The sequence below is a fragment of the Electrona antarctica genome (genome assembly GCF_951216825.1).
Source record: "Electrona antarctica genome assembly, chromosome: 6".
Lineage (NCBI taxonomy): Eukaryota > Metazoa > Chordata > Actinopteri > Myctophiformes > Myctophidae > Electrona > Electrona antarctica.
In genome coordinates, this window is record NC_136811.1 from 56,099,395 (window position 1) to 56,234,394 (window position 135,000).

The window sequence follows — 135,000 nt, forward strand, 5'->3', positions numbered from 1 at the left end:
TGCTCTTTGGAGAGGGTTTCATATAGAGAACTGTAGACAGGTGCTCTTTGGAGAGGGTTTCATTTAGAGAACTGTTGACAGGTGCTCTTTGGAGAGGGTTTCATATAGAGAACTGTTGACAGGTGCTCTTTGGAGAGGGTTTCATAGAGAACTGTAGACAGGTGCTCTTTGGAGAGGGTTTCATATAGAGAACTGTAGACAGGTGCTCTTTGGAGAGGGTTTCATAGAGAACTGTAGACAGGTGCTCTTTGGAGAGGGTTTCATAGAGAACTGTAGACAGGTGCTCTTTGGAGAGGGTTTCATAGAGAACTGTTGACAGGTGCTCTTTGGAGAGGGTTTCATATAGAGAACTGTAGACAGGTGCTCTTTGGAGAGGGTTTCATTAGAGAGAACTGTAGACAGGTGCTCTTTGGAGAGGGTATCATATAGAGATCTGTAGACAGGTGCTCTTTGGAGAGGGTTTCATATAGAGAACTGTTGACAGGTGCTCTTTGGAGAGGGTATAATTTAGAGAACTGTAGACAGGTGCTCTTTGGAGAGGGTATCATATAGAGATCTGTAGACAGGTGCTCTTTGGAGAGGGTTTCATTAGAGAGAACTGTAGACAGGTGCTCTTTGGAGAGGGTTTCATATAGAGAACTGTAGACAGGTGCTCTTTGGAGAGGGTTTCATATAGAGAACTGTTGACAGGTGCTCTTTGGAGAGGGTTTCATATAGAGAACTGTTGACAGGTGCTCTTTGGAGAGGGTTTCATATAGAGAACTGTAGACAGGTGCTCTTTGGAGAGGGTTTCATAGAGAACTGTAGACAGGTGCTCTTTGGAGAGAGTTTCATATAGAGAACTGTTGACAGGTGCTCTTTGGAGAGGGTTTCATTAGAGAGAACTGTAGACAGGTGCTCTTTGGAGAGGGTTTCATATAGAGAACTGTTGACAGGTGCTCTTTGGAGAGGGTTTCATATAGAGAACTGTAGACAGGTGCTCTTTGGAGAGGGTTTCATATAGAGAACTGTTGACAGGTGCTCTTTGGAGAGGGTTTCATATAGAGAACTGTTGACAGGTGCTCTTTGGAGAGGGTTTCATATAGAGAACTGTAGACAGGTGCTCTTTGGAGAGGGTTTCATAGAGAACTGTAGACAGGTGCTCTTTGGAGAGGGTTTCATATAGAGAACTGTAGACAGGTGCTCTTTGGAGAGGGTTTCATATAGAGAACTGTTGACAGGTGCTCTTTGGAGAGGGTTTCATAGAGAACTGTTGACAGGTGCTCTTTGGAGAGGGTTTCATATAGAGAACTGTAGACAGGTGCTCTTTGGAGAGGGTTTCATATAGAGAACTGTTGACAGGAGCTCTTTGGAGAGGGTTTCATATAGAGAACTGTTGACAGGTGCTCTTTGGAGAGGGTTTCATATAGAGAACTGTTGACAGGTGCTCTTTGGAGAGGGTTTCATATAGAGAACTGTAGACAGGTGCTCTTTGGAGAGGGTTTCATATAGAGAACTGTTGACAGGAGCTCTTTGGAGAGGGTTTCATATAGAGAACTGTTGACAGGTGCTCTTTGGAGAGGGTTTCATATAGAGAACTGTTGACAGGTGCTCTTTGGAGAGGGTTTCATATAGAGAACTGTTGACAGGTGCTCTTTGGAGAGGGTTTCATATAGAGAACTGTAGACAGGTGCTCTTTGGAGAGGGTTTCATATAGAGAACTGTAGACAGGTGCTCTTTGGAGAGGGTTTCATATAGAGAACTGTAGACAGGTGCTCTTTGGAGAGGGTTTCATATAGAGAACTGTAGACAGGTGCTCTTTGGAGAGGGTTTCATATAGAGAACTGTAGACAGGTGCTCTTTGGAGAGGGTTTCATATAGAGAACTGTAGACAGGTGCTCTTTGGAGAGGGTTTCATAGAGAACTGTAGACAGGTGCTCTTTGGAGAGGGTTTCATATAGAGAACTGTTGACAGGTGCTCTTTGGAGAGGGTTTCATAGAGAACTGTTGACAGGTGCTCTTTGGAGAGGGTTTCATATAGAGAACTGTAGACAGGTGCTCTTTGGAGAGGGTTTCATATAGAGAACTGTTGACAGGAGCTCTTTGGAGAGGGTTTCATATAGAGAACTGTAGACAGGTGCTCTTTGGAGAGGGTTTCATATAGAGAACTGTTGACAGGTGCTCTTTGGAGAGGGTTTCATATAGAGAACTGTAGACAGGTGCTCTTTGGAGAGGGTTTCATATAGAGAACTGTAGACAGGTGCTCTTTGGAGAGGGTTTCATATAGAGAACTGTAGACAGGTGCTCTTTGGAGAGGGTTTCATATAGATAACTGTAGACAGGTGCTCTTTGGAGAGGGTTTCATATAGAGAACTGTAGACAGGTGCTCTTTGGAGAGGGTTTCATATGGAGAACTGTAGACAGGTGCTCTTTGGAGAGGGTTTCATAGAGAACTGTAGACAGGTGCTCTTTGGAGAGGGTTTCATAGAGAACTGTAGACAGGTGCTCTTTGGAGAGGGTTTCATATAGAGAACTGTAGACAGGTGCTCTTTGGAGAGGGTTTCATATAGAGAACTGTAGACAGGTGCTCTTTGGAGAGGGTTTCATATAGAGAACTGTTGACAGGTGCTCTTTGGAGAGGGTTTCATAGAGAACTGTTGACAGGAGCTCTTTGGAGAGGGTTTCATATAGAGAACTGTTGACAGGTGCTCTTTGGAGAGGGTTTCATAGAGAACTGTTGACAGGTGCTCTTTGGAGAGGGTTTCATAGAGAACTGTAGACAGGTGCTCTTTGGAGAGGGTTTCATAGAGAACTGTAGACAGGTGCTCTTTGGAGAGGGTTTCATAGAGAACTGTTGACAGGTGCTCTTTGGAGAGGGTTTCATATAGAGAACTGTTGACAGGTGCTCTTTGGAGAGGGTTTCATATAGAGAACTGTTGACAGGTGCTCTTTGGAGAGGGTTTCATAGAGAACTGTTGACAGGTGCTCTTTGGAGAGGGTTTCATATAGAGAACTGTAGACAGGTGCTCTTTGGAGAGGGTTTCATAGAGAACTGTTGACAGGTGCTCTTTGGAGAGGGTTTCATATAGAGAACTGTTGACAGGTGCTCTTTGGAGAGGGTTTCATAGAGAACTGTAGACAGGTGCTCTTTGGAGAGGGTTTCATAGAGAACTGTAGACAGGTGCTCTTTGGAGAGGGTTTCATAGAGAACTGTTGACAGGTGCTCTTTGGAGAGGGTTTCATATAGAGAACTGTTGACAGGTGCTCTTTGGAGAGGGTTTCATATAGAGAACTGTAGACAGGTGCTCTTTGGAGAGGGTTTCATAGAGAACTGTAGACAGGTGCTCTTTGGAGAGAGTTTCATATAGAGAACTGTTGACAGGTGCTCTTTGGAGAGGGTTTCATTAGAGAGAACTGTAGACAGGTGCTCTTTGGAGAGGGTTTCATATAGAGCACTGTAGACAGGTGCTCTTTGGAGAGGGTTTCATATAGAGAACTGTTGACAGGTGCTCTTTGGAGAGGGTTTCATATAGAGAACTGTAGACAGGTGCTCTTTGGAGAGGGTTTCATATAGAGAACTGTTGACAGGTGCTCTTTGGAGAGGGTTTCATATAGAGAACTGTTGACAGGTGCTCTTTGGAGAGGGTTTCATATAGAGAACTGTAGACAGGTGCTCTTTGGAGAGGGTTTCATAGAGAACTGTAGACAGGTGCTCTTTGGAGAGGGTTTCATATAGAGAACTGTTGACAGGTGCTCTTTGGAGAGGGTTTCATATAGAGAACTGTAGACAGGTGCTCTTTGGAGAGGGTTTCATATAGAGAACTGTAGACAGGTGCTCTTTGGAGAGGGTTTCATATAGAGAACTGTAGACAGGTGCTCTTTGGAGAGGGTTTCATATAGATAACTGTAGACAGGTGCTCTTTGGAGAGGGTTTCATATAGAGAACTGTAGACAGGTGCTCTTTGGAGAGGGTTTCATATGGAGAACTGTAGACAGGTGCTCTTTGGAGAGGGTTTCATAGAGAACTGTAGACAGGTGCTCTTTGGAGAGGGTTTCATAGAGAACTGTAGACAGGTGCTCTTTGGAGAGGGTTTCATATAGAGAACTGTAGACAGGTGCTCTTTGGAGAGGGTTTCATATAGAGAACTGTAGACAGGTGCTCTTTGGAGAGGGTTTCATATAGAGAACTGTTGACAGGTGCTCTTTGGAGAGGGTTTCATAGAGAACTGTTGACAGGAGCTCTTTGGAGAGGGTTTCATATAGAGAACTGTTGACAGGTGCTCTTTGGAGAGGGTTTCATAGAGAACTGTTGACAGGTGCTCTTTGGAGAGGGTTTCATAGAGAACTGTAGACAGGTGCTCTTTGGAGAGGGTTTCATAGAGAACTGTAGACAGGTGCTCTTTGGAGAGGGTTTCATATAGAGAACTGTAGACAGGTGCTCTTTGGAGAGGGTTTCATAGAGAACTGTTGACAGGTGCTCTTTGGAGAGGGTTTCATATAGAGAACTGTAGACAGGTGCTCTTTGGAGAGGGTTTCATATAGAGAACTGTAGACAGGTGCTCTTTGGAGAGGGTTTCATAGAGAACTGTTGACAGGAGCTCTTTGGAGAGGGTTTCATAGAGAACTGTTGCCAGGTGCTCTTTGGAGAGGGTTTCATATAGAGAACTGTTGACAGGTGCTCTTTGGAGAGGGTTTCATATAGAGAACTGTAGACAGGTGCTCTTTGGAGAGGGTTTCATATAGAGAACTGTAGACAGGTGCTCTTTGGAGAGGGTTTCACAAGTTCTTAAAAGGTTCTATACCTTGAGTCAATGTCACTGTGGAAGGAGATATAAGGTGGACTTAAAAGAGGGTCCAAGGCAGCTCTGTCCAGTAGAAGTAGAAAAATCCTTTATTTCATTAATGAGTTAAATATTAAAAACAAGGGTTAAAAACACGACCAACGCGTTTCGGCCTGCCTGGGCCTTCATCAGGGGTCAACAAGGTCAGTTGTTCCACAGTGACATTGACTCAAGGTATAGAACTTTGTAAGAACTCTTGTGCTTTGCTATACTGTACAGCAGGGGTTCTCAACGTTCTTGGCCGGGGACCCCCGGAAATGCTTTGGCAATGTCTCGGGACCCCCGCCCCGCCCCCTCCCGACCCCCAATATAAATTGACTGCTACAATAACCTTTATAATAGAGCAGACAATACACCATAAATAAATACTGAAACCAGATATAATCATTAGGGAAGGTGTATGCATGTACTATGTGTATTATATGTAAACTCTTCATTTCCACTTTCCAGCCATTCAGTTGAAAAAAAAAAATATATATATACATATATTTCTTTTTTAAATAATTTGGGGACCCCCCAAAATAATTTGGCGACCCCCTGAGGGGTCGCGACCCACGGGTTGAGAACTCCTGCTGTACAGTGTATTGGACCCTGAGGCCCTTTTTGAAACCAGCTCCTCGCCACTCGTCCTACACACTTCCACTAGCTCCTCGCCACTCGTCCTACACACTTCCACTAGCTCCTCGCCACTCGTCCTACACACTTCCACTAGCTCCTCGCCACTCGTCCTACACACTTCCACTAGCTCCTCGCCACTCGTCCTACACACTTCCACTAGCTCCTCGCCACTCGTCCTACACACTTCCACTAGCTCCTCGCCACTCGTCCTACACACTTCCACTAGCTCCTCGCCACTCGTCCTACACACTTCCACTAGCTCCTCGCCACTCGTCCTACACACTTCCACTAGCTCCTCGCCACTCGTCCTACACACTTCCACTAGCTCCTCGCCACTCGTCCTACACACTTCCACTAGCTCCTCGCCACTCGTCCTACACACTTCCACTAGCTCCTCGCCACTCGTCCTACACACTTCCACTAGCTCCTCGCCACTCGTCCTACACACTTCCACTAGCTCCTCGCCACTCGTCCTACACACTTCCACTAGCTCCTCGCCACTCGTCCTACACACTTCCACTAGCTCCTCGCCACTCGTCCTACACACTTCCACTAGCTCCTCGCCACTCAGAGTGGAAGTGTGTGACGAGTGGCGAGGAGCTGCTTTCAAACAGGGGGTAAAGTGGCTGTCAGGGTGGGGGGGGGGGGGGGGGGGAGGATGCAACCACTTCCTGTTGGCCGGTGCGTTCATCCTGCCGCGGGGTGCATCCTCACACACGCACACACACACGCACACACGCACGCACGCACGCACACATGCACGCACACACGAACGCACACGTTCTCAGGATTTAGAAGACATTTGTAGAATCTTGTGTCAGGTTCTAAATGGGTCAAAACGCTGGCCGTCTCCTCTCTGGTTCCTCAGATCCGCCACGCCGCCGCCAACGTGCTCAGAGAGTGCTGGCTGCTCCACCGCACCGACGTAACCCACGGCAACGGGCGGGCGCACCGCAAGCGCCAGAGGAGTCTAGTGGAGGCCATAAGAGTGTGAGTTCAACAATCATTTATAACAAGGAACGATGAAGAGGGCCTATAGTTCCACACTCACTCACTCCAGAGGGCCACTATAGTTCCACACTCACTCACTCCAGAGGGCCACTATAGTTCCACACTCACTCACTCCAGAGGGCCACTATAGTTCCACACTCACTCCAGAGGGCCACTATAGTTCCACACTCACTCCAGAGGGCCACTATAGTTCCACACTCACTCACTCCAGAGGGCCACTATAGTTCCACACTCTCTCACTCCAGAGGGCCACTATAGTTCCACACTCTCTCACTCCAGAGGGCCACTATAGTTCCACACTCTCTCACTCCAGAGGGCCACTATAGTTCCACACTCACTCACTCCAGAGGGCCACTATAGTTCTACACTCACTCACTCCAGAGGGCCACTATAGTTCCACACTCACTCACTCCAGAGGGCCACTATAGTTCCACACTCACTCACTCCAGAGGGCCACTATAGTTCCACACTCACTCCAGAGGGCCACTATAGTTCCACACTCACTCACTACAGCGGGCCACTATAGTTCCACACTCACTCCAGAGGGCCACTATAGTTTCACACTCACTCTAGAGGGCCACTATAGTTCCACACTCACTCACTCCAGAGGGCCACTATAGTTCCACACTCACTCACTCCAGAGGGCCACTATAGTTCCACACTCACTCCAGAGGGCCTATAGTTCCACACTCACTCACTACAGCGGGCCACTATAGTTCCACACTCACATGCAGAGGGCCACTATAGTTCCACACTCACATGCAGAGGGCCACTATAGCTCCACACTCACTCACTCCAGAGGGCCACTATAGTTCCACACTCACTCACTCCAGAGGGCCACTATAGAGCGTCGCAGTCCCGCCCCCTTTCATGACGACGCCTGGCCCAGGAAATGAATCCCAATGCATTTTTCCCATAGACATTTCATAAAGTATTTATTTAAAGACCTTTTAAGCGTCGTACGAAGCCAACTCGAGTCGTGACAAATCATGACAAGTGGAGTTGCATGCTCTATTATCTTTGTAAATCATGACAACAATATTTTGGACCAAACAAATAATTACAAAGAAGAAAAACAACAAAAAATGTGTTGTAACCTGCCGTTTTTTCTACTTTCTAATTCTTTGTTTGGCCCAAAACATTGTGTTTATTGTGATGATTTGTCACGACAAGAGTTGGCTTTGTCCGCGGCGTAAACGTCTTTAAATAAATACTTTCTGAAAAGTCTATGAGGAAAATGAACAGGGATTTATTTTCCGGGTCTCATACGGGGGCGGGACTGCGACGCTCTATAGTTCCACACTCACTCCAGAGGGCCACTATAGTTCCACACTCACTCCAGAGGACCACTATAGTTCCACACTCACTCCAGAGGGCCACTATAGTTCCACACTCACTCCAGAGGACCACTATAGTTCCACACTCACTCCAGAGAGCCACTATAGTTCCACACTCACTCCAGAGAGCCACTATAGTTCCACACTCACTCCAGAGGGCCACTATAGTTCCACACTCACTCCAGAGGACCACTATAGTTCCACCCTCACTCCAGAGAGCCACTATAGTTCCACACTCACTCCAGAGAGCCACTATAGTTCCACACTCACTCCAGAGAGCCACTATAGTTCCACACTCACTCCAGAGAGCCACTATAGTTCCACACTCACTCCAGAGGACCACTATAGTTCCACCCTCACTCCAGAGAGCCACTATAGTTCCACACTCACTCCAGAGAGCCACTATAGTTTCACACTCACTCCAGAGGGCCACTATAGTTCCACACTCACTCCAGAGAGCCACTATAGTTCCACACTCACTCCAGAGGGCCACTATAATTCCACACTCACTCCAGAGAGCCACTATAGTTCCACACTCACTCCAGAGGGCCACTCTATTTCCACACTCACTCAAGAGGGCCCAATACTCACTCCATAGTGCCACTATAGTTCCACACTCAATGAATCATGAACATCTTTATTGTCAGGTGTGTGTGTGTGTGTGCGTGTGCGTGTGCGTGTTCCTGAGATTTGCAATCATACGAGGCAGATGTATAAATAGCAGCGTAATACAGTAGGAGGCGTGTCCATGATAATGTACAGTAATAAATGATTGACAGATGTACATAATACAGAAATATCAGCAGCAGTCAGTGTGCACAAGGTGCAGCAGTAGCAACATTGAACACATACACACATACAAACTGTACATATGTGTACAGTATGTAAGGTTTTTTGATTGATTGATTACTTTATTAATAGTTTGCAAATAGCACAGTGGTACGATTGTGCTAAAAGGATCACACATAAAGCCCTGAGGGTGGAAATTGATTGATTGATTGATTGATTGATTGATTGAACATTTTATTACCAGTTTGTAGAATGGGTAACCGGTTCAACGGAAGTACAGGTCAATACAAAAACTAAAAGGATGACGCCACAAAAAAATAAGACTGAGACATGTTTACGCTAGGTCCTCCATGTTCAATTCATCAGGCTGGTTTCCACCTTGCTCCTGCATGCGCATTCAATTCATCAGGCTGGTTTCCACCTTGCTCCTGCATGCGTATTCAATTCATCAGGCTGGTTTCCACCTTGCTCCTGCATGCGTATTCAATTCATCAGGCTGGTTTCCACCTTGCTCCTGCATGCGTATTCAATTCATCAGGCTTGTTTCCACCTTGCTCCTGCATGCGTATTCAATTCATCAGGCTTGTTTCCACCTTGCTCCTGCATGCGTATTCAATTCATCAGGCCTGTTTCCACCTTGCTCCTGCATGCGTATTCAATTAATCAGGCTGGTTTCCACCTTGCTCCTGCATGCGTATTCAAATCATCAGGCTGGTTTCCACCTTGCTCCTGCATGCGTATTCAATTCATCAGGCTGGTTTCCACCTTGCTCCTGCATGCGTATTCAATTCATCAGGCTGGTTTCCACCTTGCTCCTGCATGCGTATTCAATTCATCAGGCTGGTTTCCACCTTGCTCCTGCATGCGTATTCAATTCATCAGGCTGGTTTCCACCTTGCTCCTGCATGCGTATTCAATTCATCGGGTGTAGAGAAAGTGCAGCTCTGGAGATATTAACCCATTCTGGGCGGGAACCCCTTTTGGTGTTAGCATTATGTTATAATTTAGCTATTGAAAAATGACACATCAAGACAAGAAGAAGGTGGGGTTAGGGAGGCTTCAGCCCCTGCCCTTTTACCCTTCTGTAAAACAACTGCCCTCTCCAGACCACTAATGCAGCATTTAAAACAACTGCCCTCTCCAGACCACTAATGCAGCCTTTACTACATGGTGAAAGACATGCAAAACAACTGCCCTCTCCTTTCCATGCCATGCCGGAAGGAAGGCAGCATTCAGGAGAAGTGCTCTTTTTCCGAAGTCTCCTGAACTTGAACGCAGCATTTTGCGTTGAACCAATATGTCTAGAAATCCAATGTCGTACAAACCGCATCTCCAGTAGCTCTAACACTGTCTGCACGTCCTCTCCCCAGGTTGGCAGAGGGAGTGTAGCGCCCAGGATTACATTCCATAATTGACACTCGGTACAAATGGAACCAAATGGACCCTTACAGGTCTGTGACTCTGAGAGTGTAACACATGGAACCAAATGGACCCTTACAGGTCTGTGACTCTGAGAGTGTAACACATGGAACCAAATGGACCCTTACAGGTCTGTGACTCTGAGAGTGTAACACATGGAACCAAATGTACCCTTACAGGTCTGTAACTCTGAGAGTGTAACAAATGGAACCAAATGGACCCTTACAGGTCTGTAACTCTGAGAGTGTAACAAATGGAACCAAATGGACCCTTACAGGTCTGTAACTCTGAGAGTGTAACACATGGAACCAAATGGACCCTTACAGGTCTGTGACTCTGAGAGTTACAGGACGCTCAGGCTTCACTTGTTGTTCTGCTGTACGTCTGTCTAAGAACAAGTGGATTACACAAGACAGGAAGCGTGCGTGCGTGCGTGCGTGCGTGCGTGTGTGTGTGCGTGCGTGCGTGCGTGCGTGCGTGCGTGCGTGCGTGCGTGCGTGTCAGCGTTGGGTGGAGAGATCGGACTTCCTGACTGTACAGAACCCGCTATAAATACATGAAAGTGGAAAGTCAGTCAGTCAGTGGTTGCATGCTGACATTAGACAACGCGCTGTGGGCTTGTAGATCTGCTCTCTGCTGCCGACACCCGAGTGCAACCAAACAATACAGCTGCAGTCAGCGATAAGACCAAGGCCAAGCAATAAGAAAAATCACACCTGTGTGACCTGAGCGGTGCAGGCTGCTCAACAGTGCCACTTTAGGTCACGCAGTGGTATTGCAGCTGTCCGTTCCCCAAACAGACCCATCTTTTTCTTTTTTTTTTTTACAAATTTCTTGACGTACAAAGTGACAGATGACAGAAGTGACAGAAGTTCCCCATGAGTCAAGGCACATGTGTAAACAAGTTCCATGGCTTTTGGCCAAATGAGCTGCATGACTTATGCCTGTTCAAAGTTTTCATTTTCAAACAATTGCTATAGCGCCGCCCTTTGGCCAATGGGAGTAAGACATGACTCTCTACCATACTGTAAAGTTTCATAAACATGTAACTCTGCATGTATTTATTTGGGGAAGAAGAAGAATTTTCATAAAATTGCATTTTTCATTGGCTCATAAAAGCTAAATTTTGTACTTTTTGTCGATATTGGTCCAAAGTTTGTGTGGAAACTTCTGTGAATTTTGATAAAGATCCCAGGAGGAGATCGATTTTAAGTGTTGTTCATATAATTCAAAATGGTGGGTGATCTAAAGGTCAGAGGTCAAAGGTCCCCATACCACATTTATGCGGTGGTGGTGGCTCAGCGGTAGAGTGGCTGGATCGCAACCGCAAGGTTCCCAGTTCGAACCCGCGCTCCCCCAGAGTTAGTGTCGAAGTGTCCTTGAGCAAGACACTGAACCCCTAATTGCTCCTGATGTGCTGGTTGGTGCCTTGCATGGTTTCCGCTGCCATCGGTGTATGAATGTGTGAATGAATGGGTGAATGTAATCTATGTAAAGCGCCTTGGATAAAGGCGCTATATAAATGCACCATTTACCATTTTTCTCGTGAGGAGACGCGTATTGGAAGTTTTATTGCTGGCGGTCAAACGGTTAATGAGCTACGCCTGTTCAAAGTTTGCATTGTGTTCTTGTGTGTGTGTGTGTGTGTGTGTGTGTGTGTGTGTGTGTGTGTGTGTGTGTGTGTGTGTGTGTGTGTGTGTGCAGATTCCGTCACCTGCGTCTCAAACAGAGGAAGCTGAGAGATTACGCCAGTGAGATGGTGGATCTTCCCAAGGTAGGTGCAGAGAAATCACACCCGTGTGAAGTGAGGGGCGCTAGCTCTTATCATCATACTAGACATACATCATCTCATTCCGGCTAATCACAATTCGTTGGAAGGAAAACTTGGAATGAGTCCTCCATATAGGCTTACCTGCCACATGACTTCATGTTTAACACTTTCAGCGCCCCCTGCTGTGCATTTGAAATGACCGCAGGCATCCAGCTATATCCCCTATAGGCGCCATTCTATTACCGTCAATACAGCCTAATACAACGAGTAGAGGGGCAATTTCTTTTTCGAGCAGCAGGCGACATGTGTTAGGTCTCACAACAAGCGGTAACATGGCTGGCGCGATGCGATCAGAAATCACTGTTTACATCTGAACGCCAGGCGGTTTGGACTAAAACAACAGCTTTGGAGTATTTTTCGGAGAAAACAAGCAACAAAGAAACGACAATGAGTGGATCCTTATGGGAGGCGTGCGCATTGTTCCTCACGATGGGAAGAACGTGGGCGCTGTCTAGCAGCCTGGGCAGCTAGACAGCGGGGTCGGGTACAGGCTTTAGTTCCAACATACTATTGATCCGAAACCTCAATCCCTAACCTAACCATAACCGCAAGCACGGGAGCAGCGCATGTTGGACCATCGCTTTTTCGCATCGCATGTCCCCGCGCTTCGAACCTTTGGTGTGTCGGATCTGTGTGTGCACCCCTAGGGGTCGCGACCCCTAGGGGTGCCGTGAACTCTGGCGCTTGTACTGACTGGTGTATAATGTTGTGATGTATAACGCTGTGATGGTGTATAACGCTATGATGTGTGGTGTATAATGTTGTGATGTATAACACTGTGATGTGTGGTGTATAATGCTGTGATGTGTGGTGTATAATGTTGTAATGTGTGGTGTATAATGTTGTGATGTGTGATGTATAACACTGATGTGTGACCTCCGTGGTGTATAACGCTGTGATGTGTGACCTCCGGCAGATGCAGATGATCATGTGCGACCTCAGCGCCAACTGGAACAGCTCGTACCGAGAGCTGGAGCAGAGGATCGTGTCCATGGAACACAAACTGGACGAGATGGGCCGCTGCTTCCAGCAGACCACCGAGCTGCTGGCCGCCACGCTGAGGCTACGGAATGACCAGGACGTCAGGTACAAAGTCCAGTATTAGCTATAGGTTGATGACTATACAAGTCATTTGGGTGTATATGTATATATTCTTCCCAAAAGGACCAGACAGTGGCCTTGTGGTTAGAGTGTCCGCCCTGAAACTGGGAGGTCGGGGGTTCGATCCCCAAAAAATGGGACCCAATGCCTCTCCCTGCTTGGCACTCATCATCAATGGGGTCAAATCAACTAATGATTCCCGAGCGCAGCGCACGCTGCGGCTCACCGATCCAAGAGATGGGTCAAATGCGGAGAACAATGTCTTGCAGAAAACAGCGAGTTGAGAAAACAGGCTTGAAAGGTTCACTTCTGTGGTCTCTAACATTACACCTATAGCTACATGTTTAAGCATGTAGTTTTTAGCTCCGACACTTATTTCATACATGCTCTAGTATGTGAAGAGTCTGCCTGTGCTATTAACAATTAATAAAAAAGATCTCTGGTGAAAAGCTGGAATTTGCGCGATGGCAGTCTCTTTGACTGCGGTAACGTGTGTGACTAATCATACGACTTTGACTTTGAAAGGACTTTCAAACTAGGAAGGGTGTGGCCTGGTCAAGATCTGGTCATCCCAGGTTAGTAAGAGGTTCAAAGTAAAACATATTTAGGACGACCGTCAAGCCGATTCTACTCTATGGCTCCGAGACATGAGAGTCCTGGAAGAGCCACCCATCGACTTCTCTAATATACGGCAACCTTCCCCGCGTTTCCTCACTAGTCCGATCCAGAAGAACACAGTTGGCCGGCCATAATGAGGTTATATCTTCCACTGCTACAGAGCTGACATAATGAGGTTATATCCACTGCTACAGAGCTGACATAATGAGGTTATATCCACTGCTACAGAGCTGACATAATGAGGTTATATCCACTGCTACAGAGCTGACATAATGAGGTTATATCCACTGCTAGAGCTGACATAATGAGGTTATATCTTCCACTGCTACAGAGCTGACATAATGAGGTTATATCCACTGCTACAGAGCTGACATAATGAGGTTATATCCACTGCTACAGAGCTGACATAATGAGGTTATATCCACTGCTACAGAGCTGACATAATGAGGTTATATCCACTGCTACAGAGCTGACATAATGAGGTTATATCTTCACTGCTACAGAGCTGACATAATGAGGTTATATCTACTGCTACAGAGCTGACAGAATGAGGTTATATCCACTGCTACAGAGCTGACATAATGAGGTTATATCTTCACTGCTACAGAGCTGACATAATGAGGTTATATCTACTGCTACAGAGCTGACATAATGAGGTTATATCTTCACTGCTACAGAGCTGACATAATGAGGTTATATCCACTACTACAGAGCTGACATAATGAGGTTATATCCACTGCTACAGAGCTGACATAATGAGGTTATATCTTCCACTGCTACAGAGCTGACATAATGAGGTTATATCCACTGCTACAGAGCTGACATAATGAGGTTATATCTTCACTGCTACAGAGCTGACATAATGAGGTTATATCCACTACTACAGAGCTGACATAATGAGGTTATATCTACTGCTACAGAGCTGACATAATGAGGTTATATCTACTGCTACAGAGCTGACAGAATGAGGTTATATCTTCCCTTCTTCTCTGGAGTCCTGCCTCAAACCAGACCAGAGGTAGACAACTGTCGTTCCCTGACGTCATCGCTAGGGACACATGCATCAGTATTCAGTAAGCAGGAACCAGGGATGGCAATGAAGGACCGGGAAGTCTGGCGTGGCATTGTGAAATCCATCATCTCGACCGTGGTCGAAAAATGATGACGTAGCTGTCACAGCTACGTCAGGTATAAAACTATTAGCTACTAACCGCCACGTTGATGCTAGTCGCTACGCAACAACAAGATATCAGGTAGAATTAACCTGTTAGCTACTGGCTGGGGGTTGCATACATTAGTCTGACATACCAATAGTCCGACTCACCCCTTGTTATTGTTTTTGTCTCCCTCTACAGGTGACATGGGGCTCTGCAGGCTGATTCATACTTACTTGCGCGCTGGCGCCGCACACCGAAGACAGTCGACCTACGAACTCTCAACGCGCCACGGCGCAACTTGTAGGGCCACTATTTTCGCCGTGCGACGCAGCACGCCACCAAGTATGGATTACGCAATACAGGACTATGATGAAAGACTGGAGGAATGGGACGGACAGACAGACAGACAGACAATGCAAGACAGACTATCAAAGACTCATGGAGGAATTGGACAGTGATCTTTCAGTCCGTCCGTCCATCCGTACATCTTCTACTGTTTATGCGGAGTCGGGTCGCAGAGTTCTACGGTTCTAGCAAAGAGCTCCAGCAACATCAGCCACTTCCTCCTCGGGTATCCCGAGGCTTTCCCAGGCCAGCGTGGAGATATAATCCCCCTCATCTGGTCCTTGGTCTCCTCCTGGTGGGAATCAGCCTCGCGCAGAGCCATCGAGTAAGACCAGAGTTACGACAGCTCCGTTCCCTTCATGGGGCCAGGCTCTTTACGACAGCTCCGTTCCCTTCATGGGGCCAGGCTCTTCTACGTAGAGTTACGACAGCTCCGTTCCCTTCATGGGGCCAGGCTCTTTACGACAGCTCCGTTCCCTTCATGGGGCCAGGCTCTTCTACGTAGAGTTACGACAGCTCCGTTCCCTTCATGGGGCCAGGCTCTTCTACGTAGAGTTACGACAGCTCCGTTCCCTTCATGGGGCCAGGCTCTTCTACGTAGAGTTACGACAGCTCCGTTCCCTTCATGGGGCCAGGCTCTTCTACGTAGAGTTACGACAGCTCCGTTCCCTTCATGGGGCCAGGCTCTTCTACGTAGAGTTACGACAGCTCCGTTCCCTTCATGGGGCCAGGCTCTTCTACGTAGAGTTACGACAGCTCCGTTCCCTTCATGGGGCCAGGCTCTTCTACGTAGACTTCTATTGGGTTGTCCCTTTTAACCCATTTAGGCCTGACTAAATCCTCGATTTTTCAAAAATAGCAGACCTACAAGCTCTTAGCGCGCCACTCGGTGGCGCGCTAAGAGCTTGTAGATCTGCTATTTTTCAACAGCTAAATTATAACAATGTTTAAAACACTAAAAGGGGTTCCCGCTCAAAATGGGTTAAAATAGGGACAACTGGAAGTTTACGGAATGCATTGGAGTCTATGGGCTCGCGCCGAGTCCAGGAACCACGTGACCACCGGGCTGTTTTCTGCCCCCTCGATGTCGTATCACTCGGTCTTACTCTATGGCTCTGGCCTGGCGTAGCCAGCCTTCAATCTGCCTTAGTCTGGTGTCGCTCAATTGTGGGTGTGTTTCTGGCGGACCAGCAGTAGTGGAGGACCAACCAGGGCCCTGTATGCAAAATATAGGGCGGGCTTAACAGGCAATTTATTTAACCAACCAGGGCCCAGTATGTGTGTGACGTAGCGGGCTGCGCTGCGCTGATTGGTTGTAGGTCTAACCAGTAGAGTCCGTCGTTTGAATGTTTTTGTAACCGCCCCTTGGACAAAAATTTAAACACGTATAGCGCGTCGCAGTCCCGCCCCCTTTCATGACGACGCCAGGCCCAGTCCCGCCCCCTTTCATGACGACGCCAGGCCCAGTCCCGCCCCCTTTCATGACGACGCCAGGCCCAGTCCCGCCCCTTTCATGACGACGCCAGGCCCAGGAAATAATTCCCAATGCATTTTCCCCATAGACATTTCAAAAAGTATTTATTTAAAGACCTTTTAAGCGTCGTACGAAGCCAACTCGAGTCGTGACAAATCATGACAACCAACACAATATTTTGGACCAAACTGATAATTACAAAGAAGAAAAACAACAAAAAAAGTGTTGTAACCTTGCCGTTTTTTTCTACTTTCTAATTCTTTGTTTGGCCCAAAACATTGTGTTTATTGTCATGATTTGTCATAAACGTCTTTAAATAAATACTTTCTGAAAAGTCTATGAGGAAAATGAACGGGGATTTATTTTCCGGGTCTCCCGAGGGGGCGGGACTGCGACGCTCTATAGCGTAGCGTATAGGTGCTGCGAGGAGAACATGCATGCACGCAGGGTCCCGGGGCATCTGTCGTGTGTCTCGAGGGTTACTCCAGGGGCCCGGGGCATCTGTCGTGTGTCTCGGGGGTTACTCCAGGGGCGCGGGGCATCTGTCGTGTGTCTCGAGGGCTACTCCAGGGGCCCGGGGCATCTGTCGTGTGTCTCGAGGGTTACTCCAGGGGCGCGGGGCATCTGTCGTGTGTCTCGAGGGCTACTCCAGGGGCGCGGGGCATCTGTCGTGTGTCTCGGGGGTTACTCCAGGGGCGCGGGGCATCTGTCGTGTGTCTCGAGGGTTACTCCAGGGGCATCTGTCGTGTGTCTCGAGGGCTACTCCAGGGGCGCGGGGCATCTGTCGTGTGTCTCGAGGGTTACTCCAGGGGCATCTGTCGTGTGTCCTGAGGGCTACTCCAGGGGCGCGGGGCATCTGTCGTGTGTCTCGAGGGTTACTCCAGGGGCGCGGGGCATCTGTCGTGTGTCCTGAGGGCTACTCCAGGGGCCCGGGGCATCTGTCGTGTGTCTCGGGGGTTACTCCAGGGGCCCGGGGCATCTGTCGTGTGTCTCGAGGGCTACTCCAGGGGCCCGGGGCATCTGTCGTGTGTCTCGAGGGTTACTCCAGGGGCCCGGGGCATCTGTCGTGTGTCCTGAGGGCTACTCCAGGGGCGCGGGGCATCTGTCGTGTGTCTCGGGGGTTACTCCAGGGGCGCGGGGCATCTGTCGTGTGTCTCGAGGGTTACTCCAGGGGCGCGGGGCATCTGTCGTGTGTCTCGAGGGCTACTCCAGGGGCGCGGGGCATCTGTCGTGTGTCTCGAGGGCTACTCCAGGGGCCCGGGGCATCTGTCGTGTGTCTCGGGGGCTACTCCAGGGGCCCGGGGCATCTGTCGTGTGTCTCGAGGGCTACTCCAGGGGCCCGGGGCATCTGTCGTGTGTCTCGGGGGCTACTCCAGGGTCCCGGGGCATCTGTCGTGTGTCTCGAGGGCTACTCCAGGGTCCCGGGGCATCTGTCGTGTGTCTCGAGGGTTACTCCAGGGGCGCGGGGCATCTGTCGTGTGTCCCGAGGGCTACTCCAGGGGCCCGGGGCATCTGTCGTGTGTCTCGAGGGCTACTCCAGGGGCGCGGGGCATCTGTCGTGTGTCTCGAGGGCTACTCCAGGGGCGCGGGGCATCTGTCGTGTGTCTCGAGGGCTACTCCAGGGGCCCGGGGCATCTGTCGTGTGTCTCGAGGGCTACTCCAGGGGCGCGGGGCATCTGTCGTGTGTCTCGAGGGCTACTCCAGGGGCGCGGGGCATCTGTCGTGTGTCTCGAGGGCTACTCCAGGGGCCCGGGGCATCTGTCGTGTGTCTCGAGGGCTACTCCAGGGGTCCGGGGCATCTGTCGTGTGTCTCGAGGGCTACTCCAGGGGCCCGGGGCATCTGTCGTGTGTCTCGAGGGCTACTCCAGGGGCATCTGTCGTGTGTCTCGAGGGCTACTCCAGGGGCGCGGGGCATCTGTCGTGTGTCTCGAGGGTTACTCCAGGGGCATCTGTCGTGTGTCTCGAGGGTTACTCCAGGGGCATCTGTCGTGTGTCTCGAGGGCTACTCCAGGGGCATCTGTCGTGTGTCTCGAGGGCTACTCCAGGGGCATCTGTCGTGTGTCTCGAGGGCTACTCCAGGGGCCCGGGGCATCTGTCGTGTGTCTCGAGGGTTACTCCAGGGGCATCTGTCGTGTGTCTCGAGGGCTACTCCAGGGGCATCTGTCGTGTGTCTCGAGGGCTACTCCAGGGGCATCTGTCGTGTGTCTCGAGGGCTACTCCAGGGGTCCGGGGCATCTGTCGTGTGTCTCGAGGGCTACTCCAGGGGCATCTGTCGTGTGTCTCGAGGGCTACTCCAGGGGCGCGGGGCATCTGTCGTGTGTCTCGAGGGTTACTCCAGGGGCATCTGTCGTGTGTCTCGAGGGTTACTCCAGGGGCATCTGTCGTGTGTCTCGAGGGCTACTCCAGGGGCATCTGTCGTGTGTCTCGAGGGCTACTCCAGGGGCATCTGTCGTGTGTCTCGAGGGCTACTCCAGGGGCCCGGGGCATCTGTCGTGTGTCTCGAGGGTTACTCCAGGGGCATCTGTCGTGTGTCTCGAGGGCTACTCCAGGGGCATCTGTCGTGTGTCTCGAGGGCTACTCCAGGGGCATCTGTCGTGTGTCTCGAGGGCTACTCCAGGGGCCCGGGGCATCTGTCGTGTGTCTCGAGGGCTACTCCAGGGGTCCGGGGCATCTGTCGTGTGTCTCGAGGGTTACTCCAGGGGCATCTGTCGTGTGTCTCGAGGGCTACTCCAGGGGCATCTGTCGTGTGTCTCGAGGGCTACTCCAGGGGCATCTGTCGTGTGTCTCGAGGGCTACTCCAGGGGCCCGGGGCATCTGTCGTGTGTCTCGAGGGCTACTCCAGGGGTCCGGGGCATCTGTCGTGTGTCTCGAGGGCTACTCCAGGGGCATCTGTCGTGTGTCTCGAGGGCTACTCCAGGGGCATCTGTCGTGTGTCTCGAGGGTTACTCCAGGGGCGCGGGGCATCTGTCGTGTGTCTCGAGGGCTACTCCAGGGGCCCGGGGCATCTGTCGTGTGTCTCGAGGGTTACTCCAGGGGCGCGGGGCATCTGTCGTGTGTCTCGAGGGCTACTCCAGGGGCCCGGTGCATCTGTCGTGTGTCTCGAGGGCTACTCCAGGGGCCCGGTGCATCTGTCGTGTGTCTCGAGGGCTACTCCAGGGGCCCGGTGCATCTGTCGTGTGTCTCGAGGGCTACTCCAGGGGCGCGGGGCATCTGTCGTGTGTCTCGAGGGTTACTCCAGGGGCCCGGTGCATCTGTCGTGTGTCTCGAGGGCTACTCCAGGGGCCCGGGGCATCTGTCGTGTGTCTCGAGGGTTACTCCAGGGGCGCGGGGCATCTGTCGTGTGTCTCGAGGGTTACTCCAGGGGCCCGGGGCATCTGTCGTGTGTCTCGAGGGCTACTCCAGGGGCATCTGTCGTGTGTCTCGAGGGCTACTCCAGGGGCCCGGTGCATCTGTCGTGTGTCCCGAGGGTTACTCCAGGGGCCCGGTGCATCTGTCGTGTGTCTCGAGGGTTACTCCAGGGGCCCGGTGCATCTGTCGTGTGTCTCGAGGGTTACTCCAGGGGCCCGGTGCATCTGTCGTGTGTCTCGAGGGTTACTCCAGGGGCGCGGGGCATCTGTCGTGTGTCTCGAGGGCTACTCCAGGGGCCCGGTGCATCTGTCGTGTGTCCCGAGGGCTACTCCAGGGGCGCGGGGCATCTGTCGTGTGTCCCGAGGGCTACTCCAGGGGCGCGGGGCATCTGTCGTGTGTCTCGAGGGTTACTCCAGGGGCGCGGGGCATCTGTCGTGTGTCTCGAGGGCTACTCCAGGGGCATCTGTCGTGTGTCTCGAGGGTTACTCCAGGGTCCCGGGGCATCTGTCGTGTGTCTCGAGGGTTACTCCAGGGGCCCGGGGCATCTGTCGTGTGTCTCGAGGGTTACTCCAGGGGCATCTGTCGTGTGTCTCGAGGGTTACTCCAGGGGCGCGGGGCATCTGTCGTGTGTCTCGAGGGTTACTCCAGGGGCGCGGGGCATCTGTCGTGTGTCTCGAGGGTTACTCCAGGGGCCCGGGGCATCTGTCGTGTGTCTCGAGGGTTACTCCAGGGGCATCTGTCGTGTGTCTCGAGGGTTACTCCAGGGTCCCGGGGCATCTGTCGTGTGTCTCGAGGGTTACTCCAGGGGCGCGGGGCATCTGTCGTGTGTCTCGAGGGCTACTCCAGGGTCCCGGGGCATCTGTCGTGTGTCTCGGGGGCTACTCCAGGGTCCCGGGGCATCTGTCGTGTGTCTCGAGGGCTACTCCAGGGGCGCGGGGCATCTGTCGTGTGTCTCGAGGGCTACTCCAGGGTCCCGGGGCATCTGTCGTGTGTCTCGAGGGCTACTCCAGGGGCGCGGGGCATCTGTCGTGTGTCTCGAGGGCTACTCCAGGGGCCCGGGGCATCTGTCGTGTGTCTCGAGGGCTACTCCAGGGGCGCGGGGCATCTGTCGTGTGTCTCGAGGGCTACTCCAGGGGCCCGGGGCATCTGTCGTGTGTCTCGAGGGCTACTCCAGGGTCCCGGGGCATCTGTCGTGTGTCTCGAGGGTTACTCCAGGGGCCCGGGGCATCTGTCGTGTGTCTCGAGGGCTACTCCAGGGGCCCGGGGCATCTGTTGTGTGTCTCGAGGGCTACTCCAGGGGCGCGGGACATCTGTCGTGTGTCTCGAGGGTTACTCCAGGGGCGCGGGGCATCTGTCGTGTGTCTCGAGGGCTACTCCAGGGGCCCGGGGCATCTGTCGTGTGTCTCGGGGGCTACTCCAGGGGCCCGGGGCATCTGTCGTGTGTCTCGAGGGCTACTCCAGGGGCCCGGGGCATCTGTCGTGTGTCTCGAGGGCTACTCCAGGGGCCCGGGGCATCTGTCGTGTGTCTCGAGGGCTACTCCAGGGTCCCGGGGCATCTGTCGTGTGTCTCGGGGGCTACTCCAGGGGCGCGGGGCATCTGTCGTGTGTCTCGAGGGTTACTCCAGGGGCGCGGGGCATCTGTCGTGTGTCTCGAGGGTTACTCCAGGGGCATCTGTCGTGTGTCTCGAGGGCTACTCCAGGGGCCCGGGGCATCTGTCGTGTGTCTCGAGGGTTACTCCAGGGGCGCGGGGCATCTGTCGTGTGTCTCGAGGGTTACTCCAGGGGCGCGGGGCATCTGTCGTGTGTCTCGAGGGCTACTCCAGGGGCCCGGGGCATCTGTCGTGTGTCTCGAGGGCTACTCCAGGGTCCCGGGGCATCTGTCGTGTGTCTCGAGGGTTACTCCAGGGGCCCGGGGCATCTGTCGTGTGTCTCGAGGGTTACTCCAGGGGCGCGGGGCATCTGTCGTGTGTCTCGAGGGTTACTCCAGGGGCCCGGGGCATCTGTCGTGTGTCTCGAGGGTTACTCCAGGGGCCCGGGGCATCTGTCGTGTGTCTCGAGGGTTACTCCAGGGGCGCGGGGCATCTGTCGTGTGTCTCGAGGGCTACTCCAGGGGCGCGGGGCATCTGTCGTGTGTCTCGAGGGCTACTCCAGGGGCGCGGGGCATCTGTCGTGTGTCTCGAGGGCTACTCCAGGGGCCCGGGGCATCTGTCGTGTGTCTCGAGGGCTACTCCAGGGGCGCGGGACATCTGTCGTGTGTCTCGAGGGCTACTCCAGGGGCCCGGGGCATCTGTCGTGTGTCTCGAGGGCTACTCCAGGGGCCCGGGGCATCTGTCGTGTGTCTCGGGGGCTACTCCAGGGGCGCGGGGCATCTGTCGTGTGTCTCGAGGGCTACTCCAGGGGCGCGGGGCATCTGTCGTGTGTCTCGGGGGCTACTCCAGGGGCGCGGGGCATCTGTCGTGTGTCTCGAGGGTTACTCCAGGGGCGCGGGGCATCTGTCGTGTGTCTCGAGGGCTACTCCAGGGTCCCGGGGCATCTGTCGTGTGTCTCGGGGGCTACTCCAGGGGCCCGGGGCATCTGTCGTGTGTCTCGGGGGCTACTCCAGGGGCCCGGGGCATCTGTCGTGTGTCTCGGGGGCTACTCCAGGGGCCCGGGGCATCTGTCGTGTGTCTCGAGGGTTACTCCAGGGGCGCGGGGCATCTGTCGTGTGTCTCGAGGGTTACTCCAGGGGCCCGGGGCATCTGTCGTGTGTCTCGAGGGCTACTCCAGGGGCCCGGGGCATCTGTCGTGTGTCTCGAGGGCTACTCCAGGGGCCCGGGGCATCTGTCGTGTGTCTCGAGGGTTACTCCAGGGGCCCGGGGCATCTGTCGTGTGTCTCGAGGGTTACTCCAGGGGCCCGGGGCATCTGTCGTGTGTTACTCCAGTCCAGGCGACAGACGATCTTCATATAGAGCGATGTTTGTCACCACCAGGCACATGGATTAAAAGCTAAATAAAACCTGTTTCTTTAAAAACACTACATGTAAAATGACAATGTTTTAGTATTATTGATCTCACACTGTTCTACAGACTGCCAACCAGGTGAAGAAATCACAGATTGAGGCTTAAACATTTGTGACCAGATTTGACTGAGAGCCTTTTTTTTTTTTTAAGTGAGTGAATAGCACAGGCAGACTCTTCACATACTAGCATGTCTGAAATTAGTGTCAGAGCTGAAATCGACATGTAAATATGAAATAAATGCTTAAACATGTAGCTAGGTGTAATGTTAAGGCTCATTCATAGTCTGGATTTTCGGTGGTGAGGTGACCACCGAACTACAACATGACGTCACTGAGCCGCGGTGAAGAGCAAACCACCGCCACCGCTCCAGCCCTTCTCTCTGTTTTTACTCACCACGGCTCAACGTTATTTCAGCTCCGGTGGTCACCTCACCACCGGAGCGGTGGTGAGCTGACCACCGAAAATCCAGACTATGAATGAGCCTTTAGAGACCACAGAAGTGAACCTTTCAAGCCTGTTTTCTCAACTCGCTGTTTCTCTGCAATATATTACTCTATAAGCCATATCTCCAAAACTGGTGGGTCAAACTGAACAACCAATATGTCAATTTGAAGCTATGATTCCCTGCTTTCACATGACATGAAAAAACGAAAATTCAAAAAAAATCCAATGGCAGTCCCTCAGTCAAATTTCATAAAAGCAAATGCTCTAATATTAAAAATATTAACCAAAAGTAGATCTACAAGCTCTCAAAGAGCCTGCGAGCTTGTAGACCGGCTACTGTTGTTGTACAACATACTTCCATCGAACAGTGGTTCCCAAACCTTTTCATGTCAAGGACCCCCAAATGGACACTAATTAGCCCCACGGACCCCCGTTTGAAAAGATATGCCAGGGACCCCCATAAGAGAAGATATGCCAGGGACCCCCCCATAAGATATGCCAGGGACCCCCATAAGAGATAAAGATATGCCAGGGACCCCCCCCATAAGAGATAAAGATATGCCAGGGACCCCCCCCATAAGAGATAAAGATATGCCAGGGACCCCCATAAGAGAAGATATGCCAGGGACCCCCATAAGAGAAGATGTCTCTAGATTCTAAAGATATGCCAGGGACCCCCATAAGAGAAGATGTCTCTAGATTCTCAACCCCCCCATAAGATATGCCAGGGACCCCCATAAGAGAAGATGTCTCTAGATTCTAAAGATATGCCAGGGACCCCCATAAGAGAAGATGTCTCTAGATTCTCAACCCCCCCATAAGATATGCCAGGGACCCCCATAAGAGAAGATGTCTCTAGATTCTCAACCCGTTTAATTTCAAGGACCCCCATTTTGACATGCATTAGTCTACGGACTAATTGAATGGCATTTCCATTGCCGGGACCCCCAATTTATATTGTAAAATCAATGTTGATTTAACTCTGAGAGTATGTACAAATGGAACCAAATGAACCCGTTAGGGTCCATTTGTACACCCTCAGAGTTACAGATCCCATAAGGGTCCATTTGGTTCCAAACTATCATTTTAGCTGGGGACCCCCCTGGAACTCCCTCAGGTCCCCCTGGGGGTCCCCGGACCCCCTGGAACTCCCTCAGGTACCCCTGGGGGTCCCCGGACCCCCTGGAACTCCCTCAGGTACCCCTGGGGGTCCCCGGACCCCCTGGAACTCCCTCAGGTACCCCTGGGGGTCCCCGGACCTCACTTAGGGAACCACTGGAATCAGCCGTGGCGACTGCAGGCACTTTAGAGGCTCCGTATTCATTAAAAATCACACACGTGTGAACTGAGTGGTGCAACTCCGTGTGGGAGTCCCGGGGGGACCCCACACGAACTTCCAGACCCACAGGAACGCGCCCAGGGTGCCAGCCCGGTTCCGGCGAGCCGCCCCGCGTCCAAAATGGTCTAGAAATGACAGAGTTACTGTGTGGCGGAATTAGCATTTAGCAGAAACCTCTCTCTCTCTCTCTCTGTAATTAGCAGGCAACAGTGCAACACTATCTCTCTCTCTCTGTTTATAGCACAACAGCGCCACTTTTGCCCCTACTGGTACTCTAAACATAGGGACATAGGTAGGGACATATAGGTAGGTAGTTATGTATAAATCAGGTTTTACTTATTACGTATTATATATTAATATATCATAATTCTGGGATTGTTTTGATGTTTTTTTGGGAGGGATTGCCACATGGCCTGATTCCTGCCCCCACATCTCTTCAGATGGGGGTCCACGGCCCACATCTCTCCAGATGGGGGTCCACGGACCCCACATCTCTTCAGATGGGGGTCCACGGCCCACATCTCTTCAGATGGGGGTCCACGGCCCACATCTCTCCAGATGGGGGTCCACGGCCCCCACATCTCTCCAGATGGGGGTCCACGGCCCCCACATCTCTTCAGATGGGGGTCCACGGCCCCCACATCTCTCCAGATGGGGGTCCACGGCCCACATCTCTTCAGATGGGGGTCCACGGCCCACATCTCTTCAGATGGGGGTCCACGGCCCCCACATCTCTCCAGATGGGGGTCCACGGCCCCCACATCTCTTCAGATGGGGGTCCACGGCCCCCACATCTCTTCAGATGGGGGTCCACGGCCCCCACATCTCTTCAGATGGGGGTCCACGGCCCACATACACATTTATTAGGGGGCGGGTCCTCCTATGACATGACAATGTTTTGAACAGGTTCTGTGAACTTCACTGAACCTGTTGTTGTCAAACATTTAAGTATACTAGTAGTAATTTATCCATCTGCAACCCAACACCTCCATCTAGTGGTGAAAAGGTGAAAAGGAATTAGTGAGTGCATTGTAGAAAACCATCATTGGGGTTTGATTTAAATATCACAGCTTTTATATAAAGCTCTCCATGTGTCACTGCCTTCAACCGCTTATCCGTAGTCGGGTCACAGTGGCAACAGCTCCAACAGAGAGCTCCAGACTTCCCTCTCCAGAGCAACATTAGTGACTTCATCTGCACCTTGGTCTGCCCCGGGGTCTCCTCCCAGTGGGACGTGATCCTTGGTCTGCCCCGGGGTCTCCTCCCAGTGGGACGTGATCCTTGGTCTGCCCCGGGGTCTCCTCCCAGTGGGACGTGATCCTTGGTCTGCCCCGGGGTCTCCACCCAGTGGGACGTGATCCTTGGTCTGCCCCGGGGTCTCCTCCCAGTGGGATGTGATCCTTGGTCTGCCCCGGGGTCTCCACCCAGTGGGACGTGATCCTTGGTCTGCCCCAGGGTCTCCTCCCAGTGGGACGTGCCTCGAGGACCTCCCTATAGGGAGACGCCCGAGAGGCATCCTAACCAGATGCCCTGAACCACCTAAGCTGGCTCCTTTCCAGGTTCTACTCCGAGTCTCTCTCGTGTGTCTGAACTTCTCACCCTATCTCTAAGGGAGATGCCAGCCACCCGTCGAAGAAAACTCATTTCGGCCAACGTTTGACATTCCTTTTCATTATCTTGATTGTGACAGTCGTCAAAATGTAATATTTCCAACTGATTTTGATTGTCCATAGGCTATACATATAGCCTATACCTTTAGCCTATTTATTTTCTTCTTCTAGAAATATTGTTTCTTTCACATCAAGATGTAATTATGATCATTAACTAACTCATCTATTCTGAGTTATCAGTTTGAATGAATGTATAATGATGTGCAGGATGTAATGTGTATATTATGATTACTTCATTAAACTGACTAATGTTTGAATTGTTTAATTTAAAAAGAAATAAACCTCTCTCACTCTTATGTCTTAAATCCATTTAGGCCTGATGTCGAAATTAAAAAAAAAATGTCTTCTAAAAAACAGTTTTCTGATAAACCTGTTTCAGTGGCGCTCAAACTTTTCCACGTCAAGGACCCCCAGAATGATCTGTAATTGACCTCGGACCCCCATCTGAAAATATGTTGTTCCAGGGACCTCCCGGAAGCAAAGATTTGAGTTAACAGCGTTCGCTCAGATGGGGGTCCACGGCCCACGGCACCACATCTTTTCAGATGGGGGTCCACGGCCCACATCTCTTCAGATGGGGGTCCACGGCCCCCATCTAACCCTAACCCCAAAGATTTGAGTTAAAAGCGTTCACTCTGAAAGAATAGGCTATACATTCAAAGATTTGCGCCACATTTTCACTATTTTTCAAAAATAGCAGACCTACAAGCTCGTAGCGCGGCACTCGGTGCCGCGCTATGAGCTTGTAGATCTGCTATTTTTCAATAGCTAAATTATAACAATGTTGTTTTACTTAAGTGAAAGTACCAATGCTGCAATTTAGAACTACTCCGTTACAAGTAAAAGTACGGAATTGAAAATGTACTTGAGTAAAAGTACAAAACTATCTGCATCAAAATGTACTTAAAGTACTAAAACTCATTGTGCAGAATGTGCCATTTCACAAGTTCAAGATGTGTACAAAACCGATTGAAAATAGCAGATCTACAAGCTCACCATGCGTCGCAACATGAGGACATTTAGAATACATTTTGTAGAATCTGGTCAATATGTGAAGACATTGAGGAAGTGATAATAAGCCTATATAGACCCAATTAGGTAGCCTGGCTAATAAGCCAGACCGAATCAGCCGTTGGCAAAACAAAAAATTGCCTGCCGGCGGATTACGGTCTGGAGAGGCTCAATTTCCCACACCAGAGAACTGGTGTGGCCAATCGGGACACGGTATGCAATATGGGCGGGCTTTGGTACAGTGACATTCAATGCTTGAGACCTTTGACTGACAGTACCTCTGACCAATTGCGTCAAAGAGAAAATGTTTTAACCCACCCCCCCCGGGAAACAAGATCCATACACAGCATCTCCAGACTCAAATACCACGACAGTGTGATTTGAGTCTGGCTTATTAGCCAGGCTACCAATTAGGTACTTCTGAGTTTGTGTTAAAGTTTGGAGGTAAGTGGAGTGCTGGTAAGCTTGGCTATATAGCTAGCACACACCACATAGACACTATTCTGATATTCATACTGAATTCAATGTCCTGTGTGTGTGTGTGTGTGTGTGATGGCCACCCTCAACATCAGTGTATATTTTGGGGTGAGGGCGTTTTGCAATGTTCAATATATGGACATATATTTTGCTGTAACTTAACTGTCGGGGTGTCCAAAACTGGTATCAGGTGTCCAAAACTGGTATCGTCCACAATATTTAACCCAATGTCAAGGCCTATATAAGAATCATTCGGCACAATAATGACTCTACGTGCAACGCCCAAAGACAGGCACAGTAGCAACAATAATGACTCTACGTGCAACGCCCAAAGACAGGCACAGTAGCAACAATAATGACTCTACGTGCAACGGCCAAAGACAGGCACAGTAGCAACAATAATGACTCTACGTGCAACACCCAAAGACAGGCACAGTAGCAACAATAATGACTCTACGTGCAACGCCCAAAGACAGGCACAGTAGCAACAATAATGACTACGTGCAACGCCTAAAGACAGGCACAGTAGCAACAATAATGACTCTACGTGCAACGCCTAAAGACAGGCACAGTAGCAACAATAATGACTACGTGCAACGCCTAAAGACAGGCACAGTAGCAACAATAATGACTCTACGTGCAACGCCCAAAGACAGGCACAGTAGCAACAATAATGACTACGTGCAACGCCTAAAGACAGGCACAGTAGCAACAATAATGACTCTACGTGCAACGCCCAAAGACAGGCACAGTAGCAACAATAATGACTCTACGTGCAACGCCCAAAGACAGGCACAGTAGCAACAATAATGACTCTACGTGCAACGCCCAAAGACAGGCACAGTAGCAACAATAATGACTCTACGTGCAACGCCCAAAGACAGGCACAGTAGCAACAATAATGACTCTACGTGCAACGCCCAAAGACAGGCACAGTAGCAACAATAATGACTCTACGTGTAACGCCTAAAGACAGGCACAGTAGCAACAATAATGACTCTACGTGCAACACCCAAAGACAGGCACAGTAGCAACAATAATGACTACGTGCAACGCCTAAAGACAGGCACAGTAGCAACAATAATGACTCTACGTGCAACGCCCAAAGACAGGCACAGTAGCAACAATAATGACTCTACGTGCAACACCTAAAGACAGGCACAGTAGCAACAATAATGACTCTACGTGCAACGCCCAAAGACAGGCACAGTAGCAACAATAATGACTCTACGTGTAACGCCTAAAGACAGGCACAGTAGCAACAATAATGACTCTACGTGCAACACCCAAAGACAGGCACAGTAGCAACAATAATGACTCTACGTGCAACGCCTAAAGACAGGCACAGTAGCAACAATAATGACTCTACGTGCAACGCCCAAAGACAGGCACAGTAGCAACAATAATGACTCTACGTGCAACGCCCAAAGACAGGCACAGTAGCAACAATAATGACTCTACGTGCAACACCCAAAGACAGGCACAGTAGCAACAATAATGACTCTACGTGCAACACCCAAAGACAGGCACAGTAGCAACAATAATGACTCTACGTGCAACGCCTAAAGACAGGCACAGTAGCAACAATAATGACTCTACGTGCAACGCCCAAAGACAGGCACAGTAGCAACAATAATGACTCTACGTGCAACGCCCAAAGACAGGCACAGTAGCAACAATAATGACTCTACGTGTAACGCCTAAAGACAGGCACAGTAGCAACAATAATGACTCTACGTGCAACGCCCAAAGACAGGCACAGTAGCAACAATAATGACTCTACGTGCAACACCCAAAGACAGGCACAGTAGCAACAATAATGACTCTACGTGCAACGCCTAAAGACAGGCACAGTAGCAACAATAATGACTCTACGTGCAACGCCCAAAGACAGGCACAGTAGCAACAATAATGACTCTACGTGCAACACCTAAAGACAGGCACAGTAGCAACAATAATGACTCTACGTGCAACGCCCAAAGACAGGCACAGTAGCAACAATAATGACTCTACGTGTAACGCCTAAAGACAGGCACAGTAGCAACAATAATGACTCTACGTGCAACACCCAAAGACAGGCACAGTAGCAACAATAATGACTCTACGTGCAACGCCTAAAGACAGGCACAGTAGCAACAATAATGACTCTACGTGCAACGCCCAAAGACAGGCACAGTAGCAACAATAATGACTCTACGTGCAACGCCCAAAGACAGGCACAGTAGCAACAATAATGACTCTACGTGCAACACCCAAAGACAGGCACAGTAGCAACAATAATGACTCTACGTGCAACACCCAAAGACAGGCACAGTAGCAACAATAATGACTCTACGTGCAACGCCTAAAGACAGGCACAGTAGCAACAATAATGACTCTACGTGCAACGCCTAAAGACAGGCACAGTAGCAACAATAATGACTCTACGTGCAACGGCCAAAGACAGGCACAGTAGCAACAATAATGACTCTACGTGCAACGCCTAAAGACAGGCACAGTAGCAACAATAATGACTCTACGTGCAACGCCTAAAGACAGGCACAGTAGCAACAATAATGACTCAACGTGCAACGCCTAAAGACAGGCACAGTAGCAACAATAATGACTCTAAGTGCAACGCCTAAAGACAGGCACAGTAGCAACAATAATGACTCTACGTGCAACGCCTAAAGACAGGCACAGTAGCAACAATAATGACTCTACGTGCAACGCCTAAAGACAGGCACAGTAGCAACAATAATGACTCTACGTGCAACGCCTAAAGACAGGCACAGTAGCAACAATAATGACTCTACGTGCAACGCCCAAAGACAGGCACAGTAGCAACAATAATGACTCTACGTGCAACGCCTAAAGACAGGCACAGTAGCAACAATAATGACTCTACGTGCAACGCCCAAAGACAGGCACAGTAGCAACAATAATGACTCTACGTGCAACGCCTAAAGACAGGCACAGTAGCAACAATAATGACTCTACGTGCAACGCCCAAAGACAGGCACAGTAGCAACAATAATGACTCTACGTGCAACGCCTAAAGACAGGCACAGTAGCAACAATAATTACTACGTGCAACGCCCAAAGACAGGCACAGTAGCAACAATAATGACTCTACGTGCAACGCCCAAAGACAGGCACAGTAGCAACAATAATGACTCTACGTGCAACGCCTAAAGACAGGCACAGTAGCAACAATAATGACTCTACGTGCAACGCCTAAAGACAGGCACAGTAGCAACAATAATGACTACGTGCAACGCCCAAAGACAGGCACAGTAGCAACAATAATGACTCTATGTGCAACGCCTAAAGACAGGCACAGTAGCAACAATAATGACTCTACGTGCAACGCCCAAAGACAGGCACAGTAGCAACAATAATGACTCTACGTGCAACGCCCAAAGACAGGCACAGTAGCAACAATAATGACTCTACGTGCAACGCCTAAAGACAGGCACAGTAGCAACAATAATGACTCTACGTGCAACGCCCAAAGACAGGCACAGTAGCAACAATAATGACTCTACGTGCAACGCCCAAAGACAGGCACAGTAGCAACAATAATGACTCTACGTGCAACGCCTAAAGACAGGCACAGTAGCAACAATAATGACTCTACGTGCAACGCCTAAAGACAGGCACAGTAGCAACAATAATGACTCTACGTGCAACGCCCAAAGACAGGCACAGTAGCAACAATAATGACTCTACGTGCAACGCCTAAAGACAGGCACAGTAGCAACAATAATGACTCTACGTGCAACGCCTAAAGACAGGCACAGTAGCAACAATAATGACTCTACGTGCAACGCCTAAAGACAGGCACAGTAGCAACAATAAAGCACTTTTCATGCCAAATGTTTTGCTACTACAGTATTTTGTGAATGAAGCCTCTTTTTTTTTTTTTTTTTAAACTTCGTCATTAATTAATCACAATGTTGTTGTTCATTGAGGTTTGGCCTTATAGACGGAGGAGATGTGGCTTTTTACTGTGCGTTTCCTTGAGTTTTAATCTAAAACGTGTCAAAATAATATACTGACATTTTTTAGCTTGCGGCCCTTGAACTTTTGCAGAGTGGCCCCTGGCCTGTGTCATCTTAACCGTCCTGCTGAGTGGCCCCTGGCCTGTGTCATCTTAACCGTCCTGCTGAGTGGCCCCTGGCCTGTGTCATCTTAACCGTCCTGCCGAGTGGCCCCTGGCCTGTGTCATCTTAACCGTCCTGCCGAGTGGCCCCTGGCCTGTGTCATCTTAAGTTGAGTACCCCTTTCCTAGGGCGTAGGATCACACTGCAGCACGTTGTGAGCTTGTAGATCTGTTATCTTTGTCACGTAGGTAGTAGCGGTACACATTAGGCTGCAATCACGCCGTCCGTTATAAATAATGACTTACAGTATGTTACATATTAATGTACATGGTTTGGAAAACATTTTTTTTATTAACCAAATCAATAGCCCAAAAAAACAATGCATAGCCAACCATGTTTTTCCCCTCCAGGACCATTGATACATTCCAGATCTGTTCCAGGACAAGATTTTTATTTTTATTTTCTAATTTAAAAATATTTCCTATGTCATGTCCGTTAGTCATGTCCATGTCCATGTCCATGGGGTCATGTCCATGGGGAACCATGTTAGTCATGTCCATGTCCATGGGGTCATGTCCATGGGGTCATGTCATGTCCATGGGGTCATGTCCATGGGGTCATGTCCATGGGGTCATGTCATGTCCATGGGGTCATGTCCATGGGGTCATGTCATGTCCATGGGGTCATGTCCATGGGGAACCATGTTAGTCACAAGCGCTTGTTCACACTTTTCATTCGATCAATACAGTACATATATAAAACCAACAAACACACTTAAACACTTTAACTTAAAAAAAACCCAAAAACAGAAATAGTGAATATAGCGTCTCTACATCGCCTCATATGAGCTTGCAGATTTTCCTATTTTTGCGTGACGATGAAGAATGGCATTAATTTGTGAAAAAAGATCCAACAGAAATGACCTGTAGGAATCCCCAACGGGTCAGTCTTATTCATTCACGTCTCTCGGTACACCACGGTAGACTCCATGTATTAAACGTCTCTCGGTACACCACGGTAGACTCCATGTATTAAACGTCTCTCGGTACACCACGGTAGACTCCATGTATTAAACGTCTCTCGGTACACCACGGTAGACTCCATGTATTAAACGTCTCTCGGTACACCACGGTAGACTCCATGTATTAAACGTCTCTCGGTACACCACGGTAGACTCCATGTATTAAACGTCTCTCGGTACACCACGGTAGACTCCATGTATTAAACGTCTCTCGGTACACCACGGTAGACTCCATGTATTAAACGTCTCTCGGTACACCACGGTAGACTCCATGTATTAAACATCTCTCGGTACACCACGGTAGACTCCATGTATTAAACGTCTCTCGGTACACCACGGTAGACTCCATGTATTAAACGTCTCTCGGTACACCACGGTAGACTCCATGTATTAAACATCTCTCGGTACACCACGGTAGACTCCATGTATTAAACGTCTCTCGGTACACCACGGTAGACTCCATGTATTAAACGTCTCTCGGTACACCACGGTAGACTCCATGTATTAAACGTCTCTCGGTACACCACGGTAGACTCCATGTATTAAACGTCTCTCGGTACACCACGGTAGACTCCATGTATTAAACGTCTCTCGGTACACCACGGTAGACTCCATGTATTAAACATCTCTCGGTACACCACGGTAGACTCCATGTATTAAACGTCTCTCGGTACACCACGGTAGACTCCATGTATTAAACATCTCTCGGTACACCACGGTAGACTCCATGTATTAAACGTCTCTCGGTACACCACGGTCTTAGACTCCATGTATTAAACGTCTCTCGGTACACCACGGTAGACTCCATGTATTAAACGTCTCTCGGTACACCACGGTAGACTCCATGTATTAAACATCTCTCGGTACACCACGGTAGACTCCATGTATTAAACATCTCTCGGTACACCACGGTAGACTCCATGTATTAAACACCTCTCGGTACACCACGGTAGACTCCATGTATTAAACACCTCTCGGTACACCACGGTAGACTCCATGTATTAAACGTCTCTCGGTACACCACGGTAGACTCCATGTATTAAACGTCTCTCGGTACACCACGGTAGACTCCATGTATTAAACATCTCTCGGTACACCACGGTAGACTCCATGTATTAAACGTCTCTCGGTACACCACGGTAGACTCCATGTATTAAACGTCTCTCGGTACACCACGGTAGACTCCATGTATTAAACATCTCTCGGTACACCACGGTAGACTCCATGTATTAAACGTCTCTCGGTACACCACGGTAGACTCCATGTATTAAACGTCTCTCGGTACACCACGGTAGACTCCATGTATTAAACATCTCTCGGTACACCACGGTAGACTCCATGTATTAAACATCTCTCGGTACACCACGGTAGACTCCATGTATTAAACGTCTCTCGGTACACCACGGTAGACTCCATGTATTAAACGTCTCTCGGTACACCACGGTAGACTCCATGTATTAAACGTCTCTCGGTACACCACGGTAGACTCCATGTATTAAACGTCTCTCGGTACACCACGGTAGACTCCATGTATTAAACATCTCTCGGTACACCACGGTAGACTCCATGTATTAAACATCTCTCGGTACACCACGGTAGACTCCATGTATTAAACATCTCTCGGTACACCACGGTAGACTCCATGTATTAAACACCTCTCGGTACACCACGGTAGACTCCATGTATTAAACGTCTCTCGGTACACCACGGTAGACTCCATGTATTAAACACCTCTCGGTACACCACGGTAGACTCCATGTATTAAACGTCTCTCGGTACACCACGGTAGACTCCATGTATTAAACACCTCTCGGTACACCACGGTAGACTCCATGTATTAAACGTCTCTCGGTACACCACGGTAGACTCCATGTATTAAACACCTCTCGGTACACCACGGTAGACTCCATGTATTAAACGTCTCTCGGTACACCACGGTAGACTCCATGTATTAAACATCTCTCGGTACACCACGGTAGACTCCATGTATTAAACATCTCTCGGTACACCACGGTAGACTCCATGTATTAAACGTCTCTCGGTACACCACGGTAGACTCCATGTATTAAACATCTCTCGGTACACCACGGTAGACTCCATGTATTAAACACCTCTCGGTACACCACGGTAGACTCCATGTATTAAACACCTCTCGGTACACCACGGTAGACTCCATGTATTAAACGTCTCTCGGTACACCACGGTAGACTCCATGTATTAAACATCTCTCGGTACACCACGGTAGACTCCATGTATTAAACGTCTCTCGGTACACCACGGTAGACTCCATGTATTAAACGTCTCTCGGTACACCACGGTAGACTCCATGTATTAAAAAACACACAACACAAATTATCCACGAGTTGAAGAAGAGCTATGATTTCCTGGGTTCGTTCCGTTTTTAGGGTATGGGGGGGCGTTTAGGGTATGGGGGGGGTTCGTTCCGTTTAGGGTAAGGGTAGTCTCGTAGTAGCCAGACAACTATTCCACAATCCCCCCAAATTGACACCAATTAATATCCCGCGGACCCCCATTTGAAAAGATATGCCAAAGATATGAGAGAAGATTTTTACGGCTCTAGCAGTGATTCTCAACCCGTTTCATTTCAAGTACCCCCCAGGTTTGACATGCGGACGCCCCATTTAATGGCATTGCTATCTCTGGGACCCCCAATTTATATTGTAAAATCAATGTTAATTTAACTCTGAGAGTGTATTTGTACACTCTCAGAGTTGCAGACCCATAAGGGTCCATTTGGTTCCAAACGATCATTTTAGCTGGGGACCCGCTGGAACTCTCTCAAGGTCCCCTGGGGGTCCCCGGACCCCACTTTGGGGACCACTGCTATACTGTATACAGTCTGGAACTACACCTACAACCGAGTAAGGAAGCTGCCATTTCCGTTCACGAAAACATACTTACAGAATATCATTACATTTAATCTTTCTATTTCCATTTCTGCTAAGCAGCAAGCTATACGTTTAGATCATTTCTATTTATATTAGGATACATTTGCGCGACTGTAAAGACAAGTGGGGAAGAGGCTTCAAATCCGCAGTAACTTTGCTCATTATCAGAGCTTCTGTTGCTCCTAGACTGCATGACGGGAAGCATTTGAAAATTGCGCGAGGCAAACAGTCTGGCAACGCGAGACGCAAGGGTATGGGTCGCCTGGGCAGCGATCCTTTTCGGGTTTCTGATCCGGGAGCGGATGATATCGTTACGTCATGTTGTAGTCATTGTTTTGTAGTCATCAGGATGATATCGTTACGTCATGTTGTAGTCATGGTTTTGTAGTCATCAGGATGATATCGCTACGTCATGTTGTAGTATTGTTTTGTAGTCATCATGGATGATATCGCTACGTCATGTTGTAGTATTGTTTTGTAGTCATCAGGATGATATCGTTACGTCATGTTGTAGTCATTGCTTTGTAGTCATCAGGATGATATCGTTACGTCATGTTGTAGTCATTGTTTTGTAGTCATCAGGATGATATCGTTACGTCATGTTGTAGTCATTGTTTTGTAGTCATCAGGATGATATCGTTACGTCATGTTGTAGTCATTGCTTTGTAGTCATCAGGATGATATCGTTACGTCATGTTGTAGTCATTGCTTTGTAGTCATCAGGATGATATCGTTACGTCATGTTGTAGTCATTGTTTTGTAGTCATCAGGATGATATCGCTACGTCATGTTGTAGTCATGGTTTTGTAGTCATCAGGATGATATTTACAAACCAATGACTACAACATGACATAACGATATCATCCGCTCCCGAATCGGATCACACGGAAATTGTAGTAACTCCCGAGGTGGAAAAGCCTGGCGACGGCGAGGAGGTGACGACGTTAGGGTACGGGGGGTTCGTTCCGTTTATTAGGGTGGCGTTCGTGGTGCGGTTCGTTCTTCAGCCGGTGCCATATGTACGCCGAGGCGCGGGCGAACACCTCCCCGCAGTCCTCGCAGGAGAACGCGTCCAGCCGGCGGCACTCTGTGCCGACGGTGCTCGCCGTCTTGTCACGTCCTCTTCCTCCTCTTCCTCCTCCTCCTCCTCCTCCTCCTCCTCCTCCTCCTCCTCCTCCTCCTCCTCCTCCTCCTCCTCGGCGAGGAGTTTTCCTCGTCTTTGCCTTCGGCGTGCGTCTGCGTCGTCGCCCCGCCTGCACGTGGCGCGCCAGCAGCCTCGCCCCGTAGAAACTCTCGCCGCAGCCGGTGCACACGTATCCCGTGGTGTCCGCGTGGCGCACGCAGTGCCGCAGCAGGTGCAGCCGACGCAGGAAGGCGCGGCCGCAGCCGTCGCAGCGGTAGGGGCGTCCGCGGCTGCGGCACCCGCCGCCGCCGCTCCTCCTCCGGTGCAGGTAGCGGTGCGCCACGGCCAGCGAGGGCTGCCGCGATACGGCGCCGCACTGCCGGCATGAGTACGGCGTCTTGGAGCGCCACGGCGTGGCCAGGCGCTTCTGGAGCGCCAGCTCGCGGCTCGTGTTCTGGAAGATGGCGATGATCTTCAGCTGGGGCTTGTTGGGGTTGGAGGAGGAGGAGGAGGGGTATCCGGGAGGTGGGGGGTATTGGGGAGGAGGGGCGGAGGTATACGAAGGAGGATGGTGGTGGCGGTACGTCACCTGACCGAAGGCACCGCCGGGATAGGAGGAGGACCCTGGCGCGGCGAGGAGGGGCTGCTGCGGGGCGGGGGCGAGGGTCAGCTGATAGGGGGGCGGGGGGGCGGCGTGGTGGACCAGCGACTGACCGGGAGGGGGAGGGGGATAGGTAGCGCTGCTGTCTGCGCCGCCCGGCGGGAGGTTGACCTGGATGCTGAACTTGGTGCTGTGAGCTTCAACCTTATGGTTCAGCAGGTCCCTGTTGGGGAGGGGGGAGGGGGTGGGGGGGTCATTTATTTATAGATAGCATTTTATGTAGATGATTGTATTGATGTATTGTTGTATTGTGCTTTTTGCTTTGGCAATGTAAACGTATGTTTTCTCATGCCAATAAAGCCCTTTGAATTGAATTGAAGGTAACAGGTACGGTCGCCCCTTTTCCACCTCGCCCCACTACTCTACCTAGCTGTAAATAACAGGTACGGTCGCCCCTTTTCCACCTCGCCCCACTACTCTACTTAGCTGTAAATAACAGGTACGGTCGCCCCTTTTCCACCTCGCCCCACTACTCTACCTAGCTGTAAATAACAGGTACGGTCGCCCCTTTTCCACCTCGCCCCACTACTCTACCTAGCTGTAAATAACAGGTACGGTCGCCCCTTTTCCATCTCGCCCCACTACTCTACCTAGCTGTAAATAACAAACATAATGCATGTTGGTGATTATTTAAAAGGTATTATAATATTATTGTATCATTGTTAAGTTCACTCTGTATATCCACAGGCATAATAGCATGATGATGCCATTACTAAACATGGGCTATACATGGAAGAAATGGGTTTAATAAAACGAAATTAACTGCTAGAAGGTCCTACATCAACTTAATTAAGCAGTCACCGTCTCTGTGTCATGGTATTCTTTCTATAGTAGTATAGAGAGTATAGAGATCGACTACTATACAATCAAATAAATCTGTATACAAGATCATTTCAGATTTCAGAGAGGGAGGGACATACTAAATGAACTGCTAACTACATTATAACATTTCGTGGGGGCGAGTTGGTAAAGGGGCGAGTCGTTTGGTATTCGAATTTAATTGTACCTATTAGGCATGTAACGATTCACTCAACTCACGATACGATTCGTATCACGATATGAGGTTCACAATACGATTTTTCACGATATAAAAAAATATATACAGTATATATTTTAAAGAAACCGTTTTTTTAATTTTATATAATTTATCTTCCCCCCTGAGATTTTTTATTTAACTACATTGCAAAAGAAGTAGCATTACTTTTGACAGTGCAGAAACATAATTGCCTTCCTTGATGAGCATCAACGACCATCATCACCTGGGCACAGTCACAGACACACACAGCTCCCCTCTACAGACACACACAGCTCCCCTCTACAGTCACAGACACACACAGCTCCCCTCTACAGTCACAGACACACACAGCTCCCCTCTACAGTCACAGACACACACAGCTCCCCTCTACAGTCACAGACACACACAGCTCCCCTCTACAGACACACACAGCTCCCCTCTACAGTCACACACAGCTCCCCTCTACAGTCACAGACACACACAGCTCCCCTCTACAGACACACACAGCTCCCCTCTACAGTCACAGACACACACAGCTCCCCTCTACAGTCACAGACACACACAGCTCCCCTCTACAGTCACAGACACACACAGCTCCCCTCTACAGTCACAGACACACACAGCTCCCCTCTACAGACACACACAGCTCCCCTCTACAGTCACAGACACACACAGCTCCCCTCTACAGTCACAGACACACACAGCTCCCCTCTACAGTCACAGACACACACAGCTCCCCTCTACAGTCACACACAGCTCCCCTCTACAGTCACAGACACACACAGCTCCCCTCTACAGTCACACACAGCTCCCCTCTACAGTCACAGACACACACAGCTCCCCTCTACAGACACACACAGCTCCCCTCTACAGTCACAGACACACACAGCTCCCCTCTACAGACACACACAGCTCCCCTCTACAGTCACAGACACACACAGCTCCCCTCTACAGACACACACAGCTCCCCTCTACAGTCACAGACACACACAGCTCCCCGCTACAGTCACATGTATATGATGACACAATGTATATGATTAATGATACTTAGTAATGATGGAAAGGGGGTGGGAGCAATAAGCTTTGCTTCTTCTCACTCCTTTTGAATTTGCTTTTTTATTATTTTGTACTTATTCTGTCGTTTCTGTTTATATTGTTTTAAATTGCTTATTCAAATAAAGATTTCAATTCCAATTCCAGACACACACAGCTCCCCTCTACAGACACACACAGCTCCCCTCTACAGACACACACAGCTCCCCTCTACAGTCAGACACACACAGCTCCCCTCTACAGTCACAGACACACACAGCTCCCCTCTACAGTCACACACAGCTCCCCTCTACAGTCACAGACACACACAGCTCCCCTCTACAGTCACAGACACACACAGCTCCCCTCTACAGTCACAGACACACACAGCTCCCCTCTACAGTCACAGACACACACAGCTCCCCTCTACAGTCACACACAGCTCCCCTCTACAGTCACAGACACACACAGCTCCTCTACAGACACACACAGCTCCCCTCTACAGACACACACAGCTCCCCTCTACAGTCACAGACACACACAGCTCCCCTCTACAGACACACACAGCTCCCCTCTACAGACACACACAGCTCCCCTCTACAGTCAGACACACACAGCTCCCCTCTACAGTCACAGACACACACAGCTCCCCTCTACAGTCACAGACACACACAGCTCCCCTCTACAGTCACACACAGCTCCCCTCTACAGTCACAGACACACACAGCTCCCCTCTACAGTCACACACAGATCCCCGCTACAGTCACACACAGCTCCCCTCTACAGTCACAGACACACACAGCTCCCCTCTACAGTCACACACAGCTCCCCTCTACAGTCACAGTCACACACAGCTCCCCTCTACAGTCACAGACACACACAGCTCCCCTCTACAGACACAGACACACACAGCTCCCCTCTACAGTCACATACACACACAGCTCCCCTCTACAGTCACACACAGCTCCCCTCTACAGTCACACACAGCTCCCCTCTACAGTCACAGACACACAGCTCCCCTCTACAGTCACAGTCACACACAGCTCCCCTCTACAGTCACAGTCACACACAGCTCCCCTCTACAGTCACACACAGCTCCCCTCTACAGTCACACACAGCTCCCCTCTACAGACACACACAGCTCCCCTCTACAGACACACACAGCTCCCCTCTACAGTCACACACAGCTCCCCTCTACAGTCACAGACACACACAGCTCCCCTCTACAGTCACAGACACACACAGCTCCCCTCTACAGTCACACACAGCTCCCCTCTACAGTCACAGACACACACAGCTCCCCTCTACAGTCACATACACACACAGCTCCCCTCTACAGTCACACACAGCTCCCCTCTACAGTCACAGTCACACACAGCTCCCCTCTACAGTCACAGACACACACAGCTCCCCTCTACAGACACAGACACACACAGCTCCCCTCTACAGACACAGACACACACAGCTCCCCTCTACAGTCACACACAGCTCCTCTCTACAGTCACAGACACACACAGCTCCTCTCTACAGTCACAGACACACACAGCTCCTCTCTACAGTCACAGACACACACAGCTCCTCTCTACAGTCACAGACACACACAGCTCCCCTCTACAGTCACAGACACACACAGCTCCCCTCTACAGTCACAGACACACACAGCTCCCCTCTACAGTCACAGACACACACAGCTCCTCTCTACAGTCACAGACACACACAGCTCCCCTCTACAGCCACACACAGCTCCCCTCTACAGTCACACACACACAGCTCCCCTCTACAGCCACACACAGCTCCCCTCTACAGTCACAGACACACACAGCTCCCCTCTACAGTCACACACAGCTCCCCTCTACAGTCACAGACACACACAGCTCCCCTCTACAGTCACACACAGCTCCCCTCTACAGTCACAGACACACACAGCTCCCCTCTACAGTCACACACAGCTCCCCTCTACAGTCACAGACACACACAGCTCCCCTCTACAGTCACACACAGCTCCCCTCTACAGTCACAGACACACACAGCTCCCCTCTACAGTCACAGACACACACAGCTCCCCTCTACAGTCACATACACACACAGCTCCCCTCTACAGTCACAGTCACACACAGCTCCCCTCTACAGTCACAGACACACACAGCTCCCCTCTACAGTCACAGACACACACAGCTCCCCTCTACAGTCACAGACACACACAGCTCCCCTCTACAGTCACAGTCACACACAGCTCCCCTCTACAGTCACAGACACACACAGCTCCCCTCTACAGTCACAGTCACACACAGCTCCCCTCTACAGTCACAGACACACACAGCTCCCCTCTACAGTCACAGACACACACAGCTCCCCTCTACAGTCACAGTCACACACAGCTCCCCTCTACAGACACACACAGCTCCCCTCTACAGTCACATACACACACAGCTCCCCTCTACAGACACACACAGCTCCCCTCTACAGACACACACAGCTCCCCTCTACAGTCACAGACACACACAGCTCCCCTCTACAGACACACACAGCTCCCCTCTAGTCACAGACACACACAGCTCCCCTCTACAGTGCTCTACTACTGAAAGTGACTAATTTCTCTCCAAAAGCACTTGAATATGATGGAATATGACTAAAGCTCACATTTCACATCACACACATAGCCCCCCCTTTTTTTTTTTTTTTGAAAATCGTTTATTTTATTTTAATGAATCGATTCATATCGTCGGGATTAATATCAATATATATCGATATACGATATATCGTTACATGCCTAGTACATATGCAGCTGGCGGAGAAGAAGGCGTCACAGAGGTGTGTGTGTGCATGCGTGTGTGTGTGTACCTGCTGGCGGAGAAGAAGGCGTCACACAGGTGTGTGTGTGTGTGTGTGTGTGTGTACCTGCTGGCGGAGAAGAAGGCGTCACAGAGGTGACAGCGGTTGATGTTGGCGAGCACCGGGGAGGCGGAGCAGCTCATCTGGATGAAGGGCTGGGGGCGGGGCTTCACCACCACCCCGCCCCCGTTGGCGCAGGCGTGCACCTCGTAGCCGGCGCGGTACGGGAAGATCTGCCGGCAGAGCGCGCAGCCGTACCAGATCACCTAGAATATATACATATATATATATATATAAACACAGCCGTACCAGATCACCTAGAATATATACATAAATATATATATATATATATATATAAACACAGCCGTACCAGACCCTTCTGGGCACAGGTCTCCACCAGGAGGATAGGAGTGTGTGTGATGTTTGGCAAAATGTTTAGGAGTGATATAAACATGTTTGTTTGTTTTTTGCAACAATTTTCTTCATTGTGTTGAGGAAATGCAGAGTCAGATCACTCATAGCATCTCTGAGGATAGAATTCTGGATGAGCAGGACATGTGCAGCATTTTGTACAAAACGGGCCACTCCTGAAGACTTTGGAAGGCAATCTTAGCCAATCAGTGTAGAATCTGAGAAATCAAACAGACTCGTCTTGATCACATGACTACAGAGATCATGTATACCGATTTGCATGAGATTTGGATGAAATCTGTGTGACTAATATAAACAATGTATTTTGCAGAAATCGGCCTCATGGTGGCACTATAACCGGCAGATGTGGAGGGATGCAGGGAAAATGTTTTTCCATGCCTCTAGGGAGTGCGCATACAAAGTTGTACACAGAACGATGCAGTTATAGGTAAAACAGGAATTGCCCTGTTATAGCGCCACCATGAGGCTGGTTTTGGTCTAGGTTCGTCGTTGGCATCCAGGGAGTGTGTGTGCAAAGTTTGGCATGGATCGGGCCAACGGTGCCGGAGATTAGCTGGTAACAGACGGACGGAAGGAAGGAAGGAAGGAAGGACGCACACACACACACACGGACAAAGTGCAAAACATACTCTCTCCCCATGCCTTCGGCCTGGTGGAGACAAATATATATATATAAACACAGCCGTACCAGATCACCTAGAATATATACATAAATATATAAACACAGAACACAGCCGTACCAGATCACCTAGAATATATACATAAATATATATATATAAACACAGCCGTACCAGATCACCTAGAATATATACATAAATATATATATATATAAACACAGCCGTACCAGATCACCTAAAAAATATACATAAATATATAAACACAGCCGTACCAGATCACCTAGAATATATACATGAATATATAAACACAGCCATACCAGATCACCTAGAATATATACATAAATATATATATATAAACACAGCCGTACCAGATCACCTAGAATATATACATAAATATATATATATATATAAACACAGCCGTACCAGATCACCTAGAATGTATAGATAAATATATATATAAACACAGCCGTACCAGATCACCTAAAATATATACATAAATATATAAACACAGCCGTACCAGATCACTTAGATTATATACATAAATATATATACACAGCCATACCAGATCACCTAGAATATATACATAAATATATATATATAAACACAGCCGTACCAGATCACCTAGAATGTATAGATAAATATATATATAAACACAGCCGTACCAGATCACCTAAAATATATACATAAATATATAAACACAGCCGTACCAGATCACCTAAAATATATACATAAATATATAAACACAGCCGTACCAGATCACCTAAAAAATATACATAAATATATAAACACAGCCGTACCAGATCACCTAGAATATATACATAAATATATAAACACAGCCGTACCAGATCACCTACAATATATACATACATATATATATAAACACAGAACACAGCCATACCAGATCACCTACAATATAAACATATACCGGTAAATATATAAACGCAGTGAACGTAGCACTGCCACCTATCGGACATAATGTGGAATGACATGTATTGTTACGTCAATTGAATAAATCCAGCATTTAACCCATTTTAGGCGGGAACCCCTTTTGGTGTTTTAAGCATTATGTTATACTTTAGCGATTGAAAAATAGCAGATCTACAAGCTTATAGCGCGGCACCGAGTGCCGCGCTATGAACTTGTAGATCTGCTATTATTTTTTAATCGTGAAAATGTGCCTCAAATCTTTGAATATATATTCTTTCAGAGTTTTAGGTGGTCCCTGGAACAACATATTTTCAGATGGGGGTTGGTGGCCAATTACATATACTTTTTGGGGTCCCTTGACATGAAATAGTTTGAGAACCAACTGAGAAACATGATTTTAAAAATACATTTTTAAAAAATGTCGACCTCAGGCCTAAATGGGTAGAACTAACCTTGTGCTCCAGCAGATCCTTCTCGGAGGGCAGCCGCTGCTGGCAGTGGCAGCAGGTGAGGTCGCCCCTCTTCACGGGGCAGCGCGTCTTGTGCACGCTCAGGCACTTAAAGGGCCCGCGGCCACACAGGACGCACGTGGCGTTGATCGGCCCGATGGTCAGGTGCTTCCTGTGGGCGGCTTGGCCTCCTCCCCCGCCCCAGTCGGGGTCCACGTCGGAGTGGTCCGAGCTGCTGGGGCTGGACAGGGGACTCATCAGGCTGGACGAGTCCCTCTGGGAGGCCTGCCAGTAGGGGGCAGCACAGTATTAATATACATACTGGACAGGCTGGACGAGTCCCTCTGAGACAACTTTTCCACCGGTTGGTTCCCAATGGGAACCGGTTCAGTTCTTTTCCACCGGTTGGTTCCCAATGGGAACTGGTTCAGTTCTTTTCCACCGGTTGGTTCCCAATGGGAACCGGTTCAGTTCTTTTCCACCGGTTGGTTCCCAGTGGGAACCGGTTCAGTTATTTTCCACCGGTTGGTTCCCAATGGGAACTGGTTCAGTTCTTTTCCACCGGTTGGTTCCCAATGGGAACCGGTTCAGTTCTTTTCCACCGGTTGGTTCCCAGTGGGAACCGGTTCAGTTCTTTTCCACCGGTTGGTTCCCAATGGGAACCGGTTCAGTTCTTTTCCACCGGTTGGTTCCCAATGGGAACCGGTTCAGTTCTTTTCCACCGGTTGGTTCCCAATGGGAACCGGTTCAGTTCTTTTCCACCGGTTGGTTCCCAATGGGAACCGGTTCAGTTCTTTTCCACCGGTTGGTTCCCAATGGGAACCGGTTCAGTTCTTTTCCACCGGTTGGTTCCCAGTGGGAACCGGTTCAGTTCTTTTCCACCGGTTGGTTCCCAATGGGAACTGGTTCAGTTCTTTGTGGTTCTTAGTCCATGAGCCAGAGCTCCAACATTGGAACGTTAATTATGAATTGAGTAGCAAAACCATAGCTTTATTAGATTGTTATCACCATGACACTTCCCCAATTGATTACTTACACGAAGACAATGCTTTATAGTATTTCAAATTTTACATTTTTAAATATGCAAATGAGGCATTATGTAGGAAAATATGCAAAATAATCGAAAATATGAAAAAGCTACTACTGTGGAAGGGTTGTCATGTATTAATTTACTTGTATTGATCCTGCTATAAACAATTTAATATAGGTCTAGTTTTTCCCACCAATTGGACTAAGAACCAAAAAATAACTGAACTGGTTCCCATTGGGAACCAACCGGTAGAAAGGGGGTCTGAGAGGCCTGCCAGTAGGGGGCAGCACAGGAACAGGGTTCATGTAAAAAGATAATAGCAGGTCTAAAACAAGCTCACAACACGTTGTGAGCAGGGATGCTAATCAGTGTTTTTGTCGACTAAAACTATGACAAAAAAATGTCTGTCGACTACCTTTTTACACCGACGAACACTAAATGGAAACTAAATGAAAACTAAGCTATGATGACTAAAACTAAGACTAAATATATTGACAATTTGTCAACAAATAAAAACTAGACTAAAATGTTAGAAAGGGACTAGTGGACAAGAAATCCAGTATAAGTCATTTTACACTGAAAATAGCAGATCTACAAGCTTGCTGCGACGCGTTGTGGGCTTGTAGATCTGGTATTTTCAGCAAGTGTAAAATCAGTCATTACGAGGTTACGACGGCATCAAGGCCCGCCAAAATACCTTTTAACCCTAACCCTAACATTCCATTTCCAGGTGACTAAAATGTAAGGATTATCGCCCCACCCTTACCTGTGAGATGGTGGCGATGCGGGCCGACCTCCTGGTCCCCTCGCGCCTCGGCCTCCGCCCCGGGCTGCTGTCGTTGGGGTCGGTGGCTCTGCCGCCCGGCGCCTGGAAGTACAGTACACGTACAGTAACAATGTTCATGCATTTTAAAACCTCTTTATGACGTGTTGTAAAGCTTGTAGACCAAATAGTGTCGCAGTCCCGCCCCCTACCAGGGCCCAGTCCCGCCCCCTACCGGGGCCCAGTCCCGCCCCCTACCAGGGCCCAGTCCCGCCCCATACCGGGGCCCAGTCCCGCCCCCTACCGGGGCCCAGTCCCGCCCCCTACCGGGGCCCAGTCCCGCCCCCTACCGGGGCCCAGTCCCGCCCCCTACCGGGGCCCAGTCCCGCCCCCTACCGGGGCCCAGTCCCGCCCCCTACCGGGGCCCAGTCCCGCCCCCTACCGGGGCCCAGTCCCGCCCCCTACCGGGGCCCAGTCCCGCCCCCTACCAGGGACCAGTCCCGCCCCCTACCGGGGCCAGTCCCGCCCCCTACCGGGGCCCAGTCCCGCCCCCTACCGGGGCCCAGTCCCGCCCCATACCGGGGCCCAGTCCCGCCCCCTACCGGGGCCAGTCCCGCCCCCTACCGGGGCCCAGTCCCGCCCCCTACCGGGGCCCAGTCCCGCCCCCTACCGGGGCCCAGTCCCGCCCCCTACCGGGGCCCAGTCCCGCCCCCTACCGGGGCCCAGTCCCGCCCCCTACTGGGGCCCAGTCCCGCCCCCTACCGGGGACCAGTCCCGCCCCCCTACCAGGGCCCAGTCCCGTCCCCTACCAGGGCCCAGTCCCGCCCCCCTACCAGGGCCCAGTCCTGCCCCCTACCAGGGCCCAGTCCCGCCCCCTACCAGGGCCCAGTCCCGCCCCCCTACCAGGGACCAGTCCCGCCCCCTACCAGGGCCCAGTCCCGCCCCCTACCAGGGACCAGTCCCGCCCCCTACCAGGGACCAGTCCCGCCCCCTACCAGGGCCCAGTCCCGCCCCCTACCAGGGCCCAGTCCCGCCCCCTACCAGGGCCCAGTCCCGCCCCCTACCAGGGCCCAGTCCCGCCCCCTACCAGGGCCCAGTCCCGCCCCTCTACCAGGGACCAGTCCCGCCCCCTACCGGGGCCCAGTCCCGCCCCCTACCGGGGCCCAGTCCCGCCCCCTACCGGGGACCAGTCCCGCCCCCTACCGGGGACCAGTCCCGCCCCCCTACCGGGGCCAGTCCCGCCCCCTACCAGGGCCCAGTCCCGCCCCCTACCAGGGCCCAGTCCCGCCCCCTACCAGGGCCCAGTCCCGCCCCCTACCAGGGCCCAGTCCCGCCCCCTACCGGGGCCCAGTCCCGCCCCCTACCAGGGCCCAGGAAATGATTCCCCGTTCATTTTCCTCATAGACATTTCAAAAAGTATTTATTTAACCCATTTAGGCCTGACGTCGAATAAAAATAAAAAGTTCGCTCTGAAAGAATATATACCTATTCAAAGATTTGTGCCGCATTTTTACGATTTTTCAAAAATAGCAGACCTACAAGTTAACAAAGCCAACTCGAGTTGTGACAAATCATGACAACAAACAAAATTTTTCGGGCCGAACAAATAATTAGAAAGAAGAAAAAAACGGCAGGTTACAACACTTTTTTTGTTGTTTTTCTTCTTTGTAATTATTTGTTTGGTCCAAAATATTGTGTTTGTTGTCATGATTTGTCACGACTCTAGTTGGCTTCGTACGACGCTTAAAAGGTCTTTAAATTAATACTTTTTATAATGTCTATGGGGAAAAATGCATTGGGAACTATTTCCTGGGCCTGTCCAAGGAAGCTCTGAGAAGGAAGGGAAGTGGTCACGTGACTGGGCTGCGCCATGACACTTTCATGGACACTTTCATGGGAGCCAAACTCACACCGGAAGTGCAATGAATACATGGCAGTGAATGGAGCCGGCTGGACCAGCTCATAACAAACATTATTCATGAACAATTGAGACCTTTTGTAAAGTAATCACTTCTGGAAAATAACAGAAGACAAATCACAGGTTGTTTTCTAATCACTTGCTCTTCGATGTGCACAGTATATCATTTTATCTGAGGATCTAAACAGCAGCAGGCATCGTTTCTGGCTCCGAAGTATCGCGAGATTTGGCTGCCAGACAGGAAACGGTGGGAAGTCTCGCGATACTTGGTGCGTTCAGAAAGGTACTTTGTGCTCTTTAGATACCATACCTCTATAAAAATTACACAATGTACACATCGAATAACAACACAGCAGACAATAATGTGTTACATCTTCTGATATTTTCCAGAAGTGATTACTTTACAAAAGGTCTCAGTCATTCATAAATAATGTTCATGAGCTGGTCACTGAGCTCTCATTGACTCCAGTGCATTCTGCCAAACTTCCGGGTAGTTTGGCTCCCATGAAAGTGTCCATGAAAGTGTCATGGGCACAGCCCAGTCACGTGACCACTTCCCTTCCTTCTCAGAGCTTCCTTGGGCCTGGCGTCGTCATGAAAGGGGGCGGGACTGCGACGCTCTATACTTCCACAGTTTTGTACATTTTGGGGGAAATGACAATATATTAACCCATTTTGGGCGGGAACCCCTTTTGGTGTTAGCATTACGTTATGCTTTAGCTATTGAAAAATAGCAGATCTACAAGCTCGAGTGGCGCGCTACGAGCTTGTAGGTCTGCTATTTTTTAAAAACCGAAGAACGACTGACATAGAAACATAGCTTTTTCAGAAAACTGTGTTTCAGAAAACACGGCAATTGTGTGTGGCAATTAATCGTCAGCTTAACCCATTCAGGACGGGAACCCCTTTTTCGTGTTTTAAAGGTGTAGTGAAATGAAAAATACGTTTTTCACACTTTTAGACCATCTCCGTGGTCATCATATGGGCATACCTAACAATGGATGCCAAAAAAATGGGAAAATTCTCATTTGTGTGTGTTTTTATATCAAACGTCCATAAAAATATATTTTGTATTACTTCCTGAAAACGAAAACGTGCTGCGTGATGACGTGTCGAGGCCCACATCGATAAAAGCCAATACAAATGAAGCTCACCAGTTTAATTACCCATATCTCCGCATCCGTCCAGCACAGGCTGCACAGCTGCTACTGATTACAGAAATATTCCGTTTTTATTCCCATTCAAGGTAACATCCAGAGAGTGTATTACTCGGTTTCAACTTAATCACGCTAAAAAAATGTATCTGAAAACATTATAGGGTAGAAATAAGCCACATTAAGAGTAAACTGGTAAAGCTGGCCGAGTATCTGATTTGTAAACAAACATCCACACGCTGTCCTGCGTAGCATAGCTACCCGTCCCATCCCCTGAAGGGATGCGACGCTCTGATTGGTTCAGAAACTTCATAGCGGTGTTTCAACTTGAGACCGTCTGAAACTTCAAAATAAAATGTCCACCATTTCCGTTTCACTACGCCTTTAAGCATTATTTTAAGCTTTAGCTATTGAAAAATAGCAGCTCTACAAGCTCGTATATCTGCTATTTTTGAAAAATCGTGAAAATGTGTGCAAATCTGTGAATATATATATTATTTCACATATTTTACTCAAATCTTTGCTTGAAATGAAATAGTTTGAGAGCCACTGATTTGAGGAAACGGTCATGATTTGGAAAACATGTTGAGATTTTTCAATAGCTAAAGTATAACATAATGCTTCAAACACCAGTATCGTACCTGCCAGTGCGAGTCCTCGTGGCAGCTGGCCGTGCCCTCGCTGCCCCACTCGTGGCGGTCATCCTCCTCCTCCTCCTCCTTCATCTCCCAGGGCATGGCGTAGGCGTGCTCTCGCCGCACGTCCTCGCGGCCGCAGTCCGTCGGGCCGCCGTTCGCCAGCGGGCTCGAGGACGTCGGCGGCGGCGCACCGACGGGAGGGAGCACGTTTCTGTCGCACTCCAAGCGGTCGGGGGGCTCCTGTTTGATCTGCACGCCCGCGAAGGGCCCGGCGTCTGTCTGTGACTCGCGCTCATCTTCCACTGCAGCTAAAGGCCTGGACTCTGTCTGTGACTCTGTCTGTGACTCGCGTTCATCTTCCACTGCAGCTAAAGGCCTGGACTCTGTCTGTGACTCTGTCTGTGACCCGCGTTCATCTTCCCCTGCAGCTAAAGGCCTGGACTCTGTCTGTGACTCTGTCTGTGACTCGCGTTCATCTTCCCCTGCAGCTAAGGGCCTGGACTCTGTCTGTGACTCGCTGTCAGCGGCTGTTGCAGTGAAGGGTCTGGACTGTGACTCGCTTTCGTCTTCCATTGCAGTTTCGTCTTCCATCGCAGCGAAGGCTCTTGACTCTGTCTGTGACTCGCTGTCAGCACCTGTTGAAGCGAACAGTCTGGACCCTGTCTGTGACTCTGTCTGTGACTCTGTCTGTGACCCGCTTCCATCTTCCACTGCAGCGTAGGCTCTGGACCGTGTCCGCGACTCGCTGTCAGCGTCGGTCGCGGTGAAGGACCTGGACCGTGTCCGTGACTCGCTGGCTTCCATTGCAGTTTCGTCTTCCATCGCAGTGAACGCTCTGGAGTCTGTCTGTGACCCTGTCTGTGACCCGCTGTCAGTGTCTGTCGCAGTGAAGGCTCTGGACTCTGTCAGTGACTGGCTTTCGTCTTCCATGGCGGCACAGGGCCTGGAGTCCGTCTGCGACTCGCGGTCGGCCTCCATGGCGGTGAAGGCTCTGGACTCTGTCAGTGACTCGCCGTCCTCTTCAGTCTCAGACTCGCCGACAGCTTTGCCGTCGCCCTCCCGGTCCCGGTCGAGCGACGGGACATCCGGCACCGAAGGAGACGACGGCGGCGGCGGCGATACCGAAGACGACGACGAAGAAGAAGAAGAAGAAACGGCGGCGCCGGGCGGTTCAGTCGACGTGTCGACCCGGGCTTCTTTCCCGCCGTTAAAGGGCCGAGGAGGAGGAGGAGGTAGTTCGGGGGGGGAGGACCGGAAGCATGGGGGCGGGACAACGCCGGCGCAGGGCGTGGCCTTGTGGTTGTTGTATTCGTGCGGGTCGCCGAACAAGCGGAAGCAGCCTCCCGCGCAGCGGACGGGCATGGCGTGCGCGTGCGCGTTGGTCAGGTGCGTGTGGAGCGACAGCTTGCGGGAGAAGGTGACGCGGCAGATGTGGCAGGTGGCGCGCGCGTCATGGCTCTTGTAGTGCGTCATCAGGGTGTATCTGCACGGGGGGGGGGGGGATCAGAAAAAAATATAAACAAACAAACACCAGTGTTGTTTTTGGCAACAAATTTCTATTTTAGTTTTAGTCATAAGTCTCTTGAATAGTTGTCATTCACATTTTAGTCACCTGGAATCTTTTAGTGTCGGTATAGTCTTGATGCCGTCGTAATGGCTAATTTTACACTGAAATCTACTGATCTTTTTTGTGTTTTTGTTTCTTGTTATGTCTTCGTCTCCTGCCCCCCTTCCTTCCCCAAAGGAAGGGGGGCAGGGTCAGGGCAAAATATAAATGTGGCCAAATTTGATTGAGGGACTGCCATTGGATTTCTTTTCGTTTTTTCATGTCATATGAAAGCAGGGAATCATAGCTTCAAATTGACATATTGGTTGTTCACCAGATTTGGAGATATGGCTTATAGAGTAATGTCTTGCAGAGAAACAGCGAGTTGAGAAAACAGGCTTGAAAAGTTCACTTCTGTGGTCTCTAACATTACACCTAGCTACATGTTTAAGCATTTATTTCATATTTACATGTCTTCTGTGGACTCTAACATTACACCTAGCTACATGTTTAAGCATTTATTTCATATTTACATGTCTTCTGTGGACTCTAACATTACACCTAGCTACATGTTTAAGCATTTATTTCATATTTACATGTTGATTTCAGCTCTGACACTTATTTCAGACATGCTCTAGTATGTGAAGAGTCTGCCTGTGCTATTTTGGATAAAAACAAAAAAGGAGGAGCTGGAGGTTGGCAGGCTCTCAGTCAAATCTGGTCACAAATGGTATTTAGTTTTTGTCTGTTTTGTTGTGTTACTCCCCGTGTCCCCTTTACCCCAAAAGCACCACAACGGAAACAAGCCTAACGGCTTTCTTGTGTCTGTAAACCTTTTGAATTAATTTTCAATTAAGTTTTCAATCAATCCATCAATCAATCAATACCTGCACGGGAACTTCTCTCCGCATTCCCAGCACGCCAGCTTCCTGCGGCGGTACAGCCCGTCCCCCGAACACTCCTCCTCATCGCTGCTGTACAGCTCGCCGTGATCCTCGCCCATCTGGGGGACCAACGGACACACGACACCATTAACCAATGTCTTCTAAATGATGACAGTTTTCTGAAAAACCTCATGTTTCTATATCAGTGGTGCTCAATATTTCATGTCAAGGACCCCCGAAAATGTATTTGGTCGCCGACCCCAATCTGAAAATATGTTGTTCCAGGAACCCCTCCCCTCAGAAGCAAAGATTTGAGTTAAAAACGTTCACTCTGAAAGAATATATATATATATATATATATATTCAGAGATTTGAGCCACATTTTCAAGATTTAAAAAAAATAGCAGACCTACAAGCTCGTAGTGCGGCACTCGGCAGAGTGACAAGCTGGAATACATGGTTTTCAACGAGGGCGGCGCAAATATCGGCAATTTTAGGCACGTATGAGAAACATGACAACTGTTTTAAAGTATTGCACAGCGGCCTGGGCGGTGGCTCAGCCGTCCAGGCACCATGACTGGCAATCCAGTCTGGCAGTGTGCCGCAGGTTCGACTCCCGATCCCAATTGCCTTTACTGCATGTCACACGGTTCTATACCATAACCCATTCAGGACGGGAACCCCTTTTGGTGTTTTTTTTATTTTTATCCCATGATTTTGTAACCCATTTTTCACCCCTGTGTCAATTATCTAATGTGATCCTGGGCTCTACACACCCTCCGCCAACCTAGTCCCCATATATGGGGGACATGGGGAGAGCAACGGACTTGAACTCATGCTTCCTTCATGCCTGACTGCCCAAGTTGCTCCTTTACACCTGACAGGGGGGAGTTTATTTTGGTGATATAGAAACATACGTTTTTTTCAGAAAACTGTCTTTAGAAGATATTTTGTAGAATCAGGTCTCAGGTCTAAATGGGTTAATTTATACTTGTGTAGAGTGGCGGTTTCTTTAGTAGTTTGGTCTAAATAGGCCCGTACTCCTTTTTCTTGTTACCTTGTAGGTGGTTATACTGTGAAGTAACTTGAAAAATTACCATAAAAACCATCATGATAATGTCGTGTATCGTGATACTGCTCAAAATAAATATTGTGATATTATATTGTTCCATATCGCCCAGCGCTAATCCACGCAAACATCACCTGCCAACAATCGGTCATCTCTGATCCCAGGTCAGATGGAGGGGGAGGGGTACGGGCGGCGTTCTCCCTCAGAGCTGATCCCAGGTCAGCGCTACGGGGTGGTGTAGATGGGGTACGGGCGGTGTTCTCTGTCACAGCTGACCCCAGGTCAGCGCTATGGGGTGGTGTAGATGGGGTACGGGCGGTGTTCTCTGTCAGAGCTGACCCCAGGTCAGCGCTATGGGGTGGTGTAGATGGAGTACGGGCGGTGTTCTCCCTCAGAGCTGACCCCAGGTCAGATGGAGAGGGAGGGGTACAGGCGGTGTTCTCCGTCACAGCTGACCCCAGGCCAGCGCTATGGGGTGGTGTAGATGGGGTACGGGCGGTGTTCTCCGTCAGAGCTGACCCCAGGTCAGCACTATGGGGTGGTGTAGATGGTGCAGGTGCATTGGCGATCCCTGTATGAGAAATATGAAATTAGTATTTTTTTGTGTAATATTTTTCAGTTACAACTTAGTATACCAGCGTTTGGACTACGTAAAAGCTATGCCGAAAAACGACTGGAAAAATACTAAATAAAAACTAAGATACAGTATGCCGACTAAAACGGCGACTAAAATATAATATATTGATAATTATGTCAGTCTCGTTGAAGGCAACATGGAGGCAAGCTTTCCCGAGATTCCTTAACACCCCCAACGCCCAGGACGAAGTTCTTTGTCCGTTCTATTAGTAACGCTCGACGCTCAGGACGAAGTATTGTCCAAAAGACGAAGTTTATTGATATGAGAACGGATCGCATGGCTCCATAGCCCAGGAGCGCCTGTTGGGCAATCCTCGGTGTTGCGTAAGAGTGAGACGTCATCGAAAGACTCCCTCCCCTGTTTAGCTGATGAAAACGAAAATCTTAAAACGTTCATAACTCGCGATCTAAATCATCCCGTATAATTGCGAAAAAAGATCCTGTGTTAGACGGCGGTCCAGTCGCTAGTCTCGATAGATTTATTCTTGTCTCCCGTTGTTGTCGATCGACTCTAGAGAGTGTTGTGGCTATTATTAGCTGCTACACACACATCCACAACAACAACCGGTCCGTCCGGAAAAGGGGTCCGTGTTTATAAATCGAATGGGCGCTGTAATGGATTAAATAACCCCGGGCAATTAAAGTGTTAATTGCGAAGCATAGCGTAAGCTTGTCAAGCTTTCGCGTGCGTAGCGGAAGGGGCTATTTTCGTCCTACAAACATTAAATTCCCCTTGACAATGCATGGAGGATTTTACATCATAGTGTCTGAGCAAATAGACATGTTTACGTCGTGATGATGTACGATGATAAGAGCGCCCCTCACTTCACACGGGTGTGATTTTTATGGGGACAGCACAGCACACCTACCTGATATGTTGTCCTCTGGTAGGGCTGCTGTTGATGATGTCACCGGCCTGGCTCCGTGGTTACAGCACTGGGCGTGTGTTGATGATGTCACCGGCCTGTCCCCGTGGTTACAGCACTGGGCGTGTGTTGATGATGTCACCGGCCTGGCCCCGTGGTTACAGCACTGGGCGTGTGTTGATGATGTCACCGGCCTGGCCCCGTGGTTACAGCACTGGGCGTGTGTTGATGATGTCACCGGCCTGCCCCCGTGGTTACAGCACTGGGCGGGTGTTGGGTTCACTTCCTGGTCACGGCGCTCTGCGTTCATTGGTTCCTCTTCCTGGTTTATACAGCGCTGGGCGTTTGTTGGCGTCTGTTCGTCGTTCCCGAGGCGGAGTGAAGGTACCCAGTCCGGATGACACTCCAGCATTTCCTTGGCTGGATAACCTGAACAAAAACAAAACGAAATAAGCAAAACAAAATATCAAAAATCCCAACCGTGTGTAGTAAGTGGTGCAACCTTAGAGTATATATGAATAGAGACGGCACCTGGAGGAAACCCTGAGGCGAAATGGACATAGTGGCCGAATCTGGTATTCATGAACGCGCTGGTCCGTTGACTATCATTGCGCACGTTCATGATGACACGTGAACGCTGTTTCAGTGCAATGATAGTTCTACCCCCTTAGATCAACATATCCGCCTGGGTGACGGCAGACTGCTGGGCGAGCGCTGGCGCTTTGGAATGGGGGGTCAGATCAACATATCCGCCTGGGTGACGGCAGACTGCTGGGCAAGCGCTGGCGCTTTGGAATGGGGGGTCAGATCAACATATCCGCCTGGGTGACGGCAGACTGCTGGGTGAGCGCTGGCGCTTTGGAATGGGGGGTCAGATCAACATATCCGCCTGGGTGACGGCAGACTGCTGGGTGAGCGCTGGCGCTTTGGAATGGGGGGTCAGATCAACATATCCGCCTGGGTGACGGCAGACTGCTGGGCAAGCGCTGGCGCTTTGGAATGGGGGGTCAGATCAACATATCCGCCTGGGTGACGGCAGACTGCTGGGTGAGCGCTGGCGCTTTGGAATGGGGGGTTAGATCAACATATCCGCCTGGGTGACGGCAGACTGCTGGGTGAGCGCTGGCGCTTTGGAATGGGGGGTCAGATCAACATATCCGCCTGGGTGGCGGCAGACTGCTGGGCGAGCGCTGGGGCTTTGGCATGGGGGTAAGATATTAATTTTCGGGCCTGTTAAGAACTCTAGTTTTTGCTGGCTGCTGGGCACGGTTGCACTAATAACTTTGGAGTGGGCCCGTCTAGAGTTTAAATGGACAGGTATCAGTCAAAAGGGAGACATCGAAGGAAGGATGGCAGGTGAGCCAGTTGAGTAGCTAGGATGCAGCAGCAGCGCCCAACTGCCAACACACAGACAGTGTGTGGGGAGGAATCAATGGCATAACAACTAAATTACGGGGAAAATAACGTAAAAAGCACAAAAAACAAAGCTGCACAGACAGATAGATAAATGGTTTGTGTGTGACAGCGATGACAATAAGGGTTTGAGGTTTGAGAGGCCAGATGTAGAGTTGCTGGCCAATATTGATGATCTCCATATATGGGCTTAACTGCGACAGCAGGTCACATTTACTATATATATATCACGATGGCCTGGGCACCATATATGGGGGCTGATGTCACGTGATGTCACAATGACCAACCAACCAACCAACACACACACTGACCAGAAACGCTAGATTCCACAGTTAACTGCGACCTGCTTAATATGTATTATTATATACAAAATAAATGCATTCAGAAATCATTGACATTTCGTTGTAATGATTATGTATTTATTAAATTATTGTAATAGCAGATCTGTTATATATTAGGTATAAAGTTGCTTATAACAGTCTATCAGATTAATTAGATGCTATAATACCAAATTCATCCACTTAGCTGGGGGGACCCCCTGGGACCACCCTCCCCCCTCAGGCTCAAGAGGACCCCCCCCCCCCAGGGATGGGGGTCCCCGGACCCCCCTCTGAGAACCACTGTGTTTGCCATGCACCTGCAGCAGAGTAGTACTGTGAATAAAGAAATACACACAGATATGATGAATCCACCCACCTTGGCGGGGCGGCGGTGATCACACACACGGCTCGAGCCGCTGCTATAGCTGCACAATGACGACGTTACGACCTCCTTTAGCGACGTCATAAGCCCGAACGTGACGTCATAACGACCGTATACCGTCACAGGCCCCGACGTTAAATTGGTGTAAACGTTAATTGCGCTGAGGTGACGTTTGAGGATAGTTGTTTGTTTTTAAAGAGCTTCCTTCCTTTTGGGCTGATGTGATGTTGACGTTTATTATGGCGCCGCCAAAAAACAACGTCCGTCCGTCCATATCCGGGTTGGTACCGGAAGAGGCGGAGTTATGGTGTGTATTAAGTCCCCCCCCCAAACACACACCCACACACACACACACACACACACACACACACACACACACACACACACACGCACACACACACACACACACACACACACACACACACACACACACAAACACACCCACACTAATAATCATAATAATCATAATAATCATAATAATTATAGTTTTGTTGTAAAAAAATTAAAAAGTTGTAAAAATTATATTAATAATTATATTAATTGGTTTGGCAGGTTTGGCAGTTTGTGACACGGTATTGTTATCATGTTTATTTATAGTATCAAATAAACATAGTATAGTATAAAGAATGGAGATTAGAGCGGAACCAGCGGGTTTACACAAAGTTTCCGGACGAGGCCATTTGACAGGCGGACCGGGGGGTGTGTGTGTGTGTTTGGTTTGCTGTTTTTTGACTGCCAGATGGGTGGAGTTACACCCATATATACTCTATGGTTACACCGCTGTTGTTGCGTCGGTAATCGAAAATTTGGTACAATGAATGAATATGATATTTTGCAAGAATTAAGAGGAGTTTGAACTTGATAGCATACATATTGTTTGATCTTATACTTATTTTATCTTTTTTTTAAAGTCCAAATTATATACAAATTTGGAACTTGTGAAATGATTAAGCTAAACCCAAAATACATCATGACAGTAGCCTATATTTAAGTACAATCCCAAAATAAAGCAGATATTAGTTGTCTTTGTCAACATTTCCAGTAAAATCAGGGCTTTAAAGTTAAGGTGCTCATAACTCGTACTGACTTACAGCATGATGAAATTGAAACTGTGTGGGTTGAATTAATTTTCAAAAAGGCTAAATCAGTATTAGTGGGCACCGTCTACAGACCGCCTGACCAACATGGGTTCTATGATATACTTGAGGGGTGCTTAGCTGAGGAGGAATGTGTAGAGAAAATCCTGATTGGCGACTACAATACAGACATGCAACGTAAGGAAGCACCTGTGTTTAAGTCATTCAGTAAGTTCTGTGATCTACATAGTGTCAGTCAGCTAACTACCCAACCCACTAGAGTGTGTGATTCTACTCAAACTGTCATTGATCTCATTCTGTCCTCGGACAAATCCAGAATCTCCAAGAAAGGGGTTATTGTATGTGGGCTTAGTGATCATTTTATGATATTCTGTACCCGCAAAATACAAAAACTTAAGACCAGCTGCCACAAAACAGTCATATCAAGGGACCTCAAAACCTACTCTAGTGAGGTCTTTAACCAAGTATTGGAGAGTCTGGATTGGTCCGATGAGCTTAAAAGCACACTTGTCGAAGAAGCTTGGCTTGGCTTCAAAACCAAATTTACATCAGTACTGAACAACATGGCTCCTTTGAGAACCACCAGGGGCAAAACCCGCTCGGAACCATGGATGAATTCGGACATACTGGCTGCAATGAAAGCCAGAGACAAAAAATGCTCTGAAGTTCTAAAATGCAAGTCAAAGCTAGCCAAGCGCTTCGACAGTGTTCGCCAAGCTCGTTTGAACAACCTAAATACACAACGAATCAAACTACGAAACAGTGTAACTGCCATGACCAAATCAGCTAAAAGTAACGTCATTAATGATAAAGCTCAGGAAAACAAAAACAATCCTCATGAGCTCTGGAAGCTACTAAACAATCAACTAAGCTATGGTCAGAAACTAAAAACCAGATTTTCGAACATAAACATCAAATCTGACAACACTCTCATCACTGACAACCTTGATGTGGCCAACTACTTGAATATCTTCTTTACAAACATAGCAACAACTCTGGTTAACAAACTGCCCTCCCACTCTGGGCTCTTTGGTGTAGAGCACATTACAACCTTCTACAAAAACCTAGGTGTTTGTAAAGACGATTTTAAACTAGTTATGGTAACAACTGATGAGATAATTAAGAAACTGAGTGCCCTCCAACCCCACAAGGCCACAGGCCATGACAACATTCCCTCCAAATTTCTCAGAGACTCAGCCATCTCTATAGCTCCAATCATCACCCACATAGTAAACCTCTCCATCAAACAGGGACAGGTCCCCCAAGATTTCAAACTGGCCAAAGTAACCCCCTTGCACAAGAAAGGGAGTAAATTAGACCCCGGCAACTACCGCCCTATTTCTATTCTTAGTTCCATCTCGAAAGTGATGGAAAAAATAGTCTATGAACAGGTTGAAAAGTATCTTGCCACTAATAAATTATTGTACGAGTTCCAATCTGGCTTCAGAACATCCCACTCCACTGACACATGCCTTCTCTATTTGAGCGACCACATCAAACAAGAGGTGGACGCTGGCAAATACTGCGGCATGGTCATGCTGGACCTCCAAAAGGCTTTTGACACCGTGAACCACTCCATACTGGTTAACAAGCTAAAAGCAATTGGTTTCGATAGCACATCAGTGAGCTGGATGCAATCCTACCTGGAGGGGAGAGAACAGATGGTGGAAGTGAACGGAACACTGTCCCCCCCCCTCCCAGTGAGCTGTGGCGTTCCACAAGGAAGCATACTAGGGCCTCTACTGTTCCTAATATATGTAAACGACATGACTTCAGCCTGTGACTGCAACTTGTTCCTGTTCGCAGATGACTCAGCACTGCTGGTCTCGGACAGGGACAAACTGCAGGTTGAAAATGCCCTCAGCTCTGAACTCGGTAGAATCTGCACCTGGCTCGCTGATAACAAACTATCTTTACACCTGGGAAAAACTGAATCCATTCTCTTTGGCTCTATTAGTAATCTCAGCAAGGCAAATGGCTTCTTGGTTAGAGTGGGTGACAATGTTATCACACGTAAAGATGAAATTACCTACCTAGGTTCCATCCTGGAGGCTAATCATTCCGGTGATAAAATGGCCACCAACGTAATCAAAAAAGTCAACCATAGAACAAGATTCCTCTACAGGATCTCCTCACTGGTCAACAAAAACACCTTGAAGACCTTAACAGGAGCCCTTGTACAGGGTTTCTTTGACTATGCATGCACCTCCTGGTACCACAGCACCTCAAAGGCCCTTAAAACCAGGCTCCAGACTTCCCAAAACAAACTGGTCAGGCTCCTACTTGATCTAGCCCCCCGAACCCACCTCACCCCTGCCCACTTCGACAGGCTGGAATGGCTTAGGGTCGACGACAGAGTACAGCAACTTGCAATGGGTCTGGTCCACAAGATTCGATACACCACCAAGATACCCATGTACCTGTCTAGATACTTCCTTAATGTTAACGAAGTCCACACCCACAACACCAGAGGGAGTGCAACGAACCATGTACAACCCAGATTCGGCACAAACAAGGGACTAAATTCTTTTCGCTCCTATGCCACCAAAATGTGGAACGCCCTACCAACTGTCATTAAGACATGCGAATCCCTTGACTCCTTCAAAACCGCTCTCAAAGGGCACCTACGGATGGCTGCAATTCGAAACTGGCCCCCGTAAAATCTGAATCCCCCCCCCCGCCCCCCCCTTTTTTCCCCTCACTGTATATATTTCTTTTCCCTTTTTACCTCCTTTTTGATGAATTCCTGTTCTGTCTATAGAAGTGTCTATTTGTACGTCTCTAAATGTTTTGATGATTTGAACATGGTGGACCCTGTTGGAAACAAGTGTAATGCTTAATTGGGTCGTCCACTCACAGTTAACAGCCTTTGTATTGAGTTTGTGCTTGAAATGTACTGTAATTCTGCAAACTGTTAATAAATTCTTCAATCAATCAATCAATCAATAAATCAAACCCCACCCGCGCGGGACGCACGGAGACGGAAGGCCACGCGCTCCTCCTCCTCCTGGCTGCGTCGAGTCACGTGGTTACGATGCATGGATGGAAGGAATCACATCTTTAAACCACCAAACAACAAACCAAACAAAACAAATATATCGTTTATTACAGAGTGACAAACTTAACTTTCAACATGATAGCGTAGATGTTAAAGTGTTGTTCCTTAACAATATGTCAGTGTTCCGCAGCTAAATCGATCCATTCGTGGACGTATTATTGTTTAGTTTATAGCTGCTATGCTAACAGGCTATACATCACTAGCTAGCTGGTTATCTAGTTGTGGTGGTGGTGGTTTTGGGGTGAGTAGTGCTGTCTGGTACTAAGATACTAAGCAGTATATTGCTGTCTGGTAGTGTTTACAGAGTAGTACTGTCTGATACTAAGATACTAAGGAGTAGTTCTGCCTGGTACAGAGTAGTACAGAGTGAGTCAGTGAGTAGTGCTGTCTGATACTGAGCAGTAGTTACTGTCTGGTATAGACTGTTTACAGAGTAGTACTGTCTAATACTAAGCAGTATAGTGCTGTCTGGTACAGAGTAGTACCGTCTGATACTGAGCAGTAGTTACTGTGTGGTACGGCGCAATCTGAGAACCCACCGTCAAAACATATAGAGGAAAAACAGCGCCCCCCTTTTTGAATTTGTAATATTGATGCGAGTCTGTCCTCGAGAGACTAGAGGTACAGACTGAGTAGTGCTGCCTGCTGGTACAGACTATTACAGGGTGAGTGAGTAGTGCTGCCTGTAGCGTCATCATGTCAGAGTCGGGTCACAGCCAGCCAGGGATGTACGGCCAGGGCCGTAGGAGGAGGAGGCGTCGAGGGGACAGGGACCCCCTGGGGCCCCCGGGGGCCCAGAACCTGTCTGGACCCAGCCGGGACCGCGACTACGGACCCCGGGAACGCAGGGTAGGTGACGTACGTGTGTTTGTGTGCACACGTGTGTGTGTGTGTTTAATTTTTTTTCCACCCTAAAACATGATCATCAGGTATTATTACAATATAAGGGGGCAGAACTTTTTCCAAAAAGTGTACATTATTTGTTAAAATCATGCTTTTATGTGGACACGCCCACCAGTTCATTAAGTATGCCTGGTTGGCCTGGTGATGGGTGGTGATCCACCTGAACTGAAGCCACACCCACAGCTGTAGTTGTATGATAAAGGGGGGAGGGGTTAGGGGAGGGGCTGATAGTGTGATGTCACTATATTACTGTTTATTTCATTGGTCCGTTTGACTGTCAAGGGTTCAGCCTCCAGGAAGAAACCCTAAATACAAAGTTAATACACCATTGCACATAAAAACGACTCCAGGGTGTCTAATGAAGTACTGTCACCTCATAGACACATGAAAAATACAAACATTGTGGCACTCCATCTTTAATTAATGGTGCAGCACTAACTCTGAGTTGAACGCTGTTTTCAGGATGGAAGCGAGGACCCCCCAGCCCCTCTTCAGAAGACCCCCATAATACTGGCCAAACCCCCCGGTGAAAGGGTACGTACGACATACGCAGGTTTTTAGATCAATAATTCAGTTTGGCTGATATTTTGGCCATATCGATATTCGATATCGGCATTGATTGAGTTCTGAAGTGGTCGATGTGTACGATTTGGGCATGTCATTATAGGTGAACATTCTCAAAGGTTTTCCAAATAAATAGAATAGATCTACAAGCTGTGGTCTTGGTCTTAGAATAGATCTACAAGCTGTGGTCTTGGTCTTAGAATAGATCTACAAGCTGTGGTCTTGGTCTTAGAATAGATCTACAAGCTGTGGTCTTGGTCTTAGAATAGATCTACAAGCTGTGGTCTTGGTCTTAGAATAGATCTACAAGCTGTGGTCTTGGTCTTAGAATAGATCTACAAGCTGTGGTCTTGGTCTTAGAATAGATCTACAAGCTGTGGTCTTGGTCTTAGAATAGATCTACAAGCTGTGGTCTTGTAGGTCGGCTTTTTTTCCCTTTTTTTTAATCCTTTCTATTTATTAAAAAAATCACACCCGTGTGAACTGAGTGGTGTAAGGTTTTATATAGCATGATCAGCTGTGGTCTGACGTAATGTCTGACGTTAAAGATCTTTGGCTAGGTAGACTCGTCTTCTGATGTGATGATTTGTGACCATGAAGTTGATTCAGCTGGAGTTTTTGTCCGATGTGAGGTATTATATAAGGTAAGGTATTATATAGCCTGATCAGCTCTGATCTGACGTAATTAAATCACACCTGGATGTGATTTCACAACTGGCTTTTTTTGTGCAGAGAAAATGACCATGGTTGCTACGGTCATCCAGTTCACCCGGGTGTGATTTAATTACGTCAGAAATTATTTTGAACATAGCAACCATGCTCATTTTTTTCTGCACACAAAAGCCAGTTGTAGGAGTGGTTTACACCACTCAAAAATATAAAAATCTAATCAAATTATTTCAAATTGATGATACATGCTTTATAAGGGCTCATTATTATGAAGTTCTACCGAAATGGTTGAACTTTTATTGTATTATTTATATAGCCACGTCATTTGTTTTAAAGAGGGGGGGGGGGGGGGGGGGCGGCAGCTACAATGATTCTAATTCGAATTAGAATCGCGATTCCGTTATGAACGATTCAAAATCGATTCATAATTTCCAAAAATCGTTTTGAAATGGTTACAGTTTGGAGTTTTCACTACATGGTGTTTGTGATATGAAATGTAAGCTCCCTCTAATCACAGTAAACATCATGTCTTCAGTCATTTTCAAGTTACTGTAGTCACTTCAGTTCAAGACTGGAGTAGATTGTGATGAAATCATATGTATTGAATCGAGAATCATTTTGAATAGAAAATCGTTTTGAATCTGGAAAAAAATGCATTTGAATTTTTAAAAAATCGCTTTTGGATTGAGAATCGAGTTGAATCGAAAAAAAACTATTTTGAATCGAATCGTGACCCCAAGAATCGGAATCGAATCGAATCGTGGGACACCCAAAGATTCACAGCCCTAATTAATATAAAATATCTAAATACTGAATCGAGCAACTTAACCCATTTAGACCTGACCTCGAAATTTTAAAAAAAATCTTCTAAATCCTCCAGTTTTCTGAAATAAATATTTTCACGATTTTTCAAAAATAGCAGATCTACATGCTCATAGCGCGCCACCGAGTGGCACACTATGAGCTTGTAGATCTGCTATTTTTCAATAGCTAAATTATAACAATGTTTAAAACACCAAAAGGGGTTCCCGCCCAAAATGGGTTAATCCATTTAGACCTGAGGACGATTCGATTCTACAAAATGTGTTGTAAATCCTGAAAACCTCATGTTTCTATGTCAGTGGTTCTCAAACATTTTCATGTCAAGGACCCCCAAAAATATATGTAATTGCCCGCCGACCCCCCATCTGAAAATATATTATTCCAGGACCCCTCCCAGAAGCAAAGATTTGAGTTAAAAAACGTTCGCTCTGAAAGAATATATATTCAAACATTTGGGCCACATTTTCACGATTTTTCAAAAGAAAATAGCAGATCTACAAGCTCGGTGCCGCGCTATGAGCGTGTAGATCTGCTATTTTTCAACAGCTAAAGTTTAACATAATGCTTAAATACCAAAAGGGGTCCCCGGTTTCCAAAATGGGTTAAAAACCGTCTGGGTTCTGTGTTCACACAAGCCTGAGTAGACGTAGACCCAAAAGTTTGTTGGAAAGTTGAAATATCCCCTGTAATGACGGCCCGGGTATCGGAGGAGACCCGAGGCTTTCTTCACCCTCCCAGTGACTGATTGTGGGCGTTAGCAGAGATGGAGTACTTGTAGAGAGGCTGGGGAATTGGGAATTGGCTTTACTAAATTGGGACTTGAAGGGGAGAAAATGTTTTTCTTTTGTCTTGAAGGGGCATGTTTTGCACAATAACAGTCTTTTCATTATGTCTGCCCACGATCTGTGATTCATACAGTAGGCTACGTTTGTTTACTTCAGTCACTGATACTAAAATCTGATTTTTGAGTGGTGCAAACCACTCCAACAACTGGCTTTGTACCCGTGTTTGTTCGTACCAGAAAAATGAGCATGGTTGCTATGGTTAGCAACCAAAAAAATGAGCATGGTTGCTATGGTTAGTATGTGACTTCACTGACACGAATGACACTGTTGAGACTGAATTCATGCGGAGAGTACTTATGACACAGATGCTTTCCTGGTCCGTAACTATAACAATAAATGTGTAGTTGCACCACTCAGTTCACACGGGTGTGATTTTTTTTATTTTTGAGTGGTGCAAACCACTCCAACAACCAGCTTTGTTTGTATCCGTGTTTGTGTGTACCTGTACGTGTGTGTACCTGTACGTGGGGCTCAAAGAATGAGCATGGTTACTATGGTCACTGACATTACGTCAGACCACAGCTGATCAGGCTATATAAGACCTTGCACCACTCATTTCACACAGGTGTGATTTTTATGAACCTGTGACTTGACACCCATACTGTTATAAAACCAAAATAAAAAGATTTTGAAAATAAATATACCCTGTAACAGTTGTCTCTTGGTGGGTTCATTTGTCGACAGTCCAAGCCATCCCAGAGCGCGGCGGTCAGCGGTGTCGGCACCGCACCACCCCCCACGGCCCTGGAGAAACAGCCCATCATGCTGATCAAGGCCAGGGAGGACGGCGGGGGGAAGCCTGGGGGGACCGGGACCACCGGGACCCCTCCGGAGGCCTCCTCCGCTCTCCCCTCCTCCTCCTCGTCCTCCACCTCCTCCGGTGGTGGTGGGGCTCCTGGCCCTGCTTCCAAGCTGGAGAGGGAGGGCCAGCGGCCCACGCAGCCCGTCTACCAGATCCAGAACCGGGGCATGGGAGCGGCCGCGGCCTCCAGCGGCGCCGGCGTGGACCGTGAGTTAGAGTTCCTTTTTTGGCAGCAAAGTTTGATTTTTAGTTTGTCATATAGTTTAGTCATCTTGGAATGGTTTTCACTTAGTTTTAGTCACATTTTAGTCACCTGGAATGTTTTAGTGTTAGTCTAGTTTTAGTCAACTAAATCAACAGTGCAGATTTACTAAAATCTTACGATATTTAGTCGACTAAAATATATTTTGGCGCGCCTTCATGCCGTCGTAATGATGGTTTTACACTTGCTGAAAATAGCCGATCTACAAGCTCGTTGTGAACTTGTAGATCGGCTATTTTCAGCATGCAGGGCCTTGCAAACGGGAGCGATAAAACACGCCTATAGTTCATTTTCAATGAAACCTGCGTTTTTGCTCGGAGAACGCAAGCGTATTTACGTGAGCGCGGTCCCGTGAATTTGTTGCGCGCGTGCTCGTTCCGTGCACACGCCTGCGACTCACCAGACCTGGAATCTGTTTAGGTTGTTTTTTTTGCACTTGCGTTGTCGCGCCCCTCTTCAACAGACCTGGAGGAGACCTGTGTTGATCCAGACCCTCTTCAACAGACCTGGAGGAGACCTGTGTTGATCCAGACCCTCTTCAACAGACCTGGAGGAGACCTGTGTTGATCCAGACCCTCTTCAACAGACCTGGAGGAGACCTGTGTTGATCCAGACCCTCTTCATCAGACCTGGAGGAGACCTGTGTTGATCCAGACCCTCTTCAACAGACCTGGAGGAGACCTGTGTTGATCCAGACCCTCTTCAACAGACCTGGAGGAGACCTGTGTTGATCCAGACCCTCTTCAACAGACCTGGAGGAGACCTGTGTTGATCCAGACCCTCTTCAACAGACCTGGAGGAGACCTGTGTTGATCCAGACCCTCTTCAACAGACCTGGAGGAGACCTGTGTTGATCCAGACCCTCTTCAACAGACCTGGAGGAGACCTGTGTTGATCCAGACCCTCTTCAACAGACCTGGAGGAGACCTGTGTTGATCCAGACCCTCTTCAACAGACCTGGAGGAGACCTGTGTTGATCCAGACCCTCTTCAACAGACCTGGAGGAGACCTGTGTTGATCCAGACCCTCTTCAACAGACCTGGAGGAGACCTGTGTTGATCCAGACCCTCTTCAACAGACCTGGAGGAGACCTGTGTTGATCCAGACCCTCTTCAACAGACCTGGAGGAGACCTGTGTTGATCCAGACCCTCTTCAACAGACCTGGAGGAGACCTGTGTCGATCCAGACCCTCTTCAACAGACCTGGAGGAGACCTGTGTTGATCCAGACCCTCTTCAACAGACCTGGAGGAGACCTGTGTTGATCCAGACCCTCTTCAACAGACCTGGAGGAGACCTGTGTTGATCCAGACCTGGAGGAGACCTGTGTTGATCCAGACCTGGAGGAGACCTGTGTTGATCCAGACCCTCTTCAACAGACCTGGAGGAGACCTGTGTTGATCCAGACCTGGAGGAGACCTGTGTTGATCCAGACCTGGAGCAGACCTGTGTTGATCCAGACCTGGAGCAGACCTGTGTTGATCCAGACCTGGAGGAGACCTGTGTTGATCCAGACCTGGAGGAGACCTGTGTTGATCCAGACCTGGAGGAGACCTGTGTTGATCCAGACCTGGTGGAGACCTGTGTTGATCCAGACCTGGAGCAGACCTGTGTTGATCCAGACCTGGAGGAGACCTGTGTTGATCCAGACCTGGAGCAGACCTGTGTTGATCCAGACCTGGTGGAGACCTGTGTTGATCCAGACCTGGAGGAGACCTGTGTTGATCCAGACCTGGAGGAGACCTGTGTTGATCCAGACCTGGAGCAGACCTGTGTTGATCCAGACCTGGTGGAGACCTGTGTTGATCCAGACCTGGAGGAGACCTGTGTTGATCCAGACCTGGAGGAGACCTGTGTTGATCCAGACCTGGAGGAGACCTGTGTTGATCCAGACCTGGAGCAGACCTGTGTTGATCCAGACCTGGTGGAGACCTGTGTTGATCCAGACCTGGAGGAGACCTGTGTTGATCCAGACCTGGAGGAGACCTGTGTTGATCCAGACCTGGAGGAGACCTGTGTTGATCCAGACCTGGAGGAGACCTGTGTTGATCCAGACCTGGTGGAGACCTGTGTTGATCCAGACCTGGAGGAGACCTGTGTTGATCCAGACCTGGAGGAGACCTGTGTGGATCCAGGCAACAACGCCTGCGTTCCTCGCTTCACGTTTGCAAGGCCCTTTACTCTGGATCTCTCGTCCACTAGTCCCTTCCTAACATTTGAGTCTAGTTTGTATCTGTTGACACCATTGTCAGTATATTTAGTCTTAGTTTCAGTCATCATGGCTTAGTTTTAATTTAGTCTTAGTTTCAGTCATCATGTCAGTATATTTAGTCTTAGTTTCAGTCAGTCATCATGTCAGTATATTTAGTCTTAGTTTCAGTCATCATGGTCAGTATATTTAGTCTTAGTTTCAGTCATCATGTCAGTATATTTAGTCTTAGTTTCAGTCATCATGGTCAGTATATTTAGTCTTAGGTTCAGTCATCATGTCAGTATATTTAGTCTTAGTTTCAGTCATCATGTCAGTATATTTAGTCTTAGTTTCAGTCATCATGTATCAGTATATTTAGTCTTAGTTTCAGTCATCATGTCTTAGTTTCAGTCATCATGTCTTAGTTTCAGTCATGTCTTAGTTTTAATTTAGTCTTAGTTTCAGTCATCATGTCAGTATATTTAGTCTTAGTTTCAGTCATCATGTCTTAGTTTCAGTCATGTCTTAGTTTCAGTCATCATGTCTTAGTTTTAATTTAGTCTTAGTTTCAGTCATCATGTCAGTATATTTAGTCTTAGTTTCAGTCATCATGTCTTAGTTTCAGTCATCATGTCAGTATATTTAGTCTTAGTTTCAGTCATCATGTCTTAGTTTCAGTCATCATGTCTTAGTTTTAATTTAGTCTTAGTTTCAGTCATCATGTCAGTATATTTAGTCTTAGTTTCAGTCATGTCTTAGTTTCAGTCATCATGTCAGTATATTTAGTCTTAGTTTCAGTCATCATGTCTTAGTTTCAGTCATCATGTCTTAGTTTCAGTCATCATGTCTTAGTTTCAGTCATCATGTCTTAGTTTCAGTCATCATGTCTTAGTTTCAGTCATCATGTCAGTATATTTAGTCTTAGTTTCAGTCATCATGTCTTAGTTTCAGTCATGTCTTAGTTTCAGTCATCATGTCAGTATATTTAGTCTTAGTTTCAGTCATCATGTCTTAGTTTCAGTCATCATGTCTTAGTGTCAGTATATTTAGTCTTAGTTTCAGTCAGTATATTCAGTCTTAGTTTCAGTCATCATGTCAGTATATTTAGTCTTAGTTTCAGTCATCATGTCTTAGTTTCAGTCATCATGTCTTAGTTTCAGTATATTTAGTCTTAGTTTCAGTCATCATGTCTTAGTTTCAGTCATCATGTCTTAGTGTCAGTACATTTAGTCTTAGTTTCAGTCATCATGTCTTAGTTTCAGTCATCATGTCTTAGTGTCAGTATATTTAGTCTTAGTTTCAGTCAGTATATTCAGTCTTAGTTTCAGTCATCATGTCAGTATATTTAGTCTTAGTTTCAGTCATCATGTCAGTATATTTAGTCTTAGTTTCAGTCATCATGTCTTAGTTTCAGTCATCATGTCTTAGTTTCAGTCATGTCTTAGTTTCAGTCATCATGTCAGTATATTTAGTCTTAGTTTCAGTCATCATGTCAGTATATTTAGTCTTAGTTTCAGTCATCATGTCTTAGTTTCAGTCATCATGTCTTAGTTTCAGTCATCATGTCAGTATATTTAGTCTTAGTTTCAGTCATCATGTCAGTATATTTAGTCTTAGTTTCAGTCATCATGTCTTAGTTTTAATTTAGTCTTAGTTTCAGTCATCATGTCTTAGTTTTAGTCTTAGTTTCAGTCATCATGTCTTAGTTTTAGTCTTAGTTTCAGTCATCATGTCTTAGTTTTAATTTAGTCTTAGTTTCAGTCATCATGTATTAGTTTCAGTCATCATGTCTTAGTTTCAGTCATCATGTCAGTATATTTAGTCTTAGTTTCAGTCATCATGTCTTAGTTTTAATTTAGTCTTAGTTTCAGTCATCATGTCTTAGTTTTAGTCTTAGTTTCAGTCATCATGTCTTAGTTTTAATTTAGTCTTAGTTTCAGTCATCATGTCTTAGTTTCAGTCATCATGTCAGTATATTTAGTCTTAGTTTCAGTCATCATGTCAGTATATTTAGTCTTAGTTTCAGTCATCATGTCTTAGTTTTAATTTAGTCTTAGTTTCAGTCATAATGTCTTAGTTTTAGTCTTAGTTTCAGTCATCATGTCTTAGTTTTAATTTAGTCTTAGTTTCAGTCATCATGTCTTAGTTTTAGTCTTAGTTTCAGTCATCATGTCTTATTTTTAATTTAGTCTTAATTTCAGTCATCATGTCTTAGTTTTAATTTAGTCTTAGTTTCAGTCATCATGTCTTAGTTTTAATTTAGTCTTAGTTTCAGTCATCATGTCAGTATATTTAGTCTTAGTTTCAGTCATCATGTCTTAGTTTTAATTTAGTCTTAGTTTCAGTCATCATGTCTTAGTTTTAATTTAGTTTACAGTAGATTTCGTCAGTGGAAAAAAGGTAGTCGACGGTACATTTTAAAAAATGTCGTCTTAGTTTTAGTCGACGAAATCAACACTGGCGCGGGGGGGGGGGGGGGGGGGGGGGGGGCGGGCAGACAGACGTGACTGCAGTTGGTGCACTGCGCGCACGGCGGAAACGAACGCAGTGTCCTCGTCGAACATCGATCTGAATCCACAAATCTGTTCCTCTTTGACGTTACAGCCGTGATTGGTCAGAACAAGCTCATCCCCCCGGAGAAGATGAAGCACGGCATCAAGCTGGTGGACGACCAGATGAACTGGTGTGACAGCGCCATGGAGGTGAGACTATAGATTATAGTTTATAGACTATAGATTATAGACCAGATGAACTGGTGTGACAGCGCCATGGAGGTGAGATTATAGATTATAGACTATAGATTAGGGACCAGATGAACTGGTGTGACAGCGCCATGGAGGTGAGATTATAGATTATAGACTATAGATTATAGATTATAGATTATAGACCAGATGAACTGGTGTGACAGCGCCATGGAGGTGAGATTATAGATTATAGACTATAGATTATAGATTATAGATTATAGACCAGATGAACTGGTGTGACAGCGCTATGGAGGTGAGATTATAGACTATAGATTATAGACCAGATGAACTGGTGTGACAGTGCTATGGAGGTGAGATTATAGATTATAGACTATAGATTATAGACTATAGATTATAGACCAGATGAACTGGTGTGACAGCGCCATGGAGGTGAGATTATAGATTATAGACTATAGATTATAGACCAGATGAACTGGTGTGACAGCGCCATGGAGGTGAGATTATAGATTATAGATTATAGACCTGATGAACTGGTGTGACAGTGCCATGGAGGTGAGATTATAGATTATAGACTATAGATTATAGACCAGATGAACTGGTGTGACAGCGCCATGGAGGTGAGATTATAGATTATAGATTATAGACCAGATGAACTGGTGTGACAGTGCTATGGAGGTGAGACTATAGATTATAGACTATAGATTATAGACCAGATGAACTGGTGTGACAGCGCCATGGAGGTGAGATTATAGATTATAGACTATAGTTTATAGATTATAGACCGGATGAACTGGTGTGACAGCGCTATGGAGGTGATATTATAGACTATAGTTTATAGACTATAGATTATAGACCAGATGAACTGGTGTGACAGCACCATGGAGGTGAGATTATAGACTATAGTTTATAGACTATAGATTATAGACCAGATGAACTGGTGTGACAGCGCTATGGAGGTGAGATTATAGACTATAGTTTATAGACTATAGATTATAGACCAGATGAACTGGTGTGACAGCGCTATGGAGGTGAGATTATAGACTATAGATTATAGACCAGATGAACTGGTGTGACAGCGCTATGGAGGTGAGACTATAGATTATAGATTATAGACTATAGATTATAGATTATAGACCAGATGAACTGGTGTGACAGCGCCATGGAGGTGAGACTATAGATTATAGATTATAGACTATAGATTATAGACCAGATGAAATGGTGTGACAGCGCCATGGAGGTGAGACTATAGATTATAGATTATAGACCAGATGAACTGGTGTGACAGCGCCATGGAGGTGAGACTATAGATTATTAGATTAACCCCTTTTGGTGTTTTAAGCATTGTGTTGTACTTTAGCTATTGAAAAATAGCAGATCTACAAGCTCATAGCGAGGCACCGAGTGCCGCGCTACGAGCTCGTACATCTGCTATTTTTGAAAAATCGTGAAAATGTGGTGCTTTGAATATAATGCTTTCACAGCGAACGTTTTTAAACTCATATCTTTGCTTCTAGGGGGGGGGGACAACATATTTTCAGATGGGGGGTCCGCGGGCTAAATCCAGATAATTCTGGGGGTCCTTGACATGAAAAATGTTGAGCACCACTGATAATAGAAACATTGGTTTTTCAGAAAACTGTACGTGTGCATGTGTGTGTCAATTTAACAAAGGTGCAGACGATCAGAAATCAGCAGAGAGTGATCGACGTTTGCGCTACTGTATGCCGAATTGAAGTGGACTTGGCCCCAGAGATAAAAAAAAACGTCTGGGTTTCCAAGGCTAATATCCAAGTAAATATGTGACTAAATTTGACTGAGGGACTGCCATTGGATTTTTTTGAATTTTCGTTTTTTCATGTCATATGAAAGCAGGGAATCATAGCTTCAAATTGACATATTGGTTGTTCAGTTTGACCCACCAGTTTTGGAGATATGGCTTATAGAGTAATGTCTTGCAGAGAAACAGCGAGTTGAGAAAACAGGCTTGAAAGGTTCTCTTCTGTGGTCTCTAACATTACACCTAGCTACATGTTTAAGCATTTATTTCATATTTACATGTCTTCTGTGGACTCTAACATTACACCTATAGCTACATGTTTAAGCATGTATTTCATATTTACATGTCTTCTGTGGTCTCTAACATTACACCTATAGCTACATGTTTAAGCATTTATTTCATATTTACATGTCTTCTGTGGTCTCTAACATTACACCTAGCTACATGTTTAAGCATTTCTTTCATATTTACATGTCTTCTGTGGACTCTAACATTACACCTATAGCTACATGTTTAAGCATTTATTTCATATTTACATGTCTTCTGTGGACTCTAACATTACACCTAGCTACATGTTTAAGCATTTCTTTTATATTTACATGTCTTCTGTGGTCTCTAACATTACACCTAGCTACATGTTTAAGCATTTATTTTATATTTACATGTCTTCTGTGGACTCTAACATTACACCTAGCTACATGTTTAAGCATTTATTTCATATTTACAGTCTTCTGTGGTCTAACATTACACCTAGCTACATGTTTAAGCATTTATTTCATATTTACATGTCTTCTGTGGTCTCTAACATTACACCTAGCTACATGTTTAAGCATTTATTTTATATTTACATGTCGATTTCAGCTCTGACACTTATTTCAGACATGCTCTAGTATGTGAAGAGTCTGCCTGTGTGCTATTAACTCATTTTGAAAGTTTTTCTCCTCTGGTGAAAAGCTGTAATTTGCACGATGGCAGGCTCTCAGGCAAATCTGGTCACATATGACCCTGGCCCATGCAGGCCGAAACGCGTTGGTCATTTTTTTAACCCTTGTTTTCAAAACTACTTCAACTGCACAGAGCTGCTTTGGACCCTCTTTTAAGTTGGCCACCTTCTTACCTCCTTCCACAGTGATTTTGACTCATTCAAGGTGTAGAACCTTTAAAGAACTCGTGTGCTCCAAGTAAATCTGTTTTATTTCCCCCTGCTGTGCTGCAGTACTTGAGGGACCAGACAGACATGTTGGTGGTCGGCGTCATCGGTCTGCAAGGAGCCGGGAAGTCCACCATCATGTCACTGCTGTCCGCCAACACCCCCGAGGAGGACCAGCGGTAATAAAATAATTATTATAAATATCACTGCTGTCCGCCAACACCCCAGAGGAGGACCAGCTGTAATAAAATAATTATTATAAATATCACTGCTGTCTGCCAACACCCCAGAGGAGGACCAGCTGTAATAAAATAATTATTATAAATATCACTGCTGTCTGCCAACACCCCAGAGGAGGACCAGCGGTAATACAATTATTATTATAAATATCACTGCTGTCCACCAACACCCCAGAGGAGGACCAGCCGTAATAAAATAATTATTATAAATATCACTGCTGTCCGCCAACACCCCAGAGGAGGACCAGCAGTAATAAAATAATTATTATAAATATCACTGCTGTCCGCCAACACCCCCGAGGAGGACCAGCCGTAATAAAATAATTATTATAAATATCACTGCTGTCCGCCAACACCCCAGAGGAGGACCAGCGGTAATACAATAATTATTATAAATATCACTGCTGTCCGCCAACACCCCCGAGGAGGACCAGCGGTAATAAAATAATTATTATAAATATCACTGCTGTCCGCCAACACCCCCGAGGAGGACCAGCCGTAATAAAATAATTATTATAAATATCACTGCTGTCCGCCAACACCCCCGAGGAGGACCAGCGGTAATACAATAATTATTATAAATATCACTGCTGTCCGCCAACACCCCAGAGGAGGACCAGCCGTAATACAATAATTATTATAAATATCACTGCTGTCCGCCAACACCCCCGAGGAGGACCAGCGGTAATACAATAATTATTATAAATATCACTGCTGTCCGCCAACACCCCCGAGGAGGACCGGCGGTAATACAATAATTATTATAAATATCACTGCTGTCCGCCAACACCCCCGAGGAGGACCAGCCGTAATAAAATAATTATTATAAATATCACTGCTGTCCGCCAACACCCCCGAGGAGGACCAGCCGTAATACAATAATTATTATAAATATCACTGCTGTCCGCCAACACCCCAGAGGAGGACCAGCCGTAATAAAATAATTATTATAAATATCACTGCTGTCCGCCAACACCCCAGAGGAGGACCAGCCGTAATAAAATAATTATTATAAATATCACTACTGTCCGCCAACACCCCAGAGGAGGACCAGCGGTAATACAATAATTATTATAAATATCACTGCTGTCCGCCAACACCCCAGAGGAGGACCAGCGGTAATACAATAATTATTATAAATATCACTGCTGTCCGCCAACACCCCAGAGGAGGACCAGCCGTAATACAATAATTATTATAAATATCACTGCTGTCCGCCAACACCCCCGAGGAGGACCAGCGGTAATACAATAATTATTATAAATATCACTGCTGTCCGCCAACACCCCAGAGGAGGACCAGCGGTATGCTATCATACAATAATTTTAAATATCAGGTCACTGTTGTCTGTCTGCCAACACCCCAGAGGAGGACCAGCGGTAATACAATTATTATTATAAATATCACTGCTGTCCACCAACACCCCAGAGGAGGACCAGCCGTAATAAAATAATTATTATAAATATCACTGCTGTCCGCCAACACCCCAGAGGAGGACCAGCAGTAATAAAATAATTATTATAAATATCACTGCTGTCCGCCAACACCCCCGAGGAGGACCAGCCGTAATAAAATAATTATTATAAATATCACTGCTGTCCGCCAACACCCCAGAGGAGGACCAGCGGTAATACAATAATTATTATAAATATCACTGCTGTCCGCCAACACCCCCGAGGAGGACCAGCGGTAATAAAATAATTATTATAAATATCACTGCTGTCCGCCAACACCCCCGAGGAGGACCAGCCGTAATAAAATAATTATTATAAATATCACTGCTGTCCGCCAACACCCCCGAGGAGGACCAGCGGTAATACAATAATTATTATAAATATCACTGCTGTCCGCCAACACCCCAGAGGAGGACCAGCCGTAATAAAATAATTATTATAAATATCACTGCTGTCCGCCAACACCCCCGAGGAGGACCAGCCGTAATACAATAATTATTATAAATATCACTGCTGTCCGCCAACACCCCAGAGGAGGACCAGCCGTAATAAAATAATTATTATAAATATCACTGCTGTCCGCCAACACCCCAGAGGAGGACCAGCCGTAATAAAATAATTATTATAAATATCACTACTGTCCGCCAACACCCCAGAGGAGGACCAGCGGTAATACAATAATTATTATAAATATCACTGCTGTCCGCCAACACCCCAGAGGAGGACCAGCGGTAATACAATAATTATTATAAATATCACTGCTGTCCGCCAACACCCCAGAGGAGGACCAGCCGTAATACAATAATTATTATAAATATCACTGCTGTCCGCCAACACCCCCGAGGAGGACCAGCGGTAATACAATAATTATTATAAATATCACTGCTGTCCGCCAACACCCCAGAGGAGGACCAGCGGTATGCTATCATACAATAATTTTAAATATCAGGTCACTGTTGTCTGTCTGCCAACACATGTTTATTGTGTTGGTCACGTCTGTGTGTGTCTGTGTGTGTACGTGCAGAGGCTACGTGTTCGGGTGACGTGTTGTTGTGTTGGTCACGTCTGTGTGCGTCTGTGTGTGTACGTGCAGAGGCTACGTGTTCGGGTGACGTGGTGTTTATTGTGTTGGTCACGTCTGTGTGCGTCTGTGTGTGTACGTGCAGAGGCTACGTGTTCGGGTGACGTGGTGTTTATTGTGTTGGTCACGTCTGTGTGCGTCTGTGTGTGTACGTGCAGAGGCTACGTGTTCGGGTGACGTGTTGTTTATTGTGTTGGTCACGTCTGTGTGTGTCTGTGTGTGTACGTGCAGAGGCTACGTGTTCGGGTGACGTGGTGTTTATTGTGTTGGTCACGTCTGTGTGTGTCTGTGTGTGTACGTGCAGAGGCTTCGTGTTCGGGTGACGTGGTGTTTATTGTGTTGGTCACGTCTGCGTGTGTCTGTGTGTGTACGTGCAGAGGCTTCGTGTTCGGGTGACGTGGTGTTTATTGTGTTGGTCACGTCTGCGTGTGTCTGTGTGTGTACGTGCAGAGGCTTCGTGTTCGGGTGACGTGTTGTTGTGTTGGTCACGTCTGTGTGCGTCTGTGTGTGTACGTGCAGAGGCTACGTGTTCGGGTGACGTGTTGTTTATTGTGTTACAGTCCAACAGTGATGTAAATAGGTTTTCAATGTAATGAGTCCCAGGATGTAGGGATGGTCTTTTCGATGAGTCCCAGGGACATTTGATGAGTCCCACTTCAACGACGTTAGGAGTCATTTTGCCATTTTTGAGTGGTGTAAACCACTCCTACAACTGGCTTTTTTGTGCAGAAAAAATGAGCATGGTTGCTATGTTCACCCTGTTGTAATGACGTAATGAAATCACACTCGGGTGAACATAGCAACCATGCTCATTTTTTCTGCACAAACAAAGCCAGGTAATGAAATCACACCCGGGTGTGATTTCATTACGTCAGACATGATTTCATTACCAGACAGACCTTACACCACTCAGTTCACACGGGTGTGATTTTTTTTTTTACAAATTGCATCAAAACTAAAGCTATCAAAATAAACTAGAATAAAAAACAGTACAGTAGTGCATCCCGTGGAGGCAAAGGTCGTTGTTTTATTGCATCCCTTAACTATAAACTGTGTTTTGGGATGCAAAATGTACCCTATTTTAATCTGTGTGTTGGTCGCGTCTGTGTGCGTCTGTGTGTGTGTGCGTCTGTGTGTTTACATGCAGAGGCTACGTGTTCAGAGCTCAGACTCAGGACATGAAGGAGAGAGGAGGGAACCAGAGCTCTGGCATCGACTTCTACATCACCCAGGAGAGAGTCATCTTCCTGGACACACAGGTAAGACCCCCCCCCCCCCCTTACATCACCCGGGAGAGTCATCTTCCTGGACACACGGGTAAATCTCGCGAGAGTTTCTTGCTGGGATAAAGAAAGGTCGATAAGTAGATCTTCTCCTGATTTGTCTCGCTAAAAGAAGCCATTTTTGTATGAATATCTTGGAAATATTGTATGTGATGATTGGGTCCAGTATTTAGTTCAGTGACCATGGAGTTAAGGAATGGTTCAGAAGCTGTGTTCACGTTCACTCTCCCATTGGAAATGAATAGACTCCAACATCCTCCCCGTCTCCTAATATTGTCCCCGCCCCCTTCACGCAGCTACGGGAAGTCAAGTGGAGTTCGTGCCTCTTGCTAATTTTCAGGTTTAACCCATTCTGGGCGGGAACCCCTTTTGGTGTTTTAACTAAAGCATTATGTTCTACTTTAGCTATTGAAAAATAGCAGATCTACAAGCTCATAGCGCGCCACCGAGTGGCGCGCTACGAGCTTGTAGGTCTGCTATTTTTGAAATGCGGCACAAATCTTTGAATATATATTCTTTCAGAATACATTTTTATTATTTCGACCCCACATATAAATGGCATTAAATGGGGGTCAGTAGCCTATGCATGTCAAACTGGGCATCCTTTTCAAATGGGGTCTTGCCCTGAAAATGAATTTTCAGGGCAAGACCTCGACCTCACGCGTGCGGACTCGGCCCCCAGCCTGGTACCCTAGTCAAAATATGGCCCTCGAGGAAAATTAATTGGGGAACCCTGCGCTACGAGCTTGTAGATCTGCTATTTTTGGAAAATCGTGAGAATGTGGCCCAAATCTTTGAATTCTGTATACTTTAATCCCACCCCGGGCTACTCCAGGCTTTTCAAAGCTCGCGTATGCGTGGAATATCAAATCAAAGTTTATACTCTGAATTTATATAGTGTCAATTAATTAATATTTTCAATCATTATTTTTTATAACCAACAAAGACACCTAAAGGTTGTTCAATAGCATTGATTTATATGATAAAATAATAATAATCAAATCAAACCAAATGGAGTCAGGTGGTTCTCCCCGACAGCAACGATCAACTATGGAACATAGAAGCCCTTAAAGGAGAATTCCATACTAGAAAGCTTTCTTACCTTTTATTTGTAGTTGTTACGTCCCCACCAAAGAGGTCCAGGTGTTATATGTAGTTGTTACGTCCCCACCAAAGAGGTCCAGGTGTTATTTGTAGTTGCTACGTCCCCACCAAAGAGGTCCAGGTGTTATTTGTAGTTGCTACGTCCCCACCAAAGAGGTCCAGGTGTTATTTGTAGTTGTTATGTCCCCACCAAAGAGGTCCAGGTGTTATTTGTAGTTGTTACGTCCCCACCAAAGAGGTCCAGGTGTTATTTGTAGTTGTTACGTCCCCACCAAAGAGGTCCAGGTGTTATTTGTAGTTGTTATGTCCCCACCAAAGAGGTCCAGGTGTTATTTGTAGTTGTTACGTCCCCACCAAAGAGGTCCAGGTGTTATTTGTAGTTGTTACGTCCCCACCAAAGAGGTCCAGGTGTTATTTGTAGTCGTTACGTCCCCACCAAAGAGGTCCAGGTGTTATTTGTAGTTGTTACGTCCCCACCAAAGAGGTCCAGGTGTTATTTGTAGTTGTTACGTCCCCACCAAAGAGGTCCAGGTGTTATTTGTAGTTGCTACGTCCCCACCAAAGAGGTCCAGGTGTTATTTGTAGTTGCTACGTCCCCACCAAAGAGGTCCAGGTGTTATTTGTAGTTGTTACGTCCCCACCAAAGAGGTCCAGGTGTTATTTGTAGTTGTTACGTCCCCACCAAAGAGGTCCAGGTGTTATTTGTAGTTGTTACGTCCCCACCAAAGAGGTCCAGGTGTTATTTGTAGTTGCTACGTCCCCACCAAAGAGGTCCAGGTGTTATTTGTAGTTGTTAAGTCCCCACCAAAGAGGTCCAGGTGTTATTTGTAGTTGCTACGTCCCCACCAAAGAGGTCCAGGTGTTATTTGTAGTTGCTACGTCCCCACCAAAGAGGTCCAGGTGTTATTTGTAGTTGCTACGTCCCCACCAAAGAGGTCCAGGTGTTATTTGTAGTTGTTACGTCCCCACCAAAGAGGTCCAGGTGTTATTTGTAGTTGTTACGTCCCCACCAAAGAGGTCCAGGTGTTATTTGTAGTTGTTACGTCTCCACCAAAGAGGTCCAGGTGTTATTTGTAGTTGTTACGTCCCCACCAAAGAGGTCCAGGTGTTATCTGTAGTTGTTACGTCCCCACCAAAGAGGTCCAGGTGTTATTTGTAGTTGTTACGTCCCCACCAAAGAGGTCCAGGTGTTATTTGTAGTTGTTACGTCCCCACCAAAGAAGTCCAGGTGTTATTTGTAGTTGTTACGTCCCCACCAAAGAGGTCCAGGTGTTATTTGTAGTTGCTACGTCCCCACCAAAGAGGTCCAGGTGTTATTTGTAGTTGTTACGTCCCCACCAAAGAGGTCCAGGTGTTATTTGTAGTTGCTACGTCCCCACCAAAGAGCAGTGTTGGGCATCGTTACTTTAGAAAGTAACGTCGTTAGGTTACTGGATTACTGCCCATAAAAAGAATCCCTTACCGTTACAAATTACCTTCTGAGAAAAGTAAAAGGATAGATTATTTTCCGTTATTTTCCGTTACCCGACAATTAAAAACCCATTTTCAAATGCTTGCGCAAATTGGTTGCATAACTTACATTGTATACTGCCTACCGTCATTGCGCCGCCCGCCTTTGATATCACGGCCGGTTAAAAACAAGACACAATAGAGCGTCGCAGTCCCGCCTCCTACCCGGGACCAGGAAATGAAATCCAATGTATTATTCTCATAGACATTTCGTAAAGTATTTATTTAAAGACTGTTACGCCGCGGACAAAGCCAACTCGAGTCGTGACAACTCATGACAACACAAACAATATTTTGGACCAAACAAATAATTAGAAAGAAGAAAAAAACGGCAGGTTACAACACTTTTTTTGTTGTTTTTCTTCTTTCTAATTATTTGTTTGGTCCAAAATATTGTTTGTGTTGTCATGAGTTGTCACGACTCGAGTTGGCTTTGTCCGCGGCGTAACCGTCTTTAAATAAATACTTTACGAAATGTCTATGAGAATAATGCATTGGATTTCATTTCCTGGTCCCGGGTAGGAGGCGGGACTGCGACGCTCTATAGACAATATCCCCTTTACAGCTCTTTTATTAATGAATATAATTCGCACAATCATCCTACTACACATGGGACTGGACAGAAAAGTGTACAGGTCCCGGACTCCCGGGGAATCAATATGCGTATATGTAATGAGGGCAATCAGGCCATAGGCTGCAACAAATACAATGCGTAGGCCTCTTTAAATTTATCAGCAAAAATAAAAACAAAATGGGACATACAGTCAAAAGAAACCGAGGGTATAGGCCTCTCTCGAATAGATATTCAATCAGAAAGAAACCGAGGGTATAGGCCTCTCTCGAATAGATATTCAATCAGAAAGAAACCGAGGGTATAGGCCTCTCTCGAATAGATATTCAATCAGAAAGAAACCGAGGGTATAGGCCTCTCTCGAATAGATATTCAATCAGAAAGAAACCGAGGGTATAGGCCTCTCTCCAATAGATATTCAATCAGAAAGAAACCGAGGGTATAGGCCTCTCTCCAATAGATATTCAATCAGAAAGAAACCGAGGGTATAGGCCTCTCTCGAATAGATATTCAATCAGCGCAGGCTCATACAATTATAATAGCCTACATTAAATTAAATTTCACAAGTTGTCTCAAAGACATCTGAAGGCTGAATCCTTCAAAATGAGGACAATCAGGATTCAGGACATTTCCACAATGGTGATTGGTGACAGTCACAAATTAAACGCACACAGAACCACAATGTAAACGAAATATAGGCTTAGTTATAATAAAATACAATAGCCGGACTTCTCAACGTGCCTATGAATAAAACGAAACTTCACAGCATGCAGCAGCATAACAACAACATTACAGTCAAAACGCAACAACAAAGTTGCCTACAGGCTTAGGCCTATACACTCACCAAGTCAATGCGTAGCAGGCTAATCCAAATTATCCAAAGTGGTGATTGTAACGGAGGAGAACAAGTTTTTCAAAGCGTGTGTCGGATAGTCTGTTCCTCCTGGGGGTGAGAACGAGACTCCCGAGGCTGAAAAGCCTCTCGACGAGGGCACTGGATGGTGTTGGGGTATTGAGTCGAAGAAAGATCTTTTTGATCATCGGGAACTTATTCAATACATCCATCTCGTAACTTGCTGACTTGAAATAGTCCGCTATTTCACTGTCCGCCGACTGCGATACGTCATGTCTTTCTTCTGCAAAAGCAAAGAAATCATCACCCTCTGCCTCGTCTTCTCCGGCGACAGGGACAGCCAACACCGGCGGTATTTCCTGCGGCACTTCATCAACCGGGAGAGCACGGAGCTCGGCAACGAGGAGCGTCTTCGTGCGGTCTTTTTGCTCGTCCTCTTTCATCCATCGCAGCTTGAATTTAGGAAGGGTCGCTGCAGCCAGCAAGGCCTCCTTACTGTCCAGCGTGGAGGCGAAACGTTTCTTGACGGCCTGCAAGGCATAATATTACAAAACGCTATTAAAAATAAATACAATAAAAACATGTGCATGTGCACATCTATGTTAGATTTATCCTTACACGTGATGTTGACACCCCCATCAGTATTAATTTAATAATAATAATAATAATAATAATAAATAAGATAATAATTAATAATGATCACATGGACAGTGCACTACAATTTTAGATCAAGTGCTATGAGCATGAACAATATTTACCTCGACTATGAAATCGGGCAGGCCAGCTGTCACACGGGAGAGCGTATCCTTTAACCCCAGGGTTCTAGCCATCAGGGCCTCGAGTGTTGGCAGGATAGTTCCATGAAAGCAGTTGTCTTCGCCTTGAAGAATATCCAGGGCTATTGTGAGGGGCTTCACAACCTTACAATACTCATTTAGGAACTGGTACTCTTTCTCTAAAAAGCACCTGATTCCTAGTTCGGTGCAAAGCCTATTCAGGTCCGCTATGGGATTGTCAATGACTCTGCGCAGGGCATCATAGAAGGAGTTCCACCTTGTTTTAGAAGGAACCAGGAGCTTTCTCTTGCAAATGTCTGACACGCTCTCTGATGCCACAGATGACCTGCTAGCTTTGGTCCACAGGCCACAACATTTGGCAGTGGCGCTCCTGTACAACGCTTTTGATTCACTGTGTGACAGCAGACACTTCTCTATGTCATTTGCAATGAGATTGAGCGTGTGCGATGCGCACCTGTGATGTGGAGGGAGAACAAAGGTATTGCTGTCCTCATCCTCGGTGGAAAGCACTGCGTGTAGATCTGCAAAGGTAACATCTTCATTTGCGTCGCCCTCTGATTCAGACCCAGAACCACCCGGAGCCGCCTGTTCCTCCTGGTAAACCCGGAATGCTTTAACAAAGTTTGAGCCGTTGTCGGTGACGGTGGCTGTCACTTTCCCACTTAGGCCATAGGATGTGTGAATCTGCTCGATTTCAGAGGTGATCACGTTATAAGTGTGCCTTCCCTTCACTCGCCTACAAGCAATCGCTGCTTTCTTGCGCTGCAAAGTAGAGGGATCAATCCAGTGGGCCGTCATTCCCATAAAGCTTCAAACGTTGATTTCAGCTCTTTCTCCATGTCACAGTAAGCTTTGTCAAGGTAGCTGGAAAATGTTTTTCTGTCAAGCAAACTTCCCTCCTTGTTGCGCGCCATAGGGATTTTACTAATTATCTTACGGAAAGATGGAGACTCCACAGTGGAAAGCGGTAGCATACGCTCCACCACGTAACCAGCTACAAGCTCATTGATTTCCTTTTGAGTGACTGATGATGAAGTTAAATCCAATCGTTGCTGTTTATGAGCTGGTCCGCCGTCTGCATCATCATCATCATTGTTGTTTTCGTCGGGTACGGGATTGTCGTTTTCTTGAACAGCCCTCGCCACCAATGTTGTGTTGTGGTGTATTTTCTCCAAGTGCTTCTTTAAGTTGGCTGTAGAAATCCGCGAAGAAGACAGCTTTTTACCCAGACACAGCTTGCATTTTACTTCAATGTTCTTTTCGTCTTTCAGTCTGATAAAATTAAAATAATGCCTATATTTCCAGTTCCAAAAGGCTGACACTGGTCTGTCACACTCGTTGTCGTTCGCCGCCATTTCGCTTGAATAAATGAATCGGCTGTCCGGGCAGCTTTTCTGCACATGCGCACAGGCTGACAGTTTATTGACAGTGCAGCTGCCAGCCTGCCACATATCAGGTGCACAGATCACACAGAAGGGAGGAGGAGGAATGTGAGTCGGGGCTCTTTTTTTTTAAAATCTTGCCAACAAAATGAACAGAGACACATAATTACACATTATAGTAACGGGATTACTTTTTTGGAAATGTAACTGTAACTATAACTACTAAATTGCAAAACTAACGAGTTACTTTATTCCGTTACCAATAAAAGTAGTCCGTTACATAACGCCGTTATTAATAGCGCCGTTACACCCAACACTGCCAAAGAGGTCCAGGTGTTATTTGTAGTTGCTACGTCCCCACCAAAGAGGTCCAGGTGTTATTTGTAGTTGTTACGTCCCCACCAAAGAGGTCCAGGTGTTATTTGTAGTTGTTACGTCCCCACCAAAGAGGTCCAGGTGTTATTTGTAGTTGCTACGTCCCCACCAAAGAGGTCCAGGTGTTATTTGTAGTTGTTACGTCCCCACCAAAGAGGTCCAGGTGTTATTTGTAGTTGCTACGTCCCCACCAAAGAGGTCCAGGTGTTATTTGTACTTGTTACGTCCCCACCAAAGAGGTCCAGGTGTTATTTGTAGTTGTTACGTCCCCACCAAAGAGGTCCAGGTGTTATTTGTAGTTGTTACGTCCCCACCAAAGAGGTCCAGGTGTTATTTGTAGTTGTTACGTCCCCACCAAAGAGGTCCAGGTGTTATTTGTAGTTGCTACGTCCCCACCAAAGAGGTCCAGGTGTTATTTGTAGTTGCTACGTCCCCACCAAAGAGGTCCAGGTGTTATTTGTAGTTGCTACGTCCCCACCAAAGAGGTCCAGGTGTTATTTGTAGTTGCTACGTCCCCACCAAAGAGGTCCAGGTGTTATTTGTAGTTGCTACGTCCCCACCAAAGAGGTCCAGGTGTTATTTGTAGTTGCTACGTCCCCACCAAAGAGGTCCAGGTGTTATTTGTAGTTGTTACGTCCCCACCAAAGAGGTCCAGGTGTTATTTGTAGTTGTTACGTCCCCACCAAAGAGGTCCAGGTGTTATTTGTAGTTGTTACGTCCCCACCAAAGAGGTCCAGGTGTTATTTGTAGTTGCTACGTCCCCACCAAAGAGGTCCAGGTGTTATTTGTAGTTGTTACGTCCCCACCAAAGAGGTCCAGGTGTTATTTGTAGTTGCTACGTCCCCACCAAAGAGGTCCAGGTGTTATTTGTAGTTGCTACGTCCCCACCAAAGAGGTCCAGGTGTTATTTGTAGTTGTTACGTCCCCACCAAAGAGGTCCAGGTGTTATTTGTAGTTGTTACGTCCCCACCAAAGAGGTCCAGGTGTTATTTGTAGTTGCTACGTCCCCACCAAAGAGGTCCAGGTGTTATTTGTAGTTGTTACGTCCCCACCAAAGAGGTCCAGGTGTTATTTGTAGTTGCTACGTCCCCACCAAAGAGGTCCAGGTGTTATTTGTAGTTGCTACGTCCCCACCAAAGAGGTCCAGGTGTTATTTGTAGTTGTTACGTCCCCACCAAAGAGGTCCAGGTGTTATTTGTAGTTGTTACGTCCCCACCAAAGAGGTCCAGGTGTTATTTGTAGTTGCTACGTCCCCACCAAAGAGGTCCAGGTGTTATTTGTAGTTGCTACGTCCCCACCAAAGAGGTCCAGGTGTTATTTGTAGTTGCTACGTCCCCACCAAAGAGGTCCAGGTGTTATTTGTAGTTGTTACGTCCCCACCAAAGAGGTCCAGGTGTTATTTGTAGTTGTTACGTCCCCACCAAAGAGGTCCAGGTGTTATTTGTAGTTGCTACGTCCCCACCAAAGAGGTCCAGGTGTTATTTGTAGTTGTTACGTCCCCACCAAAGAGGTCCAGGTGTTATTTGTAGTTGTTACGTCCCCACCAAAGAGGTCCAGGTGTTATTTGTAGTTGTTACGTCCCCACCAAAGAGGTCCAGGTGTTATTCTGTGCAAAAACTCCTTATTGGCTATTTCCCCTACCATAAGCCCTCAATGAATTGAATTGAATGGGGCATTGGGGTGTTGTGCTAATTCGCTTATTTCCATCGCTCAAAACTATAATTGTTTTGTATATATCCCCTCTTCATAATGTAAATAATATCCCAAGCGGCACACTTTACTACTTATTTGTGATGGAAATAAGTGAATTAGCACAACACCCCATAGCCCCATTCAATTCCCATTCAATGCAATTCATTGAGGGCTTATGGTAGGGGAAATCATAGATATATATAAACACTAGATAGCTCACCCGCGCTGTTGGCCAATGGAGAGCGACGTCGTTACGTGGCGGCCATCTTACCTCGGGACACATAACATTGTGTCTATGGGGCATGTACTCTTAAATGACCATAACTTTGCTCAATTTTCAACCGATTTTCAAACGGTTTGGTTTGTTATAAACGTCAGAGACGTCCGCATACTTATATGCTTTTATACGACGTTCATATAAAAAACATAAATTAAGCAGATAAGCGTCCTGAATCATAGCCACGTTGACAACGATTGTAATAAACCAACCCGTTTGTAAATCCGTCAAGATTTGAGCGAGTTATGACTGTTTCTGTTTGAGCTGCCATTGAACATACTGTACTGTAGCCCCGAAGTAAGATGGCTGCCGGGTGAACGACGTCAGAAACTCCGCCTTGAGCCATCTAGTGTTTATATATATCTATGGGGGAAATAGCCAATAAGGAGTTTTTGCACAGAATAACACCTGGACCTCTTTGGTGGCGACGTAACGACTACAAAGAAAGGTAAGAAAGCCTTCTAGCATGGAATTCTCCTTTAAACCATTCTGGGCGGGCCGGGAACCCCTTTTGGTGTTTTAAGCAGTATGTTATACTATTAGCTGTTGAAAAATAGCAGATCTACAAGCTCATAGCACGGCACTCTGTGCCGCACTACGAGCTTGTAGGTCTGCTATTTTTGAAAAGTCGTGAAAATGTGGCGCAAATCTTTAAATATATATTCTTTCAGAGGGAACGGTTTTTAACTCAAATCTTTGAATATATATTATTTCAGAGGGAACAGTTTTAACTCAAATCTTTGCTTCTAGGGGGGGTTCCCCTGGAACAACATATTTTTATCCAAATACAGATAATTCTGGGGGTCCTTGACATGAAAAAGGTTGAGCACCACTGACATAGAAACATGAGGTTTTTCAGAAAACTGTCATTTTTTAGAATCGTTCTCAGGTCAAAATGGGTTAAAAGTTAACTTAAAACCTCTCAATTTTCCCTGAGAAGATGAAGCTGCTGCCTTTTTGCCTTTTTGTAAACGTGTAAATGACCATGTGTTGTTTCTCCAGCCCATCCTCAGCCCCTCCATCTTGGATCACCTCATCAACAACGACCGCAAGTTACCCCCCGAGTACAACCTGCCTCACACCTACATCGAGATGCAGGTCAGTGCTTGGCCTGCGGAGGGCAGTGTTGGCTACATGATGCACGACCCCTTCACGTTCACTTCAATCATTCCTCTTGGCCAGTGTTGGTTTTGAAAGCAGTTTTATTCATAATAGTCTTTTGAATACAATTTAATTTAGTTTTAGTCATATTTTTAGTCATTTGAAATGTTTTAGTGTCGGTCTAGTTTTAGCCGACTAAATCTACAGTTTATTTTAGTCATATTTTTAGTCATCTGAAATGTTTCAGTGTCTGTCTAGTTTTAGCCGACTAAATCTACAGTTTATTTTAGTCATATTTTTAGTCATCTGAAATGTTCTAGTGTCGGTCTAGTTTCAGCCGACTAAATCTACAGTTTATTTTAGTCATATTTTTAGTCATCTGAAATGTTTCAGTGTCTGTCTAGTTTTAGCCGACTAAATCTACAGTTTATTTTAGTCATATTTTTAGTCATCTGAAATGTTACAGTGTCGGCCTAGTTTTAGCCGACTAAATCTACAGTTGATTTTAGTCGACAAAAATGTATTTCGGCAGTGCCTTGGTGGCGTCGTAATGGCAGATTTTACATGGTTGCATGCTGAAAATAGCCGATCTACAAGCTCTTCTGCGACGCGTTGTGAGCTAGTGTAGATCTGCTATTTTCAGAGTGCAACCAACGAACATAAAATTACTTGTCTTTTAGTTCTACTGGATCTCTTCTCCACTAGTGCCTCCCTTTTAGTCTAGGATTTATTTGTTGATGACATTGTCAACATATTAGTCTTAGTTTTAAAATTATGGCTTAGTTTTTATTTAGTTTTTATGTCGTTTTCATCAGTGGAAAAAGGTGGTTGACGAAATCAACACTGCTCTTCTTGGCCTTGTGTGATTGTGCATGTACACCTTCACATGTAAACCTATACCAACAATTAATAATAATGTATAATTAATTAATTTTGATCTTTTTCTGTGATTCTCCTCTTGCAGTCTCTTCAGATCACTGCCTTCCTGTTCACCGTGTGTCACGTTGTCCTGGTGGTCCAGGACTGGTTCACTGACATCAACCTGTACAGGTGAGAACCGAAAAACATGTGTTTATAGAGAGGTTAGAAGACCCTCCTCCGCTACGCGTCAGGTCTACCTACACCTCTCAGCCATTATAAAACCCTCCGCGTCGGGTCTACCTACACCTCTCGGCCATTATAAAACCCTCCGTATCGTGTCGGGTCTACCTACACCTCTCAGCCATTATAAAACCCTCCGTATCGTGTCGGGTCTACCTACACCTCTCAGCCATTATAAAACCATCCGTATCGTGTCGGGTCTACCTACACCTCTCAGTCATTATAAAACCCTCCGTATCGTGTCGGGTCTACCTACACCTCTCAGCCATTATAAAACCCTCCGTGTCGTGTCGGGTCTACCTACACCTCTCAGCCATTATAAAACCCTCCGCATCGTGTCGGGTCTACCTACACCTCTCAGCCATTATAAAACCCTCCGTATCGCGTCGGGTCTACCTACACCTCTCAGCCATTATAAAACACTCCGCGTCGGGTCTACCTACACCTCTCAGCCATTATAAAACCCACCGTATCGTGTCGGGTCTACCTACACCTCTCAGCGATTATAAAACCCTCCGCATCGCGTCGGGTCTACCTACACCTCTCAGCCATTATAAAACCCACCGTATCGTGTCGGGTCTACCTACACCTCTCAGCGATTATAAAACCCTCCGCATCGCGTCGGGTCTACCTACACCTCTCAGCCATTATAAAACCCACCGTATCGTGTCGGGTCTACCTACACCTCTCAGCGATTATAAAACCCTCCGCATCGCGTCGGGTCTACCTACACCTCTCAGCCATTATAAAATCCACGGTAACCTGAGACCTCTCTTGTGGCTTATTGCTTTAATCTACACTGCCAGCCATGCGAGCGAGTGAACGATGACATTTTATTAGAATACGTCTTTTTGGGTGAGACTGTCCTGACGTACGGTGAGCGAGCAGCGACGTGGTCCACCCCTCCTACAGTACACCCCCCCCCCCCCCCCCCCCATGAGGTTATAATCCGTGTGTGTGCGCGTGTGTGTGTGCATGTAGGTTCCTGCAGACAGCAGAGATGTTGAAGCCCTCCACTCCCTCAGCCAGTCATGACAGCAGTGGAACTACAGGAAGTGACGATGGAGCCGAGTACTACCCTCACATAGGTACGGTACGCTTTATGAATAGTATCCTTCATATACTGTATGACAGGCATTTTTTGGCATAAATCAGTGCTATTGAACACCCTTTACGCCTGTGTGTTGTTTCATAAATCAGTGCTATTGAACACCCTTTACGTCTGTGTGTTGTTTCATAAATCAGTGCTATTGAACACCCTTTACGTCTGTGTGTTGTTTCATAAATCAGTGCTATTGAACACCCTTTACGTCTGTGTGTTGTTTCATAAATCAGTGCTATTGAACACCCTTTACGTCTGTGTGTTGTTTCATAAATCAGTGCTATTGAACACCCTTTACGTCTGTGTGTTGTTTCGAAAGTATTGAACCAATGGAAAGTAGTAAAAAGTGCTTTGGACAAAACCTCTTAACTCCATTGGACCCTCAAAGTGTCTGCTAAAGCAACTAACTCCACCACCTCTCCCACCTCTCATGGAAGTAATTGACCATAGGTATATAAAGTCACAACACCAACTTTGATGAGGCTGTATTGCTTTGTTTTAAAAAAAATATAAGGTTTTCTTAATTTCCTGAAAAATGGATATTTTATTTTTCATTTCCTGAAAAATGAACATGTTGGAGTTGTGAGGTTTCCTCCCCATAGCAGAGATATTATCCTCACATAGGCACACTTCACACACAAACCTTCACGAGGGGAAGTTGTCTTATAGTGATAATAATGAATTGCATTTTTATAGCACTTTTCCAAGTGCTCAAAGCGCTTTACAATGGTTCATTCATTCATACATTGGGAGGTGAATCTTTACAATGGTTCATTCATTCATACATTGGGAGGTGAATCTTTACAATGGTTCATTCATTCATACATTGGGAGGTGAATCTTTACAATGGTTCATTCATTCATACATTGGGAGGTGAATCTTTACAATGGTTCATTCATTCATACATTGGGAGGTGAATCTTTACAATGGTTCATTCATTCATACATTGGGAGGTGAAGCGGCGAACAGTCGACGCCAGCGTCCTCACTTCCCACATTCACACATCAATGGTGGCGAGCTCACACCAAACCGACTCATTGGAGGCAACGTAGGGTTCAGTGTCTTGCCCAAGGACACTTCGACATGTGGACAGGAGGAGGAGCCGGGATTGGAACCGCCGAGTCGACCCAGGGATCATTGGACGACCTGCTCTACCTCCTGAGCCACAGCCTCCCAGACCCAGGGATCATTGGACGACCTGCTCTACCTCCTGAGCCACAGCCACCCAGACCCAGGGATCATTGGACGACCTGCTCTACCTCCTGAGCCACAGCCGCCCAGACCCAGGGATCATTGGACCACCTGCTCTACCTCCTGAGCCACAGCCGCCCAGACCCAGGGATCATTGGACGACCTGCTCTACCTCCTGAGCCACAGCCTCCCAGACCCAGGGATCATTGGACGACCTGCTCTACCTCCTGAGCCACAGCCGCCCAGACCCAGGGATCATTGGACGACCTGCTCTACCTCCTGAGCCACAGCCGCCCAGACCCAGGGATCATTGGACGACCTGCTCTACCTCCTGAGCCACAGCCGCCCAGACCCAGGGATCATTGGACGACCTGCTCTACCTCCTGAGCCACAGCCGCCCAGACCCAGGGATCATTGGACGACCTGCTCTACCTCCTGAGCCACAGCCGCCCACAATGATAATAAACTCCTATTTCCATAACTTTCCAGGAAATGGGTAAACAAAAATATCCTGTGTTCCAATTGGATCCATTACAGTCGTTGAGTCACAAGCTCTTGATCATGAGTTTCATGGGGTCAATATTTATACAGTTTCAAAAAGGTGTGGATCCAATTTTCTAGGGCTGCAACTAACGATTATTTTCATAATCGATTCATCGGGCGATTATTTAAACGATGAATCGATGAATCGGATTATGGCACCTTTTTGCAATTACCTTTAAAAATTTGCTTCAAGTTATTGTAGGCATGTTGTAACTAACTACTCCTTCAAAATCTATATTTTACCCCCTTTTTTTATCCATTCCTTGTACTTGTAATGATACTGTAATCTGTAATGTTGACCATGTATATTCTTTCCATTTCTATCTCTGGGACCGCAATTTATTATTATTTTATTTCTATTGTAAAATCAATGTCAATTTTGAGAGTCCATTTGGTTCCATTTTTGCACTCTCTGTTACAGACCCTTTAGGGTCCACATGGTTTACTTAAATTACTTGCTAACTATCTATAATTTAGCTGAAACTCCCACTATGAGAACCACTGTCCTACAGTCTGTGTGGGCACGCACACACACACACACACACACACACACCAGCATGCTAGCTGATAGAGGAAACCGTTCTTATTTAGAAGCCATATTAGCATGTTCTCTAGGCTCTAGTATCACTTATTGCAACAGCACTGAACAACTGATCATTGTTAACGTTCTGCTTTTGCCCTGTGCCCACATCAATGCGCTGCTGAGTAAAACAGGTGGAACAAATTTGAGGAGCTAACGAGCTACACTGCTAGTGCTCCGTAGCCTGCCTGCAAGCAGCTCACCGATTCAGACTTTGGGGAGCATTTTTGGTCATACGACAAAAAATATGGACAGTGGCGGTGCTCACAAATACCATGTTTTGGGACCTGTTTGGGGCATTTTGCAACCTGTTGAGCTCACAGATCAGCTGTTTTTGCGGAGCTCATCGCAGCCACAGAGCCACTTGACGCTCTCTCTCTCTGTGTACATGTGTGTGTGTGTGTGTGTGTGTGTGTGTGTGTGTGTGTGTGTATGTGTGGGAGACTGAAGTTGGGAGAGAGAGAGGGGTAGATGCGGAGCGCTCAGGTCACGTTCAAGACAATCTCGTGTTGTTTATACCGACCCGTTGCATATTGATCGTTCAGCCTAGTGCCATTACTGAACGGTAAAAAAAAAAGCAGCTTTACGTTAGATTTTAATGTTGGAAAACACCCGCGATTAAATCGATAATCAAATTCGTTGGCAACGAATTTAATTATCGATTTAATCGATTCGTTGTTGCAGCCTTATTTGAAATGTAATGGAATCTCGTCGGGTACCTAGAGACGTTTCACCCCTATCATATAGACCAGGGGTTCTCAACGTTTTTGGCCGGGGACCCCCGGAAATGCTTTGGCAATGTCTCGGGACCCCCGCCCCGCCCCCTCCCGACCCCCAATATAAATTGACTACTACAATAACCTTAACCCATTTTGGGCGGGAACCCCTTTTGGTGTTTTAAGCATTATGTTATAATTTAGCTATTGAAAAATAGCAGATCTACAAGCTCATAGCGCGCCACCGAGTGGCGCGCTACGAGCTTGTAGGTCTGCTATTTTTGAAAAATCGTGAAAAAACAATAAATAAATAAAAACTGGAACTCCCTCAAGTACCCCTGGGGGTCCCCGGACCCCACTTTGAGAACCACTGCCCTAGAGATGTATAGACCCCCTTTCCACCGTTTGGGAACCGCTTCAGTTCAGAACCAGTGTTTAGTCCATGAGCCAGACCTCCAACATTGGAATGTTGAGTGGGCAAAACCATACCTATATTAAATTGTTTATAGGATCAATATAAGTAAATTAATATATGATAAGACAGTAGTAGCTTTTTCACATAGCCCTATATATTTTTTCCCCCCCCATATTTTCCTATATAATGCCTAATTTGTATATTTAACATTTTAAGATTTGTAAAACAATAAATCATTGTCTTTGTGTAAGTAATCAACTGGGGAAGTTTCATGGTGATGATAATCTAATATAGGTATGGTTTTACACACTCAATTCATAATTAACGTTCCAATTGTTGAGCTCATGGACTAAGAACCAAAAACAACTGAACCGCTTCCCAACCGGTGGAAAAGGGGCCATAGTGTTTGCATGCAGTTGAAAGAGGGGGGCGGCTGTGGCTCAGGAGGTAGAGCAGGTCGTCCAACTATCCCAGTTGAAAGAGGGGGGCGGCTGTGGCTCAGGAGGTAGAGCAGGTCGTCCAACTATCCCTGGGTCGGCGGTTCGAGTCCCGGCTCCTCCTGTCTACATGTCAAAGTGTCCTTGGGCAAGACACTGAACCCTACATTGCCTCAAATTGCTCCCGATGTGCTGGTTGGTACCTTGCATTAACCTGACTCCGCCAGATGGGGCAGCAGAGAGTACACTGGGTTCCCCCCTCCTGCTCCCATCTGGGAACTCTCAGGCAGACTTGATGCCCGGCCACAAAACGGCCTGGCCAATCAGCAGCAGCTATCCCGCCTCTAGCTGCTGAATGGGTGAATGTAAAGCGCCTTGGATAAAGGCGCTATATAAATGCACCATTTACCTCCAATGAGTCGGTCGGTGTGAGCTCGCCATTGGTGTGTGAATGTGGGAAGTGAAGACGCTGGCGTCGACTGTTCGCCGCTTCACCTCCCAATGTATGAATGAATGAACCTTCACCTCCCAATGTATGAATGAATGAACCTTCACCTCCCAATGTATGAATGAATGAACCTTCACCTCCCAATGTATGAATGAATGGACCTTCACCTCCCAATGTATGAATGAATGAACCTTCACCTCCCAATGTATGAATGAATGAACCTTCACCTCCCAATGTATGAATGAATGAACCTTCACCTCCCAATGTATGAATGAATGGACCTTCACCTCCCAATGTATGAATGAATGGACCTTCACCTCCCAATGTATGAATGAATGAACCTTCACCTCCCAATGTATGAATGAATGAACCTTCACCTCCCAATGTATTAATGAATGAACCTTCACCTCCCAATGTATGAATGAATGAACCTTCACCTCCCAATGTATGAATGAATGAACCTTCACCTCCCAATGTATGAATGAATGGACCTTCACCTCCCAATGTATGAATGAATGAACCGTTGTAAAGAGCTTTGAGCACTTGGAAAAGCGCTATAAAAATGCAATTCATTATTATTATTATTATTAAAGGGCTTTTAGTTCGCCATCTAACGTATACTTTTGTGAATGTGTGTCTAGTGTTTGTGCAGAACAAAGCCAGGCGAGACGAGTTCTGTCCCAGGAACCTGAAGAAGATGCACATGGTGGTGGACAAGATGATGGTCCACTCTCACCTCAAATATAAAGGTACGACAAGATGATGGTCCATTCTCACCTCAAATATAAAGGTACGACAAGATGATGGTCCATTCTCACCTCAAATATAAAGGTACGACAAGATGATGGTCCATTCTCACCTCAAATATAAAGGTACGACAAGATGATGGTCCATTCTCACCTCAAATATAAAGGTACGACAAGATGATGGTCCATTCTCACCTCAAATATAAAGGTACGACAAGATGATGGTCCATTCTCACCTCAAATATAAAGGTACGACAAGATGATGGTCCATTCTCACCTCAAATATAAAGGTACGACAAGATGATGGTCCATTCTCACCTCAAATATAAAGGTACGACAAGATGATGGTCCATTCTCACCTCAAATATAAAGGTACGACAAGATGATGGTCCATCCTCACCTCAAATATAAAGGTACGACAAGATGATGGTCCATTCTCACCTCAAATATAAAGGTACGACAAGATGATGGTCCATTCTCACCTCAAATATAAAGGTACGACAAGATGATGGTCCATTCTCACCTCAAATATAAAGGTACGACAAGATGATGGTCCATTCTCACCTCAAATATAAAGGTACGACAAGATGATGGTCCATTCTCACCTCAAATATAAAGGTACGACAAGATGATGGTCCATTCTCACCTCAAATATAAAGGTACGACAAGATGATGGTCCATTCTCACCTCAAATATAAAGGTACGACAAGATGATGGTCCATTCTCACCTCAAATATAAAGGTACGACAAGATGATGGTCCATTCTCACCTCAAATATAAAGGTACTGTTCTGGTCCACTCTCACCTCAAATATAAAGGTACGACAAGATGATGGTCCATTCTCACCTCAAATATAAAGGTACGACAAGATGATGGTCCATTCTCACCTCAAATATAAAGGTACGACAAGATGATGGTCCATTCTCACCTCAAATATAAAGGTACGACAAGATGATGGTCCATTCTCACCTCAAATATAAAGGAGGGGCCGCCATGACAACAGACAGTCTACCGTTGGGGGATCACGTATCGCCATGCAGAGCCGTCATAATCGGAGATCGCTCGGACGTGTGATTGTAACGCTTTTTTATTCATTATAATTGTAGTGATAAGACCGCAATGAACGCATCGGGGACGTAATCGACCCGGGTGTAATGTATAACGAACTTTTCCGCGTCCTAAACCGTGGTGTTGTGATCCGTTGTCGTCGACATCACAGCCGGGTGAATCTTTTTTTTTTCTCCATCGCCCCCAACCTGCATGCCCAGGCATGTTCTCTTGTTAGTAAATATACTTCACTAGCTTGAAAAACAAAATCAGCTGATGATGACAACGCGTCTCACCGTTATACTATAGTTCTGAACCGAACGGTGGAATGGGACTTTTTATAGCCGTACGGATCAAGACTTTTGCTGCCCAATGTGCCCATGAACCCCCCCCCCCCCCAATGTTTTGCGATCAAGACAATGAGGCAATCATCATCTAAAGAAAGCAGAGTTATGAAGGTTTATAGTCAGACATTGACAGGCAGATATAACAATAAACACAATAAATATGCTATACACCGAATGAAAGCCCTGAATGTGTACTTTTACGAGGAAAAGAGTAAACATTGATCCCATGTACAGTTTGTCATAAATTGGTTACATTGCACATTGCGCCCACCAGATATAACTGCAGAGAAGACATGGACCCGAACTCAATATTCACAAAATAAGGCCTATAGCGACATATAAATACTATATACCGTATGAAACAGAAGACTCTCTGCTTTCATAAGAAAAAAACTTCTACTGTAGTAATAATAAAAATCACACCCATGTGAAGTGAGTGGTGCAACTCTGTCCCATATTCTGTTCTCTGCTTATTCAATACAGCTCGCTATATACGGACTGAGGCAGAAAGTCATGTAAACCTTTTATTTACAGTTTGGTCTGTAAACTTCTACTGTAATAATAAAAATCACACCCATGTACCCCCGTATATAGCGAGCTGTATTGAATAAGCAGAGAACAGAATATGGGACAGAGTTGCACCACTCACTTCACATGGGTGTGATTTTTATTATTACTACAGTAGAAGTTTTTTTCTTATGAAAGCAGAGAGTCTTCTGTTTCATACGGTATATAGTATTTATATGTCGCTATAGGCCTTATTTTGTGAATATTGAGGAGTTCACGTCCATGTCTTCTCTGAAGTTATCTGGTGGGCACAAGCTGCATTCAATAACCAATTTCTGTCTAACTGTACATGGTGTCAATGTTTACTCTTTTCCTCGTAAAAGTACACATTCAGGGCTTTCATTCGGTGTATAGGATGTATAGGATATTTATTGGGTTCAATTGTATATCTGCCTGTCAATGTCTCTGACTTTAAACCATCCATAACTCTGCTCGCTGTTCAAGATAACCACTTCCAGGCAAATGCAGGTGTTGCAAAAAGGTCAATATCTCCAGAATGGAACATGGTAAAATCAAAATGTATTTTTTTAATTGAAGTGGACAAGTTCAGCTTTCTTTTGATGTATGCGTGTGATTCTCGATATAAGAGAACATTTTGCTGTGGGCCCCCGAACAAGGCCTTTGTGCAATGTTAAACGGTAGCAACATCCAAATAGGCCTGCCGAGATCTTGTAGCAATCAAAGTGTTAAGTAGCTAAAGTATAACACAATTATTTTTAACACCAAAAGGGGTTCCCTTCCAGAATGGGATAAAGGTACTGTCTGGTCCTCTCACTTCAAATATAAAGGTTAGTACAGTACAGGCCAGGGTCTTTTTCAGGCCAAGGACCCCTTAGCTGAGAGACGGACGAGGCAGGGACCCCTTAGCTGAGAGACGGACGAGGCAGGGACCCCTTAGCTGAGAGACGGACGAGGCAGGGACCCCTTAGCTGAGAGACGGACGAGGCAGGGACCCCTTAGCTGAGAGACGGACGAGGCAGGGACCCCTTAGCTGAGAGAAGGACGAATGTTGTGGTTGTGTGTCTTTCTACAGGGACATTGTCCATGTTGTTGGACTGTACCATGTTGTGGTTGTGTGTGTTCCTACAGGGACATTGTCCATGTTGCTGGACTGTACCATGTTGTGGTTGTGTGTGTTCCTACAGGGACATTGTCCATGCTGGACTGTACCATGTTGTGTGTGTTCCTACAGGGACATTGTCCATGCTGGACTGTACCATGTTGTGGTTGTGTGTGTTCCTACAGGGACATTGTCCATGCTGGACTGTACCATGTTGTGTGTGTTCCTACAGGGACATTGTCCATGTGGTTTGACTGTACCATGTTGTGTGTGTTCCTACAGGGACATTGTCCATGCTGGACTGTACCATGTTGTGGTTGTGTGTGTTCCTACAGGGACATTGTCCATGCTGGACTGTACCATCTTCCCAGGCCTTGGACGTGACTACCTGGAGACGGAGGTGAACATGTTCCTGCTTCCTCTCCAGGAGAGCGACGGAGACGATGTTCTGTCCAAAGCAGGTATTGATTAGGCAGTGGGACGTCCCCCCTCTTCTCTGTATATATTTATTGATCAGGGTGATGTATCTGTGTATTGATCAGGGTGATGTATCTGTGTATTGATCAGGGTGGTGTATCTGTGTATTGATCAGGGTGATGTATCTGTGTATTGATCAGGGTGATGTATCTGTGTATTGATCAGGGTGATGTATCTGTGTATTGATCAGGGTGGTGTATCTGTGTATTGATCAGGGTGGTGTATCTGTGTATTGATCAGGGTGATGTATCTGTGTATTGATCAGGGTGATGTATATGTGTATTGATCAGGGTGGTGTATCTGTGTATTGATCAGGGTGGTGTATCTGTGTATTGATCAGGGTGGTGTATCTGTGTATTGATCAGGGTGGTGTATCTGTGTATTGATCAGGGTGGTGTATCTGTGTATTGATCAGGGTGATGTATCTGTGTATTGATCAGGCTGTGGGACGTCCCCCCTCTTCTCTCTGCTGCCGGGGTACCGCGGACACCCCGCCTTCTCCTCGCTGGTGTCCAAGCTGCGGAGCCAGGTCCTGGCCATGCCCCGCTGCCAGCTGTCCCACACCATCCTGACCGAGAAGAACTGGTAACATTTACACCTTTTATTATTACTGTCTATGAGAAGAACTGGTAACATTTATACCTTTCTGTTAGTTACTGTCTGAGGGCCGATTCATACTCCTATCTTAGGGCTGAAAAACAAGTGCGTTGGGCTCTGTAGCGACTACAACGAACGGGGGTGCATGGCTCTGTAGCGACTACAACGAACGGGGGTGCGTTGGGCTCTGTAGCGACTACAACGAACGGGGGTGCGTTGGGCTCTGTAGCGACTACAACGAACGGGGGTGCGTTGGGCTCTGTAGCGACTACAACGAACGGGGGTGCGTTGGGCTCTGTAGCGACTACAACGAACGGGGGTGCGTTGGGCTCTGTAGCGACTACAACGAACGGGGGTGCGTTGGGCTCTGTAGCGACTACAACGAACGGGGGTGCGTTGGGCTCTGTAGCGACTACAACGAACGGGGGTGCATACTTAGTTTAGAGGCTCTGTAGCGACTACAACGAACGGGGGTGCGTTGGGCTCTGTAGCGACTACAACGAACGGGGGTGCATACTTAGTTTAGACTAGGGCATTAACGACTTGAGATTTTTTCCAAGTCGACTTGTCAGACAGTAAAGTCGAAGTTGAGTCGATTTATCGTTTTGTATGACGGGGGGGGGGGGTGGAGGTGCGCGCGCTCAACAGGGGCGGGTGGAGGTGCGCGCAATACGGAGCCTGTCAAACAAAGCACTGCGCACACAGTGGCCTCTCCAATATGGCACAGTGTATATATCATCTATATGGCAAAGCGCTGATTATCAAAACATAAAACTATAATAGTAAATACTAAACAGTGTGTGCGTCGCACACTGGTACACAGACCAGAAAAGAGAACACAACAGGAGAGGGGGCATCATTGGCACACAGCGCCAGCAGCAGCAGCACAGAGCAGCACAGCGGCCCGAGAAGTACACAATACAAAATATAACATTAACACTAGTGGCAGACCTTCAGAACACAATATAGAAGACATAGGTCTATATATTATCATCACAGCAGCCAGCAGCAGTTTGGCACATCATCAGAATACAATCTGCATTACCTTCCACGTGAACCTTCTCCTCCTCCTTCCCCTCCAATAGTGCGGCGGATAACCAAACCAATTGTGCATTTTATGACTAAAGCATGAAACTTTCAGCATATCATCTACACACCCCAAGGTTTGATTTCAGACGTGGAACCACTTTCTGACTGACCTCTGGTGACCTTGAGGGGTCATTGACCTCAGAATTGCATTTTTGCACGTTTTGCTCCATTATTTTCCACTATAATAATTTATTATGTTTGTTAAATGGAAGTTTTGTTCTAATGAATGACAACTTAAACCCCAATAGTCTACAGAAATGGTGAATCATGTCAACTTTTATGATATAAATGTTATGACATTGTTATAACATTAAAAACATCTAGGAGAGAGATTGTGCGGAGAGTGATAGAGTTAAGGTTAAGCTCATATATGGAAGGTATTGTGCATGTTATGACTAAAGCATGACACTTTCTACAGTGTTTCTATATACCATGAAGTTTGTTTTTAGATGTGGAAACACTTCTGAATTTACATCTGGAACTTGTCAGAGGCTGTACACATTTCGGGCTGTCAAACCATGTTGTAAACCGCCATAGGGCCCATGTTAAACCCAGAAATGTTGTTTCCTTTAAACTTTTATTAAAATGTCATCTATAGGCTAGCAGATGAGACTAAGATTGTTTGCTAAAAGTTATATGTTGGACAATTTGAGGAATTAGCATAATGAGCAAATCAATTGCTTAATGAGCAACTTAACTGGAAATGGCTATCATTTTGCATCCAGTTAACTTCGAAAGGTGACTTAAGAGTCAAAGTCTATGTTTGTGATATCCAGAAATTAATCTGCTGTTATGGTGAAGGCATGCACCCTTTCTTCATTAGCATAATTGGCATAAATTATAACATAGGTACAAATTAGGAATTAGCTATACAGTATTATTGCTTTTAGTCAACATATCAAGGTTGTTTTAGAGTCTACATCTATATTATGTTGATACATAAATTAATCTCTTGCCATAACTAAATTATGAAATTGCTCCTCATTTGCATAATTTGCATAAAGTATATAATAATTCGTCCAAAACCAGGAAATAGTAATATTTTAACTTAATAATTTAGAAAGGTGCTTTTAGAGACTATGGGCTGTATTTTGCGTGTCTTAAGTACCAGGTCTATTACATAACTTAAGACCTGGAGGCGTGGTCAATGCCATTTGGCTATTCTGAGTGGCCAAATAGCATGGTCCAGGTCTTAAGGTAAGTAATAAGACCTGGTACTTAAGACACGCAAAATACAGCCCTATAAGTAAACCATTAAAACGTAAATTGTCTGGATCGTGTCCATTTATCGATTGATTTTGTCCACCTTCTCACCTGATCCCATGCTCACCTAAGAAATCACTAAAGAGCTTTTCCATGAAGTATGCACACCACACTGGACCTCAAGCTCTAGGCCTATTTTATGACATATCTAATACAGTGGAGTGACGGAGCAGCAGTGGCTCATGAGGTAGATCGGACATCTTGGAATCTGAAAGTACGGCATGATGCACACTCTGATGGCATTCATTGGCTGCATTGGAACATTGATGAACATGTCTGTGATAAAAGTAGGCATCAGATGCTTGTGCTTGTCCTCCTTCCTGTTGTATGTGAATGTGATACTGTCTCCTTACTCTCCTACCCTGTGAGAAAGTACCATGCCTAGTCTCAATACAGTTCCTGTTGGAACTTCTACATCCCATTCACAAGAAAGATGGCCATAGCTGAATGGAACACCTGGGAAATTCCAGGCCCCGGCAATGTGTCGAGGTATACATAGCAAGACCCTTAATCCCCAACTACCCCCTGACCTCAAAGGTCTGATGGCCTTGAGCAGCAATAACCTAATTGAAGCAGAAAACTGAATTTTCCAATATGATTAATATAAGGTCTAATTATATTCTTAACATCTTTGTGTTAAGGTCTAACACAAAGATGAAGACAAAGAAGATGCAGAGGCTGAAGGGAATGAGGAGAGAGATGATGGAGATAGTGGAAAAATACCATTGAGTCTGTGAGGTTGTGGTTCACTAATGCTCATTATGATAAATTTTTTGTCCACTCAGTCTGTGTCTCAGAGTAGGGCTGTGGACAGTTCAGAGACTTGCCTACCGGTGACATTGTCGGTAGGCAGGTTTGTTCATTTCGAACATTTAAATGTTTTAATTTGATTTTGTATTAATGTGAGAACAATGACTTCTATAATAGCTAACTTTCCAAAAATATAAAGTCTTCAGTTTATATTAGCTTGGATTCTCCATCGATGTCACTGGTAGCAAGTGTTATGACAGAAATGGTACCATATTATCTCCCAACATCTCCTTAAACTCCTGCCACCTGGTAGGAGGTTTAAGAGTATCCAGTCACTCCCCCCAAAACATATGAACCCTGAACCCTCGCCATATACTGCCCCAAAACCAAAATCATGAGATGAATAGGGCATACAATATAGCAGTGGCAGCCATTTGCCATTGTTTTTTTCCCATGAAGATTTCTACAAATATTTATATAAAAAAATAATAAGCCTATAGAATCAAGCCATCCAGGACCCTACTGAATCATGACGATAAAACATTTGATTATGTGATGTATATCCTTTGTTTTGAGGTTTTTACATTTTTTTTTCACAGAATCAAATGTGTTCTGGTCATTAATTACCAGGATCCTGGATGGCTTGATTACATAGGCTTAGAATAATTGATTGTTTGTAAATCTCTATATGTGAAAAATGAATGGGGTCTGGATGGATGGAACCAGAAAATGGCCACCACTGCTATGCCCTATAGCACCTTTGAATATACTGTAAGGATATTGGATATAAAAACCAAACAAACTCATCAATCAAGTCTTTCTGTATTTTTTTCTTCCCTAACTTCATTAAAAAAAATGAAGACCAATACAATAATGTTAAAATAACGACAACTATCTCTTCTGTGGTTCTTGTCATGTTTTACTCTTCGCTGCCACAAGCTCCTGTGCAGCTTTCTTGGCTTTGACCATCTCCTTATACCTCTTCATACAGTCCTTTTTGTAGCTAGCACTGTAGAAGGTGTCATGCTTTAGTCATAACATGCACAATACCTTCCATATATGAGCTTAAAGATGGAGTGCCACAATCTTTGCATTTCTTCCAGTTTTTCATGTGTCTATGATGTGACAGTACTTCATTACATTACATTACGACACCCTGGAGTCGTTTTTATGTGCAATGGTGTATTAACTTTGTATTTAGGGTTTCTTCCTGGAGGCTGAACCCTTGACAGTCAAAAGGGCCAATGAAATAAACAGTAATATAGTGACATCACACTATCAGCCCCTCCCCTAACCCCTCCCCCTTTATCATACAACTACAGCTGTGGGTGCGGCTTCAGTTCAGGTGGATCACCACCCATCACCACCCACCAGGCAAACCAGGCATACTTAAACTGGTGGGTGTGTCCACATAATAGCATGATGAACAAATACTGTACACTTTTTGGAGAAAGTTCTTCCTCCTAATATTATAATGTATATAATAATATATAATAATAATATATAATGTTTTAGGGTGGAAAGAAATCGTGACACTCCGTCTTTAACCGCCGCACTCTCTCTCTCCGCACAATCTCTCTCCTAGATGTTTTTAATGTTATAACAATGTCATAACATTTATATCATAAAAGTTAACATGATTCACCATTTCTGTAGACTATTGGGGTTTAAGTTGTCATTCATTAGAACAAAACTTCCATTTAACAAACATAATAAATGATTATAGTAGAAAATAATGGAGCAAAACGTGCAAAAATGCAATTCTGAGGTCAATGACCCCTCAAGGTCACCAGAGGTCAGTCTGAAAGTGGTTCCACGTCTGAAATCAAACCTTGGGGTGTGTAGATGATATGCTGAAAGTTTCATGCTTTAGTCATAAAATGCACAATACCTTCCATATATGAGCTTAACCGCCGCACTTTACAACTCGATAACGTTCTCATGTTAGTTTGTTACTTATTTTCTGAGCCATGCAAATAAACAACAACCCGCACCGCACTGACCGGAGACGGAGAGGTTCATATGATGTGCCCCGCGCGTAAAGCTAAACCAGAAACAGGAGTCATTGCGTCAGCACGGATGTAGCCTCGGAAAGCCAGACGTTTTATTTCCAGCATGGAGGTGAGGGGGATATCGTTTGGGGATAAAGTTTGCGCGCTTCTATCTGTTACTTCTCTGACGCAGCGCAGTTCAAACTTCAAATTCAGCCAGTCTATAGTGGGACACCGCGCGCTGAGAGCCACATACACAGCTGCAGTTGGTTTTTAATTAAGGGCGCGTTCTGAACTTCTGAATGCAATGCAAACTAATAGACCAATTATTTGTTTACAAACATTGGGACTGGGCGCACGGGTGACTGTTTCATGTAATCAATTCCCAACAGTGTTGCGCACAGAGAACAGCTGATATACAAGCTCACATCGCATCGCAGATGCGACTGTTGTGACTTGTGAGCGGAGAGGTCTGCGTGCGCGACACCATCGCGGGACGAAGCATAAATTATACTTGATTGACTGCAGGTGCGCGTGCAGCCGTGCACAAATAGGCTCTGCTGCCGTGTTCATGAGCGCACCTCCCGTTCTTATGACAGCGACTGGAGGTTCTGTTTTGAATTGCTATTATTGTTCAAACACAACAGAAACCAAGGATTGACTTCTGTCCGTGACAATAATCAATGCTACAGTTTGAATTCTGTACGCACGAGCACACAGAGCAAAAAATATGATATAGGATAAACTTTTTTTTTTTTTTTTTTTTTCAACTTTCGACTCCTCTTAATCTGAATCGACTTGTGTTAATGAAATCGATAAATCGATTTTTTAGTGAATGCCCTAGTTTAGACTAGTCAATGGTTAGACATGGGTTAAGGTTAGGTTTAGGTGTGCTGCCCCGTGGGAGGTTGGGTTTAGTGTGAGGGTTTGAGATAGGTTGTAGTTGTATGACTAATGACTGGTCTAACCAATGACTAGTCTAAACTAAGTACTGAGGGTTTGAGATAGGTTGTAGTTGTAGGACTAATGACTGGTCTAACCAATGACTAGTCTAAACTAAGTACTGAGGGTTTGAGATAGGTTGTAGTTGTAGGACTAATGACTGGTCTAAACTAAGTACTGAGGGTTTGAGATAGTTTGTAGTTGTAGGACTAATGACTGGTCTAAACTAAGTACTGAGGGTTTGAGAGAGGTTGTAGTTGTAGGACTAATTACTGGTCTAAACTAAGTACTGAGGGTTTGAGATAGGTTGTAGTTGTAGGACTAATGACTGGTCTAAACTAAGTACTGAGGGTTTGAGAGAGGTTGTAGTTGTAGGACTAATTACTGGTCTAAACTAAGTACTGAGGGTTTGAGATAGGTTGTAGTTGTAGGACTAATTACTGGTCTAAACTAAGTACTGAGGGTTTGAGATAGGTTGTAGTTGTAGGACTAATTACTGGTCTAAACTAAGTACTGAGGGTTTGAGAGGGGTTGTAGTTGTAGGACTAATTACTGGTCTAAACTAAGTACTGAGGGTTTGAGATAGGTTGTAGTTGTAGGACTAATGACTGGTCTAAACTAAGTACTGAGGGTTTGAGAGAGGTTGTAGAGCTGCCAACGAATATTCCATATTCGAACGAATTTTCGAATCAAAAAAAGAAATGAATAACTGAATATATAAAATTAAGATTCAAATTAAAAAAAAAAAAAATGCTGTGCAAGTTTTCGCGAGACGGTTCCGTGGGTAAGCGTTGTGAGCTTGTATTAGTTATATTTGCCACGCGACACGCCGACACCGGCATACATTGAAGAATAAATCAGCTGCCTCGCACTCTTCCTAAACGCAGACTACGCAGGCTGCGTAGTTCCGATTCACAAAAGGCCCCCGCCCGCCCTGCGCAAAGTCGGCAAAGAGCGCACTACGTTATTTGCGTACGGACGGTGCGCAAATAACGGTGAGCACAGGGCGGGCGGGGCCTTTTACGTTATTTGCGCAGGGAGTGTACGCTGCTCAGAAGGGTGAAATCTTCCGTCAACAGCGTACCTAGTGATCAGAATCAGAGACAGGCCTGGCCTACACCGAAACTTATTTTGCTGTGCTGTGTTGTGTTGTGTTGTTTCGGACGGACGGGAGAGTATATTTTTAGACAACAACACACAGATCTATCACTCATCAATCTTCAATCATGAAGCGACTTTATCCTTCAGGAAATTATAAAAAGATAAATAAAATGCGTAAGGATGAACTGCGGCGCCGGTCCGGCAGCAGCAGCAGCAATGCAGTGTTCTGTTCTGTGAATTAATACTGCCTCCGTGCCGTGAAGTTTTATGGGAGAAGGGAGAATGCATGCGTTGTGTTCCAACTTGGTTTTCAGCAGCGCCAATGCGCGGAGAGAGAGTTGCGCCAGCAATGCGATCTTAAATGTTATGTCTCAGGTTGTATTGGTGTAAATATAATTATTAAAAAATCCGAATGGCCCCGAATGGCTCCGAATCGGAATCGAAATCCGAATGGGTCGAATTGGTCGAATCCACGTGGGTTTTTAAAACGAATATCCGAATGTAATTTTTGGACAATTCCGGCAGCACTAAGAGGTTGTAGTTGTAGGACTAATGACTGGTCTAACCAATGACTAGTCTAAACTAAGTACTGTCTAAACTAAGTACTGCACCCCCAACAAACGTCATTCAGAGGTTTGGAAGAGACAGGAGATTTGGCTGCACGCAGTGTTGTCTCTCCTCTCCTCTCACACTCGTTCTCAACAATACAACAAATGTGACTAAGTTTGACTGAGGGACTGCCATTGGATTTTTTTTAATTCTCGTTTTTTTCATGTCATATGAAAGCAGGGAATCATAGCTTCAAATTGACATATTGGTTGTTCAGTTTGACCCACCAGTTTTGGAGATATAGCTTATAGAGTAATGTCTTGCAGAGAAACAGCGAGTTGAGAAAACGGGCTTGAAAGGTTCACTTCTGTGGACTCTAACATTACACCTAGCTACATGTTTAAGCATTTATTTCATATTTACATGTCGATTTCAGCTCTGACACTTATTTCAGACATGCTCTAGTATGTGAAGAGTCTGCCTGTGCTATTAACTCATTTTGGGAAGAAAAAATAAGTTTTTCTCCTCTGGTGAAAAGCTGTAATTTGCGCGATGGCAGTCTCTCAGTCAAATCTGGTCACATATTGGTTGCTCCACCAGTTTTGGAGATATGGCTTATAGAGTAATGTCCTGTTTTCAGTTCACAACTATACAAGGACCACAGCAGCGCTTCTTTTCTCTATATTCAAGCGTTGGATTAGACTTGACGGAGATCTCCGTCAACGGCAGGGAATGTGTTTTTAAGGGTGCGTTCGGAAATGCGCCCTGAACGCACTGGTCGTTCAAACACTCAACAAACTGACCACATTCCCGGTGCGCATTTCCGAACGCACCCTATAAGGTAGCAGTTAGCTCAACTTTGTGAACCGTGCTTCATTAATTCAGTTAGCTCAACGTTGTGAACCGTGCTTCATTAATTCAGTTAGCTCAACGTAGTGAACCGTGCTTCATTAATTCAGTTAGCTCAACGTAGTGAACCGTGCTTCATTAATTCAGTTAGCTCAACGTAGTGAACCGTGCTTCATTAATTCAGTTAGCTCAACGTAGTGAACCGTGCTTCATTAATTCAGTTAGCTCAACGTAGTGAACCGTGCTTCATTAATTCAGCTCAACGTTGTGAACCGTGCTTCATTAATTCAGCTCAACGTTGTGAACCGTGCTTCATTAATTCAGCTCAACGTTGTGAACCGTGCTTCATTAATTCAGCTCAACGTGGTGAACCGTGCTTCATTAATTCAGCTCAACGTTGTGAACCGTGCTTCATTAATTCAGCTCAACGTTGTGAACCGTGCTTCATTAATTCAGCTCAACGTTGTGAACCGTGCTTCATTAATTCAGCTCAACGTGGTGAACCGTGCTTCATTAATTCAGCTCAACGTGGTGAACCGTGCTTCATTAATTCAGCTCAACGTAGTGAACCATGCTTCATTAATTCAGCTCAACGTTGTGAACCGTGCTTCATTAATTCAGCTCAACGTAGTGAACCGTGCTTCATTAATTCAGTTAGCTCAATGTTGTGAACCGTGCTTCATTAATTCAGTTAACTCAACGCTGTGAACCGTGCTTCATTAATTCAGTTAGCTCAACGTTGTGAACCGTGCTTCATTAATTCAGTTAGCTCAACGTAGTGAACCGTGCTTCATTAATTCAGCTCAACGTAGTGAACCGTGCTTCATTAATTCAGCTCAACGTAGTGAACCGTGCTTCATTAATTCAGTTCAACGTAGTGAACCGTGCTTCATTAATTCAGCTCAACGTTGTGAACCGTGCTTCATTAATTCAGTTAGCTCAACGTTGTGAACCGTGCTTCATTAATTCAGTTCAACGTAGTGAACCGTGCTTCATTAATTCAGCTCAACGTGGTGAACCGTGCTTCATTAATTCAGCTCAACGTTGTGAACCGTGCTTCATTAATTCAGCTCAACGTAGTGAACCGTGCTTCATTAATTCAGCTCAACGTTGTGAACCGTGCTTCATTAATTCAGCTCAACGTAGTGAACCGTGCTTCATTAATTCATACTCAACGTAGTGAACCGTGCTTCATTAATTCTGCCAACGTGTGCATTTTGTTTTTGCTTGCTTCTCGTTCCAGGTTCCACTACGCCGCTCGCATCTGGGACGGAGTGAAGAAGTCCTCGGCTCTGTCCGAGTACAGCCGCCTGCTGCCCTGAGGGACATGGAGGACATACAGAGACATGAGGGACATGGAGGACATACAGAGACATGAGGAGCTGCGCTGAGGGACATGGAGGACACAAAGAGACATGAGGAGCTGCCCTGAGGGACATGGAGGACATACAGAGACATGAGGGACATGGAGGACATACAGAGACATGAGGAGCTGCCCTGAGGGACATGGAGGACATACAGAGACATGAGGAGCAATGAGTGGCGCACTGAGAAGCTCTCGGTATAGAAAGGTGGTGGTGGTCTTCCGTCCTGTGAGACACTGGGTTTCCACATAGGGCCCCCCTACCCCTGGAGGGGGGGGGGGGGGGCCTGCTAGGGGTCCAACAGTGTCTGTGAGTGACTGTGAGAGGGAAATCCCCCCCCCCCCCCGTGTTTCAGATCTGACCGCTAAGGGACCAACGACTGTCCACATCAGGCTTAAGTGTCTGAGTTTCCACACTCTAAAAAAAAGATCTGTTTACATTTTAGTTTTTGTTTGTTTTCATGTTGCTGTTCAGACTCCTGCGATGTGCCGACTGTGTTCAGTTTTTTTTTTCTGGAGAGAACACCAGCTCTGATATCCGTGTGGGAAAAACGCAGCGGTTGTGCTCCGAGGGGACCTGAACCACACATCAACAGTCCCGTCTAAGATGCATTATTAACCCATTTTGGGGCGGGAACCCCTTTCAGTGTTTTAAACATTATTGTTATAATTTAGCTAATGAAAAATAGCAGATCTACAAGTTTGTACGAGCTTGTAGGTCTGCTATTTTTAAAAAATCGTGAAAATGTGGCACAAATCTTTGAATATATATTTCAGAGCGAACATTTTGGACTAAAATATTTGCTTCTGGGGGGGTCCCTGGAACTACATATTTTGAGATGGGGGTCCATGGCCCAATAGAGATAATTCTGGGGGTCCTTGACATGAAAAAGGTTGAGCACCCACTGACATAGAAACATGGGTTTTTCAGAAAAATGTTTATTGATTTAGAAGCCTTTTTTTTTTATCGACCTCAGTCCAAAATGGGTTAAGTATTAAGTGTGAAACGGATGATAAAGTGGAAGGTTGTGTGACGGTTTGCACTGGTGTTTGTCTGTGGTTGGTGTGTAAAAAATAAAATGCAGGAAGCGTGTGGTTAATTTCCGATACTGTCTTATATGAACCACAATGTTATTGACAACATGAACGTACCAAAGGTGGCGGTTGGCCACCTTTGGTACGTTCATATATGATTATATAATGATTTCGGGTGTGCCAGTACAGTGACAGTACAGTACAGTACAGTAGAGGGACCCCCACATGGTAACTCTCATTTCTCTATACCGTTTCGGACGTGGGGCGGCTCGCCGGAAACGACCGCCCCCCTGGGCGCGTTCCTGGGGGACTGGATGTTTTACGGGGACCCCCCCCCCCCCCTGGGGATTCCCAGGGGACCCCCAGAGACCCCCACATGGTAACTCTCATTTCTCTATACCGTTTTGGACGTGGGGCGGCTCGCCGGAACCGGCACCCTGGCTGTGGTCCTGTGGGTCTGGAACTTCCGGGGACCCCCACACGGAGTTGCACCACTCACTTCACACGGGTGTGATTTCTTTTTCGGTCGAGTAAAATCTTGAATTAATTGTGTTAAATTGAGGTTAACACATACCTCCTTAAAGGTGCTGGGGGATTGGGACAGCCAGCCGGAGTTCACCTCATCGGTGACCAGGAGCTCCGAGTGGGCATAGAGTTCACCTCATCGGTGACCAGGAGCTCCGAGTGGGCATAGAGTTCACCTCATCGGTGACCAGGAGCTCCGAGTGGGCATAGAGTTCACCTCATCGGTGACCAGGAGCTCCGAGTGGGCATAGAGTTCACCTCATCGGTGACCAGGAGCTCCGAGTGGGCATAGAGTTCACCTCATCGGTGACCAGGAGCTCCGAGTGGGCATAGAGTTCACCTCATCGGTGACCAGGAGCTCCGAGTGGGCATAGAGTTCACCTCATCGGTGACCAGGAGCTCCGAGTGGGCATAGAGTTTACCTCATCGGTGACCAGGAGCTCCGAGTGGGCATAGAGTTCACCTCATCGGTGACCAGGAGCTCCGAGTGGGCATAGAGTTCACCTCATCGGTGACCAGGAGCTCCGAGTGGGCATAGAGTTCACCTCATCGGTGACCAGGAGCTCCGAGTGGGCATAGAGTTCACCTCATCGGTGACCAGGAGCTCCGAGTGGGCATAGAGTTCACCTCATCGGTGACCAGGAGCTCCGAGTGGGCATAATCCCAAAGGATATGTGATAGTTTTTCTATAGCACTCGGTGGGGGAGGGGGGGGGGGGGGATATATATGCCCGCTATTACACCATTTGTTTGGCCCCAGTTCTATTTTTCTGGACAGGAACCCCTTTTGGTGTTTTAAGCATAAGAATCTCGCAAATATATTCTACAGCTAGCAACTGATTCCTCTCCTAACGTCATGCGCTGGGCCTGGGTGATACAATGAATCAGATTAGTAATAATATTGCAAATTAATTGTTTTATTATAAATAAAATAAAACAATTGCAAATAAATGCACAGATCATTTGTCTCGAGATCTGTAGCTTCGAGATCCGCCAGGGAAGAAAAGAGGGGAAAAACGAAAGTTTAAAAAGTACATTTGTGTTGATTTCTTTCGCTGGTTAGGCTGCAGCTATACCCGTCTCGAGTTAGTGAGTGGTTAGGCTGCAGCTATACCCGTCTCGAGTTAGTGAGTGGTTAGGCTGCAGCTATACCCGTCTCGAGTTAGTGAGTGGTTAGGCTGCAGCTATACCCGTCTCGAGTTAGTGAGTGGTTAGGCTGCAGCTATACCCGTCTCGAGTTAGTGAGTGGTTAGGCTGCAGCTATACCCGTCTCGAGTTAGTGAGTGGTTAGGCTGCAGCTATACCCGTCTCGAGTTAGTGAGTGGTTAGGCTGCAGCTATACCCGTCTCGAGTTAGTGAGTGGTTAGGCTGCAGCTATACCCGTCTCGAGTTAGTGAGTGGTTAGGCTGCAGCTATACCCGTCTCGAGTTAGTGAGTGGTTAGGCTGCAGCTATACCCGTCTCGAGTTAGTGAGTGGTTAGGCTGCAGCTATACCCGTCTCGAGTTAGTGAGTGGTTAGGCTGCAGCTATACCCGTCTCGAGTTAGTGAGTGGTTAGGCTGCAGCTATACCCGTCTCGAGTTAGTGAGTGGTTAGGCTGCAGCTATACCCGTCTCGAGTTAGTGAGTGGTTAGGCTGCAGCTATACCCGTCTCGAGTTAGTGAGTGGTTAGGCTGCAGCTATACCCGTCTCGAGTTAGTGAGTGGTTAGGCTGCAGCTATACCCGTCTCGAGTTAGTGAGTGGTTAGGCTGCAGCTATACCCGTCTCGAGTTAGTGAGTGGTTAGGCTGCAGCTATACCCGTCTCGAGTTAGTGAGTGGTTAGGCTGCAGCTATACCCGTCTCGAGTTAGTGAGTGGTTAGGCTGCAGCTATACCCGTCTCGAGTTAGTGAGTGGTTAGGCTGCAGCTATACCCGTCTCGAGTTAGTGAGTGGTTAGGCTGCAGCTATACCCGTCTCGAGTTAGTGAGTGGTTAGGCTGCAGCTATACCCGTCTCGAGTTAGTGAGTGGTTAGGCTGCAGCTATACCCGTCTCGAGTTAGTGAGTGGTTAGGCTGCAGCTATACCCGTCTCGAGTTAGTGAGTGGTTAGGCTGCAGCTATACCCGTCTCGAGTTAGTGAGTGGTTAGGCTGCAGCTATACCCGTCTCGAGTTGGAGCGCAATGAGCGCATGCATGCAGAAGCGGCGCACGTGCGCAAACGCGTGCATATGCGCTCAAGAGCGAAGCTTGCGCAATGCATTATGGGGCAGATTTGCTTCGCTGTGTTTTTGTAGTGACCATCGGACCATCGGATGGTCACTACAATTCCCGGTGCATTGTGGGATACTTCAGTCCACTACATTAGGGTGCAAAAATGCTCACTACATATTCGGACACTATAACAAAATGGCGGAACCTCAAAGTAGTGCACTATATGGGGCATAGGGAATGAATTCGAACGCAGCCACAACCTTATTGCATGCCAAGGAAGCTCTGAGAAGGAAGGGAAGTGGTCACGTGACTGGGCTGCGCCCATGACACTTTCATGGACACATTCATGGGAGCCAAACTACCCGGAAGTTTGGCAGAATGCACTGGAGTCAATGAGAGCTCAGTGACCAGCTCATGAACAAACATTATTTATGAACAATTGAGACCTTTTGTAAAGTAATCACTTCTGGAAAATAACAGAAGACATGTAACACATTATTGTCTGCTGTGTTGTTATTCGATGTGTACACTGTAATTTGTATAGAGGTATGGTATCTAAAGAGCACAAAGTACCTTTCTGAACGCACCAAGTATACACTGACACCACGCTAGACAGGAACGCCCAAAAACCTCACATCCGGTTTTAGCCTGGGGTAAGAATTTTCTATGGCTGCCAATGCAACTTGGTCCAATCCTTAATCACATACGGACAAACATCTATGCCGATGCTATCTAACTTGCGGAGGTAGCGTGCCTTGTCTACGGGCAACAGATCTTTCAACGTATGGCATTGCAAATACGTTTGATAATCGCTACTCTGCTCAATATTGTTTTGAAAATGCCGCAAATTGCATTGCAATGAACGAGCGCAAATCACAACTTCCCCCGGGGGTGGGCGGAGTCACAGTTTGAGGCGCTGATTACGTGCCGTGGTGTCAGTCTATCGCGAGACTTCCCACCATTTCCTGTCTGGCAGCCAAATCCCGCGATACTTCGGAGCCAGAAACGATACCTGCTGCTGTTTAGATCCTCAGATTAAATGATATACTGTGCACTCTGTGCACATCGAAAAGTAAGTGATTAGAAAACAACCTGTGATACGTCTTATGTTATTTTCCAGAAGTGATTACTTTACAAAAGGTCTCAATTGTTCATAAATAATGTTTGTTATGAGCTGATCCAGCCGGCTCCATTCACTGCCATGTATTCATTGCACTTCCGGTGTGAGTTTGGCTCCAATGAAATTGTCCATGAAAGTGTCATGGCGCAGCCCAGTCACGTGACCACTTCCCTTCCTTCTCAGAGCTTCCTTGATTGCATGGGGGGGGGGGGGTGGCAGAAGACAGCCATGAAACAAGGTTGTGTCCAGAAACCATGTGACTCTGCCCACACATTTTGCCTGCCCAAGGTGCAATAAGCCTATCTCACAGAATTTCCCCGCCCCCCTAAATACGCCCCCTTTCGGGGTTAGTGGTGATAGCGTGACGTCACTCCATAGACACTACATGTTAACCGAGGTAATTTAAGAAGTCTACAACTTTTGTTTTCTCAAGGTAAGGTTTGTTCTATGTGTTCGACCTGATTTACCATATTGTTTGCTTCATAATAATATTGGTCTGTCACATTTTTACATTAGAAAATGTACTTAGATTCTCCAGAGAAAAAAACGTGTAAATGCTCATGTTAAAGACACCACTATTTACCGGAAGTGGGCGTGGAAAGCGGGCTGTGAGATAGGCCTATTTCTGGAAACGCCACTGCTGACAACCGTACAGCGTAACATATTTATTGAGCAGGGAGTGTTCCTTCTGTCGTTGTATCTCAGGAGGTAGAGCTCTTATCTTATCTTATCTCACCTTTGGACCACTAGCTGGCACTGAATGCCAAGTCAGTGAGCATGGCACAGCTTGGGGGGGGGGGGGGGGGGGGGGGGGGGGGGATTGTCTCAACTTCATAGATAGCCATAGACATCAGTTAGTTTATGATTAGCCAAAGACTGCATTGATTTGGCCAAATATACAGTTTGTGCCATAGGGACCCAAGAAGAGAACATTCTAGATTTAAACATACTGTAATTCTAACACACAAACAGAAAAAAGAAGAAAAGCTGATCTACAAGCTCACAACATGTTGCGTGATGACCATGTAGATCGGCTATATAAAATATCATTAAAGTGGGTAAACTGATTTTGATGCTATATTAGTGCCCACTCAAGGACCCCCTGGGGGTCCACGGACCCCACTTTGTGAACCACTGATCCATCCCCCAAATAGACGTTCCCCACAACCCCCCCAGAAGAGTGTTGTCAATGGACAGACAGTTAGATATTGTCACCAGATAGAAGATATCTAGGCACAATAATATTGATGAAGTTGAAGTTTGACCTAAACACTGACATGATGCAAACTGAGTCCATGCTGAGTTTGACCTAAACACTGACATGATGCAAACTGAGTCCACGCTGAGTTTGACCTAAACACTGACATGATGCAAACTGAGTCCACGCTGAGTTTCACTAAACACTGACATGATGCAAACTGAGTCCACGCTGAGTTTCACTAAACACTGACATGATGCAAACTGAGTCCACGCTGAGTTTCACTAAACACTGACATGATGCAAACTGAGTCCACGCTGAGTTTGACCTAAACACTGACATGATGCAAACTGAGTACACGCTGAGTTTCACTAAACACTGACATGATGCAAACTGAGTCCACGCTGAGTTTCACTAAACACTGACATGATGCAAACTGAGTACACGCTGAGTTTCACTAAACACTGACATGATGCAAACTGAGTACACGCTGAGTTTCACTAAACACTGACCTGATGCAAACTGAGTCCATGCTGAGTTTGACCTAAACACTGACATGATGCAAACTGAGTCCATGCTGAGTTTGACCTAAACACTGACCTGATGCAAACTGAGTCCATGCTGAGTTTGACCTAAACACTGACATGATGCAAACTGAGTCCATGCTGAGTTTGACCTAAACACTGACATGATGCAAACTGAGTCCACGCTGAGTTTGACCTAAACACTGACATGATGCAAACTGAGTCCACGCTGAGTTTCACTAAACACTGACATGATGCAAACTGAGTCCACGCTGAGTTTCACTAAACACTGACATGATGCAAACTGAGTCCACGCTGAGTTTCACTAAACACTGACATGATGCAAACTGAGTCCACGCTGAGTTTCACTAAACACTGACATGATGCAAACTGAGTCCACGCTGAGTTTCACTAAACACTGACATGATGCAAACTGAGTCCACGCTGAGTTTGTCCTAAACACTGACATGATGCAAACTGAGTCCACGCTGAGTTTGACCTAAACACTGACATGATGCAAACTGAGTCCACGCTGAGTTTGACCTAAACACTGACATGATGCAAACTGAGTCCACGCTGAGTTTCACTAAACACTGACATGATGCAAACTGAGTCCACGCTGAGTTTCACTAAACACTGACATGATGCAAACTGAGTCCACGCTGAGTTTCACTAAACACTGACATGATGCAAACTGAGTCCACGCTGAGTTTCACTAAACACTGACATGATGCAAACTGAGTCCACGCTGAGTTTCACTAAACACTGACATGATGCAAACTGAGTCCACGCTGAGTTTCACTAAACACTGACATGATGCAAACTGAGTCCACGCTGAGTTTCACTAAACACTGACATGATGCAAACTGAGTCCACGCTGAGTTTCACTAAACACTGACATGATGCAAACTGAGTCCACGCTGAGTTTCACTAAACACTGACATGATGCAAACTGAGTCCACGCTGAGTTTGACCTAAACACTGACATGATGCAAACTGAGTCCACGCTGAGTTTCACTAAACACTGACATGATGCAAACTGAGTCCACGCTGAGTTTCACTAAACACTGACATGATGCAAACTGAGTCCACGCTGAGTTTGACCTAAACACTGACCTGATGCAAACTGAGTCCACGCTGAGTTTGACCTAAACACTGACATGATGCAAACTGAGTCCACGCTGAGTTTGACCTAAACACTGACATGATGCAAACTGAGTCCACGCTGAGTTTGACCTAAACACTGACATGATGCAAACTGAGTCCACGCTGAGTTTGACCTAAACACTGACATGATGCAAACTGAGTCCACGCTGAGTTTCACTAAACACTGACATGATGCAAACTGAGTCCACGCTGAGTTTCACTAAACACTGACATGATGCAAACTGAGTCCACGCTGAGTTTCACTAAACACTGACATGATGCAAACTGAGTCCACGCTGAGTTTCACTAAACACTGACATGATGCAAACTGAGTCCACGCTGAGTTTGACCTAAACACTGACATGATGCAAACTGAGTCCACGCTGAGTTTCACTAAACACTGACATGATGCAAACTGAGTCCACGCTGAGTTTCACTAAACACTGACATGATGCAAACTGAGTCCACGCTGAGTTTCTTCTACAGAATGAAGTCCTGCTTTTATAATGCTTCTCACAACAAGCTGATCACAGGCCTCTTCCTGTCACAGCTTGATTATGGTGATACTGTCTAGTTCTTCAACTCTGAGCAAACTTGACCCCTTGTTCCATGCTGCGTTGAGGTTCATAATCCCCCTGTAGGACTCATCACTGTCCTCTGTATGCCCCCTAGTGGCCTTAACATCGATAGGACTCATCACTGTACTCTGTACGCCCCCTAGTGGCCTTAACGTCTAAAGGACTCATCACTGTACTCTGTACGCCCCCTAGTGGCTTGGTCCTCCTTAACGTCTATAGGACTCAGCACTGTACTCTGTACGCCCCCTAGTGGCCTTAACGTCTATAGGACTCATCACTGTACTCTGTACGCCCCCTAGTGGCTGGTCCTCCTTAACGTCTATAGGACTCATCACTGTACTCTGTACGCCCCTAGTGGCCTTAACGTCTATAGGACTCATCACTGTACTCTGTACGCCCCCTAGTGGCCTTAACGTCTATAGGACTCATCACTGTACTCTGTACGCCCCCTAGTGGCCTTAACGTCTATATGACTCATCACTGTACTCTGTACGCCCCCTAGTGGCCTTAACGTCTATAGAACTCATCACTGCACTCTGTACGCCCCCTAGTGGCTGGTCCTCCTTAACGTCTATAGGACTCATCACTGTACTCTGTACGCCCCCTAGTGGCCTTAACGTCTATAGGACTCATCACTGTACTCTGTACGCCCCCTAGTGGCCTTAACGTCTAAAGGACTCATCACTGTACTCTGTACGCCCCCTAGTGGCTGGTCCTCCTTAACGTCTATAGGACTCATCACTGTACTCTGTACGCCCCCTAGTGGCCTTAACGTCTAAAGGACTCATCACTGTACTCTGTACGCCCCCTAGTGGCCTTAACGTCTAAAGGACTCATCACTGTACTCTGTACGCCCCCTAGTGGCTGGTCCTCCTTAACGTCTATAGGACTCATCACTGTACTCTGTACGCCCCCTAGTGGTTTGGTCCTCCTTAACGTCTATAGGACTCATCACTGTACTCTGTACGCCCCCTAGTGGCTGGTCCTCCTTAACGTCTATAGGACTCATCACTGTCCTCTGTACGCCCCCTAGTGGCCTTAACGTCTATAGGACTCATCACTGTACTCTTTACGCCCCCTAGTGGCCTTAACGTCTATATGACTCATCACTGTACTCTTTACGCCCCCTAGTGGCCTTAACGTCTATATGACTCATCACTGTCCTCTGTACGCCCCCTAGTGGCCTTAACGTCTATATGACTCATCACTGTACTCTTTACGCCCCCTAGTGGCCTTAACGTCTATATGACTCATCACTGTACTCTGTACGCCCCCTAGTGGCCTTAACGTCTATAGGACTCATCACTGTCCTCTGTACGCCCCCTAGTGGCCTTAACGTCTATAGGACTCATCACTGTACTCTGTACGCCCCCTAGTGGCTGGTCCTCCTTAACGTCTATAGGACTCATCACTGTACTCTGTACGCCCCCTAGTGGCCTTAACTTCTATAGGACTCATCACTGTACTCTGTACGCCCCCTAGTGGTTTGGTCCTCCTTAACGTCTATAGGACTCATCACTGTACTCTGTACGCCCCCTAGTGGCCTTAACGTCTATAGGACTCATCACTGTACTCTGTACGCCCCCTAGTGGCCTTAACGTCTATAGGACTCATCACTGTACTCTGTACGCCCCCTAGTGGCCTTAACGTCTATAGGACTCATCACTGTACTCTGTACGCCCCCTAGTGGCCTTAACGTCTATAGGACTCATCACTGTACTCTGTACGCCCCCTAGTGGTTTGGTCCTCCTTAACGTCTTTAGGACTCATCACTGTACTCTGTACGCCCCCTAGTGGCCTTAACGTCTATAGGACTCATCACTGTACTCTGTACGCCCCCTAGTGGCCTTAACGTCTATAGGACTCATCACTGTACTCTGTACGCCCCCTAGTGGCCTTAACGTCTATAGGACTCATCACTGTACTCTGTACGCCCCCTAGTGGCCTTAACGTCTATAGGACTCATCACTGTACTCTGTACGCCCCCTAGTGGCCTTAACGTCTATAGGACTCATCACTGTACTCTGTACGCCCCCTAGTGGCCTTAACGTCTATAGGACTCATCACTGTCCTCTGTACGCCCCCTAGTGGCTGGTCCTCCTTAACGTCTATATGACTCATCACTGTACTCTGTACGCCCCCTAGTGGCCTTAACGTCTAAAGGACTCATCACTGTACTCTGTACGCCCCCTAGTGGCCTTAACGTCTAAAGGACTCATCACTGTACTCTGTACGCCCCCTAGTGGCTGGTCCTCCTTAACGTCTATAGGACTCATCACTGTACTCTGTACGCCCCCTAGTGGCCTTAACGTCTATAGGACTCATCACTGTACTCTGTACGCCCCCTAGTGGCCTTAACGTCTATAGGACTCATCACTGTACTCTGTACGCCCCCTAGTGGCCTTAACGTCTATAGGACTCATCACTGTACTCTGTACGCCCCCTAGTGGTTTGGTCCTCCTTAACGTCTATAGGACTCATCACTGTACTCTGTACGCCCCCTAGTGGCTGGTCCTCCTTAACGTCTATAGGACTCATCACTGTCCTCTGTACGCCCCCTAGTGGTTTGGTCCTCCTTAACGTCTATAGGACTCATCACTGTCCTCTGTACGCCCCCTAGTGGCTGGTCCTCCTTAACGTCTATAGGACTCATCACTGTCCTCTGTACGCCCCCTAGTGGCTGGTCCTCCTTAACGTCTATAGGACTCATCACTGTACTCTGTGTATGTATGTGTATGTGTATATATATATATATATATATATATATATATATATATAGTGTAGAAGGGACTGCACACTCCAGGGAACATATTGTAGCGACCCCCCCAGGAATAAGGACAGAGACTTGGGGGAGGAGGTGCCTAGTTCAGGTATGCAGTGATAGGTGAGGCTGAGAGGGGGTTAAACAATGGAGAAAGGTGGTTGGTGAAGAGGAGAACGCGCAAAGAGGAAGGAGGAAGTGACACAGTGGGGAGAGGGTGAGAAGCCTAGACTGAGACAGACAGAGCAGCCTCTTTGTTATTTCCGGCACCCTCCCAACCCAGTTTCTAGCCTGTATTAAAAAAGCAATAAAACCCGGTTCTCTGGTTTAAACGTTAATCCTGTTTCCTCCCTTTATTTTCTGAGTTAGTGAGTCAGCTTGAGGGACCGTAAACGCTACAATATAATATTAGGTGACGAACCCCTTGCCAAAGCTCACGTGCACTTTATTGTACTGTCTTGGTATCTGCTATGTGTGCTGTACTGTATATGACTATGTGTGCTGTACTGTATATGACTTGAACCTTGAACCATTAACCCACAGTGAGTATTTACAAGAAATGGTGTGACTTCTCGTGAACAGCAGGCTCTCTGGCTCCCCCTACTGAAGGCATTGAAGACTGTAAGCTACTGTATAAAAGGACAAGCAGTGAGCTGCGGTCCCTATTGGTGATTCAACTTCATAGTCTGTGTTTATACTTCCTCTGTCTCTCCAGACCTACATCAGGACTTCAACACTGCAGCAGGTGATTAAACTCCTCTGTCTCTCCAGACCTACATCAGGACTTCAACACTGCAGCAGGTGATTCAACTTTCTCTGTCTCTCCAGACCTACATCAGGACTTCAACACTGCAGCAGGTGATTAAACTCCTCTGTCTCTCCAGACCTACATCAGGACTTCAACACTGCAGCAGGTGATTAAACTTTCTCTGTCTCTCCAGACCTACATCAGGACTTCAACACTGCAGCAGGTGATTCAACTTCCTCTGTCTCTCCAGACCTACATCAGGACTTCAACACTGCAGCAGGTGATTCAACTTCCTCTGTCTCTCCAGACCTACATCAGGACTTCAACACTGCAGCAGGTGATTAAACTTCGTCTGTCTCTCCAGACCTACATCAGGACTTCAACACTGCAGCAGGTGATTAAACTTCCTCTGTCTCTCCAGACCTACATCAGGACTTCAACACTGCAGCAGGTGATTAAACTCCCTCTGTCTCTCCAGACCTACATCAGGACTTCAACACTGCAGCAGGTGAGACCCTGAGACCACTTGTCTTTTAGTGCAGAAAGTGTAGCGGTATTTGCACAAGACTAGTATTACCTTAATTGGAAACTCTGGTGATTTGTACTAATTACAGAGGTTATCTGTTATCTCTTGTGAATCGCTCGTGTCCAACTGTTTGTCCATTTTGTATGATGCTTTGAATCATCACACATTTTTATTTTTAAGAAGTCCCACTCTTAGCACGTTACGTAGACGGCACTAGAATTGCATTGTATGTAGTCATAGCACTTTATAGTAGGCTATAGTATAGTATAGTATAGTCACCAGCTCAGTGGCCTTGTGGTTAGAGTGTCTGCCCTCTGCCCTGAGACTGGGAGGTCAGGGTTCAATCCCCGGCCGGGTCATACCAAAGACTCTAAAAATGGGACCCAATGCCTCCCTGCTTGACACTCAGCATCAAGGGTTTGTTTGGGGGTAAGTCCCTGCAACATACTAGCGTCATGTCCAGGGGAGGTACTTGTACATCAAGCTGCCTCACGCTACAGAAACAGGAGATAGGCTCCTGCCCTATGGGCCTCATGGCTCGGCAAGATCTAGTAATCTAGTTAAAATCTAGTCACATTTTATTTATTTCATTCTAGTCGTCCTGTCATAAACACTGCAGTCAAACGAGGCTCATATTGTGAATTATGTGTAGTTTTATCAGTATGATCGATGTACTGTACATGTCTGTGTGTTGAATGGGGTTTGTACAGGTGGAACCGTGTGGTGAATGGGGTCTGTACAGGTGGAACCATGTGTTGAATGGGGTCTGTACAGGTGGAACCATGTGTTGAATGGGGTCTGTACAGGTGGAACCATGTGTTGAATGGGGTCTGTACAGGTGGAACCATGTGTTGAATGGGGTTTGTACAAGTGGAACCATGTGTTGAATGGGGGTTGTACAAGTGGAACCATGTGTTGAATGGGGTTTGTACAGGTGGAACCATGTGTTGAATGGGGGTTGTACAAGTGGAACCATGTGATGAATGGGGTTTGTACAGATGGAACCATGTGTTGAATGGGGTTTGTACAGGTGGAACCATGTGTTGAATGGGGTTTGTACAGATGGAACCATGTGTTGAATGGGGTTTGTACAGGTGGAACCATGTGTTGAATGGGGTCTGTACAGGTGGAACCATGTGTTGAATGGGGTCTGTACAGGTGGAACCATGTGTTGAATGGGGTTTGTACAAGTGGAACCATGTGTTGAATGGGGTCTGTACAGGTGGAACCATGTGTTGAATGGGGTCTGTACAGGTGGAACCATGTGTTGAATGGGGTTTGTACAAGTGGAACCATGTGTTGAATGGGGTTTGTACAGGTGGAACCATGTGTTGAATGGGGTTTGAACAGGTGGAACCATGTGTTGAATGGGGGTTGTACAGGTGGAACCATGTGTTGAATGGGGTCTGTACAGGTGGAACCATGTGTTGAATGGGGTTTGTACAGGTGGAACCATGTGTTGAATGGGGTTTGTACAGGTGGAACCATGTGTTGAATGGGGTTTGTACAGGTGGAACCATGTGTTGAATGGGGGTTGTACAAGTGGAACCATGTGTTGAATGGGGGTTGTACAGGTGGAACCATGTGTTGAATGGGGTTTGTACAGGTGGAACCATGTGTTGAATGGGGGTTGTACAAGTGGAACCATGTGTTGAATGGGGTCTGTACAGGTGGAACCATGTGTTGAATGGGGGTTGTACAAGTGGAACCATGTGTTGAATGGGGTCTGTACAGGTGGAACCATGTGTTGAATGGGGGTTGTACAGATGGAACCATGTGTTGAATGGGGTTTGTACAGGTGGAACCATGTGTTGAATGGGGTTTGTACAGGTGGAACCATGTGTTGAATGGGGTTTGTACAGGTGGAACCATGTGTTGAATGGGGGTTGTACAGATGGAACCATGTGTTGAATGGGGTTTGTACAGGTGGAACCATGTGTTGAATGGGGTTTGTACAGGTGGAACCATGTGTTGAATGGGGTTTGTACAGGTGGAACCATGTGTTGAATGGGGGTTGTACAGGTGGAACCATGTGTTGAATGGGGTTTGTACAGATGGAACCATGTGTTGAATGGGGTTTGTACAGGTGGAACCATGTGTTGAATGGGGTCTGTACAGGTGGAACCATGTGTTGAATGGGGTCTGTACAGGTGGAACCATGTGTTGAATGGGGTTTGTACAAGTGGAACCATGTGTTGAATGGGGTTTGTACAGGTGGAACCATGTGTTGAATGGGGTTTGTACAAGTGGAACCATGTGTTGAATGGGGTTTGTACAAGTGGAACCATGTGTTGAATGGGGTTTGTACAGGTGGAACCATGTGTTGAATGGGGGTTGTACAAGTGGAACCATGTGTTGAATGGGGTTTGTACAGGTGGAACCATGTGTTGAATGGGGGTTGTACAAGTGGAACCATGTGTTGAATGGGGTTTGTACAGGTGGAACCATGTGTTGAATGGGGGTTGTACAGGTGGAACCATGTGTTGAATGGGGTCTGTACAGGTGGAACCATGTGTTGAATGGGGTTTGTACAGATGGAACCATGTGTTGAATGGGGTTTGTACAGGTGGAACCATGTGTTGAATGGGGTCTGTACAGGTGGAACCATGTGTTGAATGGGGTCTGTACAGGTGGAACCATGTGTTGAATGGGGTCTGTACAGGTGGAACCATGTGTTGAATGGGGTTTGTACAAGTGGAACCATGTGTTGAATGGGGGTTGTACAAGTGGAACCATGTGTTGAATGGGGTTTGTACAGGTGGAACCATGTGTTGAATGGGGGTTGTACAAGTGGAACCATGTGATGAATGGGGTTTGTACAGATGGAACCATGTGTTGAATGGGGTTTGTACAGGTGGAACCATGTGTTGAATGGGGTTTGTACAGATGGAACCATGTGTTGAATGGGGTTTGTACAGGTGGAACCATGTGTTGAATGGGGTCTGTACAGGTGGAACCATGTGTTGAATGGGGTCTGTACAGGTGGAACCATGTGTTGAATGGGGTTTGTACAAGTGGAACCATGTGTTGAATGGGGTCTGTACAGGTGGAACCATGTGTTGAATGGGGTCTGTACAGGTGGAACCATGTGTTGAATGGGGTTTGTACAAGTGGAACCATGTGTTGAATGGGGTTTGTACAGGTGGAACCATGTGTTGAATGGGGTTTGAACAGGTGGAACCATGTGTTGAATGGGGGTTGTACAGGTGGAACCATGTGTTGAATGGGGTCTGTACAGGTGGAACCATGTGTTGAATGGGGTTTGTACAGGTGGAACCATGTGTTGAATGGGGTTTGTACAGGTGGAACCATGTGTTGAATGGGGTTTGTACAGGTGGAACCATGTGTTGAATGGGGGTTGTACAAGTGGAACCATGTGTTGAATGGGGGTTGTACAGGTGGAACCATGTGTTGAATGGGGTTTGTACAGGTGGAACCATGTGTTGAATGGGGGTTGTACAAGTGGAACCATGTGTTGAATGGGGTCTGTACAGGTGGAACCATGTGTTGAATGGGGGTTGTACAAGTGGAACCATGTGTTGAATGGGGTCTGTACAGGTGGAACCATGTGTTGAATGGGGGTTGTACAGATGGAACCATGTGTTGAATGGGGTTTGTACAGGTGGAACCATGTGTTGAATGGGGTTTGTACAGGTGGAACCATGTGTTGAATGGGGTTTGTACAGGTGGAACCATGTGTTGAATGGGGGTTGTACAGATGGAACCATGTGTTGAATGGGGTTTGTACAGGTGGAACCATGTGTTGAATGGGGTTTGTACAGGTGGAACCATGTGTTGAATGGGGTTTGTACAGGTGGAACCATGTGTTGAATGGGGGTTGTACAGGTGGAACCATGTGTTGAATGGGGTTTGTACAGATGGAACCATGTGTTGAATGGGGTTTGTACAGGTGGAACCATGTGTTGAATGGGGTCTGTACAGGTGGAACCATGTGTTGAATGGGGTCTGTACAGGTGGAACCATGTGTTGAATGGGGTTTGTACAAGTGGAACCATGTGTTGAATGGGGTTTGTACAGGTGGAACCATGTGTTGAATGGGGTTTGTACAAGTGGAACCATGTGTTGAATGGGGTTTGTACAGGTGGAACCATGTGTTGAATGGGGGTTGTACAAGTGGAACCATGTGTTGAATGGGGTTTGTACAGGTGGAACCATGTGTTGAATGGGGGTTGTACAGGTGGAACCATGTGTTGAATGGGGTTTGTACAGATGGAACCATGTGTTGAATGGGGTTTGTACAGGTGGAACCATGTGTTGAATGGGGTCTGTACAGGTGGAACCATGTGTTGAATGGGGTCTGTACAGGTGGAACCATGTGTTGAATGGGGTTTGTACAAGTGGAACCATGTGTTGAATGGGGTTTGTACAGGTGGAACCATGTGTTGAATGGGGGTTGTACAGGTGGAACCATGTGTTGAATGGGGTTTGTACAGGTGGAACCATGTGTTGAATGGGGTTTGTACAGGTGGAACCATGTGTTGAATGGGGTTTGTACAGGTGGAACCATGTGTCGAATGGGGTTTGTACAGGTGGAACCATGTGTTGAATGGGGTTTGTACAGGTGGAACCATGTGTTGAATGGGGTTTGTACAGGTGGAACCATGTCTGTGAAGGTATTTTATGCTCTGTTGTACGCTTGCCGAAAAGAACACATCTAAACGTTTTGCTTACAGCCACTCCGGTCTAAACTGCCACGCTGAAGCGAAAATAGCAGATCTATAAGCTTCTAGATCGGCTATTTTCAAATGGCCGAAATGTAAAGGTTGAAGTGGTTAATGTATGTTTTCTAATCAAAATTAAAATCTAGTAACTAAAGTTTTCAAATAATTGTAGTGAAGTACAAATTGTGGATCCGAGATGTAGTGGAGTAGAAGTAAAAGTATTGGAAATTGGAAATACTCAAGTAAAGTACAAATACCTCAAAATTGTACTTAAGTACAGTACTTAAGTAAAAGTACTTAGTTACTTTCCACCACTGGGCATTACATTACATTACATTACATTACATTACAGTCATTTAGCAGACGCTTTTATCCAAAGCAACTTACAATTACAAATACCATAATCATTTATGTATAGGTAGCATTGTGTACATAATGTCCTCATGTCTCTGTGTGTTGTGTGTGTTCTCTCCACTATAGCGGTGTCATGGCAGCCTGCAGCATGGAGGAGCCAGTATGTCTGATAGAGAGTGACAGTAAAGGGAGTCTCCGTGTGGTTCCCAGTGCCCTGGAGACGTTACAGCAGATTGAGCAGAAAGTGGTGGTGGTGTCAGTAGTGGGCATGTACCGAACCGGGAAGTCCTACCTCATGAACAGGCTGGCTGGGGCAAACAAAGGTGAGCTTTTTGAGTGGTGCAACCACTCCAAGGAACAGCAATGTCCATGTCCGTGTTAACCTATGTGACTGTGTGGCTATGTGTGCGGCTATGTGACTATGAGTACCAGTAGGGGCAAAAGTGGCGCTGTTGTGCCAGAAACAGAGAGAGAGAGAGATAGTGTTGCACTGTTGCCTAGTGCTAATTACAGAGAGAGAGAGAGAGAGAGAGGCAGGGGGAGAGGGGAGTTGCACCACTCAGTTCACACAGGTGTGATTATTTCATTACAAGGTATAGATACACACATACTCACAGCAATGAGAAAAAGACTATATGCAATACATACAATAAGTGGGTCTGTTTGGGGTCTGTTTGGGGTACGAGCTGCAATACCGTAAGCTCACGTCACCAGGCTTTCCACCTCGGAGGAAAGCCTGGTCTGTGTTCCAAAATCGCTGTGTGAACCGGTCTGGAGCGGATGGTGATCTACGTCATGTTTTTTTTTTTTTTTTTTAGTTTAGTTTATTTGAACATCTTCACAGAACAGATTCAAGTGCACGGTTTACATCAGCAGAAAAAAAAGAATGAAGACCCGTGAAGGTGATCAAAAGGCATGGGCTGAAGCTTAAAAGCTTATAAGTGCCCATCCTACTCACAGCACAGCATTAGAAATACTCAGTTTAACAATACATTAATCAGAGACAAAAAAAGAGAAAAACAAATAACAACCCTACACCCAACCCACACTCGTGTCACTGTAGAGATCCACCAGGATCCATAGTGATTATGACTGCTTTAGTTAGTTATGTTTGTAGTCACTGGTTTGTAGTCATCAGGCAGGAAACTACAAGGAGGAATAAGAAGTACCCATTCGTAGTACTGATTCCACCTTGTGGTTTCCTGCCAGATGACTACAACATGACGAAAAGATCATAAACCCGAAATGGAATGCTGTCCAGGCTAGCAATACCGCTGCAATAGCACTGCTCTGTTGAGCAGCCTAAAAAGGCCAGTCACACTGCCTGCACCGCTCAGTTCACACGGGTGTGATTTTTCGTATTGCTTGGCCCCGTCCATATAGCTGCTTGCAGCTATATTTTGGTTTGTTATTGTCCCATATTCCATCGTCCAGGATTCCCTCTGGGATCCACCATCCAATCCAAGACAAAGGGCATCTGGATGTGGTGTGTACCTCACCCCAGAAAGACGGACCACACTCTGGTGCTGCTGGACACAGAGGGACTGGGAGATGTTGAGAAGGTGAGACGCCATTTTGTTTCATGTTCGAATCACTTTGCATTTAATAATTTACGTCAGAACTCAGAACCTGGGGGTTAGTGGAGTTGGACATTCACCCCCACCACACTTATTCTGATGCTACATAAAAAAATGACATCCAAACAACTTTGACTAAGGGACTGCCATTAATTCTTTCATAAAGAAAACACAATTTATTGTGGTTTCAGGGAGATACGAAGAATGACAACTGGATCTTTGCCATGGCAATTCTGCTCAGCAGCACCCTGGTCTACAACGCCTCGGGAACCATTGATAATAAATCCATGGAGAACCTTCAGTATCCTTCACATTATTCACTACTAGACCTGTCCGTGCCCGTCGCAGTCGGCCACCGGCCTACTAGAGACTAGACCTGTCCGTGCCCGTCGCAGTCGGCCTCCGGCCTACTAGAGACTAGACCTGTACGTGCCCGTCGCAGTCGGCCTCCGGCCTACTAGAGACTAGACCTGTACGTGCCCGTCGCAGTCGGCCTCCGGCCTACTAGAGACTAGACCTGTACGTGCCCGTCGCAGTCGGCCTCCGGCCTACTAGAGACTAGACCTGTACGTGCCCGTCGCAGTCGGCCACCGGCCTACTAGAGACTAGACCTGTCCGTGCCCGTCTCAGTCGGCCACCGGCCTACTAGAGACTAGACCTGTACGTGCCCGTCTCAGTCGGCCACCAGCCTACTAGAGACTAGACCTGTACGTGCCCGTCTCAGTCGGCCTCCGGCCTACTAGAGACTAGACCTGTACGTGCCCGTCGCAGTCGGCCACCAGCCTACTAGAGACTAGACCTGTACGTGCCCGTCGCAGTCGGCCTCCGGCCTACTAGAGACTAGACCTGTACGTGCCCGTCTCAGTCGGCCACCGGCCTACTAGAGACTAGACCTGTCCGTGCCCGTCGCAGTCGGCCTCCGGCCTACTAGAGACTAGACCTGTACGTGCCCGTCGCAGTCGGCCACCGGCCTACTAGAGACTAGACCTGTACGTGCCCGTCGCAGTCGGCCACCGGCCTACTAGAGACTAGACCTGTCCGTGCCCGTCGCAGTCGGCCACCGGCCTACTAGAGACTAGACCTGTACGTGCCCGTCGCAGTCGGCCACCGGCCTACTAGAGACTAGACCTGTACGTGCCCGTCTCAGTCGGCCTCCGGCCTACTAGAGACTAGACCTGTACGTGCCCGTCGCAGTCGGCCACCGGCCTACTAGAGACTAGACCTGTACGTGCCCGTCGCAGTCGGCCACCGGCCTACTAGAGACTAGACCTGTACGTGCCCGTCTCAGTCGGCCACCAGCCTACTAGAGACTAGACCTGTACGTGCCCGTCTCAGTCGGCCACCAGCCTACTAGAGACTAGACCTGTACGTGCCCGTCGCAGTCGGCCACCGGCCTACTAGAGACTAGACCTGTACGTGCCCGTCGCAGTCGGCCACCGGCCTACTAGAGACTAGACCTGTACGTGCCCGTCTCAGTCGGCCACCAGCCTACTAGAGACTAGACCTGTACGTGCCCGTCTCAGTCGGCCACCAGCCTACTAGAGACTAGACCTGTACGTGCCCGTCGCAGTCGGCCACCGGCCTACTAGAGACTAGACCTGTACGTGCCCGTCTCAGTCGGCCACCGGCCTACTAGAGACTAGACCTGTACGTGCCCGTCTCAGTCGGCCTCCGGCCTACTAGAGACTAGACCTGTACGTGCCCGTCTCAGTCGGCCTCCGGCCTACTAGAGACTAGACCTGTACGTGCCCGTCTCAGTCACCGGCCTACTTGGGAACGATGCAACTTGGGAACCTAATGATATATGTTGTCATAGCACCCGTTTTAACTGTCAGCCGGTACGTGTCCCACATGGAGATCTGTGCCTGTGCCCACTGGCAGAGCCTGATTGGTTGAGCCTCAATTGGCTGAGGCAGAGGCTGGAAGTTGCACAGGTGAAAGGAGTTGGCCTCATTAGGCCCACTGGCAGAGCCTGGCCCAGGTGAAAGGAGTCATTAGGCCCACTGGCAGAGCCTGGCCCAGGTGAAAGGAGTTGGCCTCATTAGGCCCACTGGCAGAGCCTGGCCCAGGTGAAAGGAGTTGGCCTCATTAGGCCCACTGGCAGAGCCTGGCCCAGGTGAAAGGAGTTGGCCTCATTAGGCCCACTGGCAGAGCCTGACCAGAGCCTTTTGTGGTGGTTCTGGAGAACCGTGGGTCCGACTGACTCGATACCGGGCACTGCACTGATACTGTTGGAGACATAAGTTTAGCTTAATTGTTCCTCTAACTTCTAACACTTTAAAATGATCTTGCAAGCCCTCTCAGCGATCTGACCAATGTTGTTTTTGTCGACAAATACTATGACGAAACATGTTCGTCGAAGCTACCTTTTTTCACTTGTGAAAACTACATAAAACTATGACTAAATATACTGTCGATTTTGTCAACAAATACAAACTAGAATAAAATGTTAGGAAGGGACTGGGGATCCAGTATAAGTCATTTTACACTTGGTTGCATGCTGAAAATAGCCGATCTACAAGCTCAGGGCTTATGGTATAGGGGAAATAGCCAATAATGCACTTTTGCACAAAATAACACCTGGACCTCTTTGGTGAGGACGTAACAACTACAAATAAAGGTAAGAAAGCCTTCTAGTATGGAATTCTCCTTTAACCGGCCACGTAGGTCACTAACCCTAACCTCAGTCTTAACCGGCCACGTAGGTCACTAACCCTAACATCAGTCTTAACCGGCCACGTAGGTCACTGACCCTAACCTCAGTCTTAACCGGCCATGTAGGTCACTAACCCTAACCTCAGTCTTAACCGGCCACGTAGGTCACTAACCCTAACATCAGTCTTAACCAGCCACGTAGGTCACTAACCCTAACCTCAGTCTTAACCGGCCAAGTAGGTCACTAACCCTCAATCTTAACCGGCCACGTAGGTCACTAACCCTCAATCTTAACCGGCCACGTAGGTCACTAACCCTCAATCTTAACCGGCCACGTAGGTCACTAACCCTCAGTCTTAACCGGCCACGTAGGTCACTAACCCTCAGTCTTAACCGGCCACGTAGGTCACTAACCCTCAGTCTTAACCGGCCACGTAGGGCACTAACCCTAACCTCAGTCTTAACCGGCCACGTAGGTCACTAACCCTCAGTCTTAACCGGCCACGTAGGGCACTAACCCTAACCTCAGTCTTAACCGGCCACGTAGGTCACTGACCCTAACCTCAGTCTTAACCGGCTATGTATGTCACTAACCCTAACCTCAGTCTTAACCGGCCACGTAGGTCACTAACCCTAACCTCAGTCTTAACCAGCCACGTAGGTCACTAACCCTAACCTCAGTCTTAACCGGCCAAGTAGGTCACTAACCCTCAATCTTAACCGGCCACGTAGGTCACTAACCCTCAATCTTAACCGGCCACGTAGGTCACTAACCCTCAGTCTTAACCGGCCACGTAGGTCACTAACCCTCAGTCTTAACCGGCCACGTAGGGCACTAACCCTAACCTCAGTCTTAACCGGCCACGTAGGTCACTAACCCTCAGTCTTAACCGGCCACGTAGGGCACTAACCCTAACCTCAGTCTTAACCAGCCACGTAGGTCACTAACCCTAACCTCAGTCTTAACCGGCCAAGTAGGTCACTAACCCTCAATCTTAACCGGCCACGTAGGTCACTAACCCTCAATCTTAACCGGCCACGTAGGTCACTAACCCTCAGTCTTAACCGGCCACGTAGGTCACTAACCCTCAGTCTTAACCGGCCACGTAGGGCACTAACCCTAACCTCAGTCTTAACCGGCCACGTAGGTCACTAACCCTCAGTCTTAACCGGCCACGTAGGTCACTGACCCTAACCTCAGTCTTAACCGGCCACGTAGGGCACTGACCCTAACCTCAGTCTTAACCGGCCACGTAGGTCACTAACCCTCAGTCTTAACCGGCCACGTAGGTCACTGACCCTAACCTCAGTCTTAACCGGCCACGTAGGTCACTGACCCTAACCTCAGTCTTAACCGGCCACGTAGGTCACTGACCCTAACCTCAGTCTTAACCGGCCACGTAGGTCAGACTAACGGGATGTCAGACTTAATGGGCAGTCCCCGGGAGGCGCAGAGCAATAAGATTCTTTCTAGCGCCAAACAGTGTTTCAGGGACAGTTTTCCTCTTCTTAACAAACATTTATTCAGTATTTAATACTAAATAAATGTATCTCATTTAGGCATTTCTGTCTTTAATTCCCTGCTCAATCTACCCTCCTGTAAAATGGTTTACAAACTCAGTGTTGTGTGAGGTTCTTGTGTCATCCTTAACACCACCCCTTTACAGGTATGTGACAGAACTGACAAAGAATATCAAAATTAAGTCCAAGGAGGAGAAGGATGATGATCTTACGATCGTACGTTACCTCCCCTCCTTTGTGTGGGCTGTGCGAGATTTTACACTCGATCTGGAGATTGATGGGAAACCCTGTACAGCAGACGAGTACCTGGAAAACAGTATCAAGGAGAAAGAAGGTCTCATGGTCTTCTGAAAATTATTTGAATATAATTTCAATAATTTAAACTATAGGCATCAGAAGGTCTTTACACTAAAAGGTATCGTGTTCTGTGTGTGTTTCATTTTGCCAAAGGTGGGAATCCGCAGTACAACGAACCCCGTGCCTGCCTTCGTAAATTCTTCCAGCCTCGCAATTGTTTTGTGTTTGAGAGTCCGGCCAAGGCTAAGATATTGAAACGAATGGAGGAAGTGACTGATAAGGAGCTGGAGCCAGAGTTTGTTGAAGAGGCCAACAAGTTCACTGAACACATCTACACCGAGTCTGACACCAAGTTTGTCGGGGATGGCATAAAGGTCACTGGCAGATGTAAGTGGGATTTGAATAAATGTACACTACATTCACTGGGTGTAACATAAATGTACACTACATTCACTGGGTGTAACATAAATGTACACTACATTCACTGGGTGAATAAATGTACACTACATTCACTGGGTGAATAAATGTACACTACATTCACTGGGTGAATAAATGTACACTACATTCACTGGGTGTAACATAAATGACTGCTAAGTGCAGTACGTGCTCACTTTGCATTCTGACAAAGGAAGTGCTTATTGTGAATAGTTATATAAATATATATAATAAAGAGTTCTGTTCTTCATTTCAAAAAGTACCTTTGTGTGGATTCATGATAGTATAAGATGATATTCGTTATACCTGCCGGCCTCCCCTGTTTTGCTGTTGTAGGTGATTTTGGAATTGGCAACATCTGACTTTTGTCGGCTCCAGCATAAACATCAGTCTCTGAACTATCATCATGACTAGTTGCTGAATGGGTCTATCTTCCACAGTGCTTGCTCAGCTGGCAGAGACGTACGTGGAAGCCATCCGTAGTGGAAAGGTTCCCTGTCTGGAAAATGCTGTGGTAGCTCTGGCTGAGGTTGAGAATACCAGAGCTGTTGAGCAGGCCCGGGTCCTCTATGTACAGAGGATGGAGTCGGTACTCTTCCCCACCAACACCTGGGAGGAGCTGTCTGCAATCCATGCGTCCAGTGAGAGAGACGCCCTGGCACTCTTCATGCAACGTTCTTTCAGAGATGACAACCAAGAATACCAGAAGAAACTTGTGGTATGTGTTCGGAATCATCGTCGATTATTTTCATATTGTGTGTTTCGGTCACTTTATCAACACTTTTTAAAATCCTGTCTCTTGTCTTTTCACTGTGGGAGCTAGCCCCTCCCCTCTTGTATTTAATACTGGGCAAAACATTTTTGAATAGTTAAAATGGCCAGTCTACAAGCTCACAATGTCACGTGTCAATGTAGATTGGCTAGTTAAAAATGTTTTTCAAAATAGTAAAAAAAAAAAAGGCAAAGAAGTTTAGGGATAAGGGGTTTAGCGGTGACGAAAATGTAGCCCAAAGGGCTCTCTATCTTGTGCCACCCCTTGTGCCATCTTGTCAATGAGATATCAATATAAATCTTTTGTCTTTACTTTAACTTTTATTGTATTTTTTCGTAAGTATTTGTTTTATTTATTACAACAAAAGACCTGAACATACAAATATCCGTGTTATTTCACCGTGTTTGGGTGAGACCAAGCGTGCTGCGCCACGACAGCAGCGTGCTGCGCTACGACAGCAGCGTGCTGCGCTACGACAGCAGCGTGCTGCGCTACGACAGCAGCGTGCTGCGCCACGACAGCAGCGTGCTGCGCCACGACAGCAGCGTGCTGCGCCGCGACAGCAGCGTGCTGCGCCGCGACAGCAGCGTGCTGCGCCGCGACAGCAGCGTGCTGCGCCGCGACAGCAGCGTGCTGCGCCACGACAGCAGCGTGCTGCGCCACGACAGCAGCGTGCTGCGCCACGACAGCAGCGTGCTGCGCCACGACAGCAGCGTGCTGCGCCACGACAGCAGCGTGCTGCGCCACGACAGCAGCGTGCTGCGCCACGACAGCAGCGTGCTGCGCCACGACAGCAGCGTGCTGCGCTACGACAGCAGCGTGCTGCGCCACGACAGCAGCGTGCTGCGCCACGACAGCAGCGTGTGACAGTATGGGAACGCATGCGACTGTGTATGAGTGTGATCCTGCAAAAAGAAGTGGAAGACTGCGTTGTCGCACCCCCGACCAGTGCACCCCATGACCAGTAAACCGTGTTCATTGTTACCACTGTGT

General features: G+C 46.9%; 4 protein-coding genes across 4 annotated transcripts in view; 3 read left to right on the forward strand and 1 right to left on the reverse strand.

The window, feature by feature from the left end:
* The window catches only part of kcnn4 (potassium intermediate/small conductance calcium-activated channel, subfamily N, member 4), a gene marked incomplete at its 5' end in the record, with an annotated part of 80,293 nt that extends 64,412 nt beyond the window's left edge, over positions 1 to 15,881 (forward strand). Inside the window, 4 exons of the mRNA XM_079503867.1 lie at positions 6,307 to 6,428; positions 11,699 to 11,768; positions 12,742 to 12,911; positions 14,900 to 15,881. Coding sequence (XP_079359993.1) covers positions 6,307 to 6,428; positions 11,699 to 11,768; positions 12,742 to 12,911; positions 14,900 to 14,903 — 366 coding nt within the window. The 3' untranslated portion in view covers positions 14,904 to 15,881. The remainder of the gene's footprint in view (positions 1 to 6,306; positions 6,429 to 11,698; positions 11,769 to 12,741; positions 12,912 to 14,899) is intronic.
* A 20,534-nt stretch (positions 15,882 to 36,415) lies between these two features.
* Positions 36,416 to 57,722, reverse strand: LOC306925743 (uncharacterized protein). The gene is made up of 9 exons (XM_079504777.1): positions 57,526 to 57,722; positions 55,420 to 55,845; positions 54,049 to 54,485; positions 52,849 to 52,964; positions 50,419 to 51,898; positions 46,709 to 46,810; positions 44,916 to 45,197; positions 42,554 to 42,753; positions 36,416 to 37,771 (listed from the first exon to the last, which is right to left on the reverse strand). Exons 2-9 carry the CDS (start codon positions 55,826 to 55,828, stop codon positions 36,769 to 36,771), a joined length of 4,029 nt encoding a protein of 1,342 aa, XP_079360903.1. The 5' UTR covers positions 55,829 to 55,845; positions 57,526 to 57,722; the 3' UTR covers positions 36,416 to 36,768.
* Positions 57,723 to 61,607: 3,885 nt separating this feature from the next.
* Positions 61,608 to 110,464, forward strand: smg9 (SMG9 nonsense mediated mRNA decay factor). Its single transcript, XM_079504789.1, has 14 exons — positions 61,608 to 62,052; positions 62,351 to 62,535; positions 63,052 to 63,123; positions 66,174 to 66,498; positions 71,348 to 71,445; positions 74,442 to 74,554; positions 78,297 to 78,408; positions 87,995 to 88,090; positions 89,058 to 89,143; positions 90,176 to 90,282; positions 95,268 to 95,375; positions 98,729 to 98,854; positions 99,311 to 99,455; positions 109,245 to 110,464. Exons 2-14 carry the CDS (start codon positions 62,383 to 62,385, stop codon positions 109,321 to 109,323), a joined length of 1,620 nt encoding a protein of 539 aa, XP_079360915.1. The 5' UTR covers positions 61,608 to 62,052; positions 62,351 to 62,382; the 3' UTR covers positions 109,324 to 110,464.
* A 16,419-nt stretch (positions 110,465 to 126,883) lies between these two features.
* LOC306925178 (guanylate-binding protein 1-like) overlaps positions 126,884 to 135,000 on the forward strand; it is a gene marked incomplete at both ends in the record, with an annotated part of 8,726 nt that continues 609 nt past the window's right edge. Inside the window, 7 exons of the mRNA XM_079503868.1 lie at positions 126,884 to 127,073; positions 128,185 to 128,312; positions 128,519 to 128,628; positions 132,650 to 132,837; positions 132,954 to 133,187; positions 133,676 to 133,856; positions 134,427 to 134,868. Coding sequence (XP_079359994.1) covers positions 126,884 to 127,073; positions 128,185 to 128,312; positions 128,519 to 128,628; positions 132,650 to 132,837; positions 132,954 to 133,187; positions 133,676 to 133,856; positions 134,427 to 134,868 — 1,473 coding nt within the window. The remainder of the gene's footprint in view (positions 127,074 to 128,184; positions 128,313 to 128,518; positions 128,629 to 132,649; positions 132,838 to 132,953; positions 133,188 to 133,675; positions 133,857 to 134,426; positions 134,869 to 135,000) is intronic.

Bases quoted from the DNA above. Each gene is read 5' to 3' on its own strand.
- LOC306925743 (XM_079504777.1), bottom strand. From the start codon at position 55,828: ATGCTGGAGTGTCATCCGGACTGGGTACCTTCACTCCGCCTCGGGAAC. The intron at 54,486-55,419 runs GTAGGTGTGCTG...TTTCTCATACAG, and splicing joins ACCAGAGGACAACATATCAG to GGATCGCCAATGCACCTGCA. The intron at 42,754-44,915 runs GTTAGTTCTACC...TATATATTCTAG, and splicing joins AGGATCTGCTGGAGCACAAG to GTGATCTGGTACGGCTGCGC.
- smg9 (XM_079504789.1), top strand. From the start codon at position 62,383: ATGTCAGAGTCGGGTCACAGCCAGCCAGGGATGTACGGCCAGGGCCGT. The intron at 66,499-71,347 runs GTGAGTTAGAGT...TTGACGTTACAG, and splicing joins CAGCGGCGCCGGCGTGGACC to CCGTGATTGGTCAGAACAAG. The intron at 88,091-89,057 runs GTCAGTGCTTGG...CTCCTCTTGCAG, and splicing joins ACACCTACATCGAGATGCAG to TCTCTTCAGATCACTGCCTT.